Source organism: Python bivittatus, unplaced genomic scaffold (genome assembly GCF_059951505.1).
Source record: "Python bivittatus isolate LINGU-HERP-01145 unplaced genomic scaffold, Pbiv_v1 ctg000340_np1212, whole genome shotgun sequence".
Classification (NCBI taxonomy): Eukaryota; Metazoa; Chordata; class Lepidosauria; order Squamata; family Pythonidae; genus Python; species Python bivittatus.
In genome coordinates, this window is record NW_028277056.1 from 10491119 (window position 1) to 10635297 (window position 144179).

General features: G+C 41.1%; 3 protein-coding genes across 4 annotated transcripts; 2 read left to right on the plus strand and 1 right to left on the minus strand.

Annotated features, from left to right (window-relative positions):
• The first annotated feature begins 2373 nt into the window (after window positions 1–2373).
• LOC103055697 (putative N-acetylated-alpha-linked acidic dipeptidase) lies at window positions 2374–37789 on the plus strand. The gene is made up of 19 exons (XM_007435650.4): window positions 2374–2622; window positions 4946–5057; window positions 8135–8321; window positions 8676–8777; window positions 10739–10864; window positions 12409–12595; window positions 16557–16644; window positions 19357–19455; window positions 20488–20573; window positions 24235–24354; window positions 25730–25812; window positions 27775–27838; window positions 29023–29090; window positions 30801–30892; window positions 31428–31518; window positions 33378–33642; window positions 35169–35250; window positions 35519–35611; window positions 36374–37789. Exons 1-19 carry the CDS (start codon window positions 2493–2495, stop codon window positions 36561–36563), a joined length of 2265 nt encoding a protein of 754 aa, XP_007435712.2. The 5' UTR covers window positions 2374–2492; the 3' UTR covers window positions 36564–37789.
• Window positions 37790–43953: 6164 nt separating this feature from the next.
• Window positions 43954–82580, plus strand: LOC103058647 (N-acetylated-alpha-linked acidic dipeptidase 2-like). 2 transcript variants are annotated; one of them, XM_088140548.1, is made up of 19 exons: window positions 43954–44106; window positions 48119–48230; window positions 50410–50596; window positions 54073–54174; window positions 56658–56783; window positions 59332–59518; window positions 62794–62887; window positions 64112–64210; window positions 66896–66981; window positions 69294–69413; window positions 69778–69860; window positions 70757–70820; window positions 72828–72895; window positions 73947–74038; window positions 75022–75112; window positions 76004–76268; window positions 77755–77836; window positions 80325–80417; window positions 81480–82580. In XM_088140548.1, exons 1-19 carry the CDS (start codon window positions 44025–44027, stop codon window positions 81667–81669), a joined length of 2223 nt encoding a protein of 740 aa, XP_087996674.1. In that variant the 5' UTR covers window positions 43954–44024; the 3' UTR covers window positions 81670–82580. The 2 variants fall into 2 exon arrangements, with proteins under 2 accessions (XP_087996674.1, XP_087996675.1); XM_088140549.1 differs by lacking the exons at window positions 43954–44106; window positions 48119–48230; window positions 50410–50596; window positions 54073–54174 and having other exon boundaries at window positions 56700–56783; window positions 59390–59518; window positions 81480–82578.
• Window positions 82581–84533: 1953 nt separating this feature from the next.
• On the minus strand, window positions 84534–103643 carry CHORDC1 (cysteine and histidine rich domain containing 1). The gene is made up of 11 exons (XM_007439798.3): window positions 103489–103643; window positions 98443–98492; window positions 97840–97896; window positions 97340–97500; window positions 92274–92374; window positions 91968–92026; window positions 91348–91418; window positions 91120–91225; window positions 89753–89872; window positions 88365–88427; window positions 84534–87649 (listed from the first exon to the last, which is right to left on the minus strand). The coding sequence occupies exons 1-11, from the start codon at window positions 103550–103552 to the stop codon at window positions 87497–87499; spliced, it is 1005 nt and encodes a 334-aa protein (XP_007439860.1). The 5' UTR covers window positions 103553–103643; the 3' UTR covers window positions 84534–87496.
• Window positions 103644–144179: the final 40536 nt, after the last annotated feature.

Consider the following 144179-nt stretch of genomic DNA (forward strand, 5'->3'; position numbering starts at 1 on the left):
TCTACTGCTAAGGTGCCTGGAACAGATGGCCAACCAACTTCTCTTTAAACACCTCCAGCGAGCAGAGCCTTCACCTTCCAAGGCACTCTGTCCCATTCTTGAAGAGCTCTTCCTGATGTCCTACCCAAATCTACTTCCTTGGCATTTAAAGCCATTATTTCTTGTCCTTCCTTCTGGAACAAGTCTGCATTATTCTGCCTCGTCCTTCACACGACAGCTGTTCAGTTACTTGAGGACAGCTATCATGTGTCCCTGGACTCTTCTCTTTTGCAAGCCAAGCATATCCAACACAGTTTCTCATAGGGTTGTTGTTGTTCTAGGTCCCTTTTTATGACAGCTGATTCCCTTTCTTTTCATGTTCCAGGATGTCAATGGCCTTCCTAAAATGTGGTGCCCAGAATTAGATCCTAGGTGTCCAGTGTAGAATAGGCTTATATTAGCCTTAATCGGTGAGGCTGAACATGCAGAGTTTTTTTTTATAGAGAGCCATTTCTGTAGATTCTTTCAGCAGCCATTAGAATGTTCTAATTAGCCAGACCAGTGTTTCTCACCCTCAGCAACTTTGAGATGTGTGGACTTCAATTCCCAGAATTCCCCAGCCAGTTGAGGAATTCTGGGAGTTGAAGTCCATACATCTTAAAGTTGCTGAGGGTGAGAAACACTGAGCTAGACCATTATCATTATCACCACTATGTGGATAAGTCACTGAGATCCCACAACAAAAGCTTATTTAAGGCCTCTTCAACCAAGTGGTCTTGCCCACAATGGCTGCATTCACACAACACATTTCGCCTGATTAACACAAGCTAGGTTAACTGGAACCAAATCTAGGATGTTACAATAATACAGCTCATTTAAATGACTTGATTAAATCCAACTACAGCCTAAAGCCAGGTTAGTACAATATTAAGTATTAGGTATGTTTGCCACCTTGAAATGACAAAAAATAAAGGCAGAATATAATAATAATAATAATAATAATAATAATAATAATAATAATAATACCCTTGTTGTATTCATGTAACATGGGATGCCCAAACAAATAAACCATACTATGACTTAACCCAATTGCTTGATTTACAGAGCATGCTAAAGTTATGACTAAGTTCTCACATGGACAGAACTACTGCTTCTATGTATCATGGCCCATGAATGTAAGAAATATTTTATGAATGGCTACTTGCAACGGTCTACACCCCAGATTTAATTTTCCTCTGTTCTCAAGTCCCAAACTTGCTGGGCACATGCAGTACAATAAGCTATAATGTGCTATATCAAGCCAGTTACCAACATTTGTACATTCTGCTTTATAATTTGCTGTCATATGACCTCTGGCCAATTATGTGTTTTTTCAATAAACCCTGGTTGAATAACCAATGGTTTTGCACTCTGTGCAAGCCTAGTTCTCCACACATAGCAGGACCGTTTGTGGATCTGATAAATTGGCTGCAATGTTTAAGCCGGTGGCAGCAACGGGCCAATCTTGCTTGTACTTAAAAGCTTGTACTTAAAAGCTAAGTAAGAACTTGGATGGGAATTCTAACAGCATAAGAAATTGAAAAAAGTCTTAGAAGAAGTCAGTGACAATCCACTTGTGTATTGTTGCCAAGAAAACCACATGGACATGGATAGGTGGTTTGACTTAAAAGGTACTTTATCTTTTACAATATGCTAGAACAAAATATTGGTACATTTGAACTTTGGTGTTGGAGAAGACTCCTGAGAATACCATGGACAGCCAAGAAAACAAACTGATGGATCATCGAACAAATCAACCCAGAGTTTTCACTCGAGGCATAAATGACCAGACTCAAATTATCCTACTTTGGACACATGATGCGAAGACCTAGCTCTCTGGAAAAGGCTCTAATGCTTGGAAAGGTAGAAGGCTTAAAGAGAAGAGGATAACCAGCAGCAAGACAATGGGAGACTTGAAAGAACAGGTTAGGGATAGATTGCCACAGAGAAAATTATGTATGTGGTTTCTAGGAGTTGAAAATGACTTGATGGCACGTAATCAGTCAATCAAGAATAAAATAAATTTGTTCACCTCCAAGGTACCATCAAACAGCATGTTGTTTTGGTGGCCACAGACTCCCATAATTCCTCCTCGAGAAACATGACTCTGCTAGTTGGGGAAGTATTGGAGTACATACTTGGAAACTGTGTGCTGTAGGGAAGAGCATCTTTTGGAGTTGTGGTGGGTAAAACACAGTGACCCAAAGAGACAGTGTTTGCATCAGTCTGAGAAGCTCTTCTGAACAAAGCAACAAGAGAGTGAGGCTGCCAGCTCTGGCAGCAGACCAAGAGTGGTGCCTGGCCTGGAACTTTCCCTTCCTGAAGTCGATTTCTCTCCTAGGAGCCTGCAGGAGGAGCCAAGATCCGGAGAAAGAGAGCAGGGAGGACTTTGTCCCCTTCCGTAGTCTGTGTGCTGGTGTGTGTGTTTGGCAGAGGACTGGACAACATCAAGCAAATCCCCTGCCCTGCAAAGGATGTGGACCAGCTTGAGCACGGTCACCGAACCCACCTCCCCAAGGGGCAGAAGCGGTGGGGCCCGGACCCGGTTCTGGGTACTGGCAGTGGGAATATCTGTCGGCTTGTTCCTTCTGGGATTCCTGATCGGTAGGACTGAGGCTGCGCAAGATGGTTATTCCACCTCCCCCTCCCCAATGAGGAAAGGACTTGTAGAAAAGTTCTGTGTGTGTGTGTGTGTGCGTGCGTGTGCGCGCATGTGTGATCTGTCACTCATTAAGGAAAGGGAAATTGCATTCCTGTGCTTGGAAAATGTTAGGAGTGGGGTGGGAACGATCCAGAGTTAGACTGAGTTTCTCGAGAAAACAGGCATGTCGCTTTACAAATGCTCTTTAGCTGTTGCTGGGGAAAGGGGCGGATAAAAGTTTATGCTTCCCTCTCTTGCAGCAACCACGCAAAGAAAAAGACAAAGACGGGACAGAAAAAGTGGGGGGGGGGGAAGCATGGATGGAATGAATGAAGCCACAGTATTAGCTTAATTAGCGTTGAGTCAAATCCGACTCCTTGTCAGGTCCTGGTTAACAGCAATGCAAAAGTGGTTTGCTGACTAGCTTGGGGATGTAATGGGGACTCCTGACACTGGGGGATGTTGGTGCCCTGAGGATGCTCTCTCCACTTTTTAACTCCATTTGTAGTCTTTTTAACGTTGTTTTGTGTTTTTAACTGTTTTTATGCTTTTTATGCGTGAGCCACCTAGAGTCACTGGTTGAGATGGGCGGCATGCAAGTTTGATTTATAAAATAAATAAATAAAAATAAATTGCCTTCACCCAAGATCTTTTCTTCTGACATGTCTTAGTCTAGGCTACAGCCCTGGGGGCTCCTGGGGGGCTCCCATCCAAATACAGATCAACTTCAGGCCTGCTTAACATTTTGAGAGCTGGCAAGGTCAATCTAGAACTGCTACCTGCTAAGATGTATTAAGGGAGAATGTGGGTTCCCTTAGTTCCCCACCTCTAAACTCTGCTATAATAATCAGACATGCAGGGCAGGGTAGGGGAGGCATTCAGCTCCATACGGATTTGAGTCTAGGCCTGCCAGATTTGAGCATTCACAAAATGTAGCTTCGGAGGATCAGATGCTGAGGGCTAACACCAATGCCACTTTCATGTTTGGCTTCTGGGCGCACTAGAAGCATTTGAAAGTTTGGGAATTCTCTGTGCAATTATTTGGGAATAAACCCCATTTAAAAACAGTGGATAACATTTTTCTTTTTTCTTTTAAACAAAATTATTTATTAATCATTTTTTAAAAGAAGAGAAAGAAAAAGAAAAGAAAAGAAGGGAGGGAGAGAGGGAGAGAGGGAGGGAGGATGGACATGTGAAAAGAGAAAAGGAAAAAGGAAAAAATAATATTGATGCAGAAATATATCAGGAACTGGACAAAGGAATTACCAAAATTGTAGTTAGCGCTCAGTATATCATTGATGAGAAATTAACTATAAAAACAAAGTATATTAAATTATTTCAACAATATAAGAAAGGGTTTGAATCTCTGAGCTGAGTGCCAAAATTTCCACTATTTGATATTTAAAAATGAAAGAGAAAGAAAGAAAGAAAGAAAGAAAGAAAGAAAGAAAGAAAGAAAGAAAGAAAGAAAGAAAGAAAGAAAGAAAGAAAGAAAGAAAGAAAGAAAGGAGGGAGGGAGGGAGGAAGGGAGGGAAGGAGGACGAACTACTAAAACATTATACATAAATATTTCATTTTTAACTTCCCTGGCTGATGTACAATATTTATAAACATTTAATTTTGTTGTGTATTTCTGATTTCAGTAGTCAGTTCTTTTTCCCCTTAAAACTGATACTATAAATATTTACATTTGCCTTGCTGCATAATATGTAGTATGTATGGAAGCCATTTTTGCTAAATTTGGTTAAACTTCTGTTGTTCTCATATTTTTCATGTGTAATAATGTGATTTACACTTTTGCTCCTGATTATTTGAGGGCAAGGGTAGAAATGGAATTCATGGGCAGGTAGTATGGAAAAATCACCTCTCTGAGTAGACATGTGGGGTTGAGACAAGCTTGTCCTACAACACTGATGTGACTCCATCTGGACAGGGAACTTAATATGAGAGAGTTTGGCTAGGTTGGAGCAACACACTTAATCAGCTATAGTCAGCTATAACATTTGCACATCATGCTAAAAGTAGTTGGTTTGACCTCTGTTAGTTGGTGGCTGGGCAGCTTAGCCTGTTATAAGCAATCAAGCCAGTTGATTACTGTAGTTTATGGTTCATGAAGAAGTGCAGGACATGGGTTAATTCAATATCTAAATTAATTGTGTTAACACAACTGATGTACCTTCTCTTGTGAGGAAGTGATTCTTGTGTGATGAACTGCCAAATTTTGGGCATGCAACAATTCACCTAGTGCTTTTTGTGCCATAGAAATCAGTTTGATCTGACTTGCAGGCTGGCTGGCTAATAGACATGCCGATCAGTTGCCGAGGACAGATGTCCATGAGAAGATGAAGGAGGCATTCATGAAGGAAATGAAAGCAGAAAGCATCAAGCAAATTCTTTAGTAAGCTAAACTGGATTGTATGCTAGTTTTTCCAAAGGTTTAGGAAGCATATGTCAATGAGATAGAGAGAGAAATGGCCATTTTAACACACACACACACACACACACACACGCCTTCCCCAGCCTTGTTCTGGGATGATGGGAGTCTGGAAGACACATCTGGAAGGGAGCAAGCTGGGGCAGGCTAGAAGCCAATGTATGACAATCAACTTTCCAAAATCAGAGCTTGGTTGTGCAAATTGTCCCCCTAGACCAATGTTTCTCAACGTTGGGAACTTGAAGATGTCTGGACTTCAACTCCCAGAATTCTCCAGCCAGAATGGGAAACTCAAGATGGCAGTAGGGAGCAGGTGCCCAGCTCAAGGCTCCCAGCCATGAACAGCACTGGGGTATGGGGTGAATGGTGTGCAAGTGAAGAGAACCTCCAACATTACCTCCGTCCTTAGCCAAGGACGTTGTCAGAGATGACAGCTGGACCAGTTGAGTCGAGAGGGACTGTGGAGCTGCAAGGGTTCCAAAGGGAGCTGGGGGTTGTTCCTGAGGCCTTGCTGCATGGTCCAGCAGAGGCCCTGGCCACAGCCTGGAATAAGGAGTGGTCAGGGCCTTGGACAGGATCATGCCTGTGTGTCTTCTCTTGGTCCATCACTCCCAGCACTCTCCATGGTTATTCCTGTTAAGGGTGCTGAAAAAGGCCAAGAGATGTCCAGACCACCACTTGCAGAAAACTAAGGACGAGTCTGACCGAACATGGGTTAGAGCCGTTATTAAGGCCTACCTCATGGCAGTAAGGGCAGCGAAATGCCATTATTTCTCTGCTCTTATTGCATCCGCAGAGTGTCATCTGGCGGCCCTGGTCCCTCCTGGGTAAGGAGGGTTCAGAGGACCATCTACAGGGCCACACAGAGGAATTTGCTGGATAAAATCTCTTGGATCTGTTCCAAGTTGGAGGCTAGGTATGATGCAGGTCTGGTGGAGATGCCCAGGGAGCAGACTTACCTGGTTATCTGGGAATATGAATCTGATCCTGTTAGACCTGAGGAAGTGGACAGGGTCCTTGGGGCTTCTAGTGCAGCTACCTGTGCATTAGATCCTTGTCCCTCTTGGCTGGTTAAAGCCACCAGGCAGGTGACATTGGGGTGGGTAGTAGTGGTGGTCAATTCATTCTTGCAGGAGGAGGTGTTCCTGACGCCTTTTAAAGAGGCCCTGGCCTCCCCCCTCCTCAAGAAACTATCGCTGGATCCCACCCTTTTGGATAATTTTTGTTCAGTTTCTCACCTTCCCATTTTAGCTGTCGTAGAGAAGGCATTTGGTACCTTCCTTATGGTCACATGACAGCTTCAGAGGACCCTGAAGGAAATGGATTACCTGGACCCCTTTCAGTCAGGTTTCAGGCCAGGTTTTGGAACAGAAACAGCATTGTCACACTTTTAGATGATCTCTGGCAAGAGCGGGATGAGGATAGTGCGTCCATCCTTGCTCTTCTTGACCTCTCAGCAGCTTTCAATACCCCATGGTATTCTTTTGGGTCGGCTGTTGGAGTTGGGGCTGGGTGGCACACTTTTGTGTTGGTTCAGCTCTTTCCTTCAAGGCTGATACCAATCGGTGCTAATAGGGAGTGAGAGGTCCAGCCCACGGCCCCTACTTTGTGGGGTTCAGTGCTCTTGCCACTCCTCTTTAACAACTACATGAAACTGTTGGATGACATCATCCGGCAACATGGGATGAGGTATCTTCAGTATGCTGATGATACTCAACTATATATCTCCATCCCAGGTGACCTAAGTGACACTGTGGCTACCCTTTTGCAGTGCCTGGCGGCTGTAGGGGCCTGGATGGGGGACCACAGGTTTCAACTGAACCCTGGTAAGATGGAATGGCCATGGGTACAGGGAGTCGCAAGATCCAGGAGCTTATCATTCTTAGTTCTGGGTGGGGTTGCCCCAGTCAGACCCGGTAAGTAATCTGGGGGTCCTCCTAGACTCACAACTCCTGTTCGAAGAGCAGGAGGTGGTCATGGCTAGGAGGGCCTTCGCACAACTTTGTGTTGTGTGTCAGTAATGCCCCTTCCTGGATCAGGAGGCCCTCCGCATGGTCACTCATGCCCTGGTCACCTCCCGGTTGGATTACTGTAATGTGCTCTACGTGGGGCTACCCTTGAAGAGTATTCAGAAGCTACAGCTGGCACAAAATGCAGTGGTGTGAACAGCTTTGAATGCCCCTAAGGCGACACATATAACAACTCTGTTACGTGAGCTGCATTGGTTGCCAGTTTGCTTCCGGGTCCAATTCAAGGTGCTGGTTATCACCTTTAAAGCTCTTCATGGCACAAGACCAGGTTATCTGAGGAACCCTCTCGCCCCGGTTATATCAGCCTGCCCCACTTGGACTGGCAGAAGGCGCATGTTGAGGACCCCACCAGTCAAGGAATTCTGGCTAGTGGGGTCATGGAAGAGGGCCTTTTCTGCTTTGGCCCCCGCCCTGTGGAACAGCTTGCCACCTGAGGTGCGGGCTGCCCCCACTCTCCTGGCCTTCCAAAAAGGTGTGAAAACATGGCTATGCCAGATGGCCTGAGTGGCTGAGGGGGCTTGCATTGCTGGAACTGGCTGGTGGGAAGATTGATACTGCTCCCCCCGTCATCTTGAATTGTATACTGGCTTTTATAGAATTGTTACTTGTGATTTTAACTGTGGATATTTATATTTTTATTGTTTTTATTGTCTTAATTGTAAGCCGCCCAGAGTCACCGTCTGAGAGTGATGGGTGGCATATAAATTTAATAATCAATCAATCCATCCATCAATCAATCAATCTTCAAGTTGCCAAGGTTGAGAAACACTGCCCTAGACAGATCCTTCCTTCCTTCCTTCCTTCCTTCCTTCCTTCCTTCCTTCCTTCCTTCCTTCCTTCCTTCCTTCCTTCCTTCCTTCCTTCCTTCCTTCCTTCCTTCCTTCCTTCCTCCCTCCCTCCCTCCCTCCCTCCCTCCCCTTAGTCTTTCTGTCTTCCTATATTTCTTTTCCTTAACAGAAAGTATAGAGCTTTTCCACTATCAAGCAGATAATGCCCTCTTCTTTCTTCTAGTAATTTCACCCGGCAGCCTCACTTGGCAGGCACACAGGAGAACTTGTGCCTAGCTGAACAGATACAAGCAGAGTGGAAGGCATTTGGCCTAGACTCGGTCCAGCTGGCTCCTTATGACGTTTTGCTTTCTTACCCCAATGAGACAAATCCCAACTACATCTCAATCATTGATGAGCATGGCCAAGAGGTAAAGGAGAGAGGCTGGATTATGTATAAAGATTGGGTTCTCACAACATGATAGCCTAGGCTAACATGGCATTGAGTAGTTCAGAGTTAAGTGTGTTGTTGGAATCATTCCGTTGCTTTAATATGACTTAAGCCATCACAGAGACTATTTGGTCATTATATGTTACAGATATTGCATTTAGAGTATAGCTAAACTGGACTCAGTTAGATGGGCCCTTGGCAAATGTCCTCAAGTGTGCCAGTCCCTACATGAATTCCTATCCCATCCCTCAACCTTTGCCCTCACTCAAGTTGGATAAATCAGATGTTGCTTTTATATGCCATTTTTTCCCCTTGTGGTTTCTTTATTATCTAGATTTTCAACACGTCACTATCTGAGCCTGTTCCTGCTGGATATGAGACTGTTGAAGATGTTGTTCCACCTTACAGTGCTTTCTCAGCCCAGGGAGAGCCAGAGGTAAGGATTAAAAGGAGTTGGAGCTGGATTTAGACCTGGCAAGGCTCTAAGCTACAGGAAGATGTAGCAGCTCTATTTCACAAGTGCTAAACAGAGAATAAGGCTGTGTGACAACTGAACTTGGCATGGATGCCCCAAGAGGCATCAGAAAGCTGTGAAGGGATGGGCAAGGGCCCTCTCTGAACAGAAGGTGTGAATGCATGAAGAAACAAAGCATATCTGAATCAATCAATGAGGATCATTGTGAATCATACAAGAAGCCTTAATTTACAGAGACATTCATACATGAAATTATAATAAAACTGCAGAAAATTAAAAACAATTCTGAAATTTTGAGAGTCCCCTTGAGACTTGGAGGCCCTAAGTTGTAGCTTGTTTAGTTTATGCCTAAATCCACCTCTAATGGGAATAGCTTTGGTGTTATGTGAATATTCTTGCATTATGTAGTCCCTTTACTTTTAGGTATTTAAGTAGTTTGAAATAGGAGTTCCTAATCTTGTAAGGTTAGTGGGCATATTTGGGAAGATGTAGGCAGCCTTTGGAAAAAGCGGGCTGACTATCCATCTGCCTAGCCACAAAAGATCAATTTACAGGAGGCTAATTGGCAAGGTTTCTTCTCCTGTCTTCTTTCTCCTTATATCTGACCAGATTGTCACAGGCTGACATGGAATCCAAGATAAAATACAGAAATTCCCAGAGTCTGATGCTTTCCTTTCCAGCAAGGATCTTTCCTTTTTAATTTTGTATAAAATAATCTTACTAAAAAAAACACACAAAAAAATAACAAATAACAAGTAGGTAAGAGGTCTACAGGCACTTTGGTATCCATGAATACCAGATTAACCCAAGACAGCAACAGATACTCTTGAATTGCCAGAGGCAGTTTCAAGTGATTAAATTTGAGTCACACCCAGTCTGTTTACGATGGACTCAAAGCAAAGGTTTACCTGGACTCAGAAGCTAAGCAGTGCTGAGCCTGGTTAGTACTTGGATGAGAGACCACTGATTAAGAAGTCCCAAGACTGTAGACTAGCTGGGAAAGTTTTTTAAAAATCCAAAAGACAATCACAAACCATTTCTGTCCCATTGCCAAGAAAACTCCATGGATCTATCCATGAAGCTACCAGGAGTGAAGATGACTTGAAGGAGACATTACCTTCTCATAGAAGATTTTGGAATATGGTCAGAGAAAAATAAGCAGTTGAGATTTGAGATCCTTCACTTTAGGTAACTTCCTTCCTGATGAGGGAAAATTATCGTATCACCTCCACACAGTTACACACACATACTCCATACATGTACCTTATCTCTCCCATAGGGGTCCATTTGTATTTATACATTTGCTTTAACTCTGCATATCATTCAGTACCTTTGCAGCAGGAACATGTGGCCCCTGAAGTCACAGATAGTTGCTCCCAGAGGCTCTCCAAAAGTTTCCGCCAAACTGTAATCTTTAATGGGAAATTAAAGACATGGGGAGGAATGATTTAAATGGATTATACTAAATCATACATTATACTAAACTTAGGTTTTGTCCAAGCCCCATCTACATTTTCAAACATGTCTTCCAATGTGTCACTCCAGGTCCAAATGAAGCCCTTGGCTAGAAAAAAAAATAAGGCATATCAGCTGGTCAAGATTGGGGTCTAAGGGAAGTAGGTTGCTTAGAATGGCAAAGCAGAAATATATACAAAAGTAAATTGATTTCCCTGATTGATTGATTGATTACACTGTAAAATATAGGTATGAAGAGTTTAAAATAAATTATTATGTCTTTTGGAAGGACAGTGGGAGGTCCAAGCTCTTCCCTCTCCAATTCTTCCTTCTTCTCCAGTGTTGCAGATCTGGAAGACATTAGATGCTCCACTATTCTGGGCTGGTCTCCCCATCAAGCCACACACACACTTTGTATCTTCCTCACTTCATCTGCGTGTGTTGTTAATATGCCTTTTATATTCCAGGGAGATTTGGTATATGTGAATTATGGCAGCATAGAAGATTTCCACAGATTAGAGCGAGAGATGGGAATTAATTGTTCTGGGAAAATTGTCATTGTCAGATATGGGAAGATCTTCAGAGGAAATAAGGTAAGAGTGTATGGGCTTTGTTTTTCAGGCATGAGACGAACGCTCACAACACACCAAAAAAATTGTTCAAAGCTTGAAACAAGAATTAATGTACTGTTGGATTATTCCACTAAAAATACCATTTTCTTACATTCTTTTTAAAATCATAATGCTAGTGAATTCTTCTGCCCATTAGATACTTGCAGCACTGTCTAATGGACACCTATCTCAACTACTTTTATGGTCCTAGATGAAAAATGAGAGACCAAGATACAGTTTCCAGTTTTCATAGTTCCTGTTAGAAACAACATGGAGCAAAGCAAGCTGTTTTGTTCTTAGCTCAGAACTAAACTACAAAACACAAGATATTTTGTTTCAGACTTAAAACATGTGAACAGAGCAGTCTGATTTCAAAACATTTTGTAGCTTCTCATATGTGTCAGGTTCAGCCCAAAGAACTCCATGAGACAGTGCAGTACAGTTCTGTTGCATTTATTAGCTTTACCTCAATACAGAAATCTCTCCAGACTGAACCTAAGTTCCCAAGCCAGCAAGCCACAATATCCTGAATTCCTTAGGGTGGTGCCAGTTTCATCTTCTTAAACTTCCCATGCTCCTGTTGAGGCCTAAGGAAACGCTTATCTCCCTGAGCGTGGCCTTCATAACACCATTCCATCACAATATGGCACACAAAAAGAATTTACTGAAATGGACATGGTCGTTTTTTAATTTTTGGGTTTTTGTACTCTAAAATAAATGCTTGAACTGGACCAGGAGCACCAGAGACATCCATGGGCAGCTGGTTGTCAAAATCATGAAGATGGCAGTTGCAAACATGTGACCAAAGCCCCACCCCTTTTTTTCTATAGGACACATGTTAAAAAGGGGTGAGGTTTTGATTGGATAGCTAGGGCCACCATTTTAAGTTTTTTGACCTCCCCATTGGTAGCCCCTGAGGACCCCCACTCTTTAAAACAGAAGAAGTCCACCATTCCTGCCAAGAAGATTTCTCAGGGATGGGCCTTTCACCACTGTGGGGCCACCACAGAAAAGATTTATTCCAAAAACACTGCCACACACAGAATCTCAGTTTATGGAGGGACTTCTGACATTGATCTTGGGATGTGGCAGGCACGTACAGGAAGATACTGTCCTTTTGATACTGAAATCAGGAATTGGCAACTCAATTCCATGCAGTGCCCAAATTCCCTTTTTGTATCCTTCAGTGCCCCCTCAGACCCCGGCTGCCTAAAATGGACAGCATAGTTTTCCCACCAAGTTGTGGAAATACAGGCAAACAGTAGTGCAAACCCTAAAAATAATTTAAAAATCAAGGAAACTCCCCCCACCCTTAAAAACCTTCCTTGAAACCACCTTAAAAGAGGGTACAATGCTGAGGTTATAGGGCATAGCCTTCACTTATAGCTAATTCCACAGAGAGATATTTTTCTCTCCTTCTCTCAGCCGTAGAAGACAACGATGAGGTTGTTCTACCAGCCAAAACATGGATTTTTTTAGCTATGTTAATAAAATGATATAGTTCAATAAATCATTTTTATCCCTAGGTTAAGAATGCTTATCTGGCTGGTGCCAAAGGCATCATTTTATACTCTGATCCTGCTGATTCTTGTGCCCCTGGAGTTCAGCCTTATCCTGATGGCTGGAATCTGCCGGGAGGTGGAGCCCAACGTGGAAATGTCCTCATTCTGGATGGCGCTGGGGATCCTCTCACTCCAGGATATCCAGCTAAAGGTGACCTGAAAAGAGGTCTTCTAGGGATACATCCTAAAATAGGGATAAGCCGAGGTTCAGATAAATGTGAGAACAGCGTTCTAAGAAGATAGCATTTGATTTTGGTTTTGTTTTGTTGAATAAATATAACAGGGAGGGAATAATATAAAAAGTATAATGGATAAGTGAAAGGACAGCATAAACTACTCCACATATTCAGGTTCATATGTATGCCTCCTGACCTCATCATGTCACTCTTATACATACCTATGCAGAGGTTCACTTGGTGTTATTCCCAGTTATATTAACAGACCTTCACCTTGAGAAATCAGGTGTAAATCTGGGTGAGGAAAGCACAGGCATTCAGGATAAAGCCAACCCCATCTGCTGCCCTCCAGATATTTTAGCTCCAATCATCTTCTGCCCATTGGCTTATGGTGGCTCAGTTGAAAACATTGGGGAACACCAGGTTGGGGAAAACTGGTCTAGCAAACTGATCAAGAGTCTAGTGGAATAGAGTCACAGGAAGTGGCAATACTCAGCCAACCAACTTGAAGAATAAAAAGTAAGTAGGGTCTTACCTGGTCAGTACTGGAATGGGAGAACCCCAAGAAATTCTAGAGATGCAAGCCAAAATGGAAATTGGAGCAAACATCCTAGAGGAAGACAATGGCAAATCGTGTTCACATTGTTGTTGCTGAGAACAACATAAGGATTTGTCCAGGCGGTCACTAGGAGTCAGGCTTGACTCAGGAGATATGTTACTTGATTTGGGAAGATGTACCCACCAAAATCCTCCAACTAACCCTAACCCAGCAGATATTTTCATAATTTGCCCACCCAAGGAAATTCCAGCAGAAGCCTGTCCTTTTTTCCCTGCAATGCTCTGATGCAAAGAGGAAGCTACTAGATGTAAAAATGGGCAGCACTAACAGCCATTGGTTAGATTGGGAAGTCAGATAAACATCCCAAAAGGTGCCCATGGAAAGCCATTCCCCCTTTGCTACCAAGACAACTACATAGACACATTCATGTAGTCAACCAAGAGTCAAGATTGACCCAATAGAGTCTAGTGGAATAGAACTCATTAAAGAAATATCAACTTGAGATAGCCACAGTGCATTTGTGTAGGCCAAGGTTCCTCAAGCTCAGCAACTTTAAGATGGGTGGACTTCAACTCTCAGAATTCCCCAGCCAGCCATGCTGGATGGGGAATTCTGGGAGTTGAAGTCCACCCATCTTAAAGTTGCTGAGCTTGAGGAACCCTGGTGTAGGCCACATCAAAACATCTACTGGTGATAGGAAATAGACATGCACAGGAAACAAAACAGCCATTTGACTTTCTATGTTGGCATTACATTTTTGTCCTTCCTCCAAGCAACATGGGCAGTTTACATTTTAACCCAAGAAGCCACATGAAAATACCTGGATGACACCCACTCAATGAGCTTCAAGGCTGACTGACAATCCAGTGGGTGCTTCCAAGTCCAGGAAAATAAGCACCCACACCTTGAAGTATGTCAAGAGTTCTACCTGAAATAACTTCATTTGTTTTCTCATGTTTTTCAGCCATAAATGTCAAAAGCACCAGCTCAATCTGGGAATATATGGCCTGAAAGCGAATGATAAGAAATAATGCTGAAAGTGACAAATAATTTTCTTTTTTTCCTAATCTGGTTTAGCTCAAGAGCAGGGTTTTTTTTTTTTTCAATTATTGGGGCAACAGTTTTACATTTTTAATTATTCACCTGGAAGAAGCCCAGGTGCTGCAGGAATTATGTCTTTTTAGTCTTTTTTTTACTGGTCTTCATTAGTGTTTGGAGAAGTTATTATATTATTTTATTATTTATTCATCTTTTCTAGTGTTTGGAGAAAACTGGGGCAGTTTAAGGATAGAAGAAGTATGTTAAATCTCAACCTACCTATTTTGCCATTTTGTTTTAGGAAAAAACAAAACAACTAAAGTTATACTACTAAAAACCAGCAGGTTTTCTGCCAGATTTCACTAGGACAATTTAGATAATTTTCCACCACAAAAAATGTGGCTGAGGAGGACAATTAGGACTGTCAGGGGACCCCTGTTCACCCCTGCTTTAAATTATAAATTGGCTTCCCCCTTCATCCAGCAAGTATAAACAATTTTAGTAGCTTATTGCCATATCTTAATACAACATATACTCTCTTCACCCCATAACTCATATTTTAGCTAAAAACAAAATCCAAAACCCTTGTCATTTGTTTAATATCAACAAAAGTCCAGTAAGGGATACCAGATATAACTAATTATCTATTTTAATCTTGATTTAATAAGCCAACCCTGTATTCCTTCCATGTGCTTTCAACAATCTTAAATTTTAACCCCTTCAAATAAAGACTCAGAGCTTGATTTGTGATCTTCTTTTTTTTTGGTCCCAAGAATCTTTCAAAACTTTAACAGACCTCTTTTGTACATCCAGTAAGAGAAAGTTATCCAAATCACTTTTCTGATTTAGTAATTGTACATCTCCTTTAAGCAATGAAACAGCCAGTTTCGTTTCATCCAGTATATCTTTCTCCATATCTTTCTCATTGCTTGCCATATTGAAATCCACATTCAAATTAGTTTCAGACTTAACCAGTGTAGCTTGTCCTTCTGTAATTTCACTGACACACCCTCTATCATATCAAATAATTTCGAAGAGCGATGTTCAAAAATATCTATCAAAGTTTTTTGCTCCATTCTTTATTGATAAGACAAATGTATTATCCTCTAGCTTCTTCTAGTGTCAAATCTTTAAAGTCCCATTATCATGTTTTCTCTTGAAGAAAACTCAAACAATCACATTTCCCATGGGAAGGGTTCTTCTGATTATTTCAAAATTAGAATTCCATCAAACCTGGACCCTTAATCTGATGTTAACTTTCCAAAATTAACACTCTAAGCACCCTTTTGTTGTTTAATTCAAAAAGTAATATTTTTCCAAAACTTTAAAATCATATTTAAAAATTCTTTCTCCAAGGAGAAGGCAGTTCACCCAGTGAATACCATATAGCTTGCCATTCTGAAGGATGTTAATATTTCCAAGGCAATAAAAAAAAAAAAATAACAAAAATCAAAGTGATTAAGAAGTGAGGCTTGGTCAAGCTTTATGTCCTTAAAAAGTCTGCGTTCACGACTGTGAGCAAAGATAGTTCCTCCCTTGACTCCCAACTGCTCAACTCATAAGCAGATTGCAAAACATCCATTCCTGCGGTCTACTCACAAGGAACAGCTGTGTGGAGTCACATGGGCTATCTCAAGATCTCCCCTTTCTCTGGGGAGATATCAGTGGCCAGGATCCTGTATCCATCTGCCTATCTCCATAGTAACCATCCTGCTGTCAAAGGGATGTCTAGCTCGCCATGGCACTCACCGGAATTCTGCAACATATGGACTTTCCAGCACATGATCACATGTATTTATCTTATTTAATTTATTTTACTAGGCTGGTAAGCCCCTCCAGTTGAAGGCAATCCTCTTGAAATGTACAACTTCCATTTTAACTCAGATTAAAACACACAAGCATAATAATAATCCCAGAGGCCATGGGTAAAACCTATGGGATCACCTTCTCCCAGTAGCATCTTTCAGCCCAGTAAAGTCAAGTCAGGTGGACTTGCTCCAAGTCCCCTGTCTCAAGGACTGTCATTTTGCAGAGACTTCAGAAATGGACCTTTTCAACTGTAGCCCCCACTGTTTGTATAGGTTGGCCCCAAGCATCTGAACTGCTCTTTTAAAGGCATGCTTCTGAGGTTCCTGGGATAAAGGCATATGGCAGTACCTGGGAGAAGGAAACTGGGACAAGTCCACCCTACTGGATCTTATCAGGGGACAGATGTGGCAGGGAAAAGATGACCCTGCAGTTATCCAGGCCCTGAACCATGTAAGGCTTTAAAGGTGACAACCAGCCTTTTGAATTGTCCTCACAATATAGTATAGTAATTGCTGCCTTTCTTACTCTAGAGTATGCATACCGCTTGGAAGAAGGCCAAGCACACTTAAATATTCCTGTCCACCCCATTGGTTATCATGATGCTGAGAAGCTGCTGAAGTAAGTCCCAATGATATGATCATTTTTCTTCAATGTTTAAGGTTGGTTGTATTGTTGTTTACAGTTTTCCTTCCATTTGAAATGGGATTTGAACTTGGTTTCCAGGAAGAACCTTTGGTAAAATTCTTGTGGTTTGGTATATAGGATTCTAGGGATTACTTTATTTATATGTTGGCTGAGAGGACACCCTGAGCATCTTTTCAAAAAATCCTTTCAAACAGAAGCAGAGAAATTGTCATGGGTGGGACAGGGTGTTCTAGTGTTTATTGGGTGACAAGCTGGCCAAGGGATGAGTGCATGTGAATGTCCTGTCTTTCGGTGGGCAATCTCTCTCCAACATCATGTTTCCATTCTGGCCCCAGGGAAGACATCATGGGATTTTTATTCACTGCATTTTTCTCATTATCAGTGCCACATTCATCACTAAGAATGATCCCTGTCCTTGAGAGGTTGTTGGAGAAGATCTCCTTCCCCTGGAAAAATTTAGAGAAATGATCCACTTCATTTCTTAGCCTGAAAGCTTGGTGGATTTTGAAATCCCCCAAATTTTGAAAGGCTGTTTGTGGCAGGCTGTAAAGTTTCATGCATTTTAGGATTTCAAAAAATGGTGGAAGCTAGTGAGAACAATACAGTTTGTTTGTGAACAAACCACTATCAGGCCTGAAGTCTATAATGAAGAGTATTTAAAGCACAGGTAGGCAACCTTTTTGTGACCAGGTGTCCCACTTTGGTTTTCGAGTTACGGACCAAACTGGGGAGGTTTATTAGAAATGTGGACAAAACAACAATGAGAAAATAGGTGACACTGTGATGCTGAACACACTACTGTCCCTGGATATATTTGGTGAAATCTTCCAATAACTTTCGCCCCAGATTTCATAAATCTTGGCAACTTTTATTGTTGTGTATTACTGATTTCACTTATTCAACATCCCCCTTCCAAGATTTCTGTTATGCTGTCCATACAATTGAAGATTATTTTCCCAGTTAAAAGGGTTATGCAATTGCACAGTGAGCATTAAGTTTTTCCATGCTTTTTAAAGGCAAACATCTCCCTGCTCAACCATCACAATGTTTCTGTCCAGGGAGCTGCCTGTTAATGAAGCAAGTGCAAATTGGTGTTTCAGGAATAAAACTCTATTTCCAAGCATGCTTATTGTGCCTTCATGTGATGGCCCAGTTTACAGAATATTCTAAGACAATGATGAGGTTCCCCAAAATGCTGAACTGCAAATCTCCTAACTCTACTTTAGCCTCATTTGTTGGGTGAATCCAACCTTTGTTTGTAAAAGTGCATTATGCTATCAGTTTTTAAGAAGAGATCACCAGTGTTTTTTTTAATGGAAAGTCAGGGAACTCTTGAAATGTCTACAACACCACACTGAATATTAGTTGTGTAGAATCAGTCTGAGAGCCAGTTTGGTATAGTGGTTAAAGGCACCAGGCTAGAAACCAGGAGACCGTGAGTTCTAGTCCTTCCTTAGACATGAAACCAGCTGGGTGATCTTGGGCCAGTCACTCTCAGTCACTAGGAAGGAGGCAATGGCAAACCACTTACGAAATCTTGCCAAGAAAACTGCAAAGATTTGTCCAGGCAGTTGCCAGGAGTCAATACTGACTCGAAGGAAGCAAAACAACAGAGGCAGTTTGGTGTAGTGGTTAAAGGTGCTGAATTAGAACCTTTGAAATCATGAGTTCTAGTCCAGCATTAGGCACACAAAGCCAGTTGGGTGACTTTGGGCCAGTCACTTTTCCTCAGCCCAAGGAAGAAGATATTGGCAAGCCACTTGCAAAATGTTGGCAAGAAAATTGCATGGATCTGTCTATGTAGTCACCAGGAGTCAGGATTTCCTCAAACAACCATAACACAGCTGGATTACTGGGTAGGATGTATAGAGGAGAGGGAGAGAGGCAGGGATGGATCCTCTTTGAAGAAAACTCTCTGCATCGTAACAAACCTTTATTTTGCAATATCTGCTTATAAAAGAGAGAAATGAATGTTCGAAAGAACACACTGTACAAGTACTTGGTTTTCTTCAGCTTTATCTCCTTTCCCTTGTTTTTCAAATGGCTTGCTGAGGATCTTTGTTTGCAGGCAGAAAAGTTGAAGGGAATGGGGAAAGGGAGCCAGTGCTTAACAGAAAGGTCAAAGATCATGTTCTTTCATTCGCCATCTCTTTCTGAAAAGAATGCAACATGCATTTCTCCAGCTGCATGCAACATCGTTTAGCAATATTTTAGACTCCTTAGATTTAGGATCTTCTATCACGACTTCCCAGTGATTTCCAACAAGACACGGCTTTCTCTTGCTGCAGTGGTGGCCAGTGGCCATCTCTGGTGGATCCATCACCATTCTAAAACATTCTAGGGAAGCATCCAGGGTCTCTAATATTGTGGGACACCACTGGGAAGGTGGCCTTTCCAATCCAAACCCAGATGATGAGTGACTATATTTGAAAATCAGTTTTCGCACTTGTTATGATTTCCTATTTGGGGATAGGGGTGGGGAAATTTGAAACCATAAAGCTGAAGTGTTGAGGGGATGATTGACAAAAGCCCTCTCCCCATTTCCAGAAATTATTTCAGATTCAGTGTCCTTGTCAGCAATGGGAATCTCTGGTCCTGGGAGATGGAAGAATGCTTTTCCTTTTAAATTTCAAGTAAACATATTTCCTGAAGTAAGAGGGTTGTAATGTTTCCTTTTTCCAACAGGGAAATGGGAGGTGCTCCTGCACCAGATGATAGTTGGAAGGGACAGCTTTCTGTGCCTTACAATGTTGGACCTGGCTTTACAGGAAGTTCTTCAAAAAGGTGGGGAGAAGTTTTACAGAAACTTTGGTAAAACTTGTTAAGAAATAATAAAATAAAAGGGTAGGGAGAAAATAACACCTTCTCTTTTAGAGTGGGATAGGGCAGGAGGTAACTGAGGACTTCTGGTTGATTAAGACCATCTCTCTCATGAGATGGAGTAAAACAGCTACTTTGGGTAATAAACTGGGAGGAACTGGGGTCAATCCAATTCCTGTTGTCCTCTCATTCTGCTACCAAACCAGGTTTGCAGAAGTCCTTAGAATGACCCCCACGATCGCAAAGAGGGCTGAAATGCCTATCTACTTAGTAACCATGTTCACACAACACATTAAGCCCACTTACTAAATTAAGCCAGTTGGCGCAGTACATTAAGCAATAAGTGATAGACCTACTTGTTCTCTCTGGCATTTGGGCCACCATGTTTGGTAAACCCTGTGGCTTGGTTTGTTTTGTTTCTTGTTTCTTATTGACTGTAAGATGGAATGAAATATTTGGACCTCTGCAACAGGATATACTGAATGATTGTGTTTGAGATTCCCTTTTTAATGAATGTGAGCTGTTTTGTTGTTTTCTGGTTTTAATTTCTTGTCAGCCACGCAAGATAGATAGATGGATGGATGGATGGATGGATGGATGGATGGATGGATGGATGGATGGATGGATGGACGGACAGACAGACAGAGCTAACATTGCTTAGCAGAGTCACAATAACAAGGTGGGAGGATGGATGGATGGATGGATGGATGGATGGATGGATGGATGAATGAATGAGGCTAACATTAACCAAGCTTAACATGTAATGAAAATGCATTGCCTGGTCTTTACTGGCCACCTTCCTCACGCTCTAGACCTGAAGGACTTGCATCATGCCCATCCATCAAAAAAGAGAGCATCATTAGTATACAGTATTTCATTGTATGCCTGTGAGTGAATCAGTGCAGAATGTAAGCCCACCTCTCTTTCAGAGTCCAGCTGTTTCACTTTTAAGGAAGTTTAACCGAGGATGACCGCTTCTCTTTTTTATTGCACTAGAAAAGTGAGAATGCACATCTACAGTTTCAAGCAAGTGAGACGGATTTACAACGTGATTGGAACTCTCCGAGGAGCAACAGAGCCAGGTAAAGCCTATCTCTCGCACAGGCTTTGTAAGCTAGGGAGGAGGCATAGCTCAGTTGGAAGAGCACATGGCTGCTGCTAACCGACTAAGGTTTTACTTACTACAAATATAGGCTTCTTGGTGCTGAGCTGCTGCTCAGAATTAATAGAACTCTGGCTTGTATTTGAATGGCCACCTTGATTTGGTTACCCAATGACTACAAATATTAATTGCCTTAATAAAAGCCCATATAACTTTTCAGGGCTGCAAGGCACATTTGCAATTTTGAGAGCATGCTGGGGGGGCCTGTCACAAAATGGCTGCCACGATAGGCCCTCCGGCCAGCAAGCTCCCATTACCTCATCTAACCTCCCAAGATGTTTTCTACCACCCTAGCTTATATTTTTATGGGCAAAGGGGCACATTTCCAAACAAAATAGTCATGCTTCAGATAAGCACTAGTTATTATTCTTTCTAGTCCAACAGAATTTCTGCCTCTGGAAAGAAATGATGTAAGGGGGCTTACGGCACTGTTCATTGGTCTGAAAGCTAAACAGAATGTGGCCAAATTTAGTGGGGGAGGAGAAGTCAGCAGAAATAAATTTGAGCTCATAAAATGGGTTTGATCTGGCTGGGGCTGTGGAGGAAAAAAAATAATCCAGGAAAAAAATGCCCCAGAAAAGGTATCTGGGCAGCCTCTTGGAATGCTAGCAACCAACATCCTAAGCCCCGCCTCCTCCTGATCATGTGACCCAACCTGCATTGCATTTCTCAATGGGTGCATGACATGCACACACTCACACACACACACCATGCACATGTAGAGGAAACACATATGCCTCCACCCTGATTAGACCCACCATGTGTGCACACATACTGATTAATCTCTGGGGAGAAAGTTACACACTTACATAGAATGTGTTAATTTATTACTATAGTCCTAGCCATAAAACCAGAGCCATAAAACTAAGTTCGAGAGCTGAGTCCTCCCCAAAGAATTCCAAATAAGATCAATAGACAAATCAATAGAGCCAGATCAATTTCCAAGAAGGGACTATTAAAAGACAGATCACAGAAGCAGAACAACAGAACACCACTGATTGTCACCTACAGTTCATAGTTCAGGCCACCCAACTGCACATATACAAATACATGAAAAATATACACATTCTACACAAGACATTTAAAATAATGGTAAACTACTGAATGAAAAGTAACAACTCATTTCTCCTCTTCCTTTCCAAAATGTACTCACTCAAACTGGATCTTCCAGAACTAGTTTCAAACACCCTTCCTTTCTTCTCTTTTTTTCCCTCTTCTCCGTTGCCATACGCCAAACTGGGGTCTTTATATATTGATGAACTCTCTGCCACCTCCTAAATGAGCTTCCATTCCTTTATTCTAGCCCGTCTCTCATTGCATGAATTCAGAGTTTGGAATAGTGAAACTACAACTTTGAGCCAGCAGTCTGGGATGATTTGCTTAGCTCTTCCCAAGTTTGCTGCCTGTGCTTCCCTTCAATATTCTACATCCTTCAATTTAGCTAGATAGCTGAATTTTAGCCATTGCTACACGTATGTGCCCTACAGACCAGGGGTTATATTATGCAGAAGAGAATACAGATCCCTCCTGTGGCCTTTTCTGAGAAACAGTTTGGAAATAATTCCAGAAGCAATGCTCTCCAGACATGGTAGAGCAGCCATGAAGGCCTTGGAAAAGATACTCCAATGTCATGATGGGTCTATACCTACAAAGATCAGAATCATGCAAGCCATAGTATTCCCTGTGACACTCTATGGAAGCAAAAGTTGGACTTTAAAGAAGCCAGTAAGGAAGAGTATTGACGCCTTTGAACTTTGGTGTTGGAGAAGATTCCTGAGAATACCATGGACAGCCAAGAAAACAAACTGATGGATCATTGAACAAATCAGCCCAGAGTTCTCACTCGAGGCACAAATGACCAGACTCAAATTATTCCACTTTGGACACATGATGCGAAAACCCATCTTCTCTCTGGAAAAGGCTCAAATGCTTTCCCTACCTTATTATGTTCAAATAATGCCTATTGGGCTTATTTTTTAATTATTTTTTTAAATCTCTGCCACCCTCCACATCAAAGTTTTCTCAGGGTAGCTTGCAACAGTCTAATTCATGATTTGCTTATTTAAAGAAAACAGCAATTTAACTGCAATGTAGAAATAAGAAAACGATGACAGCAGACATAAAAAATGAAAATATTGCGGTATACATATCACAGTGTAATATATTAAAAAGCCTGGGAGGGGAAAATGTATTTGCTAGGTGCCAGAAGTACAATAAAGTAGGTATAAAGCAACAATATATGGCCATTTCTGATATCATAGGAGGAGAACTGTATTAGTCTATGGGAGCCAAAAATCAGAAGGAGTTGGTGCTAATTTCAGCTTGAGAAATCTTATTAAAAGGCATAGGCTTTCATAAGCTATAGCACACTTCAACAAATTATTTAGGACGTAAATTGGGGTGGGGGAAAGGAAAAGGAAAAGGAAGACAGGGTAGTTATGTAGATGTAGGTTACACATCGGTCAGATTACAAATACCTCATCAACTAACAATTGTACTAATGTGTTAAAAAGCCCATTGTGTGTGTTGAGACCTTCTGAGATAGACTGACGCCTTTCACGTCTGTCACTTCAGCACTCTTTTGTTCAACTGTGCTGCTAAAGTTTCTTTTTTCCAGAATGACTACTTTGAGATCTGTATCAGAGCATCCGGGAAGGCTAAAATACTTTGATATTGTTTTGTCCCTGAGTCAGACTTGTATTTATTAATTCTTTTACAGAAAGTTTAATCTGTTTGTCCCACATAGAATCCAAAGAGGTTTGGATTGACGTATGATGGCATACGTCACGTTAGAAGAAGAGCAAGGGAAGACACCTTTAATCTTGTGTGTGCGGTTGTTGGAGCCCACGATGGGGCAGTTGGTGTAAATGTTGGGGCAAGGTAGACAGCAGGGCTTGTCACAGGGTCTGGTCCCCATGTTAGCATTATTGTCCTGTGGTTGCCTGTTGCTTGTGAGAATCGTCTGCAGATTGGGTGGTTGTCTGTATTCACCCAAGTGCCTGACAAAGTGCCATGTCATTGTCCAGTATGGGCTGTACTTATTAATAATGCATTTGGGTGGCCTGAGCTATGAACTGTAGGTGACAAACAATGGTGTTCTGTTGTTCTGTTTCTGTGATTTGTCTTTTAATAGGCCCTTCCTGGAAATTGATCTGGCTCTATTAATTTGTCTGTTGATCTCTTGGGTGGGTAGTTCAGTCTCCTGAATGCCTAGTTTAATGCTATCAGTTGAGTATCTCTGTCAAGTGAGTCAGGACGAATGGGGTGGTCCTTGAGAAGATCCTCCATAGGGCAGCAACAAGTTGCCCTTAGCATGGAGAGCAACCAAAGCCTAACCCCTACTGATGGATGCCTTCAGGTTACGCATAGGAACCGAAGTGGAATCCAGAAGCGATCTTGTAAATTAAGTCAATCCTACTCCAGGTGCCAACTTCTCATTTAATTATCTCTTTAAAATCTCTTTAAAAATTGAAGTCAGGATTCATGGTGGCCCTGTGCTTACCTCTTTCCAGGCCACTTTTGGTGAACTTTTACTAACTTCCTTATCATAATGTGAAGCTTTTTCATCCTTTTTGATCCAGATAGATACGTTATTCTGGGTGGCCACCGTGATTCTTGGGTGTTTGGTGGGATTGATCCCCAGAGTGGAGCTGCTGTTGTTCATGAGATCGTCCGAAGTTTTGGGAAGCTGAAGCAGAAAGGTAAGTCCACACATCTTGAAGCTGCTGAGGCTGAGAAATACTGAGAGAGAAGATGGGAGATATTGTGTGCTTCTCTGTAGATGCACGTCTGGTCTTCTGTCAAATGTTTTAAGTTAACTGAAATCATGCATCTAAATAATGCACTCATGCAACAATTTAAAAAAGGGAATCTAAATAACGCTAAAAGACCAGTTTTTTGGGATGCAGCTCTGCATCCAGTATAGAAAAATATAAGAAAAGTATATTGGGATGTTTTCTGTCATCAATATTACTATGATGATGATGATGTAAAGTTTTCTCAACTGTCTCCATTGCCATATGTGTTCAGTCAAAATATACATTCGCAGCCTCCAAAAGCAAAAATTCTATAGCAATTAGAATTCAGAATAACTGTTCTAGAATACATTACGCAGAAATAGTAGCCCAAGAAAGCAAAGACAAAAAAGCGAAAAAAAAAATCAACCCTATAAACATCAGCATAGAGATTAGTCCCATTGAGTTCCATAGGACATATTCCTGGTTCTAATAGAAGAGAATATATTTAGCTCAGGGTTGAACTGCGGAGTCTTTGGTGCTCTCTGAGTTTGGTTGTTTGCTTGCAGACGTTTCATTACCCAACTAGGTAACATCATCAGTGCTGTTGAGTGTGGGGTTTGCTCCCTCTTTATATACAGTAGCTTGCCCTGCCAGTGTTGGTGGGGGTGTGGTTTTCTCCTTGGTAGTTCCTTGATTAGGGTATCATTTTCTGCTTGTTTGTCTGGAGTTAATCCCTGCTTATCTGGGAGTTGGTTGCTGGAGGGGATGTGTTCTGGTCTTTTACTTTCCTTCTTAGCTTTTTTATTGTCTCTTTTGAATGTTGTATAAATGTGGTTTATCTCTATGTGTCTATTGATGGCTGATTTGTCTGAATGCCAAGCTTCCAGGAATTCCCTAGCATTTTTGGATTTAGCTTGGTCTAGGATGCTGACAGTTTCCCAAGGACTCCACATATTTGTGGTTAGATAAGAGTAGAGTCTTATGTGTATCTACTCTGAATTACATTCCATGAAGTTGACTGGCATTTGCTCTGGACAGAATCATAAAGCCAATTTATATCACTCGTGCAAACTGTAGAATTCAGATTTACTTAGCACAGAATTGGATTAATTGGCTACATATTTGATTTTTTTGTTTTGGCATGATGCTAAATGGGAAAACTGCCCCACTGTATCCCAGTTATAAGTAGCTGCTTGTTATTCATAGACTGCTGAAAATCAAATGGGAAATAAAACCAGGGGAGGGGGGTGCAGAATATTATATTTTTGTGTTAGCTTCACTCTGTGATGCTTAATTTTTGAATACTACACTAATGGTGCTCTAAATATTATAAATATAGGTTGGCGACCCAGAAGGACAGTGATTTTTGCTAGTTGGGATGCTGAGGAGTTTGGCTTAATAGGATCAACAGAGTGGGCAGAGGTAAATCAATAAAGTTAATAACGCTTAGCACTTTAAGTTATTCCAAGCATTCAGCTGAGAAATTCTTATGGCTACCCTGATTAAGTAGATAACATTAAACCTAATTTGCAGTTGAGGTAAGCTGAGGCTTAGATAGCAGATTGCCCATGATGACATAGACATTTTATGACGCAGAAGTGAATTCAAGATTTCATCCCATCAAAGGGATGATTCCTAAAATTCTGGTTGCTTATGCATTACATTTTAACAAACTAAAATTGTTGTTTCTGTTGACTTTTAGCATAGCTAAAGTTGAGATGCCCGCAAGTTGGGCTCCACTCCTGATGATTTACACAGAGACAGCCAAGCAGTTGCCTTGGCATGATACAAAACCCATTTGCCATTTCCTTCTTCCAAGACATTTTTTGATGTCCTAGTCTATCCACAAGATCACATCTTCCCAAATAGCCCTGCTTAGCTTTCTAGATCAGACAAAAACAGCTACCACCTATTTTTGAAAAGCACATGCTTGAAACACAGCCACGCACAGTACCCAAATCCCTATTTTATTCATTTCTGTGTAGCAGTAGCGTCCTAGTGAACTGGATGTTGGTAGATGTGCTTGCCAACGGTTGGAAGACCCATTACTTGCACTGCATCCCTCTTTAGTCTTATATGTAGGAATGAAGCATTCGAAGGTAACTCAAATGATGCAGAATGGAACTCCCTTGCTCAAGAGTAGGAGAAGAGCACATTTGTTATGAAAGAATCTTTCAAACCCATCTATAATCCAACCTTATGCTGTCATGGGGGACAGCCCAACATCTTCAAGAAGCCCCTCAAGGAGAATTAAGGAGAAGGAGAATTGATTTCATATGGAATAACAGCCCTTGGCTAATCAAGAGATAAAGGTGGCCTTTCTAGAGGATTTTTGTCTTTGTTTATAGGACTTTTGGGTCTATTCCTTTTGCAGGAGTTTCCTTAAAATCAGAGTCATCTGCCTTTTAGATGAATAAAGTAGTAGCTTTTCAGTAAGAGGAGAGCAGAGATAAACAGTAGGTGTAAAGAGAGGAATCAATCCTTCCTTCCCCTTGTTGCAATCCAGTGAAAACTCTTCCCTCCTGGAATTAATACTGCTTTGTAGGAAGGAGGTGGGGTGGATTTTCACTGGAAATGCAGAATAGAGAGAAAATCTTTCCTTCCTTCCAGCCACTTGTTGGCCCTGCTCACTCTCCCCTGGGGACACTAATCATCTTATTATAGATACGTTCAATTCATATCTCATTTGTTTTCACTCACAATCCAGCTAGTGGAGTCCTCCTTATGGAGATCATTGGTGCTACGTAGCTGCTAGTGGGGTCACAAGTGCCCTGTTGCTAAAACACATCAACATCGACCAATCTTTCTCAATCTGGAGCTCTCCAGCACATTACACCACAACATTCACTAGGATCTCACTCTAACAGCCAGCTTCCCTGTTGGCTTTAGATGTTGGGGAATGTAGTTTAAAACTTCTGAAGGGTGCCTGGAAAGTCTGGTTCAGATTCCATAAGGTACCCGGCAAACCCTTTGGTAGAAAAGGGACACATACTTATGATAGACACAGCTTTTGCAGACTCAGTCTTTGTCCAGCCCAAACATGCAGAGAGGGTCTGCTAAGGGTCCCCACCCTGACAAGAATAGGTCTATCAGGGCAGAAAGTGACTTGGAATAACTCCCTATCTCATACATTTGTACCTTCTACAGTGTGAATGCTCATCTCAGTTCCTCTAACACAGTGTTTCTTAAACCTTTTTGCTCTCAGGACCCCTTCCCACTTTTCAAAATTATGGAGGACCTCAAAAGCAGCTTTGTTTGTAAATGTTTATCTATAATTACCCTATTAAAAATTAAAATAATTGCATTCATAGAATATTCATTTATTGAATCATGTAAAAATAACACTAATCTGAATTAGCTTTTAATTCCTCTTTTCCACTGTAGGAAAATGTCAAACTACTACAACAGCGGGGTGTGGCCTATATCAATGCTGATTCCTCTATAGAAGGTAAAACACACCTTGTGACTGATCATTTCTGGAATTTAGTGGGTAAACAATGGTCAAAGTGCTTGCAACTTCTGAACATGCCAAACCTTCCTTCTCGTGGGTCTGAGATTGGATTTCAGTTGATGTTATTTTACAGAATTTAGATAAGAATATGAGATCAGTGGGGTTTGCTCAGGCCAGGGGTTTCTCTCAGCTCTGTAGACTGTCTATGATTGGGAAATACTTTTGGGAAGCAAATCTTCAAGGAGATAAGTTTTCCTTGTTTGCCCTCTGTTTGTGGTCAGCAGAGAGAGGCTTATCTGGGCCATGGAAACAGTTCAGAGACAGCCCTCTTTTTGGCCAAAGTGAGGACATGACATCAATGGCAGATATATCCCTAACTATTCCTCCTGATTATTCCTCTCAACCATTTTCCTCTGTTGGAGAACAGAGCTGTGTATGCTGCGTGACTTGCTTTCTGAAGCTAGCTTGCTAAGGTAGAGCTGTCTTAAGGTAAAGTTCAGCTGCCACACTGTTGGTTTTGGTATGTAGAAGGTGTCAGCTGGTGAAGATGGATGATACCTTGTCTTTTGCAAAACGGTTTAATCCAGCTCTGAAGCATTCTTTCACATATTTTATGATCCATTAAAATTAATGGTAATATCTAGATCAGTGTTTCTGAACCTCTGTAACTTTAAGTTGTGCGGACTTCAACTCCCAGAATTCCCCCAGCCAGCATGCTGGCTAGGGAAATTCTGGGAGTTGAAGTCTGAATGACTTAAAGTTACAGAGGTTGAGAAACACTGCCCTAAAGATTACTTATTGAATATGCAGGTTAAAATGTCACAAGAAGCCACATCTTAAGGACTACACTTCTTTTCTCTCCCATTACATTTCTAGTAAAGCATAAGGTATCTAAATTCTTGTATGGAATTCATAGCCAAAGGAAATCTAATAAGCTAAACTTATCCAACCAGTTCAACCATTTTTGATACAACTCTTTACAACTACAGAAACTTGTATGCCGTTACAGAGATACATTTCATTTACCCTAAAATCCAAAAGCATTTTTATTTTTTAAGGAACATAAGGATAGTAGATGCCCACATTCAAAATATGTTGGTTAGGTTTCCCCCCAAATACAAATAATTTCTTTAAAAAGATGCCTCCTAAAAGACAGTAAAGATACTGTCCTTTTCTTTCAGGCAACTATACCCTTCGAGTTGACTGTACCCCATTGATGCATAGCCTGGTATACAATCTAACTAAAGAGGTAAAACAGGGACATATATCCTCTGACATCACAGATCAATATTTTATAGTTGTTTTGGAGGGGAATTCAGAGTGGTTCTCAGTGAGGTTCTTGGGAGCTTCACATCTACAGTCTAATTGGGTTCATCCTGGTTCCTACTGTCTACCACAGAGATGGGCATCTCTGGCTTCCCAGATGTTTTGGATCCCATTTGCACATTCTTTTATTGATACACTGCTGAAAATGTCAGCACCCCTTCTTTTTCATGAGGTTTCACAAAGCTCTTTAATACATATATATCTATATATTATACTGTAGGCAACTTTGTTTACTGATATACTCCAGATGCCTTGGACTGTAGCATTTGTCATTTCCCTAGAAGCTTGCTAAACTACAGATGGCTGTGTACAATGGTATGTGGGAATGACCTTGGGAGACAGGAGGAAAATCTGCAGCCTAGACAACAGTCTAATAAGAGGCAGCTCAGTCTGCAGGTGGGAGAAAAGCATGGGAAGCATTTCAGAAGGGACTCATAATGGTATGTGGGAATGACCTTGGGAGACAGGGGGAAGAGCTGCAGCCAGGCCAACAGTCAGATAAAAGGCAGCTTAGCCCATCACAACAGGAATATGGGCATAGCAAACATCTCAGAAGGGACCCTCCCTAGTTTCTTGGGTTGTAAAGGTCCTAGATATAAATAGCAACCCTGTGAGGTACATTGAGCTGAAGGAAAGCGTGAGTAGATTTCTGGTCCTAGATAACACCTGAATCACTACAACTAGGGTTGTCTGGAGGGTGTGGTATAAAAACTGATTTTTTTTTTCACACCTTTCAGACATTCCTGACTGCACCATAGTCATCTTAGCCTCTTTCCTGCTCTAAATGCATAAGAGAAGTATAGCATCCCTGCCTGATAACTCTCTACTTCTGTTCAAATATTTCCATCAAAGAAAAGACCACCATTTATGGTGGCTGGGGAATTCTGGGAATTAAAGTTCCCCAGGTTGAGAAACACTGGTCTAGAAGGAATATCCTTCTAGATTGGACAAATACTGTATGTCCAAATCATAAGGTTGAGTGTGATTTTCAGTTGAGCTCAAACTTTGTTTGAGAAATGAAGGTCTTCCTGAATAACAATAATTAAAACCAACCACTTTTCTCTTAGGTATGTAAATAGCATGGTACATTGAAAAATAAGGATCATGTGGTTTGAATAATGACAGTGCACAGAAGCCAGTAGCTTAGGCATGCCAGTATCAGCAAGTCTAATTTCGTATAAGATTGCCTACATGATTAAGTAAGGAAGAAAGCTTGTGGCCAACAATCTGTGTCTTTACAAGAGCATGTTATGTCAGACACCAGCCTCCTCCAGTCTGATGTTCTTTGGATGTGTTTGATTCCAAAATGTCACCCCTGGGCATTGTGGAAGTTGTATAATATAACTGGAGTAAGCCAGTTGAGAAAGGCTATATTGTACATTTCCCATTTAGACCATTAAAGCTACACAGCACTTCAGATTCAGTCTCCAAAAAGTGTTTTGGAGCACCCGGGAATGCAAATGAAGTGCCTGTTTGTGACATGTTGAAACAACAGTATCCCTTTTCCTGGGATCATGTGGCTGCAGACAGGTGCTATGTTCATGCCCCCAATTTGCTTCATGAAAAAGGCTAGTAGTGATGGTACGTCATCTCTTTCTTCTACATTTCAAGAACACAAAATATATCTTTGTAGATACCAAGCCCTGACGAAGGATATGAAGGCAAATCTCTTTTTGAAAGCTGGAATGAAAAAAGTCCATCAACTGAACATAAAGGCTTCCCGAGGTAAATGCCAAACTGGGGAAAGTGGAAATCAGAGACTGGGTTGCCTTGCAGAGAAGGGGGTGGATTTTTTTGTAGCAGCTGAGGATGCAAATACAAAAGTGAAGTTCCAGATATACTGGGACATGTTCTGTAAGCCCAGCAAGATAGAAAGCAACTGAGTATCTCTCCTACATGATCCTCATGGCAGAAAAGTTGTGTAGATCCATTGCTCAGGCAAGGTTCTTCATCTTGGCAGGGAAAGTTTGTCCCTCCACACACGTTTCAGAACATGTGTGGGTATGCCTCCAACTTTCCCTCTGACTCTGACCTATTCACTGGAATATCCAGTCTCTTTCTCCACTTTCTTCTGTAAATGATAAAAATAGGCATGTAAAGGGAAAAAAGAAAGAAGGAAGGACCTGGAGCTGGAGCTGGAGCAGATATAGATAATTGTACAGAAACTATTTGAGATCTCTAGTGTCTCACATTGAAATAATAATTTTATAATTTCTTACACAATTTGTTCCCCTTCCCCTCCCTATGTTCTTTCCAACAGGATCAACAAGCTGGGTTCTGGCAATGATTTTGAAGTCTTTTTTCAGAGGTTGGGAATTGCTTCTGGTAGAGCCCGTTACACTAAAAACTTTGTAAGTGTGTTCAATATTTTTGGGAGGGGGGGGCTTCGAGTCAGTGTTGAATCCTGGTGATTACCAGGACTATTCCCTGCAGGTTTCTTGGCAAGATCTTGGAAGTGGTTTGCCCTTGCCTCTTTCCTAGGGTTGAGAGAGAGTGACTAGCCCAAAGTCACCCAGCTGGCTTTATGCCCAAAACAGGACTAGAACTCATGGTCCCCCAGTTTCTAGCCTGCTTCCTCAACTACTACACCAAACTAGCTCTCTGTTCAAAGGATAGCATGCATAAATCCAGCTGAAACTGCCTTCTGCAGCCTAGATTTTCCAGATTTTGGCTGTAGATTATGGGAGAGGCAGTCCAATACATTGTTCGAATGCCGAAACAAGAAAGCCGCAAACATTCCATCCAGAGAATCTCAAATCTCTCCACTTAAAAGACAAAACCTACCAGGGAAAGTCCATTTTTCTTATCTCAAGTATTTCCCAATTATTCAGAAAATGCAGATTATCTAAGGATTTAATTCCAATAGAAACAGATGGACTTTCTCATGTCAAACTGAACAATCCAGAACCCCATTTGCAAAAAACTGATTGAAAGCCCAAGGTGATACTCTACTAGGAAAAACATGATTTGGGTCTCACCATATGCCATCTGGCTATAAAAGGAGCAAGACTCATTAAAGATCTTGAAAGCTGCTTACTAAGTCACTTTTCTTACACTTTGCTTTATTGATTTACAGTCAAAGGCCCAGTAATAAGGAAAGAAATAACAAACAAGTAAATAAATATATTAAAAAGACAATATAATGCAGAGTAAAAGAAGCAACATAACAAAGGGAGACTGGAGAAAATCATCTCGCTCACATAATCCTAGTGTTTCTCAGACTTGGCAACTTTAAGAGTGCAGACTTTAACTTCCAGAGTACCGCAGCCAGCAAGAGGAATTCTGGGACTTGAAGTCTGGGAGTTGGCTGGGGAATTCTGGGAGTTGAAGTCTGTACATCTTAAAGTTGCCAAGTTTGAAAAACACTGCTCTAAAATAAAAACTAAGCCCAATGCCTAGTAGCTATAGCAATTGAGCAGAACAGGCTGCATTCCTGGAAAACTTCAGTAAAAAGTCTGAAGGTAGGAAATGAACAATTTCCACTTTTGGCTAACTGGTGCAATTGTTAAAAAGTGAGATACTGAAGCGCTGCCTGTCAATTTTCATAAAATGTGAGCAAAGGACTCAATAGTAGACTCTGGGCAAATACAAAAATGTTCCAAAATGGGGATACAGTATTGCTAACCTTTCCCTCTATCAGAACAGAAGGTAAGGAGTTTAACTTTGCTAATATGAATGCTTTTCTCAGTGTGTCAGAAGTGATATTATGGAGGCCTGTAAAACAGATCTGTGAAGTAACATGGAGGGGTTTTAGCTGTATCCTTCTGAGCATCTAAATCAAAGATTCTTTATTTAATGATAAATTGCTGCTGGGGAATTCTGAGAGTTGAAGTCCACACATCTTAAAGTTGCCAAGGTTGAGAAACACTAATCTAGATTAAGGTCATCTACAAATCCCCAGCAATTTATCATTTGCAAAGGGCAGAGGATTAAACCCTGGGAAATAATTTAATTAATGCAATCCAATGCAACTGAAATATAAATTCAGTTGTAATGCATCTGATTATCCATTTTAGCATGTTTGCAATCCAGGCCATCAAGTTCAGCCACGATGTATTTTATCTCTTTGGACGGATCTGTGAACATAGGAATTTTATGCTGTTAACCCAACTTCTTTTTGTGTTCAACACATTGTGCCCAACTTCTTTGTGTACAAAAATAGTTGAATTACAAAAATGAAGCCCACTTATGCTCACACCTTTCTTTCCAGAAAGTGGACAAGTTCAGCAGCTACCCAGTTTATCACAGTGTCTATGAGACATACGAGATTGTGGAAAAGTTTTATGACCCGACTTTTAAGAACCACCTAGCCGTGGCCCAAGTGCGAGGAGGGCTGGTATTTGAGTTGGCTAATGAGGTCATCCTCCCCTTCAACTGCAGAGATTACGCCATGGCGCTTAATAGCTATGTTGGTATCCTTTACAATATAACTATGAAACATCGGGTAGCAATGGAAGCGTACAATGTATCATTAGGTAAGTAGGAGAAACTCCAGTGTCAAGGTAGGGCCTTCAATAATACGCAGCATTCCTCACTGATTCCTTCAGCCTAGTTCTGAGCGTGAGTTCTCACGCAGTCCATGAAAAACAACGTGATAGCAAATCTGACCATTGCAAAAACAAGGGCCAAGTGGAAACTGGCCCTCCCATACAAAAGAGAGGGTAGGTCATCCACTGAATAGGCCCAAAGGGTTTAGAGATTATTTTTATAAACAGAGCTTGCTTTTGAAACCCAGCAATTGCTAGAATGCTTTGGTTTGAGCTTCCTAACATTTCTTCAATAGAGATGAATTATTGGAACATCTTAGGTTCTTGTGGACTTGCCTCCAATCCTACCTGTTGGGTGAAACCCAATAGCAGCCATGTGAAGGATACTTAATTTTTTACCCATTCTCTCCAACTCTTTTTTTGGAAGTGTTAGGTATGCAAAATGACTGACTTGGCTAGGTGCAGGTGTTTCAACCTTTGTATCATTGGGGCTTTGGGGGGTCAGTTGATCACTTTTTTAGTATAACCTCCTCACTGTTCCAGTTAAGCATGTTGGGGAAGCAAAAGGTTACCACGACTGGGTACCCTCCAGATATAACTTCGTCCAATACACAGCTGCCTCAAGAAATAATAGTTAAGATCAGGGCATCAAGGCCTAGCCCTTCTCCTTTCCTGTGGTTTCAGGAAAGTCCTAAAGATCTAGAGTCATTCCATGAAGGTAATAATAGATTCAGAAAAAACAAATGAAACCATTTCATGAAACTCAGTGCCACAAAATATGGAGAGAGCCACTAGTGAAGAATGCAACCATTAATGATTCCCATATATCATCCCCAGGCTTGGAGGCAATCCCCCAAAATAGAATTATTAACCTCACAAACATGACCAACCATAATTGCTGCTTCTAACAAAATGGTACTCCCATCCATCTTTCCAATTCCATGTACATAAAATAAGAACAAAGTTGCAGATAACTCTTATCTCAAGTGCAGCAACTGCACCTGAGGGCAGGAGGTTAACGAATGGGTACAGGAAAGACTGTGTCATGCACTCTTCATCTTCTCCTTGCTCATCAGCATCTGCTGACACAATTACTTTGGTTTAACAAAGCAGATGATTTGGCTGCTGAATGCTGTATAGAACTGTTATGTGCTCCACATATGTTTTTGTCTTCTTTACACTACTTATCCTTTGTTTTTCAGTTAAGAATTGTGAAACTAAGACTATCTTAGAGTGGACAGTTGTTGACCTCTTCCTACTTTTTGTTAACATGGGGTTCTTGCCATAATGCAAATTCTTCCCCAATATGGGCACTGTCAATTCTCCAGTCACTTGGGCCATTATGGAAAATCCTGAACTACATACCTCTAAATAACAGGGCAATGATAAGGGTTATGAGAGTTGTCATGCAACATCTGGAGGGCCACAGGTTCTCTACACTTGAGCTAATTTTATGGAAACAATAAAGGTAAGATTCTTGTTATTTAGCATTTTTTTCTTCTGCATTGTTTCAGACTTGCTTCTTGATTCCATAAAGACATTTTCAGAAGTTGCCAATGACTTTCACAGCAGACTCAAACTACTGGACATCAATAAGTAAGTCTCCTAATTTTCTGGGCATTCAGATAATACTTCCTCCTTTCTCCTGATATTAATTGAAGTTTAAGGGATCCATGCAAACTCTAGCTTGAGAAAGTCCAGTTAAAGTATTCTTCTGTCACCTTTACTGGGCTTCCAAAAGACTGTGGAATTGGCTTCATGTGGTTCCAGATCACAATTGGTTTCACATGGGCACCAAAGGGGGGCTCATAAGAGTCATGTCATACTTCCTCTAACATTGTTATTTCAATTGTCTAATTTCCAGCCCAATCAAAGTAAGATCTTGGAATGATCAGTTGATGTTCTTGGAAAGAGCATTTATTGATCCTCTTGGATTGCCTGGCAGACCATTTTATAGGTAAGGAGAAAAAATATATGTCAACCTTCTTTTCCATCGTCCACCTTAAAAGTCCTTAGTTTTCATAAGAATAGTCCAATGGTCTGTTTTCACAGTGACCAACCAACTGCATACAGAAGCCCACTGCCCTGCCAGCTGATGGCCTTCAAAGGCTTTCACACTTCCATCAAAGCTAATAGCCACTGATCCCCATGACTTCTATGAACTGGTCACTCCAATTCTCACTTACTTTACAAGCAAGTTGGATTTCGTTCACTGTGTAAGCACATATGAAAAATCTGAGCAATGCAAAGTTTTTAACTAACAACAAATTGCCCTGTCCATCATGTCATGTTGGATTTGTTTGGAAATGAGTCCAGATATTTGCCCCAAAGATAACAAAGTCTAAATAAACCATGGAGGTCATGCTATCAGATATAGAGATGGTCAGTTGATGTATGGAGAGCAGATACATTCATGGAGGAGAGGGCTATTAGTGGCTCCTAATCTTTGAACTACTTCTTAAAAACAAATCTTAAGATCTTCTTAAAAAGATATCTTTCACCTCCCAGTCCAATCCTGTTAGCTTCCTGAATGCATCTGGTTGTTCATTATGTGACACAGAATGCAAGACTAGATGGGTCTTTGGCGTGATCCAATAAAGTTCTTCTTAATGTTTTTAAGGCAGCAGTTTGGAGAAAGCTGATTTATTTCAAACCTTGACAACTTCTGCTCTAAATATTGTGATTCCAATGGACAATTGACATTGCTGCCTTTTTCTAGACACATCATCTTTGCTCCAAACAGTCACAACAAGTATGCTGGAGTGTCCTTTCCTGGGATCTATGATGCCCTGTTTGACATTGATAATAAGGCAGAGCAACAGAAAGCCTGGGAAGAAGTTAAGAGGCAGATCTCCATTGCTGCCTTCACCATGACAGCTGCAGCTGGGACTCTGAAAGAAACACTATGATTTGCTGCACACCCCCAAGCTGTTGATAGTTCTCAGTTCAACCCTACTTCAATTGGAACTTGATGACATCGTGACTAACTTTGTATATGTTATGCCTTTTAGTGGATTAAAGATTAAAGATAATTAATACACTCCTGCTAAAAGATCCGCTCAATCCGAGCTGAAGCCAATGGCATTTTTCTATATAAAGTTTCCCATGAAACTCCTTGCTCTCCCTGTCCATAAAGAAAAGCTCTGATGTCTTAAAGTGTAAGATTAACCTGATGTTGAGAAAAATCTCCATATCCTTTAGAATTGGTTTGGGCAGGTGGGAAGAGATTGAATATATCTTTGTTGATCATTTTTCTTGGTTAAAGAAAAAAAAACTGCCTAAAAAGATGAGTTTTACCTGGAAGGTAACTTTTTGCCTGGAAGATAACTGTATCTAGGACTTTTTTTTTTAACCTGTTGACTTTAGATGATGTAGGTTGTTATGTAAGCACACACCTTTTGTAGGTTCAGTTTGGGAATGGTGACAGACTTTGGGAGGAAATGATACAGTTCCTATCACTGGAGTCCTTTTTTATTACAATATGGTCAGATATTAAGATTCTAAACTCAAGTCTGAAGTTCTGGCCTTGTTTATTCTTATGCAATTTTATTTAGTGGCACAGTGTTTCTCAACCTTGGCAACTTTAAGATGTGTGGACTTCAACTCCCAGAATTCCCCAGCCATCATGTTCCAGTGGGGATGAGTGCACCATTGGAAAAGCTGAAGGACCAGAATAGGGAGAGATTTTCATGGGGAAAATTTAATCTATGTGGTTGCTAAGAATCAACAACAACTTGATGGCATGTAATCAATCAATCAGCATAGATGCAAGTGGGGAATTGCCAGCAGGGTCCAACACAGTCACATTTGACTACAAAAGGGGAAACTTCTCAAAAATAAAAGAACTGATGAACAAGAAGCCATCTTGACTTTGACCCCCTGCCCCCAAGGATGGCTTTGTTATGGAATGCATTCTACTTGAGTTCATTTATTGTGGTTTTAAATAATCTCCAGGAATTATGAACAAAAAATGCTCCTCTTTTCTTCTTTTAAAAATTTATTTATTTGTATAGCTGCCCATCTCACATTTGTTACTCTGGGTGGCTCGCATAATTAAAACAAGCAAATAACACAACCAGGAAACAAAATACGGAATTCAATAACAAACACAATACCCCCCGCTTTAAAACCCAATTAAAAACCAAAAGTTAATCTCTTTTTTCATTACTTCCTTTATTTTATAACTCCCCCCTGCTGGGTCTTCCTGGATTTAACTGACATATTGTGGAACGGGGGCATCTTTGGGGTTGAAGCCCCTTCCCCTTTTTGTATGCATTGTGCATGCAACACCCCATTTTTACATATGTTGCATGCATGATGCATACAAAAAGAGGGCGGGGCTTCAATTGGATGGTTAGAGCTGCCATCTTGATTTTTTGCCCCAATCCAACCTCACAGATGTCCCGTTCTACAATGTGTCAATTAAATGAAGGATGAACCCAGCATGGCTTCTAGAAATCCTATATATAAAGCTATCAAAGTTAAGAGAGCTTTATTCAGGAAGTGGAAAACAAGTTCTAACAGAAAGGAGCAGACACTGGTCAAAAAAGGGTAAGGTAATAATAAGGAATGCAAAAAGAAACTTTGGAAGCATATGGCAAAAAATGTTACCGGAACAGTAAGAACTTAAAATTTATTTAAAGCAGAGAAACTGTCAGGAAAGTAAGAAAGGAGTAAAACAGGCACTCAAGATTGCAGAATAACTTTTCTTTATAATAACTTTATTAAATTTTTAAGAAGAACAGTAAAAACTAACATGAATTAATATTAAGAGAAAGCATAAGAAGAAAGAAAACTGAAGAAAAAGAAAATAGTAAAGATCAAAAGTGCAGAAAAAACAACAAAAAACAATTGATTTCTGACCCTCCTTGCAACAGATATAAGTAACAATAAACATCAAACTTACTCTAAATTTAAAACATAACTTCCATTATTTCTATTAACCCATATTATTTCTAATCATCAAATCTATACAACATAATTTGTCACCCTCTGGGGGAGATGGGCGGAATATGTTTAATAAAACAAACAAACAAATACATAAATTCACTTTTTTCTGTTTCCCACAAAAAGTCCAAAAAAAAAGGTTTCCAGTTAGCATTAACAGGTTGCAGAATAACTGAATGAATTTTTTATATCTGTTTTTATGATAGAGGATATAGAGAAGATATCCAAGTCCGTGGACTTTTCCCTACTGCTGAGTTAAATTGCTCACCAGCCATTCTTGAGTCAGTGGAAAATTATACCAGCATGAATGTTGCTCCCCGATGGGCTGATTTCTATTCCACCTCTGTTGCCTGCAGACAGTGCTCTCTTGATATTGTGGGTATAATGTACGTTAAACACAGCATTTTATTGAGCACCTTAATAGTGTTTTGTTCAATATCAATTTAAGGGTCAGTGTGTTCTACGAAGACTTGAAAGACCAGGTTAGAGACAGATCTAGGAAATGTATGTGGTTGCTATGAGTCAACACCAACCTGATGGCACATAATCAATCAATCCATCAATCAATCCATCAATCAATCAAAAAGTGTTGCATTTACACAGAGTGATTGGAAATTCTGCAGGATGGTAAAGGGAAAACCCCAGCCTCCTTGTGAGTAAGCCACATCGGCATCAAGAGTGTTTGCAGATTTGGCAAACCTGCTGAGCTTAAAAGCTATTCTGATGAAGAAATAAGGGTAGGGTGGGGTGGAGAAGAGAAGAGAAGAAGGATCAGGGAGATAACAGACTTCAACCATTGGCAAATAGTCAAATCAGGACAAGAAATTTGCAGCTGGGCTACCCTTATCAGGCTGTACAAACACATTGCCCCACCCTTCTACTCTGCCTGGCCTTGAGCCACCTTACTGCCCCAGGCAGAGAATAGAGTTGATTCGTCCAGCTGGAATGTCAGGTGGGAAGAGAGAAAGCCAGAACCCGCACACAAAGGAGCTACAGCTACAGCTGAAGGATCTATCTAGACCAGTGTTTCTCTACCTTGGCAACTTTAAGACATGTGGACTTCAGCCTACAGCTGAAGGATCCATCTAGACCAGTGTTTCTCAACCTTGGCAGCTTTAAGACTATGGCACCACTTCACCTTGCTGAGGTTGAGAAACACTGATCTAGAGCAGTCTTTCTCAACCTTGGAAACTTGAAGTCCACACATCTTGAAGTTGCCAAGGTTGAGAAACACCGATCTAGACTGTTGATGAGAAAGCAGGATTGAAAGCCTCAAACCGCTGCCCCCAGCATGGTTTATGGTTTTGGTTAGGGATTTTATTTCAAATGTTACTTTGAGTTCTTAGTTTGGACTGCTAAGGCTCCAAAGAATCTGTTTGTGTTTTCAAATGTGTCATTGAGAGCTCAAGGGACCAGGGAGAATCAACTTCCCCTGACTTTCTCCACCTTTGGAAAGTCCAGTGTTTACATGCTACGTAGTTCCTCGCCTCTTTGTCTACAAGGATCTATGCCACAATCAGCTGTAGTTCTACCACACCATACCATGAACATGCCATGCTTGGAAACTATGCTGGCACTAGATTTTACTCCTTCATGTAGACATTTGTGTCTATAGCTGCTTGATGACTTTCAAGGCGGAAGAGGGCTTGGAGTACTGATTTGCTGTGAAGAAAAACCTACCTGGGCTCCTATGTGCAGTCTGTAACTCTGTCTTAACCCAGATATCTGCCAGATTCCACAACACTCAGAACATTTTAAAGGCTCTCCCGCTGTTCTCCAAGTGACAATACACAGGTAGTGGAATTCCATCCAGTTAAAGTATTTGGAGTGAGATCTGCTTGAGACCTGTGTTTTGAGGAGGTGTCATTAACTGGGGCTGAAAACTGGAGATAAGATCTGGCCCTCAAGAACCACCCTGGAATGAGGTACCTAATCTTTGGGGATGATGAAGACTTTGAAATCCACCTAGACTTTCAAAGATCAGAAGGTTGGCTGAAACAATGGATGCATCTGAGATCAGATCTTCCTCTCTGCGTTCCAGCAAAATTGCCCACTTTCTGAATGAGGATTTGTTACACTGAAATATAAGGTTGAATGTCCCTTTCTTACATAGGGAGAGGACCACAAAGGTTGGTTTCTTTTGAATGATGTTTGATAGCATTTCTGGGGTGGGGGATGAGGAATCAGGCAGAACATAAATAAGAATCCAGTAACATTCCCCATACTGCCCTAAGGGCTGCTGATTCTGTAGATCCCCATTTCACAGATCTCTGCTTCTCTTTCACACACACGTATACACAAGCACATCCTTTTTCCAGGTGAGAAAAGAGATGTAAAAAATAGATGTACATGTGAATACTCGCATATGGGTATCTCAGTCTCCTTCAAACACACAGGTCATCAAGAACCAAGAATTAGCTTTTCTTAATTAAATATTAACTGACCCTCCTTAGAAGATTAATCAGTAATCTAATCAAGGAGTTATGGCTAAACATTCTTGTAAAGCAAACCAATGAGCTGCTGAGTAAGGATAATGGTTCTGGTTGGTTTGGAGTCCAGGTTCATAGTTCCTCCTCCCACCCTCCAAGAAAGAATGAACAAAATGACTGACTTAGCACAAGAAACAGCTAAAGCTAGGAGGAAAAGTATTTTATTTGCCCTAGCTGAGAAGAGAGCAGTTCTAAAGTCCAGTAAATAAGATGCACTTATACCACTGATCCTATCTGTGTACATGTGGGGAAGAGGAAGGTATGTTTATGGCATTTTGAGTAGATTTTTTTTCTTGATTGTATTTTTGACATACGGGTCTCAGAATAGAAACAGAAAAGCAATGTAGGTATGTGGCTGGGTGGCTGGATTTCCTCTGAAGGCCAAACTACATGTTACTCACAAGATTTGAGGAGGTTACTGAGTGTTTCTTCTCCAAGCTTTCAGTGTGATTTAAGACCTGCTTCCCAAATATTTACCCCCACCAAAAATCCTCCCAAAGATAAAGTCTCTTTTAAGTCAAGCTTGACTCCAAGTGACCAGAGTATGAAAAAGGGTTGCAATTGCTTCTTCCCATGACAGCTTTTCAACATTCCAGTCAAGCCAAAAAAAAAGGATCTCCTGATGGTCTCCCATCCAAGTATTACCCCGGGGTAGCTATATAAATCCTTGAAACAAACCAAATTGTATTTTGCAAATGTTAAAGTCCAGTTATACATCCAAGCAATTTTAGAACCTGGACTGTATCACCCCATTTTTAGCAAATGTGCAAACCCAGAAATGTATTTAGGAAGCTTTCCAACATGGGCAAGAGGATGTTCATCCAGGGGCCTCTATGGGGATAGGTCAAAAAAGGCAAGATGGTGACCATGGCCATGTAATTGAAAGCCTAGCCTCTTTTTACATGTGGCGCACGCATAGTCATGGCCACCATCTTGACTTTTTTGACTTCCTCTCCACAAATGCCCCTCTCTCTTCCACTGCTATTCTTGGAGCGCTGGTATTCTGGACATGTGGTCTGCAGTTCCAAAGTAGTGGCTTTTTAGGCCCTGATCTTTCTTGTTCCCTTTAAAACCTATCTACATTGGTGACCAAAAAGGCATTTCCTCAGAGAAAAACCAACCCCCCTTTGGTTTATTTCATTACTTTGCTTGCATGCTCCCCACAAAGCTGGGCTGCGGCAGTTAACAACAATCTGATCAGCATCAGTTAGCAAATCATGATTAAGTAAAGAAAAAACCAGCAGTGTTATCAACCATTATAAGAATAAATTTTTAAAAAGCGAGTCACAGCATCACTGTAAACATTCAGGGAATCAATGTAAGTGGAACGGTTTTATGTGATGAAAGCCAAAGTCGGCTGTTAAATTCTTCTTAAAAATTTTTTTTACATACCCAACTATTTGCCAACCACGATGGAAAGACAGACAGGCAGATGTGGAAATCCTGCCTTTTCATGTTTGATACTCACCTTAAAGCAATCTGTTAGCCCTAAATGCAGGTTAAGAAATCCCAGGTGCTAAGTTCCTATAACATGTGGTGTCTAACGAAATAAACCAGATTGTGTCTGTGGTGGCCTGGCTCACACCAGATGCAAAAATGCCTGGATTCTCACAATGCACTGAACCACAAACGCCCGAATCCCATTTTAGTCCAGTCTAACATGTGCAAACCCAGACATTTAATTCACAGGAATACCAAAATGTTTGCCTTTGCTTCCCTGATGCAAAGGCATGGTCTGAGAAAGGAGCCCTCTTGCTCTAGAGAAGGAAAATACGTTTGTAAATAAAATGGGGTCTAGGATTTCAGGCCCAAGGTTAGGCTCTCATATCTGTGCCGCAAAAATCTACAAGGTGTCTCAACCTCAGCAGTGTGAAGAGGTGTGGACTATGGCACCACTTCACCTTGCTGAGGTTGAGAAACACTGATCTAGAGCAGTGTTTCTCAACCTTGGCAACTTGAAGATGTGTGGACTTCAACTCCCAGAATTCCCCAGCCAGCCGGGCTGGCTGGGGATTTCTGGGAGTTGAAGTCCTCACGTCTTCAGTTGCCAAGGTTGAGAAGCACTGACGTAGAGGGTCGTTGGAGAGTAGCAAAAAGGTACAGAGAACTGTTTTTGCTGCCCCTGGTGGTTGGTTCGGGCACTGCAACGCAGGTAAGGCAGCTCTCCCCGAAGTCCAGCTCTTCTCCAACCAGGTGCCCTCAAGAGATACTGAGTTTTAATTCCCATAATGGGAATTGAACTCCACCCCCTTGGACTAGCACAGGCTGGAGAAGACTAGTTACCATTTCTGCAACCGAAGCTGGCACCGAGGTCTCTGCACTCTACGGTCAAAAAGTCAACATGGCGGCGGCGACCGGGCGGCCGCAGATCCATCCATCCTTTTATGTGCGTCCTCTTGACTTTTTTGACCGCAGTCGGCGGGCACCCCTGGAAGCTGATCAGTTGCCCTACCGTGGAAAAACAATTTTGCCCTTTCAGATGGCTTGACGGGCTTTGCCTCTGGTAGCCAACAAAGGTCATCTGAGCTTCACGCGCCAAAGGGCACAGAGATCACCAAAGCGTGTCGCCTGTTGCATTTGTATCCTAAAGCTGGTCATCCGGAAAACGTAATCGCCCCTGGTAGGAACTTGGTTGCCCTCATTTGTCTGCAAAACACCGTGGAGAGGCACGCGTTAAACTTGGTTAGTGCTCGGATGTGCTGTCTGGGTCTGGTGCGTCCTGGCTGCTGGGGCACAACCCGAACAGGGACTCCTTCAGAGACTCTCCCGGGGCGCTCCTCCAGCAGCCCCGCTTCGGCGCTCCGGGTCGCTCTGGGCGTGTGCGCGCGCGAGAGATTTGCCGAGGGGCGGGGAGATGGGTGGGGGCTCCCCGGTCGGGACGGGAGGGCTGCCGTCCCTCGTCCCGCGCGAGCCGTCCTTGGTCCGGGAGGCAACATGGCCAGGCGGAAGGTGGTGCTCTGCAGCTGGCTCGGCTTCGTCGCGCTCCTGGCGCTTTTCCTGCTCGGCTTTTTAGTGGGTAAGCGCGGGGCTCTTCTCCACCGGCGCTTGGGGAAAGCGGGAGGCGAGGGCGGGCAGGTCGGGACGGGAGCGCAGTCGCGGCGCGGGCGGCGGACGCCGGCTCTTCGCGCGGCATATGGGAGCGCGGACTACTTCGGTGTGGGGCCCTCACCTGGCCGGGTGCGCGGCTGGCTTTCCACCCCGGACTCCGCCTGGACGGCCCGCGCGGGCTGCAAAGCCCGGGGAAAGCAGAGGGTCGGGGGTGTTGTCTGCGTCGGTGTGCGTGGGTGGGTCCGGCAGCCACTAATTCCGCCGTAAAACTTGCAGGGACCCCCGCTCAAAGTCCCACTCGGCCAGAAAAGGTATCTCGAGGGCCTTTTCTCTCAGGCTAATTTTTTCCACAGAGTCGTCCGCAAGAGGCATCCTCCACAGGCAGGGTGAAAGCACAATGTGAGCCTCAAAATTTTAAGAAGGGAGCTCATAGGATGAGGCCCTCTGCACATGCTCGCTTGTGCTGAGCCCAGGCCTTTGGAACGGATTCTGGGGCTTCCTTTAACTTCTGGCAGATGCTACGTATTCTTCAAATGAAAATCCATATACTCCAGAACTTTACCGCCAGTTTTTTTTTTCAGGGACCCCTTGCCTCTCCCCACCAAGAACATATGGACTCAGCACCAATCCCCATGTCATGGATCACTCTGCCATCCGTGGCAAACCTGTTGAGCTCTTTAAAACAATGATGTCAATTCTTCATCTCATTGTTTCAGCACTCACTGTTTCCTGTACTGTAACGTAATCCGATAGTCTTTATCTGAAGGTCAGATCTTAACACAGTTCTGGATAATTAAATGATAATTCCTTCCTAGTAATTGACATCCATTGCTTGCTTCTGATGTTTTCCACCTGAAATTCCTTTTTAAGAATTGGTTACAGTTGAACAAGGCTCAGAGAAAGGGCTGCTGTTTTTTAAAAATGTGTGGCCTTTCACTGATGACCAGGAAAGTTGAACAGTGCAACTTTTTTTTATCAGAATTCCTTCCTAGAAAGATAAAAGCTAACATTTTTAATTCTAGCAGAGCATTCATTTTTATTCTGACATTCCATTTTTCTTTTCCAGCTGCAGTCATGTTTTTTTCCAGTTTGCAAACCCTCTTAGTCCCCCAGAAAACAAGCTAACCAAGTTTAAAATTTATTGAACTTGCTCATGTTGTGGGCATGATAACCTTGGCGAACCCAGCTGTTCCTTTCCTCATCACTTTTTTTTTTCCATGAAAAAAATAAAAGGGGAAAATATAGCCTGGATTGACAAACTTTGCTAAGGCTGAATGTTATGTAACCCTTCTGGTTCATCCAAAATAACAATTAATTTCAAAGCACAAAGAAGGCTTTTGCAATGCTGCTTTGCAATGCTAGAGTGTGAGGCAATAAAAGGTGGCAACTTTTATTCTTTAGCAAGTGGGACAGAGACATCATGTTATGCCAGTTCTCTGGGGTCAACCCTTTTTTTTTTTCCAGGCACAATTTAAATTGCTCTGGCTTTGTTTCCAAGCTTTTTGTAACTCCGTATTCATCTCACAGCAACTCTGTGGAGTGGCTCTCCCTAAGGAGTTTGATCAACTTTGGGGACTGGGAGGTGCTGCACAAATTGGAATGGGAAGACCCAAGTAGCAGGGGGTCCTAATATGTGTTTGATGAGCTATCCATGTAGCCCTAGGGGTCTTCCTCATGTCCCCCCTATTGCAGCACAAACATGCCCCACTAGCTGTTCTTAGATGACATGTCTTCATGACATTGCCGTTGTCTCGTTCCCGCCCATCAAGGAGGCAGCTTAAACTCTTCATTAGTTGCTCCAGTTTGAAATAGTGTTTTCTTTCTCCTAGCATGCAGCAATTTTTGCCACAGACATGACCTAAGAACCACCTAGAGCGGGGTGTCTCAAACTTGGCAACTTTAAGATGTGTGGAGTTCAACTCCCAGAATTCCCCGGCCAGCATGTGGAAGTTGAAGTCCACACATCTTAAAGTGGCCAAGTTTGAGAAACACTGTCCCAGAGCGTGTGGTTGGTGAGGCAGTCAGGGGTTGAGATCTGCTCAGCTCCTGTTGGCTGTGTTCAACTCCTGAAGACACACACCAGCAGGCCGGGAGCTGGGCACTATCCACCATGGCTGATGGGACTTGTTCTACAGGATTCCTGGTTTTCCAGAGCCATCTGGACACATGATGCCTGACTGGCATTTCCTGAAATACTTGTTAGGTTTTACAGGGATTCCTTATCAGGGTGGTCTGCAGGGTGTGGTCAAAAAAGTCAAGACGGTGTATTGACAGCCATGACGAAGTAATCAAAGCAACGCCTGTTTTTTCTGTGCACAGATTCTCAATATAATCAATATTCTATTTTCAGTATCATGCTGGGGGGTTCCCATGACATACTGAATCATAAATTAACTACTGAACTCTGCACGATGCTCTAAGCTAAAATACGTTGGGCTGATTTGTTGTGGTACCCTATATTCTTCTAGACCAGTATTTTTCAAACTTGCCAACTTTAAAATGTGTGGACTTTAGCTCCCAGAATCCTCCAGCCAGCATTCTGGGATTTGAAGTCCAGACATCTTAAAGTTGCCAAGTTTGAAAAACACTGTCTAGACATTGGAACTCAGGAACAACATTTGATTCTGCTCTCTCCTCTTTTAGAAAGGGTTTCAAGTCTCTTTGTAATTGGGCCACTGGAATTATTTCTAATGGCAGATTTATTATTGATCAATGTATTTTAAATGCGTTATTCTTTAAAAAAAGCAATCCTTCCATATTTTATTTTCTTATGTCATGTTTCTGATGCCATGTTGAGCATCATTTGCTAATGGATAGACAGCAGGCAAACTTAAGCCTTAGTACTGAAGTCTTGATCCTTTTTCTCAAAAGATTGAGGGAGGGACTTATCTGAAGGGGTCAGGAATCTTCTTCAGGCTTAAAAGCAGGGATTCTTCAGCAGATCCATATCACTTCCTTGATAAATAAGCAAGGAAAGGAGGAAGAAAAATAGTTGCAAACCCCATAAGTGATCTTCTTGACCTATAGCAGAGCTGAGCAAATTGCAGGCTGTATGCAATTTTTCCAAAGACTTTGGGAAACGTCTGATGTCTCTTACCAGTTTGCTGCCAACGTAAGCTTTCGGTGGAGTTTTTAATCCCAACTGAACTTCATGATGGAAATATGCCAAAGCAAATGGCAGATTAAGTCTTCTTGGATACCTTTCCTTTCTGAAGTAATTCTTGCTGATGCTACTTCCCGTCATTCTTCCGCAGCAAATAAATCCTCCTCATGATGTGATTTAATAAAGAGAAACTTTACTCAACTCTTTAGAAAGCAGCCATATCGTGCTGTCACTCACTCCGTTCCTGCCAGGTTCAAGTAACAAAACAAATGAGCTCGTCTGCAATTACTTCTTTGCCTCAGTTTTGCCCAGATAGGCACACGAGTGGAATAATACCTTTTGCAATCCTAGGTGACAGAAATGCAAAACATCTTTTGCAATCCTGGTGACAGAAATGCAATGCAAATTCATGCAAATGCAAACAGAAAACATGAACCCAAGTTCTCTGTTAAAAGCACACACTGATGCTCCAGTCAAAGAGCACCCCTCTTACTGTTCCTAGAAAGCAAAATGTTTTCTGATTTTAGCCTAAAGTAGCAGCTTTGTGGGATTGCCAAGAATTGCCACATCCTGTCCATATGTCTTTTCATTGGGGTGTTGATCTGGGGTTATTAGAGGGGTGTTTGTGCTTATTTCCATACTAAATTTTCCCCTTTTGATTTCTGCAGCTTAGTCTCTCACTGAAGAGTCAGGGGCAACCTAATGCTGCTGACATTTTAGAGAGTTGCATTCGTACTTAATTTCCAGCAGGCACTGCTGAAAGTTGAGGCCATGAACTGGCCCTCAATGGGTCAGCCATTAGGTGTTATCAACCTAATTATTGGGGAGGAAAGGAAAGAACTGGCATTTGGTTTTTTTTGTTTTTTTGACACCACAGGCTGGTGTGTGAAATCCTTAAGTGAGTCGCATGGCACCAGCGAGGTCTTTCCAAATGCAAGAGGACAACTTTATTCAGAAATGAAGGCAGAAAACATCCAGGACTTTCTGCGGTAAGTCTGGTACTTTGACCACCGACTACTTATTCCTTTTTATTCTTTAGGATTTGGAAAAAAAATCTGGAGTGAGATGATCAATGGGTGCCAATGTAGACAGAACTGGAGGAGGTTTACCTCCCCCACTCCCTTCTTCATGTTTCACCCTTCCCCTTCCCCTTGTGGATGTTCACCTCCTGAAAAATAAGAATATGCAAACTTTGTCACTCCAGTAATGAAATGTCCCAGGAAATTCTGTAATGTCCTTTGGATCACGGCACTCAGACCGTTCCAAGTGGGGACCAGAATATGCTCGCAGGAAACAGTTCTCTGCATAAAAAAGCAGAACATATCCATCCCTTCGATATCTTCATTGTCAATTCTAAGGCTGGTTGTTTCACCTGTTGTCATTACTTTGATTATCTTTATGTTTAAGTTTAGTCCTAATCCTTTGCATTTTGACTGCCGGGTAGTGTCATCAGCATAGCTCAGGTTATTGGAGTTTTGTCCTTCAGTTTTAAAGCCACGTTCATGTTATTTCAAGAGAGCATCTCCTTAATATTAAGAGCTTAGGTAATTTGATGTGATTTCCCTTTAATTAAAAATAAATACTGTTATGATTGCAGTCCTCTATTTAATAATATTCTACTGCTGTCATACTTGGTGTAGACACATTGGAAGTCTCTGGTGTCACACCCAAGGCTCTCAGGAGCTCCTTTGACAGGCAGAGCCTTGTATGGTGCACCTCTGCCCTAGCAGAAATATCTTTAGCCTCAGTGGGAGATGATATTTTTCCAAGGTTCAGTTAGCAGGGGTGATACAGGTATTCCTTTTGTGGCAATGCTGATATTTTGGTTAGGAATGGCACAGCTGAGGAGCCATCAGTCCCAGAATGATCAGGAAAGGATAGACAGGAAAAGAGAACTTTACTATAAGAATCCTCAGTAGCAGCTTGGTGGGATTCTGTGCCCTGATGGACAAGTTGACCTATTAATCATAGTAGATCTAGTACACCCCAGGGAGCAAGCAAGTACAAGTGATGGTTTGAACCTTTCCTGCTCAAGTTTGTGAGGAGGCGTGTTCTTTAATGGGGTCAAGATGCAGATCAGAGGGAGGTGAGTCAAATGGGGTGCCCTAGATGACATTTCAGGGCAAGGCTTGGGGGATGAGAAAGGGGGTGACCTATGTTACTTTGTCCCAATCATTTCCTCCATAGTTCTGCCCTGACAGCATGCCAGCCCTTCAAGGTAGATCAGACTAGAAATCCAATGTCATGTAGGTCAGTACTACTTTTATTGTAAAGCTATAGTAACAGAATCTTCCAAGTCTGAAGGCACTTCCCTCCTCCCTTTACCTTTGTGAGAACTAGGGAGGGGCTTTCTGAGATGTTTACTCAAGTTACATTCCTATCTTGGGCTCAGTCCTCTTTTATCTGACCATTGTTTTGGTAGTGGCTCTTCCTCCTGTCCCTCAAGGCCATTCCCTCTGTCCTCTACACAGTTCAACAGCCCTAGCTATATGGAACAATTTTCACAGCCCTTGTTTGCATGGGGGTTGGGCAGCATGTAAATTTACTAAATTATTACATCATCATCATCATCATCATCATCATCATCATCAATTACAGAGTGGGAAAGACCAAACAACTTGGTATCTCTGGATTTCCTTTGGTGCCTGCAAGGTTCCCCACCAGTTTTTCATTTTCTTCTTTTCTCTATTTTTTTAAGAAGCAAAGTGTCATCCTCTGGGATCATCTTCCTTTACAAGAATACTTCTGGGGCTCAAGGAGGCCCCTAAATGTTACTGGAAAACAAACCTTTGCAAACCAGAGCATGGTTTGAAAAAGTCGATCGTCCCTCCAAAAACATAAAAACAAAATCTTGGGGTGTTGGTGGAGAGAATCCTGGGAGCAGAATAGAAAGTTGTTAGGAATCTATCTCATCATTTCCTGTTCTGATGAATTAATATTTTGTGATTGGCCACATCGACCTCAGCGGCCATTGTACAAGCATGTTTCAAATGGATTACCCTGTGGGGCTGTTCTTAAGCTTTTATTTTGAGCACACAGGAACATGTTGCATGAGAAGATGAGACAAACTAGAACAATTTAACAAGGTATGCTGTAAAACCAGGGTCACAACAGCCTGGCTTCTGGGCTCACATGTGCTTCCGTCATGACATTTTGTGCTTTTTCTAGCTCTTTCACTAGATTCCCACATGTGGCTGGAACAGAGCAGAACCTTCACTTGGCAAAGCAAATCCAAAGTCAGTGGAAGGCATTTGGCTTGGATACATCAGAACTGGTTCACTATGACGTCCTTCTCTCTTACCCAAATCAAAGCTCTCCCAACTATATCTCAATTACCGATGATGGTGGAAAAGAGGTACGGAAAGCAGGATGTTCCTTCTTCTCTGGGGGAGCCACCAGGGGAAGAACTGCTTGGGGGAAACCACAGCAAATCCTGAGATTACTCTGGAAAGGCAATTCTGTTGGAATTGCTTTTTTGTTGTGTTGCGGGGGCAGAAAAATAAGCGTTTCTAACACTTTGTAAGGGTGGAAAACAAACCAGATGTGCCTCCACGATACTATTGGATGGACACAGATGGACTGCTCACCAAAATGTTACTGTGGGAAAATTATATCGTTTGGCAAAGAGCTCCAGCCTTCAGCATATATTAGAATAATCTAGTTTGGCCAGTTGGTGTATTGGACCTCTCTAGAGTTGATATTCCTACAAGCATCTGGTTGTAGGAATATCAGGAATAATGTAGAATTGATATTTCTACAAGCATTAGTGAGCATCTGTGGAGTGGTGGGTGGGAGGTTTCAGTCACCCAGTTGCAGCTGGCATCTTAACTTATTCCACCACCACTCCCCTGGACCCCCCAGCAAGAATTTATACTACATTCTCTTTTTTCCTATATAGTTTTATTAAAGAAAAAAAATTATACAGGATTAAAAACTACAGAAATGTAAAGAGACAATTAGAAAAGAGAGAAAGATATGAAAAGATAAAAAGTGAAAAACGGTAAAAGTAAAAAAAAAAGAAAAAAAAGAAATATTTAAAGAAGCGAGTGTTTGTAGCAATTACAAACGTGATTAATGCCATTTCCACCCCCCCAAATTACATAACATGGTTCCCTTCTTCCCATAAACAACCCTTTTAAATCAGTAAATCCCAAAATCACCAATTCATTTTTGTCTGTTTTCAACGAAAAGTCCATGAAGGGTTTCCACCCTTATAAAATTAGGAATTGTTCCTTCCCTAATTAAACAGGTCAATTTAGCCATTTCAGCAAGTTCTGCCATCTTCACCGTCTACTCTTCCATTGTGGGTGTTTCTGTATTTTTCCATCTTTGTCCATATAGAAGCCTCGCTGTAGTTATCATACATATAAAACCAGTCCATGAGTCTTTTCTAATTGGCTATCCATAAGTCCTAGTAAAAAAACCCTCTGGTTTCATCTGAATGTTAAGTTTTAAAATTCTCTGCATCATTGTATATATTTGTATCCGGTATTTTTTCGCTTTTTCGCAAGTCCACCATGCATGGTAAAATGTCCCTTCATGCTTTTCACATTTCCAGCAATTACAAATACCTTTATACATCTTAGATAGTCTCTCTGGTGACATACCAGGAATTTGTACTACATTGTCTTACACAGAGGTGTGCGTCTATGCGTGGAAGACAAATTGGTTGTTTTGTTCGGCATTCATTTTCAGCATGTTTTAAATAGATAAAGCCATTGTGCTATTTAACGTACAATGGCTTTATCTCATAGATGGCCACCCCTAACCAACCTTGGCTGACGGTAAATGAGCTAAATATTTTTGAGCCTGGTTAGGACGTATTTATTTATTATTTATTTGTTTTGCAATAGTTGTAAATCATGCAGTCAATTAAAGCTCTGGGCAGTGAACAACAGAGCAAGAAAATTATAGTTTTTTTTTTTTAAGTACCAGATTCATCAAAGTACAGTATGGTACAATTACATAAAGAAACGGATATCCACAATCAAGAAGCATGGTAGAATAATAGGGTTTTTACAGCCTTACAAAATGCAGAGAAGGAAGGATGTTCCACAGCTTGGGAGCTATTACTGGGGAGACCTGCTTTTTGCCCCAGACCCCATGTACTTTTCAAGGGGGAGGGGACTCTCAGAGGCCTTTTCTGCATGTTTGGACCAGTTGGGCAAAGTTGCTTTTGGCAGGACAGGGCCAGATGTATCCCGATGTAATGCTGTATAGGATTTTAGAATAACCAGCACTTTGCATTGTGCCCAGAAGCCTACTGGCAACCACGACAATAGTTAAAACCAGTGTTATGCTGCATTAAGCAGGGTTGTCTTGCCAGCAGCCTGGCTCCCGAGTCATCTCCAAGGGCAGCCCCATGTAGAGTAGAATGTGTTATAGTGGTCCAGCTGCATGGTGAGCAAGAGAGCAGTAACCATTGCTAGGGAATATGGTCTCAATAGGAGTATAGAAGATGGCTTTGAAGGACAGAGGGAAGATCCGTTACTAAGGCAATGATTGGATAATGGTGTCTTGATCCCAGACCAAGAAAGTGGTTTATGAACTGACTGTTTTTGAGGAAAATATAACCCTATTCAGAGCAGCTATTGAGGCTGATGTTACCAGTTGCCCAAATACTTATTGACAAATAGCAGCAGTTGCTCAGCACTTGATCTGAGCTTGTTTTGACCCATCTAGTCCCCAGCAACCCCAGATACCAGTTAAAGGTTCTATGGCATCTCTAACTCGGCCTGCGGTAGTAATGTATAACTGGGTGTCATCAACATACTGATGATATCTCACCCCAAAATGACTTCTCCCAGCATATTCATGTAGGGATTAAGTAATATGGGGAGAGCTGCAAACCCAGTAAAAGCCACATTGGAGTAATCAGTGCTGTCTCCCATCATTACCAACTGAAGTTGCCCTCTCAGGTAGGAGCAAAACCACCTTAAAATGGTATATCCAACTCCCAATCCCTATGGAAAGCCCACATGAATACAGTGGCCTGATAAGACAAGATGAATCCCATCAGTCAAAGTGGCCAATGCAGTTTCCATCCCGTGACAAGGATGGAAAAAAATGTAAGGGAAGAAAACAATTGCAAAATAATGCTATTGTTGCCAAGAAAACTACATGGACTTGCCAATGTAGTTACAAGAAGTGGAGCCTTACTTGAGCAACACTTTATTGATAGCAAGCTTCCCCAGAACAGATGCCCTCCAGATGAGTGGGCCTACAACTCCCAGAATTCCCAGATAGCATGGCCAATGGAATTCTGGGAGTTGTTGCTCCCATACGTCTGGAGAGCATAAGGCTAAGAAAGCCTTCTATGCGGGTAAAAATGGTAAATGTAAGTGTCTCAGTGTTAGCCAAATCCCTAAAGGAACTTTTTGCTCCCCTACCAATTTTAAAAAAATGCAGGAATCTTCAGATTCTCATAATGATAATTTTCATTGATTTCACTTTTCACTGATAAATGCTAGGGATGGCTATCTGAAAAAAAGAAAAGAGTAGAAAGAATTGACCTGTGGCTAATCCTGGTTATTTTCTTTTTTAAGTGATGACCATTCCAATACTCGAGCAAAAAGGAAAGGTACACTGCTAAATATTATATATGGCAATGATAACCAATTGGAAAGTCAATCTGATTGCATTGCAGATGTGACTTCTGACTTCTTAACTTCTGAGTAGATCTGTATGAGAGCTACATTTCTAAGTGAAATTTGAATATCAAAATCGGAACCTTCAAAGCCATCAGAATTCTAGAATCCTGCCAAGTCTGCAACCTAACTAGGCTGTCACTTCAGCTTTCTAATGAAACTTCTGTCTTTTTCTTCTGAGTAGATTTTCAACACATCACTATTTGAGCTCCCTCCTGGAGGTTATGGAAATATTTCTGGAGTGCTGCCTCCTTATAATGCTTTCTCGGCGCAGGGTGAGCCACTGGTAAGGACCTGAGCAATTGATTTGCATGAAATCTATGACCTCAAGCTGTGATGCTGGCTACCAGCTTGGCTGGCTTCAAAAAAGGTTGGACTGGTTCATGGAAGTCATGGGGATCAGTGGCTATTTGCCTGGATGGCTGTGGGACTGCCTTGAAGACCATCTGCTGGGAGACTAGTGGGCTTCCTTGTGCACTGGTTAGCCCCTGTGAGAACAGAGGGCTGGAGTAGATGTGCTGCTTATGTTCTTAGGAAGGCCAGTGTATAGAAAGAGCAGCAGAAGCTGTCAATCAAACCAAAGCCCTTGTTTGGGCTAGTATATTTGGGCTGCAAATCACCAGACAGAACTAGATGGCAGCACCTTGATTTTTGCAGCCCAGGTATGGTAGCAATACCTTATCCTACCCAACACTCAGTCTGAAAGCTGAAAGCTGTTCACGAGCAAGTAAGATTATATTGCCTCTCCTCTTATTTTGAGTACCTCTGTGTTTTGTTTCTGAACAGAGATGTTCTTTGTTGATCTTGTTTGACAGGCATATTGATTCTTCGCAAATCACTTACCCCTTTCTTAATTCACTCTGGTCAGGAATTCCACAGGTGACTGATGCCTTGTGTAAAAAAGGCCTTTGGATCAAGCCTAATCCTCCTGCTACTCTGACAGAAATTATTCTATTAATTGGTATACCATTGGGGCTAGATGTACCAGTCTGTGTATCAGGGGTACCAGTCTATGGGAGATGTGAAATGGGAAGTAAACTTTCTGTCCTGGGGAGAATGGGGGTGCTAAAAGCAAAGAAATCATCAACCAAACCATGGCCAGGGACACGTGAGACAATTACAGTAGGAGAATGCGGCAAGGATGGTCCATAGTCCATAGCTAGAGAGGTTTAAGCACAATATTGGGTCCTGAGCATCACAAGTGGCAAAACCTAGCCAACCTTAGCTAAACTTAGAAAAGTCAGCAGAGTTGAACTTGATGAGAACTTGGATGAGTGCCCACCAGGATATGCCAGGGGTGTAAACTAGACCAAAAGTTTCAGTGGCAATTGCTGTCAAGGAAAGTACGTGAATAGGTCAACAAAATCATCAGGAGTTTATTTTACTTTATAGTGAAAGATCAGAAGTCCAACAAAGTGGATTGAGACATGATTTTATGGAGGTAAACTGCAAAACACTTTTTCTTCAGCATTGCATTGTATCAGGAAGGGAACTTTTTACACCAAATCATACTAATCTCCAATCCAGATCAGCTAGTGTGCATTGCTGCTGCTCAGATTGTAGAGCTATTCAAGAATAGTGACAACTCCTAACAATATCATCATTCCATTGGGCTCTCCCTTCCACTTCTAGGCATTTCAGCCTTTGGATATTTGACTTGGAGTTTTGGATCTGTGGATTTGGGGTAAGCCAGAGAATACAGGTAGTCCTTGACTTACGACCACAATACAGATTGGAAAATTTGTTGTTAAACAGTGCTGTCATTAAGCAAGGCATCACATGACCGGACCTGATTTTACAACATTTTTTGTGGTGGTTATTAAGCCAATCACCACAATTGTTAAGTGAATAACATGGTTCCCCATTGATTTTGCTTCTCAGAAGCTGGCTGGGAAGTTCGCAAATGGTTATCACGTGGCCCTAGGACTCTGCAACTGTTGTAAATACATGCTGGTTGCCAAGCACCCAAATTTTGATCATGTTACCGTGGGGACACTGCAACAGTCGTAAGTGCGAGGACCAGTCGTAAGTCACTTTTTCACCATTGTAACTTCGAACGGTCACTAAACAAATGGGTGTAAGTCGAGGACTACCTATATGGACTGAAGTCCAGAAAAGTAGGCTCTGGGTATTGGTGGGATTAGTTCTTCCAGCAGCATCTGTTGGGGAGGTATCAAAATCTGCAAAATGGCAGGTATGACATTGTAATCAAAGCCATTCTCTTTTTGTATATGTAGAGACTTTGCCCACACACATATACAAGAGGTGAGGCTTTGAGTGTGACATTGTACCTAGCATCTTGCAGGTTTTCATCTCCCACTAAAAATGACCATGAGTTCTCCCTAGTCTGTGTGTTTGCTCTTGGCTCTGGGGATTTAGTAGCTTCCGTCTTCATCCTTGGTTCATCCTCTTTCTTTGAAGGTGAGTCATCCAAGGAGACCACAACTCTGGCCATTCTGTTATTTTCTAAGAATGCCTATGGGGGCTCCAAGGCTTTCTGGAAAATAAAGTTATTTTGCTTTGCTTGTATTGCCAACTTTTAATAAATGTTTGAAGTTAAAGCAACTAAAAAATGGGGTGGGAGGCCTGAGAAAGGAATCAAATGTGTGTTTATCTTGGCACCTGTGGGCACCATGTTGGGGATCCTGAGCATAGAAGTTCAGGAAACAGTTCTCTGCGTAAATGAAATAGATTTCATGTGTAGTAGTAAATTAAACAGAATTAACAGTACCAGACCAAAAATGCTGTTTTTGTTTCCATCCTGAAAAGGGAGATCTGGTGTATGTCAATTATGGACGCACTGAAGACTTTCTCAAGTTAGAGCGAAAAATGGGAATTAATTGTACAGGAAAGATTCTCATTGCCCGATATGGAAAAATATTCAGAGGAAACAAAGTGAGTTATAGCATCTATTTTCATTCTCTCATACCTCCTCTCCTACGTTTTCTCAGTGAAAATCAATACCACTCAAAGAAATATTTTATTGTCTTTTGTAGAGCTTTATTTAAATACTGCATATATGTTTTCAAAAAAGAAAAAGATCAGAAGTGGATAACAATTAATTAATTGGACATTGAATTTTTGAAAGCTTGTGGTACGTAGGCCTCAAATACAGTTCAGTCATTTGCGGTGGAATGTTTTATGGGAAGCCAGATGGTGTTTTACTAAATCATGGGAATCAGGCCATTATGTTAAGCTGTAGTATAGGTAAACTGCAGTAAAGACATGGGTTTGCCAGTAGTCCAGAATAGTGCTATTCTGAATACCAGTTGATAATCGGTGTCCTTTTGTGAACACACCAAACTTAATCTTGATTTCTTATATGTGGACTTTGTCAGCTCCCCCATCTACCAGGTTTTCCTGACATACACACATACTGTACACACATACACACACACACTTACCTAGTTCTGGTCCAAGAAGCCAACTGTGCTTATCTCTTTTCTTCTTGATCTCTTCTTACAGCACAGGTGGGCCATTTGTGGTCCCCAGACTTCCTTGAAATGCACAGTTGAACTTCGCAGCGCAATTGCCTCAAGTAGGCAGTGTGTATTTCCTGCCTTTTTAATGTAGGAAAAAGCATGTTAGTCTAAGGTACCATTAACAGAATAAAAAACAAAATAAACTCTGAACTTGTATGGTGATTAAAGTGTTGGACTTGGTCTGGGAAGTCCTCACTCAGCTGGGGAGAGAGAGAGACCTGGGCTTCCTCACCTGGGCGTCTTCAGGACAGTTATTATCTCTCAGCCCAATTTCCCCACCCAATTCCTCACCATTTCTGTCATGGTAATAAAATGAGAGAGCCATCTTGAACCCCTTCAGGGGAAAAGTGAGATAAAGACATAATGTAATTTCTTTCCCCCAAACCCAGGAACTGGAACTCAGAATCCAGACCTTGTCCATGTATGTCATGGAGCATTATCCATTTTCTATCCCCACCCCCAAATGGTAGCCCTTGGCTTGCCCCAAGAACATAAAGTCTGGCCTCCGGTCACAGAAAAGTTTGCCCGTCCCTGCAGTACAATAACAGATAAGGAGAATAGCTTTATTTTACCTATCTCCCCGCAAAAAAGATTGCCCCATAATTCTGAGATGCTACCATTTGATTTATTATTTTACTTGCAACGCTCTTCTTGCTTCTCCACAGCTATATCCAAGGGGGAGGGGAGGTAAAAAAAAAAAGGCAGGGTCATATGCATGTGCAAAGGGGTGGAGCTTCGGTTGTGTGGTTGTGACCGCTATCTTGACTTTTCTGACCCAACCTGCAGATGCCTCTGCCCAACCGACAGCATCTTAAAGTGCTCACCCGACTTAGCTTCAGGAAGAGGAGTGCAATCCCTTCCTTCCTTCCTTCCTTCCTTCCTTCCTTCCTTCCTTCCTTCCTTCCTTCCTTCCTTCCTTCCTTCCTTCCTTCCTTCCTCCATCCATCCATCCATCCATCCATCCATCCATCCATCCATCCATCCATCCATCCATCCAATCACATTTGTAGGCCACCATTCAGGGCAGTATAGAGATTAAAATAATAAAAAGTCAGTACAGCAATCAAAACCATAAAAAGAAGAGGGCCAAATAGGAAGACAGCAAATGGAATAACAGCACAACAGGCCTACCATGGGACCTCCCATTCCTTAGCCCAATGCCTGTGGGAAGGGCCCGATCTTTAAAGCTCATCTAAAAGAGAGTGAGGATGGTGCTGTTCTGATTTCTGGGAAGATGCTATTCCAGAGGAGAGATGTTGCAACAGAGAAGATGCACTGCCTGGGTCTCATCAGATAACATTGCTTAATAACCTGAAGAGTGCTGACCCTGTCAGATCTTACAGGATAGGTAGATACAATGGGAGAAAGATGGTTCCTTAAGTAATACGGCCCTATGACATGAAGGGCTTTAGTGGTGATAGCCAGCACCTGGAATTGCAGCTGGAAGCCTCTTGGTAAGCAGAGGGGTTACATGAGCATATCATGACATGTCCATAACTGATTGTGCCACTGCATTCTGGACCAGTTGAAGCTTCTGAGGTCCCTGTTGAGTGCATTGCAATAATCCAGATTAGAGGTGACTGAGGAATGGGCATGATTAAGATACAAATGGATTTGTGCAAAGGCCTTCTCAAGAAGAAGCTGTGAGTCTAGGATAATTACACACCCGTTCTGGTTGAGGGATTGTCGGCAAATATTCACCAACAGCTGGGTTGCTACATTCTGGACTAATTGAAGCTTCCATATGGTCTTCAAAGGCAGCCCCATGTAGAGTGCATTATAGTAGTCCAGACACATGGTAATGAGGGCATGAGCTACTGTGTTGGAGTAAATATGGGAAGGCCTCTGATACAGAGACATCCGTCCTTGGAGTGATACTCATCTTAATCACATTAATACTACCCCAGAAACTCAAGGGAATGCAAGACCATATTGCTTCTTAACAGTTGATTTTTCTGCAGGTTAAAAATGCCATGTTGGCAGGAGCAAAAGGAATTATCCTCTACTCTGATCCTGCAGATTATTGTGCACCTGGAGTCAAACCCTACCCAGATGGGTGGAATCTTCCTGGACAGGGAGTCCAGCGTGGAAATGTGTTAAATCTAAATGGTGCAGGAGATCCTCTTACTCCAGGCTACCCAGCCAAAGGTTAGTGTCCACAGGCCCAGGCATGTCACCTTGAGCCTGCTCATTGGGAAGGAAAGACCGTAGCTTGTTGATGTAATGTCTGCTTTGCATATAAAAGTTGTCAGTTACAAGGGTTGAGCATGTCAGATAAGGCAAAAAACAAGCAAACATAACAAAACAAAACTGACTAACCTCAATATAAACCAGGAATGGCTAAGATATTCCAATTGTGGATACACTCTTTAAAATAGGTCCAAGTGGCTATAGAGATATGTATAGCAATTGAATGATGCCACCAAGGCTTGGAAAAATGCTGAAATGGAAATAGGAAAATGTTGATTGGCACCTTTTGGTGACAAATTAATGTGAAACTGTACAGCTGAAAACCAGTGGTTTTACTTCTGAAAGTTCAGCAATCCAATCTGAGTACCTCTCCAGATCATAAAATGAAGACTGTAAGCCACAGGTGGTCTGATATAGACCAGCCTTCCCCAATGAAGGGCTCTCTAGACATATTGGGATTCAATCCATATAATCTACTTCAGAGTTGGTTGTAAAGCTGGTGTAAACCAGTGGCTCCTCAACTACTGGTAGGATACGGAATTTTTCTAGGTGTTTCTCCTGTCTTGCTTGATCTGACAACAGCTCACCCAGATCACATTCAACGGCCCTAATATGGCTTCTTCTTTTTTTCTCCTTCCATATGTTGGGAGAAGAAGTAGGAACCATGACTGCCTGCCACTTGTCAAAATCTGACACTGTGTTACTGACTATTGACCAATAGCAAACTGGCATCATTTCTGGGCCAGGACTTGAAATTGTTCCTGTAGCAGCAGTGTACAACAGAAGAGCTGAGAGGCATCACATTCGCGCTGGAGAATAGCTGCTCTCTTGTGTCCTGGTCCTTTCATTAGTTCCATGGAGACAGACCATGCCCCTGGCTCAAAATCCCCATTTGGCCTGGCAGGGTTCATCAAAAACATCAGCTCAGAGATCCTTCCTTTTCCTGCAGGTCAGCCTTCAGCTTTCTGTAAAGATTAGCTAAGCAGTGATTCCTTGTATGGGCAATTTTAAAAGTTGTATACCAGGTTGAAATTCAACAGGGGAGACTTATCTTCTGCTGGGAGGCATACTTATGAACTTGGAGAGTCTATTATTGTTATTATGATTATTTGCACAGTCAGCCAGATGTTTGATGGTGTTAAAGGTATCGTTGCAGGATATAAGCTGTTCCAAGTAAAGCTGCCTTTTGTCAATGCCGATGGTCTTCAAGTGGTATTCCAGATGTTTTGGGATTGCACCCAAGACGCCTATTACTATTAATATTATCTTTGCTTTCTTTTGCCATAGTCATTCTATTTCTATTTGCAGGTCTTTATATTTTGTGATTTTCTCCAGTTCTTTCTCTTTTATTCTGCTGTCTCCAGGTATTGCAATGTCCACTATCCAGACTTTTTTGTCTTTCTTATCAACAATTGTTAAGTCTGGGGTGTTGTGTGGCAGGTGCTTGTCTGTTTGAATTCTAGAGTCCCAGAGCACTTTAGCTTCTTCATTTTCTATTACTTTGTTTTGTGGTCCCACCAATTCTTGCTTGCAAGCAAATGGTATTTCTTGTAGATATTCCAATGCACCATCGTTGCTACTTTGTCATACCGTTGTTTGTAGTCAGTCTGGGCGATCTTCTTGCTGCAGCTAACTAGGTGGTCCACTGTTTCTTCAGCTTCTTTGCAGAGGCAGCATTTGCTATGTGTTACTGTCTTCTCAGTTCTGGCTTTATATGTATTTGTTCTTAAGGCTTGGTCTTGTGCAGCCAGAATTAGCCCCTCTATCTCTTTCTTCAATTTTCCTACTCTTAGCCATTGCCAGGTCTTGTTATCTGCTTTGTCTGCTAGGGTTTTTGTGTGTGTGTGTGTGTGTGTGTGTGTACTGGCCATGTAATACTTTGTCTGCCATGTCTCTTTTCTTTTCTTCATTTGGTCTTTCTTATAGGTCAGTTTGGTTTACTTTCAGTAAGCCAGTAAATTCAGTAAATTCAGTGGTGTACTAGCTTTAGTGAATCTTCACTGTCCTTCAGATCTTCTTCCAGTGACCTTTTTTCTTCTTCAACTGTCTGGTGCACTTGCAACATTCCAGCCCCACCTATGCTCCTTGGTAAGTAGAGTCTGTCAGCTTTGCTGTGTGGGTGAAGGGCATGATTCATTGTCATTATTTTTTGGTCTTCCTATCCAGGGCTTTTAGTTCAGCTTGAGTCCAGTCCACTATTCCAGCTGTGTATCTAATGACTGGAATTGCCCAGGTGTTAATTGCCTTGATGGTATTTCCTCCACTGAGTTTGGACTTTAAGATCTTCTTCACTCTCATGATGTGTTCACTACTAACCTTCTTCTTGACTTCAGTGTCCTTGATGTTGTCAGCCTGAAGGATGCCCAGGTATTTGTAGTGATCTCCTTCATCCAGACTCTTGATGTTACTTCCATTGGGCATCTTGATTCCTTCAGTTTTCACTGTTTTTCCCCTGTTGATGGTCAGGGTGGCACATTTGTCCAGTCCAAACTCCATCGCAATACCTTGGCTGTATATTTGGACAGTGTTGAACAGCAATTCCATTTCAGATGGTGTTTTTCCATACAGCTTCAGATAGTCCATGTAAAGGGGGTACGATAGCGTGGCAGATGTTTTCGATGTTTGATAGCCATGGCCTGACTTGTTCAGTATTCTTGACAGAAGAATCAGTGCAATGACAAACAGTAGTGGTGATAGTGAGTCTCCTTGAAAGATTCTTTACTTGATGTAACCTCTCCCAGTCTATCACCACTGACCAGCAACTGTGTCTTCCGTTGATCTTTGCACTTTCTTTAAATTAAAAGGTGGCTGAGAGGGTTATGTAAGTTGGCTCCAGTCTTTTGCCATACAGTCTTCTTTCCAATGATATACAATGTCCCTGGCTTTCCATTCAATCCAAAGGAAAGACATCTGCAAGAACTCTTCCCAAGCAGGTGCTTTCAGGGCAGGAAAGAGGATGCAGGTAAAGAAGAAATGTGTGATCAAAACAAGCACTTCACTTTCTGCCACCTTGTAAGAATAAAATAAACTTAAATATGCCATCTCTGAAAGAAAAATCTGAAGTGTCTGGGAATGAGGAAGAAAAACAAAAGAGATCAAAAATTTCCAGAGAAAGGACAGAGTTTAAGTGGCTCAAACCAGGATGCTGGAACCCAGGTCCCCAAATGCCTAGTGCTAACCCTGGTTCCATGTCTTCATATGTTCCTTATCTCAAGCTTTCTTTGGTTTTTCAGACTACATGTTCAGACTTGAGGTTAGTGATGGAGTGGGAATTCCCACCATTCCAGTACACCCCATTGGCTACCACGATGCTGAAGTTTTATTACGGTATGCAGATTAAATTACTTTCAGTAGTCTTGTTAATTGAAAACAGGGCACTTCAATATTATTTAACTTCATTTCCTTGTGTCTGTGTTTTTCTGAAAGGTGTGGGAATAAATCATGACATGGGGCTGCATTAACATAACTTACTTAACCACCTTGGTCAAGGATTTACTGGCTGCATTTGTACCACAGGCTAAACTTGATCAGTTTTAGCCTTGGTTAGTTTTTTTCACAGCTGATTGTAGGATGAATAGCAAGCACATCCTGTTTGGTTCTTCATAGTTCAGTGTATTGAGCAAGTGCAGAAATGGGTTCATTCAAGAGCTAGCTGTGTGAGTTGAATAAATCCAGGCTCAGATCTGGATTGAGGCCCAAAGTTCACAAATGCAGTCTATCTGACAGGGCTGCTGGGAGGAGAACATTGGGCAAAATTGGGAGCTGGGCATGCTTGCCTACTTCAATGAACTACTTGGAGGAGGAGGTGGGATAAAAATAGAAATTATAGAAAGTATGGAAGAAATATAGAACTGATCTTGGGGAGGGAAGAAGCAAACCATTAAGGGTGGGGGGACTTGTGGAAATGGTTACACAGTTCCGAGATAGGGGGAAAGCCTGGGAAATAAATTAAAAATAACCATGCTTTGATTTACGATGGGACAGAGTGAAACTTGGACAGGCTTTCAAATTTCTATTATCTCTACCTTATTACAATAAAGAGCATTCCTGGAATCCCTGTGTGTCTGCTCCTTGACCTGACCTACCTCAAAGGGCTGTCACCAATCTTGAAAGCTTGTCCAAGTTGTCCAACCAGGAAGTGGGTTTGGTGTAGTGGTAAAGGTGCTGGACAAGAAACCAGGAGATTGTGAGTTCTAGCGTTCCCTTAGGAATGGAAGCGACTTTGGGCCAGTTACTCTTTCTGAACCCAACCACTTCAGAGAGTTGTTGTTGGGATACAAACCATTGATTGATTGATTAGCTTTAGAAGCTGCCAGACTTGAGAATGACTCTGGGCAGCAAAGACTTATAATAGGAAAACAGTAAAAAGCAAGTGACAGAACCTAAGCATCTGGACAAACTACACCACAGTCAGTCATCCTGGATTCCACAAATACCCTATCCCAAGGCCTGAGAGGACAGCCAGGTTCTTAAAGGACATCATCAGGATGGGAGTTAAAAGGTTCTCAAAAGTCAGGACAAAAGATGGAGTGTGTTTCCTTGCTTTTCCAGGTTCATGGGGGGCCCTGCAGCTCCAGATAAGAGTTGGAAAGGAAATCTCAACGTATCCTATAACGTTGGGCCTGGATTCTTAGAACGCTACTCCACAAGGTTAGTTCTAGCATTTTTGTCATCTTGCTTCCGGTCCAGCTCAAACTGGGCATATCCACTTAAAGCTGGGAGTTGTTTTCATCTTCTGAAAGGTCATGGCGTGTCTTAGGAGCTAGGTGAAAAATCAGGACATTCCCAGTTCAGGTCAACACTCTTGTCTTGAATTTGGCAAGCAGTTTCAAGCAAGCTTTTCTGTCTGAACTTCATTTTTCTTCACCCCCATGTAAAAGGGGTACTGCTGCTAACCATTTGGGAAGGATGTTGGATCGATTTCCTAGATTTTGGATAGAGCTGCAGCAAAAGCCCTGTTTTCACCCTTATTTTGCTAGAAAGGAAAGGAGCATGGAGACAAAGTGATAAGCAGAAAGATTCTGCTTTTTGAGAGGGAGAAAGAGCTTCCATTGTTTTTGTGCAATTGAGGAAAATGGTGTCATGCTGCTGTGACACAAGATCCATCCCTTTTCTATGTGCATGCACTGTCATGTACAAAAAGGCAGGAGCTTTTGCACTATTCCATCATAGTGAAACTGCGGTTGTTATTTGCCCCTCCCCTGTGCACCCCCCCCGGCCTGCCCCTGTGGATGTCTCTGGGGAAAGTTCTTTGGGTGGGTGGGGAAGAGCTAATTTCAGAACCACACCAGCAGCACTTGTATGTTTTCTTTCCCTCAGCCCTCCACCGAATTCATGGATGTTTAAATGCAGAGTGTTTTAATGTATATTATTTCAGTTATTTAATTTGCACTATGCTGATAACACTTACCATGATAGCCAAAAATGCAAAGGATCTGCAAGCTCTAGTGATAAAAACAAGGAACACAGTGAAAAAAAGGGACTAAAATTAAAAATAAAAAAAGACCAAGCTAACTACAACTAGCCTTAGAATTGACAATGAAGATATTGAAGTGGTGGATAGCTTCTGCCCTTTAGGATCAACCGTCAACAGTAAATGAACAAGCCATCAAGAAATGTGCCTCAGACCAGCACTCAGTAGAGCAGCCATGAAGGCCTTAGAAAAGATATTCAGATGCTGTGATGTGTCCATACCTACAAAGATCAGACTTGTGCAAGCTATGGTATTCCCTGTGACACTCTATGGAAGCAAAAGTTGGACTTGAAGAAGCAAGATAGGAAGAGTATTGAAGCTTTTGAACTCTGATGGTGGAGAAGACTCCTGAGAATATTGTGGACAACCAAGAAAACAAACCAATGGATCATCAAACAAATCAACCCAGAGTTCTCACTTGAGGCAGAAATGACCAGGCTCAAATTATCCTACTTTGGACACATTATGTGAAGAATTAGCTCTCTAGAGAAGGCTCTAATGCTGGGAAAGGTGGAAGGAAAGAGAAGAAGAGGATGGCCAGCAATAAAGTGGAGAGACTCAATTACAGTGGCAATGAGTGCACTGTTAGAAGACCTGAAGCACCAGGTTAGGGACAGATCATCATAGAGAAAATCTGTGTGGTTGCTAAGAGTCGACAATGACTTGATGGTATACAATCAATCAACTACAAGGCAAAACACAGAAAGATATGGTCTTTGCACAAGACAGATGCATACGTAGTGATTATTTTACAATGTAGCCTGGGGAAGAAATACAGCAGACATCAACACAATGACATAAATTAAAATAAATGTGGCCATAATTGGAGGAGGAAACATAATTGGAAGGAACAAACCTATTCATTCAATTTGTCTGTGCTGCAATGTACAGAACTCTCAACTGGGCACAACAACATATAGTAATACAATAAGACATCCACAGGAAAAGCATCAGATCAGTCCTAAAAAAAATACAATAAAATACAAATCATTCACCATACCTTGACATCTTCTCTGTTCCCCAAGGCTCTCGGGAACAATTTAGTATCTATCTATCTATCTATCTATCTATCTATCTATCTATCTATCTATCTATCTATCTATCAAATTTGTCACCACCCATCTCATTGAAATGACTCTGGTTTACAAAACAATTAAAATCAATTAAAATTATAATATACAATAATCTTAATAAATAGAAAATAAATAGATCCAAGGATAGATATAAAATTGGCAGTCAATCAGGGAGCATCATCAAGGTGCCAACCACTCCAGGATTGAGTAAGATTGTTGTCACCACATGCAAGCTGGCAGAGCCAGGTCTTTAATCCTTTCCAGAAAGCTGGGAGGGTAGGGGCCTGCCGCACCTCTGGGGGGAGAGCATTCCGAAGGGCGGGGGCAATGGCAGAGAAGGCTCTCCTCTGAGTTGCAGGAGAATTGCAGGAGGGTCTGTAATGTGAGGGCCACCTTGTTATCTAGGAGTTGTTAGACAGGATGGGTGTAGCCACAAAAAAACCCAATAATGTACTTCAGTTCCCCAACCTGCTCGTTGCGGTTGTCCAGGAACACTAGCCGTTTTTCTGGACAGACACGTTGATTCCAACTGGGATTTGGTTATGGCTAAGATCAGATATTTGTTTCCAGAAGTTGATCACTTGAGTCAAGCCAGAAATAACTGAAGATTTAATCCAAGGATCCATTTGGAGATGCTCATGGCCAACCACAAGCAGATGATTGACTTCACCCATAGCAGAATTGACTCCTTTTGCAAAAATACAACTTATGAATGCCTTGAGGTACTCCTAGTATCATTGACCTTACTGCTGTGTCACCAAATCTTTTTTTTTCCCCCTTGTTTTCCAGGAAAGTTAGGATGCATGTTCATACCACCAGTCAAATTAGACGGATATATAATGTGATTGGAAGCATCAAAGGAGCAGTAGAGCCTGGTAAGCTTTGTTTGAAACAAGAATGGGCAGGTTTTTGGTAGCTGGAAATCAGGCAAAACATGTTTTTAAGGAAGGCAAGGGTCATAGTGGATGGGATAAGGAGGACATATCCAGGATTGATTGTTTTTTGGGGGGGTCTTGGAATTAATACTTTTTCAGCCATATTAACTCCATATTAGCACTTACACGATCATCTTTGTGGGTTTCCCACCTCAAAATGTTGATCACGTGGTCAGAGGAGGCAGCAGGGACTTAACAATAACAACAATAATGGTTTGAGGGCTGGGACCTCAGGTTGTCCACCCCAGCTTTAAAGTGTTTCTTTTGTGAACGTAAAGTGAGTGCACTAGCAGGGAAAAAATAACTGGCTTGCTGCTCTTCTGCATGTAATATTGTGATCCTATGGATGATGAGCCAGTTTGGTGTAGTGGTTAAGGCACCAGACTAGAAACTGGGAGACTTGAGTTCTAGTCCCACCTTAGAATGAAGCCAGCTGGGTGACCTTGGGCCAGTCCTCCTCCCTCAGCCCTAGGAAGGAGGCAATGGCAAACCACTTCTGAAAGATCTTGCCAAGAAAACTGCAGGGACTTGTCCAGGCAGTTGCCAGGATTCAAAAAACTGACTCAAAGGCACAACAACAACAAAGGATGATGAATGTGACTTGCTATGGCATGGGGAGAGCAAGGTCACCTCTTATTCAGATGTCATCTCTGCATTTTTACAAATCTGGATGACATAAGAACAGCCCTGCTGGATTACGGCATTATTAGTTGAATTAGGTGGATTAGTTGCTGGTTCCAACCAGCCTCTGGAAGGCTTATAAGCAGATCTCTGTCTGTCTCTGTTTTTTCCCCTTTCCTTCCCCCTTTTCCTTTGGCTTTTTTTCTCATTCCCTTTCCCCTACCTGCACTTGCACCTCCATCTCTCTCTTTTTTAATAATTTTATTAAAAGTTTTAAAAAGGAAGATAAAAACTAATACACAACAATATAAAGTAAGGAAGGAAAAAGAAAAAGAAAGAGAAGGCTAAAAATGCAAGGAAAGGAAGAAAAAAGAAAAATAGAAAAGAAAGAAAAAGGATACAAAGAAGTGGCTTTCGATCTTCTTTACAGCAGTTATAAGTCCAATTATAAGTTTACCTTTTTCTCTAAAGTTACAACATGTCTCTCTTCTTTCTATAATCTGTCCTGTCTAATCATCAAAACCATGAATCATAAGTTCATTTTTTTCTGTTTTCCACAAAAAGCCCATATGGGGTTGCCAGTCAGCAATAAATGTAGATATTGTCTTTTCTCTAATCAAAGAAGTCAGTTTGGCCCTCTCAGAGTTCTGTTATCTTTACCAACCATTCCTCCATTGTGGGTAGTGCCGAATCTTTCCATCTTTGTGAATACAATAATCTTACTACATTTGTCATGTTCAAAAACAAAGTTCCATGACTTTTTTTGCAACTGTTTGTCCATCAGTCCCAAAAGAAAGACCTCTGGTCTCAATTGTATGTTAATGTTTAAAACCCTCTGAATCAGTGTGGGTATTTGAATCCAAATTTTTCTAGCCTTTTTACACACCCACCAAGCATGATAAAATGTCCCTTCTTGTTGTTCACATTTCCAACATGAATTTGAAGTGCCTTTATACATTCTAGACTATTTCTCTGGTGACATATGTCAACAGTACATCATTTTATAAAAATTATCTTTAAGATTATAACAGTGTAAATTTCAGTCCTTTTAACCACATGTTTTCCTATTGTTCCATCTGTATATTAAACCCAAAATGTTTAGCCCACTTTATCATAGATTCTTTCACTTGTTCTTCTTCTGTTTCAAACTTCAATAGAAGTTTATACATTTTAACCTCCACCTCCATCTCTATCTGCCTCTGCCTTTTCCTTTATTTGTGTCCCATCTCTTTATTTATTAAATTGATATACCACCCAACTCCCAACAATTCTGGGTGATTCTCATCCTCTCTCTCTCTCTCTCTCGCTCTCTCTCTCTCTCTCTCTTACACACACACACACACACACACACACACACTGCATTTTCCTTTTCTTTTTCCTTTGTCTGTATCTCTGCCTCATTCTCGTTCCCCTGGACTGTTTGTCATCATTGTTTGAATGTTTGAAATCAGCATTATTTAGAAATGAAGCCCTCTTTTTTCTTTGGTGTGGGGAAAGAAGAACATAGACAGATCAGCCCCTTGCTAGCAGGACATTTGAAAAATGCTAAGATCTGAAACAGAAAAGAGAAATCTAGCAAGCTTGTTCTGAATTTTATGAAAGTGTATTGTTCTTATGCTTCCTTTTCCTAGATAGGTATGTAATCTTTGGAGGCCACAGAGATTCCTGGGTCTTTGGGGGTATTGACCCAACCACGGGAGCTGCTGTTCTTCAAGAGGTTGCTCGCAGCTTTGGCAAGATGATGGAGAAAGGTAAGATTAGCAGACTTGGGGAAGCAAAATTGGAACACCCAAAGGAGAGATGGTATGTGCTGGGATTTAAATGTCAGTATGTGTTTGAAGTGGATCGTAAGTCACCTTGATCCTTTGCTCAATAAATATAGCAGGCAAATAAAACCAACAAATAAAACAAAATCCTTCTTCAAAGATAAAGCAAGGACAAATACATGTTTCTACTGAGCAGCTTAAACATCCTTTGTCATGCTAAAAGGGATTTATGCTTCATTTTTAAACCAACTCAGGTTTATTTGTGGATAGACATTGATAGGTTTGCAACATCAGCCATCAGCAGGTAGAGAATTAAGGTTTCTCTGTAACCTTAATTTCATCTGGGCAGGTTGGAGGCCTAGAAGAACAATCATTTTTGCCAGCTGGGATGCAGAAGAATTTGGGTTATTAGGCTCCACAGAGTGGGCAGAGGTAAGTGAAGGACCCTGTAAAATTGTATTATTTGTTTATTATTTAAATCAAATCTGTAGAGGCACCCAACTCTGGATGCTTACCACAAAAACAGCCAATTACCCCCCCCCACAAATACAACCAATAAAGTGGCCCAAAAGCAGAATAAAAATTGCAGAAACCCAGAAGAACAAGACTTGGTTGTGCAATGAAAACAAGACCTCATCCCAGAACCTGGCAGGCATTCCAGAGGGCAGGATCTGTTAGATGACATGGTTTCAAGGATGGGACCACAAACCTGCCCACCCTGCCAGATCTTATAGGGGACCAGAGACAAGGGAGAAAGGTGGTCCCTTAAGTATCCAGGCCCCATGCCATAAAGAGCTGTATAGTCATCATCAGCACCTTGAATTGCACCTGGAATTCTCAACCAGTTGCAATTTCCAAGTGGTCTTAGAATGTAATGCTGAACATAGCAGAATTTTCTCATATTTTCTCTTCATTGATAAGCAAAACACAACTTTTTTTTTCCGAAGTTTCAGAATAAAAGCCCACGGATGGATCAGAATCAAGATTATGATTCATAAGGAAGGGGATTACCTAGGATTCTGCAAAATTCCCCTATTTATTTAAGAGGACTTGCCAAATGGTAGAAAAGAGTTCATGGATGTTTGAACATGATTGTTAGTATTTACATCAGGACTGAAGAGCGTTTGGCTCCAGATATTGCTGAATCTCAAGTCCCAGCTTACATTGGCTGTGGTAGCTAGAGCTTCTGGGAAATGTAGTTCAGTGACTTTTGGAAAGCTTCCAGTTCCCCACTTTTGGTTTATATGCTATTCATAATAGTTCATAATAGGTATGATACAGTTAATTGTTTTTCTATCTTGCAAATACATGTTTTTTTGCAATTGCAGGAAAACAGCAAAATTCTTCAGACACGGGCTGTGGCTTACATCAACACTGATTCTTCCATTGAAGGTGAATGTCCTTTAGTACACATAGTCAACCTTGGCTGATCTTGTAAAATTTAAGTAGGGTTGAGCCTGGCTAGGACTTGGATGGGAGATGACCAAGAAATTACAGGCCTATGGGCTAGGCCATAAAACATTGAAAAACATTCTGGAAGAAGATAAAACCATTTCCATACCATCCAGGAAAACGGCATGGGTGTGTCTAAAACATTATAGGAATCAGGCTCAAGTCAAAGGAGATTTTTCCTTATGGCAGTATCCTGAGGGTCAAAATTCTCCAATCTTGTATTAGAGGATGGGTGCAGCACACCCATACAAGATAATAATCTACAATCAAATCATGTGTTCCAGTAGCTATAGTTGTAATCAGGAAGCCAACCACAAACCATGGGAACAAATGGTAGTTTGCTGCCTTAAAACAAGCTACAGTTTATTTAATAATTCCATTCTATATCGTTTTAAACCAAATCATACACACAATCGTAGTGTGGATTAGGATTAGGATGCTAAGCAGGGTTGGATGCGGTCACACATGGATGAAAGACCATCTGGGAATTCCAGGGCTGTAGACTAGACTGGGGGGTTGAGTAACATCTTGGAAGAAGGCAGGGGCAAACCGTTTTTGTATTGTTGGAAGAAAAGGGTGAAGACATGTCCATGTGTCACCAGAAATCAAGGTTGGCTTGAAGGACACCCTTCATCCACTGAGCATTCAGACCATGCATGGATGGATGCTACCTCATTCTAAGGCAGTTTCTCTTTAGAAATTTATTTTCTAATAAGCATCTCTCCATCTCTTTGCAGCCCCCTTGGCTGTGTCCACTTCCTAATCTGCACAGACCCCCGTGGGAGGAGTTCCCTTGAATTTAATTAAGTAACCGGTAATGCTGCAGATAAGTGGGAAGCTACAGTGAAAGACAGAATGCCAACATCCATCCCACAGCCACCTTTTAAGTAAGGTAAGCCTAAGAACCCTGCCCTAATCTGTGAGATTTTTTTGCTGAAATGTTCTTCTACTTTGGGAAGAAGAAATAAAATTGGAATAATTTCTTTTCCAGCAGATTGAGGGTGAACAGATGAAAAACAGATGAACCAAATGGAGAATAAAATTGTAGCACAGTCAAACTGAGCATCTGCATAGCTGCAGAACTTCATTTTAAAAACAACAGATTATTATTAGCTGTTAAAGTACAGTCTCCTTCAAGTTGAGCCCAACTCTTTGTGATTTCATGGACCTGTTCACACATCCATGCAGTTTTCTTGGCTTCTCTAGTAGGGAAGCTATTAGTCACTGCCTTCTTTCTAGCCTCCAGCCCTGGGATTTCCTTGTAGTCTCTCATCCAGGTACTAACTAAGTGGGGCCCTGCTTAAACTCTGAACTCAGAAAAGTTTGATCAAGTGCTGCGAGTTCTGAGACACTGATGTTATTACAATTACGATTGTTTAATGATGATGATGATGATATTACCAACTTACATGGGATAATGGTTACTGTACTGAAATCTTTGAAAAGATGCACAACAGTTCAGTTCTTAAGGAATCACCTTTATTTAGAAGTCTCACTGAATTTCAGAGTGTATTCTGTGACTATGTCTGCGTAGTACCACAGCTGCATTCCAGCTGGATAACTGGAATTCCACATTCCAGTTATCCAAGTGCAGAAATCATGTTGTAGCTTAGTTTAGAGTAGAGGAGATGCTGGTTTTTTCCCATTTTTGCCAAAGGATGCAAGTTACACAGTCTCCTGGGATTTGGAGAGTTGTTTTTTGGTTGTGTATGTAAGTATCCTTCTGTTTACATGTTAGCTGTCAGAAGTCTTATGTCTTGACTCATCTCAAGAGGAGGGGAAATTCTCTTGAGTGCAAGGAAGAGAGAAGATCTGCCCCTGTAGATAAATGCAGTTTGAGTGAGAAATAGAAGAGGCTGTATTTTAATTTGATTTTTTTTAAAAAGGGTATTTTTGAGAGAGAGCTGTTAGCACTGACTCAAAACAACTTCTGTATTTGTGTTTCAGGCAACTACACCTTGAGAGTTGACTGTACTCCTCTTCTGAACCAATTGGTGTATAATCTGACAAAAGAGGTATAGTTGGAGCATACACAACATGAGAAAAACAGTTTGTTTTGAAGCAGGAACGAAACTACCACATTCCAGAGATTCTTCCATGGAGCAGGCATGGTTCAGCAGAACCAACATCCAGAATGTTTTGGTTATTCTGGGATACAGATGAAACAAAACGCAGGCAGAGCAAGTAGAGGAAGGCCAATTCATGTTGCCATCCTCTCTCTCTCCTCCTCCTCCTCCCTTCAGCAGTTTCCCATCATGGCATATCCCTCTGACCCCCATATTCCCAGTGCCTCCCCTCCCATGTCTCTGCCATCCCAAACATAAACAAACTACAAATGTTGGCCATGTCCATTTTATGGTAGCTCTGATTAGGCACAAAATGATTGCTAGGCGGTTTACATGGACCCACTTGTACCTTAGATGATATGGTTGTGGCTACAGAAACAAGGACACAGCTTGCATCTGTGCCTCCCTGCCTGTGGTTTCCTCTCAGCACTTCCCAATGAAGCACTTTTATTTTTTTTAAAGAACGTATTAACCTATGAAGAGTGGGTTGTGATCATCTGGCTGGTCATCTCATGAACAGAATTGGTCATGCTTGAATGCATCCAGTCTTGCCTTTCCTAGCTGATGTCTGTACACTAAGCATGGATGTTCTCTGGGCAAGTGAAGATGGAATGGATTGAGCTCTCTAGGAGTTGGAATCCTGGGAAGACCCCACTCCCAAGGAAAATTACGAGCATAAATATCACCCATACTCAGTGCACAGAGGTTCCAGCATTAGTGTGCGGACAGCACATAATGTCAGCGGCAGGGCCATTCATCACATGGCACACAACAAAAATGGCAGCATGTAGTGAGGACACATCCTTTATTTTTGGCTGCTGCTTTTGATAACCCTTGTTATATCAAGTTATTAATAGGTTTGTAACCCAGGAAGAATCTCTTGATTGTGCTGGGTAAACATTCAAACAAACAACCGATCAACCAATTTGGATCTAGAGGATTTAAAATGCTTAAAGGAGTAACAATATGGATGGTAGATCAAGATTTATTTCCTGCTCAGATCTCAAGTCCTGATGAAGGATATGGAGGAAAATCTCTCTATGAGAGTTGGCTTGAGAAGGATCCTTCCCATGAAAATAATCAGCGACCCAGGTAAGATATGTTCTTGTCTACATTTTATTTGCATGCCTGCCCTGGGGAACTTTTGCACTCATGGGTGAACCATTACAGCTTTCACATTTTCTTTGTAACTATACATGCAGTGTTGTTCTATTCCCACATTGACCAGGATCGTACAACACACTAGGCTAGGCTCAAATGGAGTTGGCTCAGAGCATGTTGATGATGATGATGATGAAGTATGCTGCTGAATCCTTCTGTGGGAGAACCTAGCCACTATCTCAGCATGTTATGTGAACTAGGTGATTGTGTTAAGCCCTAATATGGCTTATTTGTTAAAATATTGCCTGCTATGCAGATGTAGCAACTGTGGTTTGTTAACCTGAGTGTGGCATTTTGTGTGACGCCACCCATTACACTGTTCACCAGCACTGAACTCAAGCAGTGTATCAGGGTTTGTGAATGACTTCTTAGGCAGTTATCTGGGCAGTTATTCTAATTCAGTATTTGGGTCACAGAGATCTTCTGGAGCCGAGCAGTGCTTGAATCCAGAGTTAGAGAAGTGAGCTGAGCTCCAGTTAATCAGGAAGAGCTCATCATGTGTTTGTATCCCAGTTCTCTGAGAAGTGAGAAATCCAAGATGCCTTCTCCTCCTCCTTTTTTGATTTGAGGGTTTTTAAGAGGAGAAATGGATGTATTAAGCTTTAAGGCCTAAAAATCCAAATGCCTCCCCAGATTGGTTCTTTTCTTTTTTTTTTTCCTATTTTGGTGGTTAGCGGGCAAAATGAATGCCTTAAGCCCAAAAGCATGATATCTCCAGCCATGCTTCCTGTTTCTTACTGGCACAGTATAACCACCAGCTTTTTTAAAAAAAATTGCCACCCCTATTCTAAGGAAACCACCACTGTCCTTAGCCAATTTGCAAGGATCCATTCTTTTTATCCCCAGTGTAAATGTGCCAAATGTTACAAGAGGATTGAATCTCGCATCTCCCTTTCCTTCTTCTGTCTGGGCAGGATCAACAAGCTTGGATCAGGCAGTGATTTTGAAGCTTTCTTCCAGCGACTAGGAATTGTGTCTGGCAGAGTCCGCTACACTAAAAACCGAGTAAGCTGAACTGCTTGTTCAAAAGCTGTCACCAGCAGCTTTGGGGAGAACAGTCAATATATTAATTTTATTTAATGAATCTGTTTCTTAGCTGCTTGAATCACTGAAGCAACTGAATCACTGAAGCAAAAGTGATGTACAGGGAGTATAGATTAAAAACAAAAATGTAGTAACAAAAAGCAGCAGGTGTGTCAGACCACATTGGGGAAAAAGAATGCCATAAAAACATTCATCAGGAAGAGGGGGTATAAATCACTCTGCCCCAGAGCTTGGTGGAACAGCCAAAGCTTTATGGCTCTTCTAAAGGCAAAGGGGGTCAGAACCATATAGACTTTAGGGGGATGGTGCAGAGAAGGCACTTCTCCAATATCCTGCAAGATGGCATTGTTTCATGGATGGTTTTAAGTTTCTATGGAAGATACCAAGACTGAGTGTGACTTGAAGACACCTTTACTTTTAAAAAGTTGAATAAACTGCCAAGAAGCCCTCCTAAGTAAATAAAATTCAGTTTTATATTCTACAGATCTTTTAAATACTGCTTCATCAGAGCTAAGTTGGTCTAAAGTACAGCAAAGCCTTGTTCTAATCTAATATTCATTGCTCCCCAATGTCAGTTCAGTGATTGTACATCATCACAGTGATCTACACCTTTTGCAGAAGGTCCTTACACAAATGTTGTAAGCCACACAAATGAATTTGTATCCTTTGCATAATGCCTTCATCCCACAAGTGGTATAAATCACCATGGATGTTTTAAAATTGAAAATAGATATAAATTTAATTGCCTCATCCAGACTGGGATGCTGTGGACTTATCTGTGGTTTTGAGGGGATGTCTAGATGAGAACTTGAATGGGCTTCATTTTGCTGACTTGTTTAATTTTTTTGACAGAAAGTGGACAAATACAGTAATTATCCTGTTTACCACACTACCTATGAGACTTTTGAACTGGTCAAGCAGTTCTATGATCCCACTTTCCAGAAACAGCTCACTGTTGCTCAGATACGTGCAGGCTTGGTCTATGAGCTTTCCGATTCCCTGGTCCTTCCCCTACAGTGTCAGGATTATGCAGAAGCTTTGACACTCTATGCCAATGAAATCTATGATCAGGCCAAGAAACATGAAGCACAACTTGAGATGTACAAAGTATCATTTGGTAAGCATGCTCTTGAACACAATTTTGAATTCATAAATTTACAGTTGAGATTTCTACTTACCACCATTCTGTCCACCAAGGATGGAATCATAGAATCTGAAGGGTTCTTGAAGGCCATTTAATTAATTCCTTGGCTCAATAATGGAAATGTGAAGCCACAGCTTTCCAGCCTTTGCTTGAGAACCTCCAGCAAGGGAATCTGCCCCCTACCCCTGCCCCAGATTTTTAAATCGTGATTTATTGAATGGGTTGTCATGGCCTTCTTCACCCATAGCCCCAAGCAAACATTATGATTTATGGTTATTTGTGAACTATCCATAGGCTGGTTTTGTACAAGAGGCTTTAACTGGTTATTCAGCTCATTTTCCAGATTTGCACAGTGTGTTGAACCATAAGATAATTAAATTGATTGGGTTTGCATGACACTAAGACATGAATAACAGACTAACTAAGGTTAAAACTAACTAAGCTTGACATGTGGTCCAGATAGAGGCATTGTCTTTCACTGATCTGGTCAAGGGTAATGTGCCTCTGAATCAGGCTACTGGTTTGTCTAAGCTCAGTAATATTGTTGATCAATACTACATAGACATGTGGCTTTCTTGGCAGTTATATGCACATAGTATATCATTACCTTCTTCCAGAATAATTTTTTCAACCACATGGTCAACCTGGGATACTCTCATGGCCTCCCATTCAAGTACTAACCAGTTCTGATCCTGCTCAGCTCTTTGAGATCAGCTGAAGTCAGTTTAGGGTCTACTAATTAAAACTGATAGTGCATACAGGGATTGTTACACTTAAACCACACTATTATTAATGTCTTTGGTTTATGGTTCTTAATTGGTTATCTTGAATACCTTGAATTGCACCTGGAAACTTACTTGTTACCAATGCAGCACATGCAGCAGAGGTGTTACTTGGGTGTACCAAGATGTGCCACTAACCCTCCATGCTGCCATAGCCTAGACTGGCTGTACCTTCTGAGTGGCCTTCAAGGATAATCTCATGAAGAGCACGCTGCAGTAGTCTACACATAATATGACTAAGGCATGAGTTACTTTGAGAAGGGATTCCTGGTTCAGGAAAGGGTGCATTTGGCACACCAGGGGAATGTGGGCAAAGGCCTTCCTAGCCACAGCTGTCAGCGAGATAGCTGTTCAAAAATACAATTTAATTTGGTATGGTGGAAGACATCAGCCAAAGAAAGGACAGGTTCAAAAATGGGAAGGATCTACACAAAGGCTGCTGAGAAAAACATCAGAAAAAAATTCCCCCCCTGCATTCCTGTGGGAGATGCTGTCAGGTGCTAACGCCTCTATCCTAAGCACCCCTCCCACTTCCTTCCTGGTCTTGTGACCCAGAAGAGAGCTAGTTTGATGGAGCTGGAATGAATTCCAGAAGCTGTGCTATGCCATCTTTCCCTATCTTATTAAACTAGAGACCACAAAGGTTGAACCTGATTGTGCAACTCTTCTGTTTGTAGATCCCCTCTTTTCTGCTGTGAATCACTTTGCAGATGTAGCAACAGATTTTCACCGCAGGCTTTCACAGCTTGATATGAATAAGTAAGTCTACTGTTTCTGGAAAAGTTAATGCAACTTTAATGGTATTATTTATAATAATTCATTCATCTTTAAGAGAAAGTTTTGCTTACATCACAGTGCTTCAGCACCTTGTGATTAATATAATAGATACTCATTTGCAAGCCCCTTGCTCATTTATCTGGAAGTAATATAAGTTGAATTCAATGAGGCTTACTTCTGAACAACAGGCAGAGAATTATAACTAAGAATTAGCAGCTAAAAGCATCTGCATTGCTGCTATATGACACAGTGCACAATTATATAGTCTTTCACCTGATCCAGTTGGGCTGTTCTTATATTTCTAATTCAGTATTCAGGGCGGCATGTTTGCAGGGTGCAAATTAACATCTAGGGCCATGTGTAGCCAGGGAATTGCCCACTTTAATTTTATGCTAATTAACAAATTTCTCTCTGTCCTTTATGCATACACATATTTGCATGCTAAATCTGGTTAATCCTAAAAATGAATAGCATGCAACTTATCCAGTGTCTTCTAGATGTGATGGATGAAAGGTAAAGTCTCCTTTGAGCCAAGCTCCTGATGACTTCAAGGTCTCATCCCTACACTTTTCTTGACAGTAATGCAGAAGTGATTTGTCATTGCTACTCTACCTCTTTTTTTCCCCCAAATTCCGAGTCTAGCCTACAACCCTGAAATTCCTTGGTTTTGTCCCATTCAAGTAGTAACCAGGTCTGACCCTGCTTAACTTCTAAGTCCAGAGGAAGTTGGCAAGATGGGACCCCCTGCTGATATTTCTATTGGATTAAAATTTCTTAAATCCCCAAAGCCATTCCAGATGTCAAGAAATTAAGAGAATTTAACACATCTAGAGAGATTGGTCAGGGAAGGCTGCACTAAGCTTGAATGACAAAAATGTTAACACCTGCAAGGTTATTTATCGATGCAGTCCTCTGAGCATAAGAGCTGGGAATAACCCTACTTCATATATGAAGCAATGCACAAGCAATGCAAGTGTTGAAGCAGTGTGCTAGTGACTTTTCCCCCTTATGCTTAAAATTTGTTGAATCCAAGTCAAGGTCTCCTTTCTAAGGTTGAGTTTGAAATGCATTTGTAAAACTTAATGTAACTTTTAACTTAATGGGCTCTATGTAACAGTGGCAGTTAACCAAACATTTTTTTTCTATTAACATCAGAGCAGGCATGGTGTTACTGAAGAAAATAGCAAATGAGGTTCTTACGTATTTTTTCTAAGTAGGGAAAATGAACAAAAAGGGCAGCTTGGAGGGCAAGCTGGCAGCATGAGAAAAATCATGTCCAGGAACCTTCAGCCACTGGCAAGATGGATGGTTGACTAAAACAAATTATACAGCCACCAATCTCATAGCAGTGACTCTGGGCCCATGCCACTACAAAGTAATGGTTCCTTTAATGCACAGGGAAATGAAACCATGCAGAGAGATGCTCTGGGTTGAAACTTCTATCAACAACAGATGAATAGGGAAGGTAGGAAGTTGAGTCAATGAGAACGAAAGCAAGGAAATAGTTTTCTTGAATTTTCTAAGGACTATTCCTCATGGTGAAATCAAAGCACTATCCACCAGTCCTTGAGCCAGCAAAAAAAATGGCTGGCATAAAATTTGCTGCCCCCTTGGTTAAGCCCTCATAGGCCACAGCAATGAGGCTAATGAATGGTCCACATAAGACCTGACAAGTGCTTCAGAAGATGCCCATCAGGCATGATGCAAGATGTTCTGCTGAAGCTAGGGGCCTGTTTCACCTGCAGCCCAAGCCAAAACAGCCATGGAGGGCAGTGTCCAGCAACTGGGCTGGAGGGAGCATTCCTAAAACAGCTTAAAAGAACCAGTAGAAGCTGGGCAGATCCTGACCTCTGAACTCACTGGGAACCAAACAGTGAAGCATGCCAGATCATATCCATAGGAAAAACTGAGCCAAGACATGAGAGAAACTAAGGACAATTTTAAACTACCTCAGGTGGGAACTGGGAATGAGACAAATGCTTCATTCATTCATTCATTCATTCATTCATTCATTCATTCATTCATTCATTCATTCATTCACTCACTCACTCACTCACTCACTCACTCACTCACTCACTCAGCTACTAGGTTCCCAAATGACTCTAGGCAGTTTATATTAATTAAAAGAGTGGAGAACAATTTAAAAGAAAATAATGTGTGCACCCTAACATAGCAGACATTGCATGAGAAAAAATCCATTCAACCAGCTTAACTCAGGCCTGGGAGCACAGCCAAGTTTCCTTGTGGAACTCTTGTATGGTGGGAGATCATGGCTGGAAAAAAGTGGTTATAGGAGCATGTTTGAACCATGGGTACAGGCAAGTGAGGAAAAGCCCTAAGGTTAAGAAATTAAGCAACAGCATTACAAATGCAGCAAAAATTCAAAACAGTTGAAATATAGCATATCTCAGGTCACAAGATCCTAAATTGTCCAGGGGTGTTTTATACCTTCCTCTTTCTTCTTTTACAGCCCCATTGCTGTACGGAGCATGAATGATCAGCTGATGCTTCTAGAGAGAGCTTTCATTGATCCTCTTGGTTTGCCAGGCAGACTGTTCTACAGGTAAACCACCTGAGTACAGCAAGACTGTGTTTGCAAAGTACAGTGGTACCTCGGGATACGAACGCCTCTACTAACGAACATTTCGGGTTACGACCAGCTTCGGCAGGAAAATTTTACCTCGGGTTACAAACTCGCCTCGACTTATGAACCAGATCCGCGGCCATTTTCCCTGCTGCCACACGGTCGCGGCTTCCTGTGGGCGAGGTCGCGGTAGCAAGGAGATGTTCAATGAGGCTTGTGGTGTGTTTTGCGGTGTTTTGCGAAGGTTTTTGGTGTGCGTGTTAGCATGGCTCCAAAGAAAATGCAGAGCAGGCTTGGCGGGAGTCAGGCTCTGAAGAGAAAATTGCCTTGGGTTGCGACCAAATTCGGGCGGACGGCGGAACGGATTAACCGGATTTACATTGAACCCTATGGGGAAATTCGCCTCGGGTTGCGACCAAATTCAGAGGGCGGGCCGGATTAACCAGATTTACATTGAACCCTATGGGAAACTTTACCGCAACTTGAGACCAACTCGAGTTGCAACCAGAGTCACGGAACGAATTAAGTTCGTATCCCGAGGTACCACTGTATGGCTTAGTAACTCTTTGACTTTTTCCCTGTATTAGTAGATTGAAGAGAAGGGGAGACAAATGAACAAATGGAGTTAAAGGGCTCAGCTGCCCAAGTAACCAGTAGTCAAAAATCAATCTGCCCAGAGCATTTGCACTTTTAAGAAAATTGATTTTCTTGGTAGAAGAATGGTCTTCAGTAAGATATGGTTTCTGCTGTGAAGGATAAGGGTTGTAGTGCCTCCATTTGTGAAACTCCTCCCCATACAGCTTCAGAGAGCAGCTACAATGTTCTCATTTTGTGGTAAGATTTTTTTTTTAAAAGATCTTTGATCTCAGGTAGTTTTGTATAGGATCTGTTTAATGCTGTTCTGTTGTTTTCTTATGCCTCGCTAAACATTTTTCCTGCAATCCTTTGCAGAAGGCACTTTAAAAGCCTAACATTTAAAGTAAGATTTGCTCTTCTGGCACAACTTTGCTAATTTTTTGCTTCTGTCTTCTTGCCTGACAGACACATCATTTTTGCTCCAAGCAGTCACAACAAATACGCAGGCATGTCATTCCCAGGGATCTACGATGCTCTTTTTGATATTGACCGCAAGACAGATCCACACAAAGCTTGGGAAGAAGTCAAGAGGCAGATCTCTATTGCAGCCTTCACTGTCCAGGCTGCTGCAGGGATTCTGGAAGCTGTGTTGTAAGACAGTAGCCGCAGAATGGAAGAATTTAAGTGGCCTATTTGCCTGGCCAGAAAACGTTCTCTCTTCAAATGCATGTAATTTTACAACCACAGCGTATCACAATAATGCTGTTTCCGGTACTAGTAATTTGAACTTTGCTCAAATTGGAATGGGAATTTGAGATCCCCCTTCACTCCTTTCTCCAATGCGGGTCCAATATTTAGTTCCTTAGGCAGTCCTTCCAATCTTCAGGTGGTTAAGCCTAGGGATGTCAACCCTGCTCTGTACACAAACTGACCTATGAATAGATTTCAGACAGCCCATGCCTGCTTGGGTGTTTTGGATTATACACAAAATGAAACAGGGCTGTTTTGCTCTTTGCATGAAACAAAATATGGCCGTTTTCTTCTGAGCCCAAATGATGAAGGTGGGAGTCGGGAGAAAAAACAAGGACTTGTTGGCTGAGCGGGAGGGAAGATGCTGTGACATTAGTAGCAGGTAGATGTATGGAGGGAGAGAAGAAACTTGGATGATCAGGGGCAGGCAAGGGAGTGGTACATATTATGGTGTACATCAGCAATGGCAGCTAAGGGGAAGGAGGAATGGTGCTGGGAAAATTTGGAGTGGTGGATTGAGCAGCCAAGGAAGCCACGGAAGGGGGAGAGGTGTAACGTGCATAGACTTGCCCTGCTCACCCTATTCAGATTTTGTTTGGCCTGACACCTGGAACAACGAAAGCATTGTGGGATTTATTTCTCCTAAACAGTGGTTGACTTGAATATTTCAGCAGAGCCTCTTGAATGCAATGGTTTGTTCCATGTCAGATACAACACATTTTTTGTACAGTGGGGCAAAAAAGTATTTAGTCAGCCACCAATTGTGCAAGTTCTCCCACTTAAAAAGATGAGAGAGGCCTGTAATTTTCATCATAGGTATACCTCAACTATGAGAGACAAAATGGGGGAAAAAATCCAGAAAATCACATTGTCTGATTTGTAAAGAATTTATTTGCAAATCATGGTGGAAAATAAGTATTTGGTCAATATCAAAAGTTTATCTCAATACTTTGTTATATATCCTTTGTTGGCAATGACAGAGGTCAAACGTTTTCTGTAAGTCTTCACAAGGTTTGCACACACTGTTGCTGGTATTTTGGCCCATTCCTCCATGCAGATCTCCTCTAGAGCAGTGATGTTTTGGGGCTGTCGCTGGGCAACACGGACTTTCAACCCCCTCCAAAGGTTTTCCATGGGGTTGAGATCTGGAGACTGGCTAGGCCACTCCAGGACCTTGAAATGCTTCTTACGAAGCCACTCCTTCGTTGCCCGGGCGGTGTGTTTGGGATCATTGTCATGCTGAAAGACCCAGCCACGTTTCATCTTCAGTGCCCTTGCTGATGGAAGGAGGTGTTCACTCAAAATCTCATGATACATGGCCCCATTCATTCTTTCCTTTACACGGATCAGTCGTCCTGGTCCCTTTGCAGAAAAACAGCCCCAAAGCATGACGTTTCCACCCCCATGCTTCACAGTAGGTATGGTGTTCTTTGGATGCAACTCAGCATTCTCTCTCCTCCAAACACGGGTTTTTAGACCAAAACATTCTACTTTGGTTTCATCTGACCATATGACATTCTCCCAATCCTCTTCTGGATCATCCAAATGCTCTCTAGCAAACTTCAGATGGGCCCGGACATGTACTGGCTTAAGCAGGGGGACACATCTGGCACTGCAGGATTTGAGTCCCTGGCGGCATAGTGTGTTACTGATGGTAGCCTTTGTTACTTTGGTCCCAGCTCTCTGCAGGTCATTCACTAGGTCCCCCCGTGTGGTTCTGGGATTTTTGCTCACCGTTCTTGTGATCATTTTGACCCCACAGGGTGAGATCTTACGTGGAGCCCCAGATCGAGGGAGATTATCAGTGGTCTTGTATGTCTTCCATTTTCTAATTATTGCTCCCACAGTTGATTTCTTCACACCAAGCTGCTTGCTTATTGCAGATTCAGTCTTCCCAGCCTGGTGCAGGTCTACAATTTTGTTTCTGGTGTCCTTCAACAGCTCTTTGGTCTTGGCCATAGTGGAGTTTGGAGTGTGACTGTTTGAGGTTGTGGACAGGTGTCTTTTATACTGATAACAAGGTCAAACAGGTGCCATTACTACAGGTAACAAGTGGAGGACAGAGGAGCCTCTTAAAGAAGTAGTTACAGGTCTATGAGAGCCAGACATCTTGCTTGTTTGTAGGTGACCAAATACTTATTTTCCACCATGATTTGCAAATAAATTCTTTAAAAATCAGACAATGTGATTTTCTGGATTTTTTTCCTCATTTTGTCTCTCATAGTTGAGGTATACCTGTGATGAAAATTACAGGCCTCTCTCATCTTTTTAAGTGGGAGAACTTGCACAATTGGTGGCTGACTAAATACTTTTTTGCCCCACTGTATCTTATGTGCATCCCCTAATCAAATGTAATCTGGATATTACCTTCAAACAGAGTGGTTATTCTTCAGATATATTGAGGCTACATTGCTCATCATGCACAGCTGACATCAAACCAGGCTGAGAAAGAATGGGATTGACTGATCTTCTGTGGAAGAAGCTGATCTGTTTTGAGAAAGGAGCTACCTTATATAACTGAACTTTGCTTAAAGCAGTCTCTCAGTTCTCCAGTTGCTCCACACATGATAAAAACATCAAATTGATGCTACTGAATATTCACTTGTGGGCCCTACTATGGTATTAAATGGCAATGGCTTTGATGGAGGTAGTCAATAAAATACGTCCTCTACAATATTAGTGTGTGGAAGTCCATAAATTGTACAATACAAGGCAGAACACTCAACAAATCTTTTGTGGTCTGAGCAAACAGGTCCTCTTACATAAATAAAAATTCTCCCAATCCTTCCAAAATGGTAGAAATTAGGCACTGAATTGTTTATTCCATAAATTTATAAAAAAGATCTGAAGGCATGAGACCTCAAACATCCTCCAACAAAATTTAAAATGAACATCCATGCATGGGAAAAGACACCAAAAAAGAAAACCATTTGAAAAACCTAGTGTTCCAGACACCTATTTTTTTTTTCAATTTCCATATACAACTGAAGTTCTTAGATACAGTATGGAAAAACTCAGTTAACAGCCACTGATTTTTTAAAATTCTCATGCTATAATTTAAAGCAAATATCTTTATTCATATACAGAAAACAATCATTTTTTTCAAGACAAAACAATAGTATTGACTGTTGAAATGGTGACTTGGCTGTATAGCACTTCTAGCATGTTAATAAAATTTGGGACCCAAATTAAACATGCCTTGCAGAAGAATGCCCACGTATTTTACTTGGAAAAAAGTGATTCAGCTGTAGACATGGAAGTTGTGCTTGGAATGGCACACCGTCCACTGAGCTATAGCAGCAGCTGCCCAAATCAAGATCAACAAGAGGCCTTGCACACTGTAATGCTAAGGGACGGGCCAGCCTTTTTTCTTGCCTAATAGGGGACTACAAAAATGGCAGGGGAAGAATGCTGTCAAGTCCCTACCAAGTCATAGTACACAGTGCTAGGATAGGTTCCGTGTAGTGAATCACTCACTAAATAAGCCTGAACCGCAGAAGCCTGTGGAGACTGTTCATTGCACCCATCTGCCACCAGCTTACTGCAGGAGCACCAAAAAAACAGGGAAGTTACAGTACAGCCATTTCTGTAGTTTAAAATCAGGATTTATCAAGGCAAGTGAACGAACAAGTAATGGCAATCTGGGAGGCGGAGAAATTTGTTCTCCAAATGTGCCTGCAGCTATTGGTTTCAAGTCCTGCTAGCGCCGTTGCCTCCTAGAAGTCTTTGAACAAAGCTTTGACTGGTGTGCAATATGAACTAGATCTAAGTGTTACGGTAATGAAACTTGACAATGCTGGGAAGCTGGGAAGTAAAGATACATTGTTAACAAAAAGCAGCCATTTGATATTCTGAGACTAAATTTTCCTCTTGTTGGAAAAAATATTCCCAGTAAACTGTAAGTAGACAATTAAGATCAACCTGGATTTGTTGTACTTTCTCCACCAATTTTTACACGTTATTTTAAACCATGGCTTTGTTCTTGAGAGGCAGGTTTTTTTGCTTTCAAATCTCAGAAGAGTTTGTACTTACCATCCTCTACTTTGTTTGCAATTAGAGTTCCACTTTATGCAGTTTGTCATCGGAAGGCACAGCCTGCTCAGAAATCAAATCATAGGAAACATCTATAATCACCAAAGAATCTACCTGGGTATAATAGAAGTTGCCTGCAGTGTCTGTAACTCACTGAGTTGCTTCTCCAGACTGTCGAGTGCGGGATAGTTGCATCCAAGAGTGATTGGGGTACAGGTGTGGTGGCTATTAGGCACAGTTTGGAAGAATAAGACCACACAGATCAGAAAAGCAGATCCTCAAGAGCTGCTAAAGCTGGAGCACAAAGCACAGAAAAGCAGAATCTGAAGATGTGGGATTTATTAATGGATATCTTCTAGAGTTTAGCTTTTCTGAGAAAACGCAAGTTTAAACCGTCTCAAATACTTATAAGAATTACAACCAGGAGAGGTGGCTTTATCGTTTTTTTTTTTCCCTTCCAACAATTGCCAGATTAAAACCTTTTTTTAAAATAGAAGTATACAAATGCAAGCAATGCATGCTTTATAAAAGGCACCTCTTTCTTCATGCAATCAGTTAATACTTGAGTGATACTAGTGAGTGACTCTGCTTCTATAGTACTTTGCTCTATCTTCAGGTATATAAAAGTTCAGTCTGACTACAGTAACTTATTCTGCAACGCAACTCGCAATTTATACAAAGATCCTAGTTTTGCGTGAAACTGACCATTTTACATTTATTCCATATATTTCAGCCCTCCCAGCCTCCCCTACCCCCATTAAAACCCACACTCCCAGCAAGAGTGAAAGTAGCAAACCGAAATACATAGGGATGGAAGGGATAACAGAGAATACCGCAGTCTCAGCATACCTAGATGCCTCATCTGCCTTATCACAAGAGACAGAAAAACTGATCAGAACAACACAGCCATCAACATCAGTCTCAGATGTGCAAATATAAAAGTTGAACCACAAGACAAATAGCTGAGCGTTGTGTGTGTGCTAATTTCCTCTACGGCTAAGGGCAAGGCCTAAGAGAAGCAAACGAGACAACTGCCCGAGGACCCAACGTTTTTAATGCCTGCTTTAGCTATCTTGGTGTCTTGGAAAGCCTCAGCTTTCTGAATATGTGCACAGAGGTTACTTAGCAGCTCAATGACAGCAATATATTTCCTGAATTCCAAGGAATAAAAAAGAGAAGAATTACCAACTTTATGCCCAGACGAGTCTAAAACCATCAGATTTTTTACCACCATTCCATTTCTGCACGGATTAACATAAAAAAAGATGATACAGATACACAGCAATAATCCTTTGTGCTATCCTTGCTACAGACTGAGAAACAGGAATGCTTGCAAGCATCCAGCTACCTTATGAAAATTAGCTTGGATTTTCATTATACAAGAGGCTGCTTCTTGGAAGATGCTAGAGATGATTAGCTTCTAGATGTATTTAGTTTGGGCCAATGAAAACATATGCTTCCTTTATGATAAGATGACAGAAAACTCTGACATTTGCAAGGTTTCCACAAGCATCAGCCATAATTGGGGAAATTAAGGAGTCAGTACAACGAAACCAGTGATCTGCCACACTGATAAGAAGCCATGCACTACGCTTGAGCTGGAATGAAAAGTTTTAAAAAGTGACTGCCTATAAAATCAATTCGTGTTAAAACAGCAAGTCACCATGTCACCAGGCACAGCAGCCAGACTCTTTCAGATTTCAAGCTTGTTCTGCAATGTTTTGAGGCTCTTTGTGTTGCAATTTAGACACTGGGAGTTCCAAGCCTGCCCATAACATGGGCTCAGCTTTCCTCATAGTGAGCTCAATCTTTGTAGCAGTCATATTTACATAACTTCTTTTCACATCAATCACCTGGAAGAGGAAAATAGTCATTTCAGTTCAAGCAGTAAACTGGATGACTGACAAACATCTTTAAATGCAATTCATTCAGTATGCAATTACAGTATCAGCACATGATTATCCTAACTTATTACAGAGAAATCAGTAAGCACTGTTACAGCTTCAGGCAGATGTTTCTTGGTGGAAGTCCCTCAAATCTGGAAAAAAGAAATCCACCTTGTACACATGGCTCAATATTATCTATGAGAGAACTGTGGATAAAAGGAATACTTGCCAAATGAATAGGGCAATTGGAAATTCTGTTCCTAAACAAAGTATAAAAATAGAAGGAGACTAATAACACTGGCAGTTTGGAATGCTTCTTGCCTATATTTCTGAGATCAGGAAATATAGATTGTTTACACAATCTACCTTAAATGTCACAGCTTTATATCAAGAGAGAAAAAGGACACACTTCTGGATTTTCAACTGGTTTTCCAAGAGGCTGTGATTATGATGAATGAAAAACTGATTCAGAGGTGCCATATAGAATTTTGCACATCACCATGGGAATAATGATTGAAGTGCATAGAATCCATTCACTAATCACCTACTACAACTGTCAACTAGCCTTTGACATTTGTACATTTCTTAAAACACAATTACACTGCATTAGAAATGTCTGACAACAGAAACCATAAAGACTACAAGAGAAACTTGAAACTTTGTTGCAGAATTAAGTACTTACACCCCATAAATTCAGATTCTGATTGAACTCCTTATCACCTTCAAACACAATACGAATATTTAACTGCAAAAGAAAGAAAAGTTTATAAACAGAAATGTAAGTTTACTCTGGTCAAAGTTATCCAACCAGGGCTATTTTTACTTGGAAGTAACTCTTCCCTTTAAACTTGTGAAAGAAAGAGTCAGAATTCCCAGTTCCTTCAACCTCTCTTTATAGAACATTTCTAGATTATCCTATTGCCATTCTCTGAACTTGTTCCTATTTCTCTGAATCCTTAAAGTATGGTGCCCCTAACTTGATACTACCCCACACAAAGAAACAAAATGTAGTGGAAAAGAATGATCACTTCCCACAATTGGGAAGTTATGTATCTACTGATGTGGCCTAAAATCGCATTTACCTTTTTTGCAATCACATCACACTGCTGGTTCATATCCAGTTTGCAAATCAACTATTATTCCAAGCTCTTTTTCACAACTACCATTATTAATCCAGTATTTGCCGCTATGTTTCTATGTGCTAAATTTCTAAGTGAAGAACTCTGTTTCTATTAAATTGCATTTTTATTTTCAGCCCATATCTCTAACTTGAACTTATTTTTTTTTAATTTTTTGTCCTCTGAAGTATTAAGTATGCCACTCAATGTTGTATCCCCTACAAATTCAATATGCAATTCCTCTATGTTCTCATCCAATAAAAATGTTGAAAAATACAAGACCCAGGTCTGAACCTTGTGGCACCTCACTTAAAACCTCCCTACAGTTTGATGAAGAGCTGCTGCTGAGTACTCTTTGAATTTGATTACTGAGCCAAATACATATCCATTACATTATGATGTCCTCCAACCAACAGATAATCAGTTTTTTAATCAGCATCACATAAAAGCACCTACAAAGAACTAAGACCACCTCTATGTGTGTATGTATCTCTCTCTCTGTGTATATACTTTATTGTAACTAATTTAATAGATGTAGTTTATCATACATACTGCTCTATGGAAGATGTCTCACATCCTTTGCATTCTAATGGAGTATGATCTCCTGAAAGCTGTTACTATTTTTTGTTTGTAAGACCTAACTCACTGGAGAAGGCTCAAATGCTGGGAAGGGTTGAAGGAAAGAGAAGAGGATGACCAGCAGCAAGGTGGATGGACTCAGTTACAGTGGGAATGAGTACACCATTGGAAGACCTGAAGGACCAGCTTAGGGACAGATCATCATGGGGAAAATCTATCTATGTACACTGAGAGGCACATAATCAATCAATCAATCAATCAATCAATCAATCAATCAATCAAATACTTGCACTTGTACATCAGCCCTTAATTTTAGGAAAAGAAAAATGAATTTTAAACATCAAGAAGAGGACACCAAGCCAAGACAACTCACTAATGTGCTGTTTGCTTCTACCCGGCTAAGTTCCGGAATGGAATTTTTCGCATAGATTGAAATAGTCACTTCACCTCCAGTTTGATGCCAATCGTGTCTGCATGGGACCACCTTCTTCCCCTTAAAGTTGAGCACACAAACATGATAATTTTTTCATTAGAAAAAAATAATAACTGCTATCTGTTTTTTCATTGGAGTGAAGACTACCATTGTCAGCCAGAGTTTGGAACAGAAACCTTTTATAAGTAAAGCTTTCACTAAAAACAGAGTATAGGAATATTTATGCCATAGAAAGATTAAGTTTTCTCCAGTTGGTAGAATATATGCAACTGTATCTTTAAATAACAAAAGGAACCTGTATTTTCTACCTTACCAGTTAGGACAAGCCAAAAAAAAAATTTTTTTTTTAATTTAAAAGTGCTCCTAAGGTTATGAAAGGTAGGCCTGAACCACTGGAACTTCAGAAGCCCTATTCCAGAGCTTCACCTCCCATCAACTTGCATAACCTACCCCAGCAAGTTCACTGCAGGAGAGGTTCTTCTATAAGAGTACTGTCATGAAAAGAAATAAAGAAGTTGCTCCACAAATAAATATATTTCTTCTACATGACAGAGCTATCAATATTTGTACCCAGGAACTTTACCATATTTTGCCAGCTCTAGTCATCAGAGAGCTAAAAGGGCAAGGAATGGAAAACTCACAGCTCCTTATGTACCTTGCTTTCTGGAGCTAGGCAGGAATAACTAGCAAAGTGGTGGGGAGCTGTCCTTTCCCATTCTAGCTATAGTTACAAGACTCAGTCCAATCTACTAGAGTGAGTGAGAGGAGTAACAGCTTTCAGGACACTCATCTCTTCTGTAGGAAAAGAGGAACTGCATAGTATACTTTATGGACAATTCTAGGGAATCTGTATGATTAAGGTTTGATACTGCATGGAAGATACAACATATGGTTCTACCGAAGGTTTCCTAGTCTAGGACCCATCAATGTTACTTTCAGTATATTAATTTTAAAAACTTGCTGGCAATGTGGTTTAAAAAGGCAATTAAAGCTAAACATTTGGTATAAATGTATTTTTAGAAGAACAGATTAGCATATGGAGTAAGACACAGTATAACATAGCAGAAACTGCCAGAACTCACAGAAACATGTTTGTAAAATGTGTTTAACACATAAATGCTACATTTCATTCTATATATAGATGTTCCTCTAAACGCTGGGTTCCAACTACCCTTTCTTTCCTCTATATGAAATTTCACAGAATTCAAGCTCTTACCTTAAGGTACAAACTGATTGAAAGCAAAGCCAAAAAAATCATGTTTCTTATCCAATCAATCTAGCCAAAAAGTATAGCTGCAACTACTTACAGCATCCTTCTTAATCCATACATGTGTTCCTGTTGTGCAGCCCTCTTGAGACAAAAAAGTATTAAAGTCTGTTGTTTTCCTCTTACAACAACTCCAGTACTTCATCCTATATTTTACAAAGGGCAGGAAAAAAACTACATAGGATCACATAGCATTAAGGCTAGTAAGCAAAATATGCTGCTCAGCTACACAGAACTTTAAGAATCAATTTAGCCACAGGGTACCTACCCTTCATGGAATATAGGCACGCCAGCATGGTATGTGCACGTGTCTTCCATGCTGTCTGATCCTTCAAATGTCTAGGGAAACATTAACAGAAAATTGTTCATTAGCCACTGAATTACAGCAGAAGACATGCCAGTGTTTCCCAAGCTGGTAGAAGTCAAGCACTGTTACAGCCATTATTATTATTCTGCATTTCCCACTGGACATTGCCTGAGAGAGCTTCACAATTAGCCGAGTTTACTGCTTCCTCCAGCTGTCAGGATGGGGGGGTGGGGAATGCTTTTCTGTGGATCTTTTAAGAAACATTGGAAAAATATTTACATATGCTTTTTTGGATAAACATTTTACATTTTAACTTTAAACTGTTTAAAAACATAACTTTTTGTTTTTATGGTTATTGTGCATTTAAAAATAAGAAAATGGGTGAAAACTTCCTTTGTTGCAAATACAAGAAAATGCACTTACACAGCCATACCTCATATGCAGTTCAACTTATGCATATGATAACTATTCATGGGATATGTTGATCTAACATTGGTTGGCAGGGTCTGTACTGAAAAAAACAAACTTGAAATAAAACAAAAGGTCTACTGTTTTGCTTAAATAAGATTTAAGATGCTTACCTTTGAACAGCCTGCATTTTTGCACGTAGTCCCAATCTTTATCTCATCACCATCTTCTTCTGTAAAATAAGAACTCTGAGCTTTATAACATTTCTAAGTTTTCATGCTTAAAGAAATTTAGGGGGGGGGGAAAGGATTGGGATACATACAAGATCAGAGAAGCACTCACACTGAGTATTTAGTGCACAGGATGTTTGCTTTTCAAACCTGATAGCACCACACACACCATAAGAATGAAGTAGTTATAATAATGGACATAAGACATTCTTTTGTGAAAACACCTAGGAATGCTACCAAGCTACATACCCTTTTTAATTTCATTTTCTGATGATAGTTTTAGCTTTTCCAATGCTTGTTTCAAGGAAGCTGATACTTTCATCTGCAAGCAGCTCATTGGTTCGTCAGAACTAAGGAACCATAGGGGAAAAAAAATTATTCAGTCTCAAAAACTAAATATTGTATATATTTTAAAAAAGTTAAAAAGAGTTCTTAATTTTAACATTCTTGGTAGTTACTATTATGGTTAAAAAAAGGACCTCCAGCACTGTTGCTCCTAAGCATGAGCAAGCACAGACCACAGCACACAATCAAACCTATTATGCAGCAGCTAGGAGGTCTTTCTTTTCCACTACTACTGCATTAGTGCTTCCTGAAAGAGACTCAGCTGACACTCAACAGAGGATAACTGTTTCATGACTGAAACATCTCTAAGTCAAGTTCCTAGTTCCCAGTGGAACTCCATTTGCAAAACAAAGCTGCTCTTGTGAAATTCACATGGCAGGTAGTATCAGATCTGTATTTCTCAGGACAAAGCAAATTTTAATTGAGTGTGAAGCGGTTCAGTTTGTATTGTGATGCAGATGCAGAAGAAAACACGCCACTGGAATCCTCTTTATTCCCCTTTCAGACTTATAGGATCTCTTCATCCTAACAGGTTTGTAAAACATTTTGAAGGTAGAGTATCTGCTCCAGACTAGTATCACTATTATTGCAGAGCTTGCTGAGTTTATGCTTGCTGCCTAGACAGAATCTGTAAAATCAGCTTCAGCTATTGCTGCTTGAGGAAGTGGACAAATTAGGGCAACTATAGGCTTCCTTTGCTTTACGCTAAGATTATGTCCCCTAAAACCTTGCATAAAGTGAATCTGAATTAAGTGAGACACTGAAGGAGTGGAAAAAAGGGGGGCTGTGGGGTTAGGGTCAAATTTGGCAACCTGCACACATTGACAAATGTGCTCATAAGTTTTTAGAGCCTTATTCTTAGCGCTATGTAACTCAAACACAATTTCTTCCCTGTCTCTCGTTCTCATCTTTTCTCCATCTTTTCTCCAGCTGGATTTCTAATGTGTGATTGTCATGATAGATGGACAGGCAAAATGCATCACAGCCATATGAATTTCATTAGCATTCGTAGTTAAATTGGAGGTAATAGATTTGACCAGATTAAAAGCTTGTCCTAGGGCTGAGGATCCTCCCCTAGTTTCAGCACAATGTATTATGTCTAACCTTGTTTCTAGTGCTAGAGAGGTCCTTTTATTTTCCTTCTGGGTAAGGGGCTGAACAAGAAGCTGATGCCCGTTTTGGCCATAGTAACAGTAGTGGCTAATGGAGGCATGGAAGTAAGTGGGAGACAAGATGTACAACTAGAACTGCGCAACATAATTTTCAAAGTGTGAGTGAGGGCAGAAAGGGGTTTTGGCAGGAAAATGCTTAGGGAGTTTTAGTAGGAAGAAGCCTTGGCATCTTCCCAGGCTTCTAGTACAAACTGATATTCTGGCACAATCATAATAGCCATTTTCTTTGCATAAAGTGAATTCTTAGTTGAAAATCACCCAACAGCAAGTAAAATGTATACTTATTCAAGACCCACACCTATTGCTAAGCTCTAGCAGGGTCGTAAGTTCTGTCAACTCAGTGGCCCGATCAGATTTAATGTAATATGCTGAGAGCCATACTCCAAAAGTGTATAGTACTACTAAGGATATGGTCATTATTTATATCTCTTTCTTTCTGGCTTCAGGCCTGGATATAACAGGGGAATAGGCTTCGCCACACTGATTGATAACTTTTAATGAGAGAGAATAAGAGAGAGAACATCAGAGTGCGCTATCATAATTCTTCTAGATATGTCAGCAGACTTTGACACATTAATCACAGGATTAGGAATTAATGGTCCAATTTTATGGCAGCTTGTTCTGGACAAGGTAGCTCCTTGATTCCAGTCTCTTACTATTGGCACAATGGCTTCAGTAATATATACCCAGTTATAATGTGGCAACTATGAATCTACATGAAATGAAACAACCTGCCTTCAGTGATTCATACTTTAATAACCATACTCACAACTGGATCGCTGCACTGGATTCTACACAAGGCTATCCTTGAAGATGGTTTGGAAATGCAGCTGGTACAGATGACCAATTGTTAAATGATATGACTAAATGGGACTATTTCACAGAGTCTGGAAACCAGGCCCAATTTAAGTTGATTATATTAGTTTATAAATCCTTGGAACTGAATACTTAAAACATTCCAATAGAAGATAATACATGTAGCTCAGGGTTGAACTGTGGGGTCCATGGTGCTCTCTGAGTTTGGTGGTTTGTTTGCAGACATTTCATTACCTGACTAGGTAACATCATCAGTGTGAGTGGGTTATAGTTTGCTCCCTGTCTATATACAGTAGCTTGCTCTGCCAATATTGGTGGGGTATGGTTTTCTCCTTGGTAGTTCCTTGATTAGGGTTTTGGTTTCTGCCTGTTTGGTGTTAATCCCTGCTTATCTGGGTGTTGGTTGCTGGAGAGGATGTGTTCTGATCTTTTAATTTCTTCTTAGCTTTATTATCTTGTTTGAACTGTGTGTAAATGTGGTTTATCTCTATGTGTCTATTGATGGCTGCTTTGTCTGAATGCCAAACTTCCAGGAATTCCCTAGCGGTTTTGGATTTAGCTTGGTCTAGGATGCTCACAGTTTCCCTGTTGAAACTATGGTTGAGTCTGTCCATGTGTGAGATTAAGGAGTTTTCATTGTGTCTTGACTGCTGGTTGGTGTTCACGGAGGTGCTCTGTTAGTGTTCTGCCTATCTGTCCTACATAGTGGCTGTTACAGTCCTTACACCGTATGTTGTAGATGACTCCTGTTTTTTCTTCTTGGGCTATTGGTTTCTTTTGGTTTACTTAAGATGTTTCTTAAAACCAAAACATCTTAAAACATCTTAAGGCTTTAGTTGGTTTGTGTGCTACGGTGATGCCATGCGGTTGTAACAGTCTATTGGTTGTTTCTGAGATGTTTTTGATGTTATCATAGTATTATCCTTTTCATAGCTGGTATTGGTTGTGCTGTAGTGGGTTGAGTGGGTATCCATTTTGTTGGAAGATGTTGTATAGACGGTCTGTTTCCTTTTTTGTGTGTGTTTTGGGTTGCTGCAGTGCATTTGTACTAATCTGAATAATGTTCTTACACAACTCTTGTGGGAGGTTAGGTAGTTACTTTGGTAATGGAGCACTTGGTTAGTACGAGTTGTTTTTCAATAGACCTGCATTTCTAATTTGCTGTCGTTTCCTCTGCTGATGAGGATATTCAGGAAGGGTAGTATGTTGTTTTCTTCTTCCCTTGTGAATTTTATTCCTTTCAAGAATATGTTGATGCTTGTATCTTCTCTAGTTGTTCCTTTTTTTTATTATGATGAAGGTGTCACCTACATACTGGATCCATACTTTTGATTATATATGTGGGAGTGCTATAGTTTCTAGACACTGCATTATGGTCTCTGCTATGAGTCCTGAGAGTTGGTGATCCCATGGGTGTTCCTCTGAATTGTTGGCATATTTATCCATCAAACTGAAAATAGGTAGTAAGGCAGAGGTTGATGAGGTCCATGATTCTGTGTATTTTGATCTTAGTGTATTGACTAGGTCAGGTGTATTGTATAGTACTGTTACCATGCATTCTTTCGCTAGTTCTAGATCTATGGACATAAAAAGTGCTGTGATATCGAAGGAAACCATAATTTCATCTTTTTCATTTTTAGGACTCTGATTTTCTGGAGGCACTCTAGTGGGGAGTTGATAGAATATTTGCTCCCCTCTGTGACACAGCCAAAGATCTTACAAAAAAGCTTGGACATGTTGTATGTTGGGGTCCCTGGTAATAATACAATTGGACAAAGAGGTATGTCAGGCTTGTGTACTTTTGGGCATCTGTACAAGTGTCAATAGACACATAGAGATAAACCACATTTACACACCATTCAACAGAGACAATAAAAAAGCTAAGAAGGAAACTAAAAGACTAGAACACGTCCTCTCCAGCAAGCAACACCCAGATAAGCAGGGATTAACACCAGACAAACAATCAAGCAGAAAACAATACTCTAATCAAGGAACTACCAAGGAGAAAACCACACCCCCACCAACACTGGCAGGGCAAGCTACTGTATATAAAGAGGGAGCAAACCCCACCCCTCCTCGCACTGATGATTTTACTAGTCAGGTAATGAAATGTCTGCAAGCAAACAAGCAAGGTCAGAGAGTACCAAGGACTCCACTTAAAACATTTCTTTCTCCTAATACCATCTAAACCATGTACTAACATTCACTGAGGAGCCCCTGCTTATGGCCACACAGCCTGGTCTGGCTTATGTAATAGTGATCAGGAACAAGAACTAGTCAGTGATAGCACCAAAACTTTCAGTTACTCTTCAAAGTCTGGCTGGCCAGCATACTGTTCATAGAAAATGTATTTGTTCATCCAATGCACCTATAGGATAACAGTTACTTCAGAAATAAAGTGTTTTTTAGATTGCCCTTAATATTGCTTTTCTTTCCTAAAGTAATCCTTGCTTTAATTTGTATATTCTTTTTAAGGATTATAGATATAAGGTTTTATCTGAGATTGGTGTACAAACATTTTGGGCTCCTCCAGCAAAAGAAGTAAAATAAAATACATTTAGACATCCAGGGGATAACTGTAAGTAATAAGTACAAGCAATCCCCAGTTCAAGAATGAGTTCTGTTCCTAAGTCTGACTTTAACTCTAATTTGTATGTAAGTTGGAACACGTACTTATGAATGGGCTGCCCATTACTAAAAATGGTAGACAGTGTTTTCCTTCCTCGGGCCGATGAACTGCTGAACCTGTGCAATGTTTTCATGAACCGCTGAAAACAGGCTGTATATTAAAAACGCATGGCTTCAGTGGTTCGTCAGCTTGAGGGAGAACACTGTCCACCATTTTTAGTAATAGGCAGCCCATTTGGGAGTATGAGGTGTCCATAAGTTAGACGTTCTTAACCTGGGAACTGCCTGCCCAACAAAAATAAAGTTATAACTTATGCAGTTGATTTGACATTAACGGCAGTCTTAATACAATACCTTGGCCTTCGAATTGCTTCTACTGGCTTTGGTGCTTGAATTATGTGCTCTTGAAATTTAGGTTTCAGATCAGCTAATTCTTTTCGTTCAGAGGTAGTTTTCACTTCAGGTTTGACTGGTTCAGGAGGCTTCTCACTATTATGGAAACCCTTGGTGCAACCCTGTTGTAAAAACACAGATTTTATTTAATATATTCAGTTCTATCAATGTACTTGAAAATGTCTCCTTTCTTAGAGTTACCATATGTATACACCAATACAAACCTCTGTTCTTCACGGTAGTATAAGATGTTAGAACACCAGAGTTCCTGTGCTTTTAATACCTTAGATAATAAACGCTTCAATTTATACACAATGTGCCATGTGCAGGAAATTAGATGAACCCAGGCAGTTTTTGCATCTGTTTGCCTTACTGGAAAGTTTAATTGATTGAATTTGGCACTCAAGCATCAATACCATACTGTAGCGGATAAAAAAACTTATATAGTTAGTAATACATACCATAATGCTTAGGAAATCAGAAAAGTCTGTCGTTCTTCTTTTACAGCATGACCAGCCCTGTAAAAATATGGCCACATCAAACATTTAATTCTCATCTAGTGACTATTATTAAAGAACAAGTGAACTACAAAGGAGAAAACTGAACACTAACCTGAAAATGACATATTAATCTTAATTTATTTATTTGGCATGATTCCTATTTTTTGGTATTTCAGTTGCATCACTTCTTTTCATCTCTGTTTGTACTGCCCAACTCAGGCTTGGTTAAGCAATGAAGCCATTTAATTAACTTTACAATCAAAATATGAATCACACCTAGTAAATACCCTTTTCCTCAACTGAGCCAAATAAAATAATATACTGAAAATCATTTAACACAATTCAATTGGCTGCATCTGCCAACCTTTTTTTCCCATGATTTAACATGTATTTATACTGAGGGCCAGTATTATTTGAGGAATTTAGGAAAAAAAAAAATAGGAGTTCTGCTATACTCAGGTAAACTGATACAGAGGTCATGAAAACACTTGAAATAACTGCAATTAGTATTATTTAGTTGAAGCTTTTTAAAAGCCTTTGAAATAATTATGTTTGCCCACTTACTTTAAGAGCATCATGAAAGACGGGTACTCCTGGGTGATATATGCATGACTCTAAAAAAGGAAAAGAAAGCAGAGCTTAGGCAAACTCAGTGGAACATTACATGAGCAGTATTTAGCTGAACAATTTAGTCTTATGAGACAGCAATTAAAACATTTTCAAGTATTCCACAAGACCAGTGCCAGCTAGTGATATATTAAATGCTTAAAACAGAATTTAGGAAGCTTTTAGAGTTACAGAACACTTATTTTAGAGGATACTTGCTCTAGTGTTTTCTCAGATAATGTTCTCAGATGCTGTCTGATCTACAAAAACCAAAAAGTACACACACACAGGGTAAGGAAAATAAATTCATGGGCTATAATGGCAGCAGACATCTATTGTTTCACCAGGTAACATAATGTTGAACAAGTTGAAGGAAGAACTTACTAGGTAATTTTATTCTTTTTTACTAATCTCTAAACTGACAGCTGGCTTGATATGAGCCCTATCCCAATTTTACTTAATTATGGTAGTATAGCTTGTAAGGCAAGTTATCTTAGTACGAACCAAATGCAAGGAATCATCAGTCCAAGGTCAGGATCCAAAACAAGAAGTAACTAGTTCTGTATGTCTTATGGGCTTTGGGCTTGTCCTTCTTTGTCAACATTCACTCATACTTCCTGGGAAACCCTATTTGAAACAGGACTTTCAAAAAATTTATCTTGAGAAGAATGATGTTTGAAAGAGCAAAGAAGGCAAAACGCCGTGACGCTACTTGACACTACTCTATGGATCTCATTCTAAATGTTGGCAAACTTTAATCTTAGGTACCGTCTCCTGACAATGTAAACAGATTTCAAGGGGAAAAAAATGCCAACGCATATATGAAATTCCACCATCTGCTGGTGTCAAAAATGTGCCAACAGTCCTAGTTCCCTTCCAATTTTTCATCATCAGCTCTGCAAATACTTATTTCTGCATCTCAGCTTCAGAAGGAGAGATTAACAAGGTACTTTAAACAGTAAGCTTCCATTCAAACAATACGTGTGACACATCTTGTATCAACAAGCAAGGTGAAGTTAATTTCAAGATGAACTTGATTCCTGGTGACTGCATGGACAATCCATGTTGTCGGCAGTTACATGGAAGTGATCTGCCATGGCAGTTTTCTGGTAAGGTTTTCAGACATCCCAGTTTTAGTCCATAACCCTAGAAGTTCCTGGGGATCTTTCGTCCAAGTAATTGCTAGATACAGCCATATTTTGCTTTTGCAAAATAAGTCAAGACCTGCTAGGTATTGCCATGGGGAGGCTACTAGTATTGCAAATGGAGTCAGACAAAATATTAATACGACAACATGGGAAAAAAATCAGTTCTATATTTCTCTTCCCAGATTTACAAGTATTTAAAAGGTGGGGAAAACCTTGGCTTCTGGAACTCTTTCCAACCCTTTTACTAGCAGTGGCCATGGAAGGCATTTGTATTTTCTTCTGTGTAGTCAAGCAATGTGTCACACCTGTGTCTTAGCTCTCCCCTCATGGGTTTGGGACTGGGTATGTGTATGGGGCAGCAAAAGGCAAATTATGCGTGCTCTTCTCTGTATCACTTGAACAGGAGGGAGAAGGGCTTCAAAAGGAACAGCCCTCAGTGTTCCAAGCCCAACTGCCACTGCCCAGCTGCTTCTCCAATAGGCTTGCAAACATTTATTCTCTTCAGCCCCTGGCCCGATCAGGCCCATTTTTGATCTTCATGGTTCTTTGGCCAGCTCCTCTTCATACACACAAAATCTGTTCCCATTCTGTTCAGGGTTATCAATCCGATGTCTTGAGCCCCTTTACATAATTTCTTTCCACTATTTAGGCTGTTGGCCCTTAATTATTTCTTCACACCTTGTTACTCACCTAGAGTCTATGAGAATTGGGGTGGGATATAAATATTGGAAATACATAAAACAAACATTTATCTTGGATTGGAAAGAACAACAGTTTCTCTTCACATCTTAGAGTGCCTTTACTCTCCCTTAACAAACAGGTCACAGATTAATATAGGTTCAGAAAATATTCAGCTTGCCTTAAATTTCTGTTATTTATCTCAAGTAAAGGGATTGCAGTCATTACCTGTTTAAACATATGCAGGCCTGTTAAACATAGCACAGAACATACTTTGATCTAAAACCAATCCCTGGAGATAGTGAGGTTTGTAATACAACACATCACAAAGTTGAAGAAGGAAACTGCATATAAGTAATATTTATTTGGTCAATGACCCACACAAATATAGTACTCTTCTGCATCTTCCATGAAACCCTCATTCTTAGCCTTCACCCATAACTGAAATGAAACAGAGATATGAAATAAAGCATGTAATTCCCTATATGTTCCTTTCCTTTACTGACTGAATGTCCTTGCCTTCCTCATCTCTGTTGTGTTTTGGTAGTCTAAATTTAGAATTTATGCTATTCAGGGCAAGAGAATGTCATTTAGTTATTACAGTATATTATATAATAATACTTGTAACGATGCTATATAAAGAAATCTCTCTGAGATTTTTCTTGGTGAACGATAATTCTGTTATATTAAAGTTTCAATTGTTTGACACACACATCCCTCCAAGTGCTACAACTTATATTCCAGATCAGCATATCATATATACTGCTCAAGCTTATCTTCTAAAATAAAGTTGAAATATTATCTGTGCAAGAGAAATAACTCTTTCTTAATGACTAACATGTAAAGTCCACAGAAACTATAGTATTACCTCACAAATAGTTAGATCATACTTTAAAAAGAAAGGATTAGCAAAACAATCACTGAACTTCACATTCAAGAGGTATGTAACATCTAAACATCAGATAAGGGAATGGGAATAAATACAGTTGATTCTCAATATTCAGATTCCATATTTGCGAATTTGCCTACTTGCTAATTTTTTTTGTAACTGCAAATCAATACTTGCAGTGCTTTTGCTGTCATTTGCAGACAACCAGAGCAGCCAAAAATTTGAGTCACCCAACACACACGTTCACAGCTGAAGATTCAGCATTCATTAATTCAGTGTTCACTTCAATTTTATAGAAGGTAACTACCACAAATATTGAGAATTGACTGTACATTACATTCACTAGCCCCCTACTATGTCGTAGCCAACCCTCTACAGGTAGAGCGTGACTGCCGGCTAAAGAGAACCTCTCCGGTTTGGGAAAACATTGTGAATAATTTAGAACTCCAGAAAGCCAGGGTTCTCATTTGACTGCCTTCCTAGGAACAGAAGACATGGAAGGAGATAAGAACACAGCAAGGCTAGGGCATACATCTTCACCCACCCTCCTTACTGCAGGTACTTCAACCACTCAATTCATGCAGTTTCATTCTGGCAAAGGAGTCTTCTTTAAGGTTATCACAAAGTAAGGTGAAAAGATGTGGGGGAAATTGTTGTTGAAAAGAGACATGGAAAAAAGAGATAAACACAAAGAATATAGATTTTATTGTGCATCACACATGGACCTCAATGCACCACATACACATTTGCATCCCCTGATTTCTATTCTTTCTTCTATATATTATTTACCTACAAACATCAAGGAAAAGTACTTAACAAGACAATCATTTCTGTTTATGTATTAGAGGCCATCATTAAACATTTGCACATATGCAAAAGGAGGATAAGAATGCTCACACAAAAAGCAGTTGCAAATATCCCACATGCTACATTATATAACTAGGGATGTACAGTGATCCAGATCTGAAGGGGGACAAGTTGATAATGGAGCACAAAGGAACCCACATGTTTTCACCTGTTGGAACTTGTCACACATCATTTACTGGGATTGTGCTGCAGATACAGTGGGCAGCTGTACAATCTTAGGAAAAGGTACAGTTGTTTTAAGAAGTTGCCAATAGGTGAGAAATGCACGCCCCTACATGCTCCAAATTACCATATAATGCCAGTTATTTATTCATTATTTTACTTCATTGCAACACTTAAGGCAGCTTATGGCAATACAAAGACAGAATGTAAAGCAACCATAAGATTCATGCAATTAAAATCAATACTAAAATTAAAAGCCATCCATTAAATAATGAATAATTAAGAGCTTGTCATAACCAAGCTTTTGGCCGTGGGGGACATCTTGAGAGGACATCTCCAGCTGATCAGAGTAACCAGCCACCTTGAGTTACTCTGCATGCAAGCCAAATCCACACACATGGTATGTTCAGCAAATGTATAAAAGTCCCCTCTTTTCTTCTCTTATCCCTAGCCAACTTTTGCAGATCTCAAAAAAACAGCTAGTGGACTATCAGGGCTGTAGGCCAGACAGGCGTTGAGGCATCTAGACGGAGAAGTCAAAGAATACCCTGAAAAAAAGGCAGTGATGAACCACTCATGCATTGTTGAACACAATAAGGTTGTGTTACAGGGTTAACAGCAAATGACTACCACTAATGACTTTAGGGGACCTTGACAGACCAAACAGGGTCAGACCAAATCCCACAGCTGTCCGCTTGGCCAGGCGGTCAAAAGGCCATCCCGGAAGAAGGTAGTCCTGCCACGCAGTTGTCAACAGAAAGGCAGGGAGAGGACCATAAAGTCAGGGGTCAAGCTGGACTCAAAGGAGACTTTAGACCAGCGTGCCTCAACCTGGGCCACTTTGAGATGCGTGGACCTTGCTGGCTGGGGAATTCTGGGAGTTGAAGTCCACACATCTCAAAGTGGCCCAGGTTGAGGCACACTGGTCTTGGCTTTTTGGCAGGCTTCCCCCTTCCTCTGAGGTCTTCTTCCCTCCCCACAACCCCGTGAGGAAGGATAAACCCAAAAGGCATGGCTCCACCTTCACCCAACAATAAAGTTTGCACGACCCCCTTCGCCCTCCCCAGGCTGGCGGGACTACCATCCCCATAAGCACCCACAGCACGGCCTTCCCTCCTGAGAGGCTGGGGCTCTAAATCCCCTCGCGCCAACCGCCCGCTCGCTCTCCCGGCCGTGCTGTCTGAGGATCATGGGGACTGTAGTCCCAGCTCTCTGGAGGGCGGCAAGCCGACGATTCGGGGCGCGGGGGAGGCCACTCACCCTCCGTGTTGGCGTCGGGGTCGAAGCGCTGTCCGCATCCCCGGTTGTAGCAGAGCAGAGCCATGGCCGCCGAAAGGAGACGCCGCGCGAGGAGAAACACCGGCCGCCCTGCTCACGACTGACTGACTGATTGACAGGAAGGAAGTCTCCGCCTCTTCCTCGTTCCGGAAGGTGCCGAGCGGCAGCTTCGGGATCCTTCGCGAAACTTCTTGTGGCTGAGGCGGAGAGCGCAGGCGCAGAAGCATCGCCCACCCCGCTTGGAACCGGAGGGAAGCGGGAGATGAGCGGCGCATGCGCATTCGGAGGGTTTAGGGCGGGGGAGGGCGCGCGCTTAGGTCAGCGGGGAGAGCGAGCGCGTGCAGCTGTTTTTGCAAAACTAATCCTGGTTATTGTTAACTTGGGCAAGAACTGTTTTGCTTGTGGCGGAGCTAGCCCGGCCCCTATAGTTCTGGGTTTTGCACGAACCCGGGAAATGGGTCAATCCAAGAACCGGGTTAAGGGTGTTCTGTGCGAACGGATCGTTTGCGGGACAAGAGATAGGGCTGCAAGGCACAGCTGGGAGAGAACGGGCAAGGAGGAGCAGAAGAAGGAATGGCTCTGGGGTTGCCTTTGCCCGACAGGCAACAGTGTGGGCAACAATTGTGGCTCCAGTCTTAACAGGCACAACGCAAACACAGCGTGGAAATAATTCTGAACGCCCCACCGCAGATTTGGGGTGCAAAAGGCCGGCAGTTTCATTCTGTGCCAACCCTGCAGGGCTGTTGGACTTGTTGGCCTCCATAATTCCAAGCGATTAGGATGAAATGGGGGTTCTGGACAGTTTTTAGCGCTGCATCTGGAGAGCACCAGCGTGGAAGGGAGTCGTTCTAATTTTAGGTCTCTACTACATCTTCACAGCCACCCCCGTCACGTTACTGCTGCATAAACAAGAATAAATGATTACGGTATTGGGTTTTAAGACAGCAGTTCTCTCATTTTATGCACGATGTTTTGGGAGGGTGGCCCAAAGGAATTGAGGGAAGTTTGGATTAAATTCCCCTCCAGGTTGGAGTTTTGTGTTGCTAGTAGACAGAAATCCAGGCAAATAGCTGCTTCCGTTCAGTGTGATAAAAGTAAAATTCAAAGTGAAATACAACCATTGAAATCTGCTAGCCAGGTAAAATAGTCATGCTGATCGTACAAACCTCGATCCTGCTTAATTTTGGCGCCGGGTCCCAAAATTGTGCTAAGAGCTAACTGAAGTTTTGATTTAGTGTGTGAATCTATGGTTTGCAAGTTACAGTTTTACTGGAAAGGATGAACTCACCCATAGTAGCTTACTGAACAAACCATAAGTAAAATAAATAATGGCTTAGTGTGATGCGGGTTGAGAGCAGGCTCAGTTTATCAGACTAGCATGCCAGGACAGAGGCTGCTGCCAGAAATCAGTAAAGAATTTCTTTAGTGGAGTCCTTTTCTGAGCTTGGTGGTTTTCTTGCAGACGTTTCATTACCCAACTAGGTAACATCAGCATCGCTAGTGAGTGTGGGGTTTGCTCCCTGTTTATATACAGTGGCTTGCCCTGCCAGTGTTGATGGAGGTATGGTTTTCTCCTTGGTAGTGCCTTGATTAGGATATTGTTTCCTTGATTAGATTAGGGTATTGATTAGATTATTGATTATAGATATAGATTATTGATTAGGGTATCGTTGGGGGGCCCCCACCAACACTGGCAGGGCAAGCTACTGTATATAAATAGGGAGCAAACCCCACACTCAACAGCACTGATGATGTTACCTAGTTGGGTAATGAAACGTCTGCAAGCAAACAACCAAACTCAGAGAGCACCAAGGACTAACCCTGAGCTACAGATATTCTCTTCTACTGGAATTTCTTTAATATAGCTGGGATTAAGCAGAAGATACCTCCCGCCCCCCCAAAAGAGAGCAAGTAATTAGACAGCTCCTATTTCTTTGTTAAAAAATTTAAATTTAATTTTCTCAATTAAAAATACACTTTAGTCTGCAGATCAGTACTTCTCAAGTGCTGAATGTGGATTAGGAGAAAATGGAGGGTCCATTTAAAGAGATGAATATGTTAAGGAAATTAAGTGATACCATTTTAAATTGAAGGAAGCGGGTTTGGGGCTTCAAAATCCAAGGCATTTTCAGCCTGTTCCTAAACTGCAGTATTAAGAGCAGACAATATAACTGGGTTTATTTTCAGCTGCATGCCTGTAGCTTCAAGAGGGCAATGCTGGAATAGATTTGTATTGACAAAAATATTTAATAATAATAAAAATAATAATACCCCAGTCACATTGTTTACAGGAAACAAAAAAACGTAGCTGTGTTCAAAAGAAGATGCTTCTCCTTTGCTGGCTAATCGCAATTACAGAAATCAAAGGTTTTTATTGATCTTTAGGCAGCTCCCACTGTTTCTGTTGTGAAGCGGCTACCAATTTGGAAATTTCCAGTGAAGACAAGAAGGACGGTTGCAGCTTTTCTTCTCCCTGGTTCAGACTGCTTGGCCTTTTTATATGCCAAGCCTGCCCCTGTACGGTTTCAAGACTTTTTTTTTTTGAGAAGTACACATATTGTGCTTTTCTGTATCTAAATGTTTAGAACTTGAAAAGCAAATTCATGTTAATAAAGCTCTCCTAAAGAACATGTTGTGTGCTTCAAAATACTAAAACGAAACAAAAAAAATGTTTATTGCTCACAAATGCTCACTTCAAAATATTTGCACTAGAGCCTCCTGTAGAAAACTCTTGCTGACAGCCTTTTAAGCGTTATATGAAACTTAACGAAATTCTTGCAAGCAATTCACATGAACAACAACAAAACTACTTTTGGGTTTCTTTTTTTCCCCTTCTTTCTCTGTTATGGGTTATCTGTTGCACAGTGCTTTTTATTTTGCACACATGTATATGGATTGTGTGCAAAATAAGCAATAGAACTGAGATGCAGGCTCTGTTTGCATGATACAACCATGGTTAATATGACAGTGGCTTCTGGGTTCACTAGGCTAAAGGAGAAAGATGTCTTTTGGTTATGCTTGACTCCTGATGATTATGCGGATACATCTGTGCAGTTTCTTTGTTAGTCGTTCAAAAGTAGTTTGCTATTACCGTTCTGCAGAATCTTATCCGATGTCCTGGTCTAGCATCATAGGAAAGTGTGTGGAATTTGCTATATGGAATGGAGGAAGTTAACAAGCTTGGATACCTGCAAACAAATTGAGCCCAGTTGTATGGCAATGAAATAGGACTACAGATGATTTCAACCATAATTTGGGGTGAAATTTATACATTTTGGCGTGGTGGAGGACAGGCCCAGGATGACGTAGGAAGAATCTTCCCCAATGCATCATTTGAGTTTTCTCTGTTTCTCTCCACACCCGCCCTCTGTCCCGCTGACTTGTCATCCTGATTACTCACAGACACAGCCTTGCCAATCTTGCAGAGCACGTCCACCCGGCAATGTCTCCTTCAGACAGTTTGAAAGGTCCCCAGACATTTGTTCAAGCCACGCTGAGCTCAGGAAAAATTATTTCTCAGTGTATTCACTGCTCGTATGTGATGTGGAGGTAATAGCTCTGATATACCAAACTAGATTGTTTGAGATTTTATAAATGAGATAATCAGAAGCCTATTGAACCAAGAATAATATGTACCACTGAAAAACCAATGTGATGTAGAGGTTGAGGTGCTGGACCAAGACTCTGAAAACCTCAGTGCAAGCTTATTTTCCATCATGGAAGCCATCCATCCATCCATCCATCAAATTTGTCACCACCCATCTCACTGTGGAGTGACTCTGAGAGGTTTACAGTAAAAATAGAATAAACATTAATTAAAATAAACATTAATTAAATATGCTAAAAACAAACTTCCTTTGTTGACCACTAGGTGACCAACAGCCTGTCACTCACACTCTGCCCAGCTGATCTTGCAAAGTTGCTGTGAAAAATGAAAGGGGATACCTTGTATTGACTCCTAGGGGGAAAAATGGCTATAAAACTAAAATAATAATAGCATTACGCTGACCACCTAACTAAAACAACACTTCTGGATTTTGGATTAATTGATCCTGATTAAATTTTATATGCTAGCTTTATGATCGCCATCATCAAAAAAAAATTATATTACTTATTTCTAGTTTTGTGAATTGTCCAATACAATAGCTTCTTACAAGATTGACTATCAGATCCTATCTTCTTCTGCATGTCATTTCTCTAGTACTGTCAGATGCTAAATCACAGTGCACAACAACAATCAGCTGTCCCCCTGCCCCATGAAACATATAGTGTGTCTTGACAAATGTTATCAAATACCAAACTTCAAAATATTTTTTTCAGATGCCAAACACAGTTCCAATTGGAAAGATACCAAAATTATGCAAATGATTGAATTATTACCCACAATTCTGAGATCAAATGCAATCGGATATCAAGAAGGGTAACTGTAAGCAGATCCTAGATTATTCAACTACAACTTTGGCAAAAATATGCCCAGACTGGTGAAAATAAACAGCTGTTTCTTGTAGTTTTAGAAATTACCTGGACAGTTTACTACTTAAACATCCTTTGCTTTATGAATTATTGATCCCCATCAAGAAATGTCCCAATCATTCAGAGCTCATTAGATGTTTCTGTCCTCACAAGGATGATAAAGGCACCCTATTTAGAAGTCATGATTGCTCATTAAGCCCCACTTTTACTGCACTTTCAGACGCTGCTTGCTGACATCCTTAATGACTACGACAAGTGTGATAATTGAATGATTCCCATTTATGATGTTCGTGTGACTTTGAAAAGTAGGCGTACCTGATTTCAAAGACTACAGCACTGATGGTTATTTACAGCTCCTTTTATGTTGGGTGTGGCCTGTTAATCACAAAAACAGATCTGCTGTTTTCTAACCTCTCTCTCTCTCTTTTTTTTTTTTTAATGTCCTGGAGAAGGGAGTGAGGGGCACGGGGGTGGCTTCTTCAAACCCTAGACCATAAAGTGATTGCTTATCATGGGTTGGCTAACAGCTTTGATGGCTCAGGGCATTTATCTGGGATCTCTGTCTGGTGTTATCCTTTGGTGCCTGCCCTACTGGACTTAGTTTTAGTTTTTTACCAATTAAAAATAAAATAAATTGAGAAGCTTGCATGCAGCACACCTAAACACCAAACTTTAATTGCAGCTTTGTTTTTTTAGAAAGCAGAAATCCACAGCAGAACTGCTGGGATGGGAGACGATTGGAGGTCCCAGGACATGGCTTTCTTTCCCAGCAATCCATTCCTGATCAGTGGTTGACCACTCCTAAGTGTTTGAGACACAACCCCCAGCCACCTAAGGTCTGTACTTCATAAAGCCACAATGAAATCTCCTTTGAGTCAACCTTGACTCCTGATACCAACATGGACATATCTGTATGTCTGTATCTTGGCAGCAATATTAAGTGGTTGCCCATGGTTTTCCAGGAAACCATTTTTCTCATGAATCCTGGGATTTTCTGACAGTCCTCCATCCAATACTAGCCTGGCAACTCTGCTTAGCATCTTTCAAGGTCAACCAAGGTTGGTTTTGTGCTGCTAGACAAGAGCAGAAAGGCAGAATTTTAGGCTGGCCTCTTTTCCATCCTCCTTCAAATGGATTTTTTATTTGCCTCATTTGGGTTTCATTGCAGGTAGCTGTGTGTGCTGTTGTATTTATTACATTTATAACCGTGCTTTCTCTTCTGTTTAAAATATGAAATACAAAACTTCAAGCAACACAAACTCCTTTCGTTGTAATTAAATTTTAACACTTGTTTTTGGTTGCAATACATAGGAAGTTCATAAAGGTAGCAGTAGATGGCACTCAAGGGCTTAATTCAGAAAACACTGATATATTTAAGATCTAAATTGTATTATTGCTACTCCTTGATGAAGGATGAAGGATTGCTACTCCTTGATGAAGGCTTAGAATTTCCAGCGTTCCAAAGTATAGTTGAGTGCCCTCTCCCATCTTTTCTTCTTTCTCCAGAGTCACTTGGTTGAGATGGGTGGCTATAGAAATAAAAATAAATAAATAAACAAACAAATAATTGTGGCTCCTGTGTTCATTTCTGGTTTCCCTTGGTGTTGTGATATCAGCCCTCTGCGGTACTCCAGACAAGAAGCACACCCAGAAATACTCCCTCTACTTTATTGTAAGGTGACATGAACAGAATCTTGCAAGTCTGAAAGGACATCTCCCCCCGGTCGCCTTTACAGCCCAAGAAACTAGGGAAAGTCCCTTCTGAGACGTTTGCTACACCCACATTCTTGCTGTGGTGGGCTCAGCTGCCTCTTATCCGACCGTTCCCCTGGCTGTGGCTCTTCCCCCTGTCTCCCAAGGTCATTCCCACATACCATTACATGTGTGCATACATGTGCATTGGGAAGCATGGAGCGGACTGCATGTGCTCTGCTCTGGGGCACATGAGTAGGAGGAGGCTTAGAATGGGGAACCAGCAGCTTTCCAAACTGACACTCACCTGCTACTTCCAAAGGAAAGTATTGGAGGATCTCCCCCGCCCCCCACCAGAATGTGGTCCATTTTCAAACTCTGTCTTTCTTTTGCTGCTTCTAAATTTTGTCCAGTTCTGTTCAGTTTTCAGAGAGGTATCCTGCTGACAGATAGACAGCCTCCTGAGCCCCTTCTCATCATTTCCCCATTATTCCATTTAGTTGGACAAAATGAAAAATAAGCTAAGTAAAGCCCACCAAGCAGGGCTTCTGGAATTCTTTCCAATTCTTTTCCCAACAGTGGCCATAGGAGGCCATTCGGGAAATAATTTATTCACCTTCGAAGGGATTCATCTGTACGTCAGTTCAATGTGTGCTGATCTAATGGGGAATTCTAGAAGATTATAGTGGTGCCTATTACAAGGGTCATACGAGAAGCCCTTTTAAAACCTTTAAAACTGAATTAACTTTGTTGTGACAATGGTTGGGTTCACCATGAATTAAATCATGGTTGTTTCGTCAGGTTTCTTCAGTGCAAACACAGTCCCCGTGGGTTTGTAAACCACTGGTTTATGGTTTGCCAGAGTTGAACCCAGCCACCTGTGATTTATTCAATAATTCGTAGGTTAGCAAGCCAAGGTTTAATCAGTGCGTGAACTCAGACAGGAGGATGTCATTCTTGTTCCTTGCATACCCAAGAGGCCCTTCTCTTGACAATGTAGGCTTGTTCAGATATTTCCCATGCCTTGTTTAATCTTTATTTAAGCAGCCTCCCAGGACAAAGCTGAGATTTTAGAGTAAGATACATTGGTTGTAAGAAACTTGTAGAGTAAGAAGCTTGATGTTGTCAGAACCCCAGTTGGTACTGTCAGAGAGTTTTATACTCAGACTGAATTTTATGCTCGAACTGTGGCAAGCAGTGTGAATCCACTCTGGTTTTGTCCATATTGCTCAGACAGGACAGATGGGTGGATGCTCTCTCTCTCACACACACACACGTATACTAAATACACTAAGAAATTGTGCGAACACTTTGCATGTTAGAGAAAGCTGCAAATGTAAATAGGTGCAATTGGTTGGTATGTCTATCAATGGCGTTTCTTTTCATTTGCAGCTTTCTCTAACTTTGCAAAACTGGTGGTATGCACCATTTTTACTTGCACCACACATGCTCTGAATGTTTCATGGACAAAAGCCTTTTTTTGTGAATTTTGTGAAGGAAAGGAGAAACGTTAGTGGTTTACAACTGTGCTGTTTTCCAAATTGTGGCAGAATCTGTTTTGATGAGTCTCAAAACTGTGTTTCTGTTTCCATTGAATTGCATGGCAATTTGGTCTCAGGTTTTTCCATCGTTGGATTGGATTAGATTTTGGGTGTGTTTGTGTTTTATATGGTAATAGAAGAACCTGGCCTGAAACAGGCATGCGTTTTCTTTTTTTTTACAACTCATGAAAATCTGGGACACCATATAGCGATTAATTTCAGGCCAAAAGATTATTTGTTGTTCTTTTCTGCAGAAGAGAAATTAAGCTAAGAACTAAAGAGAGATTAAGGATGGAAAGAAAAGTAATCCCCTAGCAATTATTTCACCAAAGGATAACTTTCAGAGTCAAAACAAACTTTTGTTTAAAAAGAAGAGGGAATTATGATATGTAAATAAAAGCAGAGAAGACAGAATGGCAAATACTCGGAATGGCAGATGAAGGATTTATCTGTAACTCTGAACAGGGAATATAAATCCTTTTGCTAGAATTAAAATGCTGACATTTTATGAAATAACTAATTGTAACAGTGAAATTAGATCATTACATGTGTCGGAGGTAATGTTATCCAGGCTATTGCATTGATGTTTGCTTCTCATTTTCCCCAAACATCTGGGAGAAAAAACACTGATAACTACCCAAAAAGTTGTTTTAAATTGGTTGAACTACTGTCTCGGTTTCCATATTTTTTTACCTTAAGGGACTTCTTTCCATATCATTTGGTCTGCCAAAGAAGCCTTGCACATCTGTTATGGAAATGCTGACATATTGTAAAAACATCTGGTGTATTTTAGGTTGTACAGTTAAGGGCACATGGGGAACATCTCAACCTGCCAGATGTAAGTACCTTTAACAAGCGTGACCTCACCTCTTGGAATTCTCCGGCCATGGCTGAAGATTCTGGAAGTTGATGTCCAGAATAGGGGAATCTCTTCTACAAGAAGCATTCCTCAGATTGACCAGTTATGGTCACTGTTAGACGCAGGGAAGATGATTCAGTCATTTCTGACTTTGCTAGAATTCTTTAACTTGTCACTCATGCTATTTGATTTCAGTTTCGTATCTCTTGGTACGTTTGGCTGACAAAGTTCTACATGAATGCTTTGATTCATTTTCATGCATGCCACTCCTAATGTCTGAATGTTTGTTGTACTGTTCCTACCAGGACCCCCTTTTGATCAGCAGTTTTGCTCTCATGAAATGCAGATTTGCCCACCCTTTTTTCTTGTATGTGCATTCCTCCCCCCTCCCCCAATATAGGGCTATTGTGTAATCATCAGTGCATGACTAAATTCTAAAAAAGGGCACATTTCAGGTTGTTCTCTTTTGGAAAGATCAGAAATGAATATATTGTTTAAAATATTTCACTGTCACACGTTAGTGCTCCATCCATAGATCCCTTCAAGTCAAACTTTTTTTCTTTAGATTTTTTAATCCTGCCATTATTATTTTTATAAATAACTCAAAGCAGTGAATGTACTTAATACTCCTTCCTCCTCCTATTTTCCCCACAACCAGAACCCTGTGAGGTGATTTGCTGGTAATTATATAGATTCTAACCCAGTATTTCCAACCTTAGTCAATTCCAGATGTGTCTACTTCAACTCCCATAATTTCCAAACCATCACGGCCATCACTAAGAATTCTGGAAGTTGAAGTTGACACATCCAGGCAGGAGTGTCCATAGGGTACGATGAAAAAAGTCAAGGTGGTTGCCATGATGGTATGTTCAAAACTCTGCCTGTTTTTTATGCTTGTCGCATGTGCAATGCACCTCAAAGAGGGCAGAGCTTTGATTGCATTATAGGAGCCATCATCTTGACTTTTTTTTTTTTTACCAGACCTTGTGGGCACCCCTGCATCTGGAAATTGCCCATGTTGAGAAGCCCTGTCAGTCCTATGGAATTACATGAATGCTTCATTTCCCCGACTTTCATAAATTAATGATGCATCGAGCGAAGGCCATTCCTGTGCTGTGTTCCACATTACTGACCATCAGTTCCCGTCCAAGATGCCACATTCCAAGACCATAACAACACAACAACAGTAACAAATTTTTTGCTTTCCATCTGTTTTTGCATTTACCAAATTTAAACTATGGAGGCAACTCTAAATTTAAGACAACTCCCCACCCCCAGGAAAAATTGTATGTGTGTATATACACACAAACATACACACACACACACACACACAGAAGATTCCCTCCCTCCCATACATTAGTGCATTTAACTTGGATGTGTGACACTCTTTCCCCCACCCCAAATGCCGGGGGGGGGGGGGCAAATAATAAAAAGAATGAATAATTACTGATTAAAATTAATAGCCTATAAGGGAAGATAGCCCATTTATAACCTTAATTGACTGCCAATCTGCATATGCTAACTATTCTGTCATGCCCAAAACATGGTTGCACCAAAACGTATCACCAACCCCTGTCTTCCTCTCCCTCCTTCCAGCAGAAACAGTGAAACAAGAAAAGAATGGGGATTGAATAAGAGGAAGGAATGGTTGCGCTGGGAAGAAAATAAAATCTGGACTATGATGAGGGGAGAAGAAGAGATAACTGGATAAGAAAAGATTGAGAAGTCTTACAAAATGATTAACATTTAGCAGGAAAGGCACTTCTCCCAAACAAGGGCTAATTTTGAAGCTAATTCAGGCTTTTTGGCAGAATTGCCTGCCTCTCTTTGCACCATAGCCCTTTCACTGAGCATTATTTGCTCTTCTCAGCCAATATATGAGAACACCCATACTGTAATTCACTGGTAATTATTTGGGGAAGAGATCTGTCCTTCTGAGAAATAGGTAAATGCAGCATAATCATTGCAACTCTGTCCCTTTCCATTTCATTTCCTAAATTAATGCCTCTCCCGTGCAGTAGGATTTGCTCAGAGCAATTCTGGTATTGCAACATGGCCAGCTTCATCAATTCAGTCGATATGGGATTCCTTTTTCCTCTTTTGATGGGGAGGGCATTCACCCGATCTACGAATAGCAAACTCATTTTTGGAGTGCCATTATTTGAGGTGCAAAAACAGGAGAATTCCACACTGCAAAATTTGCTGTAAGGCCATTTTGGGAACTTCATAACAAGGAATGTAATAAAGAAGACCATCCCATTGATACTCATACCGATGCAATTTTATGCAAAATATCATTTCCTTCTCCTGCTTTCTTTCTTGGATATGTGGCACAGAGCTCATATTTCACTTCTGTTCCGTGTTTTATGGTTGAAAATCCTGTTGCAGATTTTAAGAAGACCTTGATGGGATTTGTGTCCACTGGCTGTTTCTTCATCCAGTCTTCAGTCTCTGTCTCTTTCCCATTTTCTACTGCCAACATGATGCTAGTTATGAGGATATGCTGATTTGGAAACCTGTCACTTGGTGTTTGTTTTGTTTGTAATTAAGGCTTTGAGAATCTAGAGATTTTTGCAGCATGAAAATAATTTTGATATAGGAAGAGGCTGAACCAAGGGAGAAAAATGACAATTTAGTACAGAGAATTTCCAAGCAATTATCCTTATTCAGACAAAAGTCAGGAGGGAAATCAAACATAAGTTGTTTACTGTAGAAGAATGGCATTATCCATAAGTTCCATAAAACTGCCATATTTCACAGTCCACATTGTGCAGCAAAAGATCTCTCCAAACACAGTTGCAATCTTTTTTTGGGGAGGGGGGGTTGTTTGCAAATGGAGGATTGCATATGTCCCTTCCAAAGCTTTCTGAAATAGCCTACAGTTTTATAGTAATGAAGGACAATGCAGGAAATCAATATTTAGATATATAACATGATTACATGGGGAACTCTGCCTTTATTTGCCCAAAATCAGACCAAGTTCTGAAAAAGAGTGGAAAAACTCTGACTTGCAGAACCGAATAGCAATTTTCTAGAATAAAACTTCACGCAAACTGAAATATGAAAGGGACCCATTGATTGAAAAGTTATGAAGATAACTCTACAGTCCGTGAATCTCTTTCATATTTCTGTACATCTGTGTAAACTGGTTTCTATTTGATAAGCAAGTCCATCTATCATTTTATCAGATATGGATGAAACTCAATACTCAAATTTATTCAAATCTGGAAGAACTGCATAAGAATCTAGCTGGATCCTTTCCTTTCCTTTCCTTTCCTTTCCTTTCCTTTCCTTTCCTTTCCTTTCCTTTCCTTTCCTTTCCTTTCCTTTCCTTTCCTTTCCTTTCCTTTCCTTTCCTTTCCTTTCCTTTCCTTTCCTTTCCTTTCCTTTCCTTTCCTTTCCTTCCCTCTCTTCCTTCCTTCCTTCTCATAAAAGGTACAGTTTTGAAACCAAAACTCGCAGCCATCAAATCCATTTCCTGAAATCACTTAATACCCCCCACCATTTTTTTTTAAGAACGACTAGACTCCCAAGGTCCCTTTTTATGCTCTTTTGAACACCCTCTTAGTGTTATTGCTAAAAATGGATGGTGACATTTTCTTGAGCTGAACTACATAGTGATATCCATGTGCTTTTCTTGGTAATAATGCAGAAATAGTCAATGTTGCCTTTTTCCAGGGTGGTTTTTCCATCTTTTCAACCATAAGATTTCACAGTGGTCTCTGTCTTGTACAAAACAAGCCTGACCCCACTTAGCATTTTCAAGATCATCCAAGGTCATGAAACAACAACATTCAACAAAGAGACAAGGAAGAAGAACTTTTCACAATATGGACATTTTTGCGGGGAGTGGTTCTGTTTATAAATTAATTTTACAGATCATTTTTTCTTTTTATTGTTGTTATGATAATTAATGTTGAAGCTATAGTATATTGAATTATTAAAACAGTTTTACATGTCTATACTTTTTCTGCTACTGAAAATCAGTAAAATAAATAATATTTTGGCAACCTGCCTAGATTGTGATGATTTTCCATGTATAATCCAAAGTAATATATTTGATCTTTCATGCCCTATACAGTTTGGGACCTAAATGTGCAAAGGACTAAGAGCTTCCCAAGGATTGCTCTCATCTCCTGACCTCTGACATCATAAACCAGGAAAAGTTTTCAAGAGTAGCTTTGTATCACTTGAAGTAGGTACATCTTACCAAAGTATTTTGCAAGAATGCTGAAATCTCCCACATTTTTTGATATTTTCACATAGTCTCCAGTGAAAGTTTGGTATTCTCATGCAAAATCTCCATAGATTTCAGAATAAGATGCCTGAAATCTCACAAGACTCAGTGATCTCATGAACATTTGAGGATTGGTGGGGCTATTTGTAGGTTACTTGTAGGGCAAACACATTTGCTACACTTTCTAATGGATTGTATCCAGTGATAGTGTCCCCCCCCCAAAAAAAAATGGGGGAAGCCAATCCCTGTGAAACTGTTCAATCTGCCTTTCAGGTGGGATGGAGTTGAAAAATGCTCATTCCAAAATGTACTGTGCATGGATACAGATGTCATTTAAGGTTTTTCCAACTGTAGTCTTGAGTTCTTGACTCTTGTGCATCAACTGGCTGGAAATGAGGTTGGCTTAAGAAAAGCCTTTCTGGATTTCAGCCTTTCAGCCCTTTGAGGTAGACAAGGTCAGGAAACAGGGGATGCTAACATGGAATGTTCTTGAGTTCCATAAGATACTGTAACAAGATCTTGAAAGCCCGCCAAGTTTTCTACTTCAACATATAACCAACACAATCAAGGTGGAGTTCTTCTGAGATTCTTTCTCATGCTTTCTCCCTTCTCAGGACTCAGATATCATTTTTGCAATAGCTCAACATTTCCCTCCCCTTCTCTGAGTCAAACCCACATTCCATCTCATATACAATACATCCTTCCTCCATTTTGGCCATGGTGCAGTTTCTGATGGATGGAATATCCTGCTTCTTCAGCTCTCGCAGCCTGGGGGCGAGGGGGACAAAACAGTGAGAAAAGGTAGTTTTGCCATTTTTTTATGTCACTTGTACTGGAGGGGGAAGTGAGAGAACTCTTGTCAATTTCACCCAATTTAAAAGAATAAAAAACCCAGCCTTTCATTGTTCCATCTTGATCTTATGGTTGATGTTTTATTTTATGTTAAGCCCAGCTTTTCCCTGTTGGGTGATGACCGTGTCAAAATAAGGGAAGAAATAAATGGCTGTGAAGGGCAGGATCTAATGCCTGGAGGGTGCACAGTAGCACGGTAACCAATTGGCGTGAAGAAGTTTGCCTATGATGAAATGAACTGCAATAAGTGAATCAGTCCAAAAACATGACTTTTGACACCCAGGAGAAAAAGGCGGGCAGGGATTCCCTTCCTGGTGGGCCCCAGTCTTTGAGAAGGTCCAGTGGCTCATATATAGGGACAACAAGCTGGCCCTATGGATCAGCTTTAGTACAACGTCCTGTGTGCCAAGCCCTTTTTTGGAAGTGGTTGGGCAAGGCCAACTTGACTTTCCTATTCTGAGCTCCTTCTTTCTCTTTCTTACACCTTCTAACATCAGCTACAAGCACAGGTAAAACTAAGGGTGGGAAAGAAATCTCTAGGCAGAACCAATTCCTTTCACAGAACTTTTGGATCTCCATGAGGGTTAGTATGACCTTAGTTAACAGAATGAGATGATGCTGGAGAAGCCAGTTTGTCCATCCATCATTTAAGGGGATAATGAAGCATTAATTCATAATTCCTGAATACAAATTCAGGAAAAGATTGTCTTTTTCTAAGGTGGTAGCAGTGGTGGTAGAAAATAGTTATTTTCCTCTATTCTACTTTTCCTAGCTCTAAGTGTCAGCTGTATAAGCAACCATATTATACATTCTCCCAGTCCAGTGTGTGTGTGTGTGTGTGTGTGTTAATTTCCCTCCCTCCCTCCCTCCCTCCCTCCCTCTTTCTTTCTTTCTTTCTTTCTTTCTTTCTTTCTTTCTTTCTTTTTTCTTTTTGCAGCAAATCAAAGCCATGCCCATTTTTAATCAATACATGTACACTGCACTGTGCATTTATTAATGTACACTCATATTCAAATGCCTGTAAATGCTACATAAAATTCAGCTCCTTGAAGGACACCAATTTTCCAAGAGGTGGCACTCCAACATTTCTTTTTCTTTTGCTCATTATGAAGATAACTCTGCAAGGGGAAGAAAAAAAAAATCAGTAACAGACCCCAAACATATTCCCTTTTCAGTATCTGCATCTTAACACCAAATGTTGCAGTTGGATACTAAATGATAGGAAGACTCAGGGCATAAAAATTTATCAAACAAGCAAAAACAAGCCAAAAAAGAATACCGAATATGAAACCTGCATAAATTGTTCCATGTTAACCTACCGCATCACCTCTACTGTACAACAGCTTTATCAGAAAAGATAGGGGATTTAGCAGATGTGTCCACAGAGGGTAGTGGTCCAAAATGTCAATATGGCCGCCACGACCCTGCAGTCAGGACCCCATGATGCATGTAAAAGTGGGTGGCTGCCATTTTGACTGCTTTGACTTCCCCGAACATGCTTGGATTGAACCATTTTTGCCAGCTATTTTGCCAGTATAGAATACCATTGGGAGAGCCAGATGCTATAGACTAGAAGATAAATGGGGTCAGTAGATCTCACAGGAGATATAAAGAGAACAAATACATAAATGGAAACACATCACGAAATGACAGGTTGCTAGATTTGATTTAATCCTAACCTAGATATAGCTATCAAGTGTTGCAATCTGGGGTAAGTGTATTCAGAAAGACCTGCTGCTAAATTCACAGTGGGATTTTTCAGATCAGCAAACAACCTAGCAGCTTCATAAACACAGCATGCTAACTTTGGTTAATTTTAACCACTTGGTGACTTAATGTGTCAGAAAACCCAGCCTCTTCCATTTGTTCAGGGCTATTGTGCGTCCCAGAAAATAGGCGACTTCAATAACATTTGTGGAAACCCGCTGTTAAGAAAGCTTGTGTTACAACTGGAACGGCCAGCCAACTATAAAAAAATAAATAAATTAAAGATTATCCCCATAATCTGAACTGCGTGTTGTTTGTCCCACTTCATGAGAATAGAAATGCAAAGGCAGCATTAGGGTAGAGTAGCGGTTAGACGTTTTTGTTACATTCTGACATTAAAGTACCTGTTTGAGTTAAAACCTTGCTCTACCCAAAGCTTAGAGGTAATGTGCTAGCATGGTTAGAGTTTTAGGTTAGGAGCAGTGAGAGATCATTCAAACACAACTCTCTAAGTGATGTTGTCTCTTTCAGACACCCTAGCCTATGTCTGCTGCTCTTGTAATGGATGGCATGAGCAGAGAAGATCCTGGAATGGAAGTTCAAGGTTGCCAGGAGGGGGGAGAGGCATTCCAGAGCAAGTGCCTCCTCAGCCCGCAACAAGAGTGTGGGAAGACCAAGAGGATGAGGCTGGCCCCTCCCTAGAGTCTCACGGGGTACATCCACTAGTTGCTTTGGCCTAGGTTTAGTCTGGCGAGATTCTGTCAATTGGGTGCGAGCTAATAAAGGAACTGAACTGTACTGGATTGCCTCATCATTGTTCTTAGGCTGAACCTGACAGCTCTGAACTCTTTGCATAGCCCCTAATGCCTGAGCTGAAAATACACATTCTTTTTTTGCAAGCCTTGTACATTCTCCCCAAACTGTAATTGTTAATGTTGCAGAAAGAGAGAGTGGGGAATCATTACTCTAATTATATAGGTCAGTATTTCTCAACCTCAGCAACCTTAAGCTGTGTGGACTTCGACTCCCAGAATTCCCCAGCCAGCAAGCTGGCTGGGGAATTCTGGGAGTCGAAGTCTACACAACTTAAAGTTGCTGAGGTGGAGAAACACTGATATAGAGAGCAATCATGTTTCCATCAATTTATATTAAATGTTTAATTAAATAGGGTCAAATTTAATTTTTGTCTTTGTCTCCTTTGCTGTCCACATCTTCCTTCTGGCCCCACCTAACTTGTTGAAATGAGGCCCCCAGTATGGTGTGTGCAGTTTGAGCATGGTCCTTCTATTGGGAAAGTTTGCACATCCAAGCTTTAGAGGTTGGTCCACCACAGGGAGCAATACCTATCTTATCATGGCTAATGTCAAAAGGTTAAGCAAGGTCAGACCTAACTGGGGAGACTCCAGAAAACCTTGGAGTTACAGTATAGGCTAGATTGGGAGGTTGAAAATGAAACCCATATTTTCATGTTCATTATTCAAGTTGTATTTCCTTCTGCAGTAGGCTGCAGTGAGGTCCTGCAGTGGTCACAGTCTGCCTCTAATAAAGGACATGGAAAGAAATATATTTCAGCAGTGTTGACGTTTGGCCTTCCAAGGATGGTGTGAAGGTGGATCTGAATTTGAGCAATTTTCACATATGTGGACTTCAACACCTAGAATTCTTAACCATGCTGTCCAGGCTCAGCATGTTCTAGGAGCTGAAGTCCACACATCTGAAATTTGCCCAGGTTGGAAGACACTGATTTAAGGCTTTTTTCCAGATGGCCCATTATTCTTCTGTTCCAGCAGAGAAGTGCTCTCTTTCACACTAATGCTTATGTCATCCTTTGCAAAATTTCTTAGTTCTTCTAGCAGAAGTCAACCTAGCATTTAACGATTTGGCAAAAGAATCCAAATATTCATCACTGGCAACATAATCACATCACTGTTTGGTCTCCTACAAATCTTGGTTTAAAAAAAAAAGTTAAAAAGTACACTTAACCATCACCACAAAAATGTTGCTTACCTCAGTATTCAGTGCTGTGGGCGATTTTAAAACTCTTCAGATTTCTAGTTCAGGGGTAGAGAAGTGATAAAATGATGAACGCTTGTCATCAGATGGCCTTTAAAAATTCTCAGTAAAATTTGTGGGCAGAGAAATGAGGTGGATAAATTCCCCATTTCCCTCCCCCAGAAAAGAGATGAAGGGCAGGATTCTTGGTTAGAAGTGACAGTGAGCCTGCTATTAAAAAGCCTCATAGGAGGCATTGAATCCTAATGTTTTCACCTTTAACACATGTGTGGGAAGCCAGGGAGGCTACACAATTTCTGGGGAGATAATTTTACAACAAAAGACAGGACATGATTCGCACATCCCCCCTTGACAACCGCACTAGGGCAAGAGTTCCACAGTCTGCCCCTGAGATTTTCACTGATTTTTTCCCCTACTCTTTTGAAAGAAATGTTGAAAGAACATTACTCTTTCATCAAATGAATGACAAGCATGAGAAAAAAACCCAAGAGAATTGATTTGTTCAGTACTAAAAATGATCCTTGATGAAATGATACAGACAGAAGTTTCGGTATACTGTCATTTTCTTGGGAATAATATGGTACTGATTTTTCATTCTTTCTGCCAGGGATTCCCTCCCCTGCAGTCCTCTGTTCAGCCTACTACCCTAATAATTCCAACAGAGGTGTCCATAGGGTATAGTAAAATAAAGTCAAGAAAATAATTGCCATGATGGCATGATCAAAGCTGTGCTTGGGTTTTCTGTGTCACATTCCATGGCGGTCTTCCATTGAAGTACAAGCCAACTCCAAACCTGCTTAGTTTAAGGGTTTTCTTTTCCATTTAAACTTTTCTAAACCTTTTCCAGGGATGACAGTTTAGACAATTTCCAGGGAGTCCCCACGTTAAGAATGTCCAGGTTACAGACAACCCATGGTTAAGAACGGAGCCTGTTGTATCAAAATTTGGGTTAAATATACAAAGGTTTGAGTTCATTACACAATATTACTTATACACTATTATACAATCATACTGTTCTGGCTTATATACAAATTCCACTTAAGGACAGACCTTGGAAACGGGACTCGTTCTTAAACTGGGGACTACCTGTACAGGTTCTTGTCCATTTCCTGACTCAAAATGAGAAGAAATTGATGGTTGTTGTTTTTTTTTAAAAAAGAGTAGAAGCATCTAGTTAAACATGTCAGATCTCAAAAATACAATAATACAAAACAACAATGAAAGCCCTAAGCAACAGCAGATTTGCTTGGGACTCGGATGGAAAGCTACCAAGAAATTCCAAGATTGTAGGCTACAGTATGTAGTCTATATGGTCACCAGGAGTTGAGCTGAGCTGAGTTCAATTCAATTCATTGTAACCTTCATTTAACCCAATGGAACTTGGGGATGTGTCATTCTCATCCTCAGCTTGTTCATCCCTGTCTTAGATATAAAAATGCCCGACAAAGATTCAACAGGGAAAGCTTATCCAACTATTGTTTTTCCTTCCTTCCTTCCTTCCTTCCTTCCTTCCTTCCTTCCTTCCTTCCTTCCTTCCTTCCTTCCTTCCTGCCTGCCTGCCTGCCTGCCTGCCTGCCTGCCTGCCTGCCTGCCTGCCTGCCTGCTATGCTTTTCCCCATATATGTGTTTTGAGGGAGTCCTGCCATGGAAATGGGAGGAAAGATGACCATTCTTTTTGCTGCCCTTGTAAATCTCACAGAATTCTTCTGACACTTAGTCCTTTGCTGCTTCATTCCCCAGGGCTATTCAGAAAGAAATGATGATCTTAAACACAAGAGAGTCAGCTTCCCAGTTATTTGCCGAAGGCTATAATTTATTCTATCCTCCTTTCTCCCAAACTCGCAATATATATTGAGCCTGAAAATAGGCTTTAATCTACAGCCATTGTTAACCAAAGAATGTAGGTACCATAGAAAATAAATTACTTCTGCCTTCCTTCAAGTGATCTTGTGTGATCTTCCCCTCCCTTCTAAAAATAATGCATAATACCTGTGGCTCAGTTATCTGTTTTTAGTCACAATCAGTTTTATATTTTCTCTTCGCTCTCTGCTCCTGGCTGCTACCCTTGTTTCCTGTAAGTCCTTTGATGATTAAAAGAGAAAATACAGAGGATGGAGTGAATGCCATCCTATTTGAAAGCCCCACCCTGGAGACACCTCACTTGTGTTTTGGTGCCCTCTAGTCTTTTCAGTTCAGGATTACAGTGCATCCTCAGACAGAGAAAGCTGGACTCTAGCCATGGAGAGAGAGATAAAACAGCAACAAGAAAGACTTTCTTTGTTCCTCAGCTTTGTGGAATGTTTCCTTCTTGGTAAGGAGAAGACCTCAAGCTGCATGTCAGGATGCACAAAGGTGATCCAAAGGGAAAACAAGGAGGACCTGAGGAAGATTTGAATTAAATAATGGTCATGGATGGAACTCAAAGAACATACTGCCTAATAAGTTATGGTGACCTTTGATCTTGCATTTTCAGTTAGCCCCCATGGAAAGTGGAACAAATTTTCTGCAGCCAGAACCCCCCCTTTTTTTTTCCTTCCTCAAATAATGGATTGGGAAACATTTTTTTTTTCTTTTTAAGTTCCACATCACTTCCTTATGAAAGTAGGGAATTTAATTTGGATATTAAAGAAACTTTATACCTACAGATAAGAATCACGGAAGCACTGGTATTCCCTGTGGCACTCTACGGGAGTGAAAGTTGGATTTTGAAGAAGCAGGATAGAAAGAATATTGATGCTTTTGAACTTTGTTGTTGGAGGAGACTCCTGAGGATACCATGGACAGCCAGGAAAACAAACCAATGGATCATCAAACAAATCAACCCAGAGTTCTCACTTGAGGTACAAATGACCAGGCTCAAATTCTCCTACTTTGGACACATTATGTAGACATCTAGCTCTCCAAAAAAGGCTCTAATGCTGGGAAAGATAGAAGGAAAGAGAAGAAGAGGACAACCTGCACAGCCATTTCAGCTCAGAAATGCAGAGCCATTGATATACTACGGGAAAGTGCACACAAAAACACATTACACAAGGGACGATGGCTTGGAAATCAGTGTGTATTGGGGAAAGTATTCATAAGAGGGCATACATTATGATCAATGCACAGGCAACAGAAGAAAAGTCTGATGGGACCTTTCCTATTTGTAAAAAAGAAACTACTGCCTGCAAAACTAAATTTGAGAGAGATGCTGTTTCCTGGTGGTATCACAGAAGAATAAACAGAGCAAATCAACTTAAAAAAAGTTGCTAAAAAGTAAGACACAGGCCCATGTCTCTCTGTTTATATGTAAAATATATCCCCCCCACACACACACCTTTCTTTTTCGTTGTAAACATTCTCCATGAAAGCTGTTTTTTAAGCCCCTGTCCAACAGAGCCAGTCTTGTACTTGTCACTGCAGTATAGAAACTGTCTTCTCCAGATGTGCATAGCTTTTGCCATTGGTTCTAGCATTTCTAAATTGTCTGCTAAAGTCCTTATTCTTGGCTGCATTGTAAAGGTCTTTCTGGACCCATGCCAGTGCCACACACGGGCATTGTCACCACCTGAAGCAACATATTTTAGTTGGCTCTTCTTTCTGGGCAGCTCTTCATATCAATCACTCCAGGTGTTCTCAAATAATTGGCTTCTACATTCAAAAAAAATCTCCACAGTCTAAATTACTATTCTACTATTTTGTAGGTATTTCTCTGCTGTCAAGCCTATTAGAGGAAAGCAGAAAAGAAAGGGAATCCAAATGTTCAAGCCGTAAATTGCTTTTTGCATCTTGAGCAAACTTGTTTCTTAGGCAACATTCCTCTCCAGATTCTTATGCAGGAAGATTCATCCAGAGCATTCATCCCTTCATTTGGAAAGCTTATTTCAAGGTATCTATCTCTTAGTTTCAGACTCAAATGATCCTACTTTAGACACATTATATGAAGACCTAGCTTTCTGGAGAAAGCTTTAATGCTGGAAAAGGTGGAAGGAAGGAGAAGAGGAAGACCAGCAGTAATGTGGGTAGACTCAGTTACAGTGGGGATGAGTACATTGTTGGAAGACCTGAAGGACCAGGTTAGGGACAGATCATCATGGAGAAAATCTGTCTATGTGGTTGCCAAGAGACAACAATGACTTAATGGTACATAATTCATCAATCCATCCATCCTCCCATCTCTTAGTTTGTGTCCAATCATCCTTAAGAAATTATGAGTTCTACTTGTCAACTTGGCTGCTTAATCCTTTGAAACTTTCAATAGAGACATTAAATAAATGTTAGATGAAGATGTTGGACCAGTCTAATATATTTTGCTGCTAGAGTCCAACAAACAACATGGAAACCCCTAAATCTTCTTGCACGCAAACTTCCTTCATTTGAAGGAAGCAAGAAAGCTAAACAGGTACCATTTTCCTTGCTGCTACCTTCCAAAATTTGTTGCCCAAGACATGCCCTCACTTTGCTAATGGTTGGGCTGATGTTGGAGAGATTTTCATACAGTTGACAGTATTAACCTTTAAAGTCAGACATAGCCTTGCTTTGAGATACTTTAGGGGAGTGCAGCTGGCAATCTGTGGCAATTCAGATGTTGCCAAATTACATCTCCTAGAATTTCCAAGAAGCATGATCAACAATGAGGGGTGCTGGGAGTTATAGCTGAGGTACCCCATCCCTGCCTGAAGATATCCCATATCAAGGTCTATGGTATGTACCTTGTAATAAGCGCTGCTTCCAGTATCTGTGTTATTTTGAAGCATTGCTTAAGTTTTGTTTCCTCTTGTTGGTTATTGCCTGCAAGAGGTTCTTATGCACAATAGCAACAACTAAAAAATATTTCACCTAAATGAGAGTGTAGAAAAGGGAGGTTTCATGGGAAAACCAGAAAGGTGTGCTTGTGAAGTTAATATAGGTATAGTTGCTGGTCTGAGCATATGCTTAGCAGGACCTATTTCTTAGTTCTTAGCACATTTCTATCCACATCAGTTACTGCTTTGCACCTGAATCGTTTTGATAAGTTTTAAGATTCTAATAAAAAATGATGTAGATCCTGGAGTCAATGTTTGCCCATAGATATAATCCCTGAATTCATTGGATCCAAAAAATAATATGGCACTTCCAACTCTTGGTTGACATCTAGTGGCCATCCATATTTTTGAAGTCCACATCTGGTAGACCTCCTTAACTTTTGCTGAAATGTGCATTCAAGCTGCCCTTGTTAGCTCTTCAAGGTAGGCCATGTCAGGAAACAGACTCCACAAGAACTACTAGAATTCTACTTTAATATTATAGACTACAGTAACAGAATATATAAAGCCTAATAGTGTTTTCTCTCCCTCTTATACCACTGGGAGTTAAGCCAGAGCCAGTTCAAATTCTTTCTAATGTTCTCTTCCTGTCCTGGGCTTAAATCATGTTTTGCTAACAGCCACCACATTTCTTCTCCAAGGTCATCTTTATGGTTCTCTATAGTCCCATTCTGGATTCATTCAAGTGCCAGGTTCAAAAAACAAGTTGTCAGCCTTCTGAAGATCCATATAGGTCTTAGATGCATTCTGTTATTTCTGCAATCACAGGTTTCTGGTTATCTTCTGCTGGTTATCAAGGTCACCATATATTCAGTGAGGAAACATAAAGCAAAATTGTTTATCCTGGGCTACATTCAGCTATGTGGAGTGAAAGGGGAAAAGGTTGATACATCTTTGAATCACTAATCCAAACATAAGGGAATTCGTCCTACAACAAGTAGCATCTTGAGGAACTTTTTATTTCCCTATTGCACATATACAGAGTCCATTTTCTTCCTGTCATGAGGCCAAATTGCTACCTGCACCTATAAATTTTCCTGCTGGTCATTTCCAGAAGCATGAAATGGTGCGTCTGTTAAAGTGAAAAAACACTTCATGTAACATTTCATTAGCAAAGGAATTCATGACATCGTCTTGGATGAGCCGAGTCTCTCTGCCTTGTAAATTATGAATTCACTCCAGGGACTCTGTTCACTTCTGAGTGTGTCTAATTTGCAAAAGGATTTTGACAGCGGTGCTCCAATAATTGAAATCATGAACTTTTGTCTTATAGCAGGCAGCGTTTTTATCAGATAGCTCAGATTTCTTCTGCTTTTATCAAACAGTTGCCTGAACCTTCTGTATCTGTTAACGATGATCAGCTTAATCAGGATAAATAGTGAGGTGGATTCAGACATGGTGGTGGCAGGGCAAATCAACAGCCCAGAGTTTTCATGTTGATCTCATGGAGACCATGTTGTGACAGGAATATCATCTGTCCTTAATGTCACAAGCATCTCTGTCTTCTTCCAAGTGGTCTGCTAAATGCATTTGCCCTCAAAGCATGGGTGCAAAATCTGGGGCCACAGGGCTCTCAGATGATTTCATTAACTGCTTTAATGAATTTACATTTTTCCCCGCATCTCATTAAATAGTGTTTTACATTCTTGCCCCATCCTCTTCCTGTAGCATATGGCCCCTGGTATAAAGCAGAGAAGCCGGGGCCCCTCTCAGCACTAAATGAGAACAAAAGCAAAGCTAGACTCCTCTGATCTAATGCAAAAGCTATAACAGATTGTCAGAAGGTGGACAATCTGATAGATATTTGGGGGGTTTGCAATTGATCAACAAGGGCTTCTCCTGTCTAATTATTTAACAATAGTAGCAAACAAATCATTTTGCCCTTCTTATATTTGCTAAAATGAAGATACTTTGGTGGAATTTTATATGAGAACTGAGCGGTGTCTGATTCTAACATTCATTCAGGGGTTTAGAATAGGGATGTGCATGGAATACCATAGCTGGTGCTCTTGAAATGGTCCAACCTGTTCTGAATTAGTCCAGTTCAATTCAGTGTGCCCAGTTCTTGAGCAACAGTTAGAAAAAGGGAATTCCATTCTCCCAAAATCTAGCATGGAAAGAAGCAAGCAACCATATATTTGGGGAAAGGATGGGATGAAATTTGCAATGGTCCTAGTACCTACGATCAGGAAATATTGCACAAAATGTTATTGCCAGAAGGAAAAAGGAGAGTGGGAGATATTTGCAAAGGAAAAACAATGAACACAGGAAAACCTAAGCGTCTCATACACACTCACAATCATCCTATCATGAACAGCGTTTTTCATTAGCCGGAAGTCTCATGTTTAGATATATATATTTTTTTAATATGACCTGCAATTCTACCCTAGACGTCTTTCTTTTTGGACTGATTTTCTTGCATAAATACTGACGGGCAGGCCTTATTCCCCAGGTAAACTCATTATAATATTCAGGTAACATTAATTGAGTGAGTGGCTGGAACTCTAGCAGACCGAATTTGACCTTGGCAATTAGCAGAAGATTTGAAATAAAAGATCTCTTCCTGTTTGTTGGGGGAGTGTATATACTGTATATACACACAAAAACCCACACACCAAGGAACAGTTCAACATAACGAAGGGATTAATGCTGATATCAAAGAAAATCTATTCTTTATATCCCATACGGCAAAATTTACCTCATTATAAATACCAGGAAGGCAATGTGCAGGGGCAGAGAAAAGAAAGGGGAAAAAGTATGTTTTGGGCTATCTGGGAAATGTAATTATCATTACTGAAATAAGTCCATATTTCTTTCGTTTCGTGGAGTCCTTGGTGCTCTCTGAGCTTGGTGGTTTGCTTGCAGATGTTTCATTACCCAACTAGGTAACATCATCAGTGCACTTTCAGGCTTGTAAGATTGATGTCAGCCTTCCCAGGTAGACAAGACAGGAAACACGATCAGATGTGCTAATTCTACTTTAATGTAAAGCTACATTAACAGAATCTTATAAGTCTAAAAGTACAATTCTCCCCCCGTCTCCTTTACAGCTTGAGAAACTAGGGAGGGTCTCTTCTGAGCCTCTTGCCCTGCCCATTATCCAGCTGGGGGTTATGCTGCCTCTTATCTGACCATTCCCTAGGCAGCATCTCTTCTCCCTGTCTCCCAAGGTCATTCCTACATAACATTTACAGTTGGTCAAATTTTGTACATGTAACTGAAAGGGGAATATCATGAATGATTCTCCTATAGTAGAGGTCTTCAAACAGAGGATCTACAGTCATTAGTCAGAGGTGCCCTAGGTTAATATTTCTCAATCTCAGCAACTTTAAGATGCATAGGCTTTAACTGGGAAATTCTTGGAGTTGAGAAACACTGCCCTAGTCAATCCTGCCATGAACAGGGGAAGATTTCTAAGGCCTAATATTTCTAAGGTCCCTTCCATCACTATGACTTTATGATGGGCATTGTTGTCTAAGAAATCTAGAGTGCACCAGCCCTAAAAGCAAGAGACAGATTGATGGGGAGATTTGCTTTGGCATTATAAAAGAACAATCAAAACTTTCCCCTTCAGAGGAGCTCATAGTGGTATCAGATAGCATCTTGGTTATAGGGTTCATTCATGGAATGACAGCCCATACACATTACTTCTGTTAAAGACGGTGTGCTAATTTCTCCAAAGATGGATGTTACGGCTCTCTTTTTGTCACCCTAGTGAAGCAAAACAGAATGAAGCTATTTAGTCACAGGAACCAGGAAGAAAGCAAGCAGGCGACTCTGCTGGTGCTATTATGCCCCCTCCCCTTCCCCCAAACCCTCTTTCTGCAATTGCCTTTGCATTCCAAACAGCTTGGTGCTATTATTTCACCTTAGTGACATTGTGAGTGTAATTACTTTGATTCAGGGCTGGAACCTTACAGGTAACAAATTCCATTGGTCACCAATGAGTAATAATTCAATTATTCAGTAGACTTGTAGCAGATCTGAAATAGCTCTTTTCCATTTCACAAACATTGTATTTACTGCTGGAAATAAACCCTTTCTTCAGTGGAAAACATGGGTCCTATATATCTCATCCCTCCTAAGTAGGGAATAAGATAAATTCAAAACTATTTTCTGTGGATATTTTCTATATTATAAGCAAGGCTGCTAAGGTGTGAATGTCTGGATAGAGCATCTCATTTGGTTCTTTGTTACATAAACACATTGCACACATATATGGCTATCATAGGGGCTGGTGAGCAAGAAGAATGAGATGGGGTGGGATGTGGCTAGGTGCGCGTGTGAGTGTGAGTGAGAAAGAGGCCATTTGCAAAATGATAGGCCCAGCATCACGATAAAAGCCCAGCTCCTTTTGTCAGTGTGTGCGATTACAAAATGAATGTGGGCATGCGAAATAATGCATATGTGTACAAAAAGAGTGGGACTATGATTGAGACAGCCCATCTGCCACTTTGTAGATTTTCATCCCCCCTGTAGCCACCCTTGGATGTGGAGACAAAATGACACCCAACATCACCTTTTCTCAGGCTGCTTGTGAATTTCTTGTGAATTTCTGTTCATGTAATTTTTGAGTTTTGAGTTTTTGGGAGAAGGTACAATTGTCACTGTTGGTTCAAAACAGGCAAGATGGCGGCCACGGTGTTGGGATGCAAGCCCCACCCCTTTTGTACGAAGCACATACAAAAGGAGTGGAGCTTGTGACTTGTAATGGTCTGTGAGAATGTCCTTGAGAGACAGGAGGAAGAGCAGCAGTCTAGGCAACAGTTAGATAAGAGGTAGCTGAGCCCGCGGAAGGAATGGGGGAGTGGCAAACATCTCAGAAGGGACCGTCCCTAGTTTCTTGGGTGGTAAAGGTGAGGGGGAAGATAGTTACTTTCATACTTGAAAAGTTCTGCTACTGTAACCTTACAATAAAGCGTTAGTACTCATGGTTGGAGCTTCTTGCCTGGACTACCTCACAGGGCTGGTGTCAATCTTGCAAATATGAAAGTACCCCTCTCCCCCCTCACCTTTATGGTCCAAGAAACTAGGGAGGGTCCCTTCTGAGATGTTTGCCACGCCCCCCGTTCCTTCTGCGGGCTCAGCTGCCTCTCATCTGACCGTTGCCTAGACTGCTGCTCCCTCTTCCTCCTGTCTCTCAAGGACATTCTCATAGACCATTACACATCTTGATACCACGTCCACCATCTTGCCCATGTGACACACTAGCTTGTGGATGCTGCGGGCTGCTGCCATCGCTATTTTTCCTGTTGCGGATCTTTCCATCTCTCTGAAATCTTCCCTCCTCATGTCTTCCCTTAGAACAGTGTTGTCCAAACTTGGGCACTTTAAGATGAGTGGACTTCAACTCCTAGAATTCCCCTGCCAGCCATGCTGGCTGGGGAATTCTGGGAGTTGAAGTCCACTCATCTTAAAGTGCCCAAGTTTGGACAACACTGCCTTAGAAAGTGACTGAAGCAGGAAAACAGAAAGATGCCACAAACTCTCAGTCTGATGCTGCATGATAAAAAACAGAGCGGTTACATCCACCCCACCTCCCTTTAAACTTTGCAGGCAAGCGCTGCCTAACCTGAGGTCGAATTATTTCTTCTTTTAGGAAGAAAAGAAAAACGAAAACAAACTGAGAGCAATTTCTTTTCCTTCAAACGGAATGGAAGAAGGTATGTCTATAAATATTGGTGTACATGGTTGAGTTATTGCGGTATCGCAGGTCCACACATACTGCTTGATTTCATTTTCTCTCCACCGTACAGTCCTTTCGTATGTTTAAATTATTGCTAAAGGGTTAACTTTTATATATGTACAGAGAGAGAGAGAGAAGCATGTTGTGGACCCCGTCAGTGAGAGAATGTCGGCTGGTGGGGCCCAGGAGGAGAGTCTTCTCTGCCGTTGCCCCTGCCCTATGGATTATTCTCCCCCCAGAGGTGCGGCGGGCCCCCACCCTCCCGGCTTTCCAGAACGGACTGAAGACCTGGCTCTGTCCGCTTGCGTGGGGCAACAAGAGTTGTCATTGATCCTGGGGGTGGTTGGCGGCCTGAAGACTCTCCTCGAGCCATTCGCCAATTTTATCATCCCTTGGAATTTATTTATTAACTCTTTAAGATCGTTTTATATTGTATTTCAATGGGTTTTATCTCTTCTGTAAACCACCCAGAGTCGCTTTTTAATGAGATGGGCGGTGACACATTTGATATATAAATAAAATTAAATAAACAAACAAAACAAAACAAAACAAAACAAAATAAAGCTGTACCTGGAACACCAGTTGATACTGGCGTCAGCGTAGCAATGCACTTTTTTAAAGTAAATTTCACCGGTATTAAAGCTTTTCATTTTCTGTAACTATACTGCTCTGTTTAAAAAAGTAATTTTCAGATAATTTTCCAACCCTGTTCTCAGCAGCCAAAAGCAATCCATGCGGATTTTGATCAGAGAAAGAGCTGTTCTATTTGGTGGCTCTTGGAAAATTCCTCCCGCACAGAAATCCACAGCAGATTTTGTGTGTTCTGTTTTTTGCTACCTTCCGTTCCTTGATGGGTCCTCTCCTTGGACCTCAGCAGATGCTCAGGACCCATGTGCCAACCTTGGATGCTGTTCCTCATAAGAAAACTAAATTGCAGGACTCCTGGACTTCTCCATGATGATGTCATATGTCTTATGACTTCATGCCAATGATACATTTGCAAAAGAACATTACCTGACATCACTCCCTTGCCCCCCCCCGAAGATGCTCCCTGCTGTGCTGCGCGTGTGCACACACACTCACACACACACACAATCTTTTGCCTCCTTCTCTTACAGGAAGAGAAATGCTGTTGAGAAAACTGGCATGTTAACTACTTTGCTTAATATGGTTAGAAGCTGCCAGTGCAGATCTGCTGACTTTGCCCAGATGATAAAACAACACTTGACAGCTGTTTTTATCTGCTTGTTCCTCCCGATCAAAGACAACAGCCTAGGAACTGACTAATGGGGATGACCTACATTTTTTTCCAGTTCCTCTGAGAACAGACAGATACAGGGAAATGGACTTGGAAATTACCCAAAAGAAAGAAAAGACAGGAATGCCCCACTTGAGGACACAGAATCCATAGCCTTGTTTTTATTTTTAGGTGCCTTCTGAATGCTCCTTATCAGAGCAAAGAATAATCTTTGATCCTGGCAGAGAATGCATTCCCGGTATGAAGATCAGCAAAAAGCAAACCAACAGAGAAAAATCACCCTTGCTTACAATATTTACAAGCATAAATATTATCTGGGAAATTGACAGATCAATGTGTAATGAATGCTTTGGGACTGTGAAGCACAACCCCCCTAGAAGGACTGCTTGCTAACACTAAAACCTGACCTGTGTTTACTTGGAAGTAAGTCTTGTTGAGTTCCATAGGTAAAAACTCTCCTACAGAAGCAGGCATAAGATTGCCGCTTTATTCCTCTCTCCTTCCAAATGTGCTGTCATGTGATTTTAGCTGCATCACAGATCAATACTGTAATAGCTCTATTTTGTATTTCAGAGGATGTCTGGTTTTTTTTTTTTTTTAATTAAGACAAGGAGGTTTTAGGGCTGTTTAACTTCCATTCATCTTCTAGCTACAAGCAAGCCAAAATAGGCTCAGAGATAATAAAATAGATTTTTCTTTAATACTCTGTTTATGTCATACATAAAAAAAAAAAGAATCAGGAAATCAGTAGACATGGTTTAAGCCAATTTTCTGTGCGTGGCAATCTCAAGCTGTGTTGGACTTCCAATTCCTTTAACTCGGAGTCAGGAGGGTGACTGGGTGCGTTGCTAAGAACGATGGAAGTTGTTGTACTTCAATATATCTAGAGCAGTGCTTCTCAATCTTGACAACTTTAAGATATATGGACCTCAACTCCCAGAATTCCCCAGCTAGCATGAATTCTGGAAGTTGATGTCCACCCATCTTAAAATTGCCAGGGTTGAGAAATAAAGATCTAGAGCAGGGTTCCTCAACCTTGGCAACCTTAAGATATGTGGATTTCAACTCCCAAAATTCATGCTAGCTGGGGAATTCTGGGAGTTGAAGTCCATACATCTTTTGTCAAGATTGAGAAGCACTTCTCTAGATATATTGAAGTACAACAACTTCCATCATTCTTAGCAACGTACCCAGTCACCCTAGGTACAAATTCTGGGAGCTGAAGTCCACATATCTTAGAGTTCCCAAGGTTGAGAAACACTGATCTAGAAGGTGCCAGCTTGGGGAGGGCTGGTTTAAAAGTAATCTAAGATCTGTTGTGTTTCCAGTAGTAGATAGCAGAATGCTTCCCTGCTGCTGTATGCAAATTGGGCATACTTAGCTTGTTGATCCCCTTCTGGAAGTTAAAGGCAGACTGCCTCTACACATGGAGGCTTTTAATGAATTTTATGGAAACACAAAGTCAAATGGTTCACGCAATATCTTATTGCAGATGTTCACTGCACAGAAGTTTGAGGAGGTAAGACATGCCTCCTGGTCACACAGCTGGAGGGATGAAAAAGGCTTTCTCCATGGGGTTAAGACCCCTGCCTTACTATGTATGATAACAGCAGCACGACTTTTATATGCACAAAGGTGGGAGAACAACACATTACATACAGTGGAAGAATGGATGGTGAAGTTGAATCAGTTAGCTGAGATGGAGAAACTGATGGCTTTGATTCAAGATAAGACACTGTGTAATTTTAATCCTACTTGGAAACTGTTTTTGGACTATTTGTGAAATACAGAAAAAAATGAAATTTTGTTGTATGGATAGTTTGTGTTAGTTTTTTATCGTTCTTTTAATTTTTTAAAATAAAAGTTATTATTTTTTAAAAAACGACCCCTGCCTTGCAAGATTTCTAACAGCATGAGAAAGTTCTCTAGACCTACACTTGTTGCCTTTAAAACCTCTAAAGAAAGTCAGATCTCTAATGCATAGAAGTCAATCCAATCATGCTCTGTATTTTGTTAGAAAACTTCAAGGGTCTTTTTTCCATCTTTGATAATATAGATCTCAGTTTCCCATATGCCAGCTTTCTTGAGCACCCATTCATGCTCTGGACAGCAAGACCCATCTCTGAAAATCCCTCCAACCAATATACAGATGTGACCTCCGCATGGTCACCCATGCCCTGGTCATCTCCGGGTTGACTACTGCAACGCGCTCTATATGGGGCTACCCTTGAAGAGTATCCGGAAGCTACAGCTGGTGCAGAATGCGGTGGTGCAGACAGTTCTCAATGCCCCTAGGAGGGCACATATAACACCGCTGTTGCGTGAGCTGCATTGGTTGCCAGTTTGTTCCCGGGCCCAATTCAAGGTGTTGGTTATCACCTTTAAAGCCCTTCATGGCACAGGACCAGGTTATCTGAGGAACCGCCTCGCCCCGGTTATCTCAGCCCGGCCCCCTTGGTCCAGCAGAAGGGGCAGGTTGCAGGCCCCACCGGTCAAGGAATTCCGATTGGTGGGCTCTAGGCAGAGGGTCTCTTCTGCCGTGGCTCCCGCCCTATGGAACATCTTGCCTCCCGAGGTCCGTTGTGCCCCCTCCCTCATGGCCTTCAGGAAAGGGGTTAAATCCTGGCTCTGCCAGAAGGCCTGGGGGCCGGATGGGGGCTCACATCTGTGGAGATGGCTGGTGGGGTGATGGGTTCTGGCTCCCCCCCAACATCTTGAAGGGTCAGTGCTAAAATATACAGGGGGGGTTTAGGCCATTTTTAATGTATGTTTGTATTTTAATTATTTATGGATGTTAGCCACTGTTGGAGGGATTGGGGTGTTTTTTCCTTTTTTGTTATTGTGAGCCACCCAGAGTCACCCGTTGGGGGAGATTGGCAGCATACAAGTTTAAAAATAAATAAATAAATAAATAAATAAATAAATAAATAAATAAATAAATACCAGTTAGGATTCCCACAACATGCTTAAGAAGGCAGGGCATTGCTCGGAGGCCCCATCAGGGCATCACTTGTAGGATGGATGAGGGGGCAGCAAGGCACATCTAAGACTTGCCCAGCTGGGTTCTTGATTGGGTTCTTGACTGGGTATGCATTGCTTGTCCCAGTCTACCACACAAAAGGTGACTATTTTTACCAGTTGCAGACATGGAGAACCTTTCTTAGCCTGGATGGCCACACTTTTTCAAGCTTACCCAGGTGGCAGCATCTGGCAGAACTCAAAAACTCTACCTAGAAGGAATACCCCCAGGGAATTCCAGGGATTCCCTAGAATGGAAAGTTGGAACAACATCCTGGAAGGAGGCAGTGACAAACCTCTTTTGTATTGCTGGCAAAAAAAAAAAAAAACAACCCAAAACCTGTAAGGACATGTTAAAGTCACCAGGAATGGAATTTAACATAAAAGAGACCATATCTTCTTAACGGGCAAAATTGCCCTTAACTCCTGGAAAGACAAGGCACACATTTTTCTCCTTAATCTCTCCCATAAAGCAGGGCGGAAAAGGACTTGATTTGGGGAGGCGGATGGCTTTTTTACAGGCTGTAAAACTTAAGGCACATTTTAATGGATGTCTGTATTGGAGGGGGTGCAATCTGCAAGATGGCAGGTGCAGCGTCACAACTGAAGCCCTGCCTATTTTGCTGCACATGTGTGCAATGTTCTGCATGTGCAAAAGGGCTCAGGGTTGGACGGTGACACCTAACCCCCCATCTTGCAGAGTTTGCCACATATTCCTGTGGACACCACTGCACACTTTCTCTTGATACCCTCTCCACAATGAAGGAGGACTGAAACATTCAGCCCTGCCCTTCAGGTCCAGAGATGGGGTGCTCACCCCAGGTTGTCCACCCCATCTGAAGAATACAGCCAGCGCTGGGCGGGATGTTGGCTGACTGCTGGACAGAATGAAAATGAGATTTTATTTGTTTGTTTGTTTGTTTGTAATTCTTGGTCACTTGATAAGTCAGGAAAATGCCCTCATTTAGTCCTCAACACCTTTGAAGTCTGGTGATCATTTCTTCTTCTTTGAACATGGAGGCCGATACATGGTTTTGCAGCATTCCTACTTCCTGTTGAATTTATTTTGAATAAATAAGCAAATGAACTAGGATGGGGCAGTAAGTCTGATTGGCACCAAGCAAACTGTCCATCAGCATTTTGGTGCCCACAGACTCCCTATTGGGGACCCCAGCTTTAAATTTATTGCACATCAGATTTTGTGGATCATAGTTTGCTTAATATCAATTTGTTTAGTGTGTTACACCTATCAACCAGATCTATTGCTTTCCTTCTGTCTTTCTTCCCCCTTGATGTTTCCCCCTCTCTTATCTGATTTACTACTGCTCCAGATGCTACTTACTTACGTACTCTAGATGTTTACTTCAGTGGTTTATCATTATTACTGTGGATAAGCTGAGATAAGCTGCAAATCTTTAAATTCCACCAAACAAATAAGAAAACTAATCCAAAAAATTTGGGAAAATTGGATTGTTTGGAAAAGTTCTTTATATGTATGTGTGTAAGCAAAGTCAGGCTGAAATTAAAGATTCTCTCAAATTGAGCTTGACACCTAAAGGGAACATGGACATACCTGGATAGATTTCTTGGTAAAAATGCATAAGCAGATTGCCATTTTCCACTGTAGCCTACAGTCCTTAGATTTTGTTCATGGTCTCCCATCCACATCCTGACCAGATCTGCTCACGGTTAGCTTTATCAAAACCCTTCCATGCTAACCAGGTGGTTGGGGAATTCTGAGAGTTGAAGTCCACTCATCTTAAAGTGGCCAAGTTTGGACAACCCTGTCCTAAGCAAATTACATTTTAGCTGTTTTAAATATAGCTGGGCCAGGGGTACCCACAGGAGAGGGGAACAAAGTCAAGATGGCGGCCACAACCATGTGACTGAAGCCCCACCCCTTTCTTACATGACTTGCAACTGGGACTTTGATCACATGGTTCGGGCCACCATCTTGACTTTTTGACCTCCCCTGCTGACGTCCCTGAGCTGGGTTGATCTTTGATGGGACACTTGACCAGCTATCTGAAGAAGCACCCCTTTGAAGTGATTCTCCAAACTGAAGGGGCAGTTTGCGGCCTCACTCTGTGCACTGGAGAGACTTTTGGACATGTTTGGCCCATTCACAACAGCTGCTGTTTGCAAGGCCAGTTTGTCAGTCCAGGCTGATCATCCCCACCTTGATACCTGATGGAGTAATGGTTAAGATGCTGGACTAGCAATTGGGAAATTAGGAGTTCTAGTCCTCCCTTAGGCATAAAAGTCACCCAGCTGGATTACTGGGCCAATCATAGGATTGTTGTGGGGAAATTAGTAGGAGGCACCATTATGCATTCCACCTTGAGTTATACAAAATAAAGATGGGATATAAATCCAATAAATCATCATCATCTCTCTGCAAGCAAAGAATCTCGTCTAAGTGGATTGTCACATTTCTCACTCGCCTACTTACAAGCTGAGACTGCTGATGTTGCTCAAACAGACAGTAGATGTGGAAAATTCTTTAGCACTTGACCGAAGATGGCTGATGCAAGAAACCAAATGACAGGAGGCATAGTTCACCGTAATAATTTCATTTACAGGGATGTAGTTCAATCTGATTAGCCTTTTGTTTCTGCTTGGATCCCTTTAATATGACAAAGGAAAGGGGATAAACAGCTTGGGTAAACTGAGAGCAAATAACATCCTAGGTTGTCAGATTGCTTGGCTACCAAAGGATGGAGAGTCAGATTCCAGAGCATAATGTAAAAGAAGAAAAGAAAAAGAAAATAAATAAGGGAGAAGGACTATGGATGTTCATAAGATGTGCGCTTTGCAAAAGTTCTATGTGGGCTGTATTAGCACAACCTGATCAGACCAAGCTAAAAAGTTATGAAGGGAGGAAATGGATGGTAAATTTACATATACACATTCTATGAGCTGATCCAGAAGGATACCATGGTTGATGGTATCATAAGCCACAGAGAGATCAAGGAAGGCAAGGATGGATGTACAATCTTCATACTGCCCTCGCCAGAGGTCATCCAAAAGCATGACCAATGCTGTTTCCGTCCCATACCCAGATCTGAATCCCAACTGAAAGGGAACCAGATAATCTGCTTCTTCCAAGGTCCTCTGAAGCTGCTCTGCAACCACCTTCTCAACCACCTTCCCCAAAAAGGGAAGGTTAGATAATGGATGAAATTTATGCAGTATAGTGGGGTCCAGCAATGGCTTATTGAGGAGGGGATGAACCAAGCCCTTCTTAAGAGGTAAAGTAACAACCCCCCTCACTCAAAAAAGAATTCATCACTGCTAAAACCCACTCACATGACACCCTCTGGGCCACTTTCACAAGCCAGGAGGGGCATGGGTCTAAAGAGCAGGTGGCTGAGCTCACAGTCCAAATGACCCTCTCCACTTCCTCAGGTCCAACAGGCTCAAACTGTTCCCAGATAATGGGCAAAACTCCTCCCCAGGCATCTCCTCTGGACCTGTAACAAGGCTAGCATCCAACTCTGAGTGAATCTGAGCTACTTTGTCTGACAGATCCTGAACAAATTCCTCCGCACACCCCTGTAAGAGGTTCTCTGAGCCCCCCACCAACCCAAGAGGGAACGAGGGATGGCTATCAGCAGACATAATAAGGGCAGAGAACTACTGGCACTTTGCTGCCCTTACCGCCATGAGGTAGAGTTAAATAGCGGCTCTAACCCATGTTCAGTCGAGTTCATCCCTTGTTGAGCACCAGTGATGCTTTAGATGTCTTTTCTCTCATTTCATCTCCCTCAACTCCTCTGTAAACTGGATCTCTGAGAGGGGAGAGGTCTGTGGGTGCAATCTGATCCAAAGCCCCACCAAGGCCCCAGATGGGCCATGCAGAGACCAGCAGGAACAGCAGGTCTCCATGTAGGACAGAGAGAAATTTCTGCTGTGGAAAGCATGGCAGGGTTGACATTTTCAGTCTTCTTACTTGGAGCTTTCTGGTGTAATTCTTAAAATTATACTTCTCCACTCTGCTATCTTGATTGTAGAGTCCTTGAATCCCAAATGATGACTTTTGAGAAAAGGCAGTTCTCAAGAAAGCCATTTCTCCAACTGCATTTGCAGCTAACCTAGGCATTTCATCAAACGAAAGACCCCCTATTAATTATTTCCTCATAGGCGATAGCATCTCAAATTGTTTTTGAAACATGACTTTCTTTTATATGTAGCTTTTCATTGGCAATCTAAGGGATGCATTTGGCACTGTGGGTTGCAAACTATACAGGCCTGTTGTCCCCCTACAGCAGGGACTATCAGGCAGATCCTAAAGTTCATTTCCATGGTCCTAGGACCTCCCAATAAAGACAATTGCTAAAAATCAATGGCATGGTTTTCTAACTGGCAATTATACAAATTTCATAATGACAGTCCTAAAATGCACCAAGCCTAGTTTAATAAAGAAGTTAAATAATTAAAAGAAATTAAATATCCCCATTGATTGATTGATTGATTGATTGTGTGCCTCTACAGCAGTGTTGGCTCCTGGTGACTGCCTGAACAGGTCCCTGCAGTTGTCTTGGCAAGATTTCAGAAGTGGTTTACCATTGCCTACTTCCCAGGGCTGAGAGAGACTGACTGGCCCCAGGTCACCCAGCTGGCTTTCTTCTTCTGGCAGGACTACAACTCAAAGTCTCCTGGTTTCTAGCCTGGTGCCTTAACCACTACGCCAACTGGCTCTCAAATAAACCTTATCAAATTCCTATCAAAACCTTGGAAAATAAAGAGAATTGGACCTCTATGGGGATGTTGTGATCCTGCTCCTTCTGGAACATTACCCCATCTGCTCTGGCTTTGCTTTCTCCAAAAATTCCTGGAATGGCCCGAGCTTCAAAAAATGCCTCTTCAACTTAAAGCATCCTTCAATGCACATTACTCTCTTTTTTGCTCTCTTGTCTTTGGCAAAGGAAAGGGAGAAACGAAGCATAATTCTTACTTCCCTGACAGCATTCTTGAAGCCTACAAAAGGCAAAATGAAACCCTCAATTTAATACTATAATTAGTTTCCCTTATCTATGGCTTGCTAATAGGAGAACGTACATCAAAATAACGCGTGACTGATCATGTTTAAATACACACAGGTGTTGGAAATAAGCCTTACAACCACAACTTTTTCTGCTATTACCTTTCCAAGGCTTGTGTGCCTTCAATCAAAAAGATGTGGGCCTTTGTAGTTTGAAATTTCATTTTTAAGGAAGGTGGCAAGAGCAAGCCAAACCAAAGGAACTAATTGTTGTTTCTAAATGAGCACGTCCCTGGAGTTTGGACTCAACACTTCGCAAAGGATGCAACCAAGTCCTTGATGCAAAGTGACCCAGCTGATAAAATTCAGCAGGAGACACTCCACCCCAGTCTTTCAAGGAGGCGAGCAGCGAGGTTGCTTTCATAACGTCTCTAAACAGGAAGCCACAAAGAAGATGAATACATTTCCAGAACTGGAATTTGGTCCATTCTACTCCTGATGAAGGGTTTTTATGAGCAACATAAACCATGGCAAGAATGAACTGGATACTCTTTGTCGTTGGGCCATTGTCCTGTTTTTGATTGATTATTCTTGCATATCAGTATTCTTGCAGATTCTATCTGGAAGCTCTTAGTTTACTGTGCCTCCTCTTTAAAAATGCTGGCTGGGGAATTCTGGGAGTTGAAGTCCACACATCTTAAAGTGGCCAGGGTTGAGGTGATAGATACTTGGCCATGCAGCAATGAACCAGCGCCCGGAATGATCTGGAGCAACTGCACACTTCTTTGTTCTGGGGCAGGAAGGCACAAGCCATGCATGGAGCTCAGAAAGTTATTGGTGCATTCTAATGCCATATAAGAGGGAAATGATCAAATTCAGCATGGAATAATCAGGTTCACTGAATTTAATTAGTTTCATTTCACTGTAATTATATTTAAACTAAATTAAATCTCATCCTCTTCTCATGGATGTGATAGATTCAGGTCCCTCTGCTTGCTAGACCAGTGTTCCTTAAAGTGTAGGCCTTGGACCCCTGGGGGTCTCCTAAGACATTCTCAGGGGTCTGCAAAATCAGAATTATTTGCCAGCCTAAGTTGGAAACCAATATAACATTAAAATCCCATCAAACAATCATGAGAAGTGGTAGTGGCAGCGAATGCATTAATTTAATTTTTAATATAGGTAGTCCTCACTTAATGACCACAATAGGGAAAATTGGTTGTTAAGTGGGACAAACATTAAGCAAACCACCATGTGACCAGACCCAATTTTACAACCATTTTTACGATCGCTGTTAAGTGAATCACCCATTGTTAAGCAAATCATATGGTCGTTAAGCGAATCACATAGTCATTAAGCAAATCTGACTTCCCCAATGGATTTTTTTGCTGGAATTTGCTGAATGACCACACAATTTGCTTAACAACTGCAGTGATTCGCTTGACCACCACAAAAAGGATTGCAAATCGTGATCATGTAACCGTGTTGGGGGGGGGTGCGATGGTTTGCAATTATCGTAAGTGCGAGAACATGTTGAAAATCACTTTTTCCAAAGCCGTCATAACTTTGAACTGTCATTAAATGAAGGGTCATTAAGCAAGGACTGCCTGTTTGGTAAATATTGATAAATATAACCCATACAAACAAAAGCTCTTTTGGGGTCCTCCATAAATTTTAAAAGTGGGAAGGGGTCCTGACAAAAAAAAAGTTTAACACTGTGCTAGACCATTTCTCAAAAGAAAGGACATGTCCAGGCAAGTCCAAACCTAAAACTACCTGAATCTACTTTCCAGGCTGAATTAGTCTTGACTAAATTAAGGTAGCACATAAAATAAACGACTGAACACATGGATGCATGCTTCGGAGCACACAGTCCTCTGTCTACTACCCTTTAAAGCTTCTGTGAGTGTAAAAGGCAGGGCCTTTTCATCATCAGTGAGCCCCAGCTTTTAACTGCTGCTTGCGATCCTAGTTTGTATTTTATCTTGTAAAATTTAAACTCTGGATGATCTTTTTATGCATTGAATTGTAATTATATTTTATTATGTTGCTTTAGGGGTGTGTTTGGGTGTGCTTATCTGCAACATATTTACTGTTTTATGTTTTTATTTTGTAAGCAAATTTAAGATTTTTTTCCCCACTTTTCAAGACAATATGACTATTCTAATAAATAACATCTAATAAAGTGACTCTGAAAGAGCTTTTTTATGGTCTTATGACATACGGCAAATAGTTAAAATAAATTTACCGTTAGCTGGGCCTCATAAAAAAATCTAAGTCTGCTACCCTTGTTGTCTCTTTTGGCAGGAAAATCTATAGGTTAATGATGCTTTGGCAAAAACAGTTTCCTTCAAAATCTGCAGAGAAGGTTTTCTGGAGCTGTTTCTTGCTGGAAGAAGATATCAGCAAAGAACTGGCCCTTCTCTAGTTTTTCTCCAATACAAAAGGGAAAAAAACTGATATGTAAATGGAAATGTTTTATCGTTATTTTTGGTATCAGCTGCAATCATCAGATAGAAAGTAAAACAAATCGAACCCTTCAAACTGACAGTGTTTCAGGCTTGCTTGCCAAGAATGTTCAACACTTTCCCATCTTGTGAATGCAAATTGACAGATATCTTTGCTGGCTGTTGAGAAATATCAACAGACTACATTGAAGAAATGGGATTTGTGAGTCAGGACACCGTGTAACCGATCCCTTTCTCTCTCTTACATTTTAGGAAAACTCCAATGTTGCACAAAATTTACTTTGTGCTTAAAGGTTAGTGGGTGAGCCGAAGAAGAGTCTTCCTTTGACTTCAGAGGCAGAAGAAATATAGTGGTTAGACAGGAGTGATACACTAAAAATGTGTTTAACTACAGAATTCATTAACAGACATTTATCAATGGTTTATTTAACTAAGGTTTTTTTGAGTAAGGGATAGTTGTCTTGGTTCATGTATTATGCTTTGCTGTAAACCAGGTTTTGTGGACTGTCATGGCTAGGTCAACCCTAAACTAATTATATCATTGCTTAAGTAGGTCACTCAGTAACTTTGGATTAATCTAAGCTTCATTTGTGGGTTCTTCTGAGTGTAATGTGTCAAGAAAAAGAAAGATAATATTGCTTATTCTCTGAAATGGGCTTGGAAGGATATGTTACAGTGTATTTATCAAGAGGTAACTTCAAGTATTCCTTCAGGTGAATGATGGGAGACTCCAATAACAGATAATAATATCAATAACAGAAACCCTTCTTCACACAGCACGTAGCTTAATTATGGAATTTACAACCCCAAGATGCTTCTGCTAATTTTAAAAATACATAGAGTCTATTGGTAGTTACTGTTCATTATATCAGAGGCAGTGTGCATGGTCAGGACTAGCTGGTCATTAATGAAACAGAATGCTGGCTTAGATAGACCTCTGGTATATTCCATCATGGTCCTTTTGAGATCCTTGTATTCCATTTATTTGATAGCATGGAAATTATCCTTGTATTCCACATCTATTTGATAGCATGGAAAAGAAAGCAGGAACAGCAAAGGCATATCTACAATGTTAATTATAGATGAATTAACCATAATTAG

Excerpts from the sequence above, each read along its gene's own strand:
- CHORDC1 (XM_007439798.3), bottom strand. The coding sequence starts at position 103,552 with ATGGCTCTGCTCTGCTACAACCGGGGATGCGGACAGCGCTTCGACCCC. Across the intron at positions 91,226-91,347 it reads GTGCCTATATTCCATGAAGG|GATGAAGTACTGGAGTTGTT; the intron begins GTAGGTACCCTG and ends TGTAAAATATAG. Across the intron at positions 88,428-89,752 it reads TAGAAGCAAACAGCACATTA|TTAAATATTCGTATTGTGTT; the intron begins GTGAGTTGTCTT and ends TTTCTTTTGCAG.
- LOC103058647 (XM_088140548.1), top strand. The coding sequence starts at position 44,025 with ATGGCCAGGCGGAAGGTGGTGCTCTGCAGCTGGCTCGGCTTCGTCGCG. Across the intron at positions 66,982-69,293 it reads CAAAGGAGCAGTAGAGCCTG|ATAGGTATGTAATCTTTGGA; the intron begins GTAAGCTTTGTT and ends TCCTTTTCCTAG. Across the intron at positions 74,039-75,021 it reads GAAAATAATCAGCGACCCAG|GATCAACAAGCTTGGATCAG; the intron begins GTAAGATATGTT and ends CTGTCTGGGCAG.
- LOC103055697 (XM_007435650.4), top strand. The coding sequence starts at position 2,493 with ATGTGGACCAGCTTGAGCACGGTCACCGAACCCACCTCCCCAAGGGGC. Across the intron at positions 10,865-12,408 it reads AGATCTTCAGAGGAAATAAG|GTTAAGAATGCTTATCTGGC; the intron begins GTAAGAGTGTAT and ends TTTTATCCCTAG. Across the intron at positions 27,839-29,022 it reads TGCTGATTCCTCTATAGAAG|GCAACTATACCCTTCGAGTT; the intron begins GTAAAACACACC and ends CTTTTCTTTCAG.